This window comes from Dasypus novemcinctus, chromosome 28, assembly GCF_030445035.2.
Source record: "Dasypus novemcinctus isolate mDasNov1 chromosome 28, mDasNov1.1.hap2, whole genome shotgun sequence".
NCBI classification, from domain to species: Eukaryota; Metazoa; Chordata; class Mammalia; order Cingulata; family Dasypodidae; genus Dasypus; species Dasypus novemcinctus.
This window is the reverse complement of record NC_080700.1, coordinates 590,794-734,972: the sequence shown is the minus strand read 5'-3', so window position 1 is coordinate 734,972 and position 144,179 is coordinate 590,794.

Genomic DNA, 144,179 nt, shown 5'->3' with positions numbered 1-144,179 from the left:
AAAATCTCTGCACACAACGCTTAGTTTTCAGAAGGAAATCATATGTGCCATGTTGTTTCATTTAGGTTTAAAGAGTGAGGTGCTATACCCTCGGTTATGCTTTCCTATATAGGAAATGCTAGTTTTAGAGATACAAATGTTAGCACAAAAACTGAAGGAAAGGAGATAGCTGCAAAACCTCGGCACACAATGCGTAGTTCTCGGAAGTAAATCATATGTGCCATGTTGTTTCATTTAGGTTTAAAGACTTAGGTGCTATACCCTCGGTTATGCTTTCCTATATAGGAAATGCTAGTATGAGAGATACGAATATTAGCACAAAAACTGAAGGAAAGGAGATAGCTGCAAAATCTCTGCACACAATGGTTATTTCTAAGAAGTAAATCATATGTGCCATGTTGTTTCATTTAGGTTTAAAGAGTTAGGTGCTATACCCTCGGTTATGCTTTCCTGTATAGGAAATGCTAGTTCTGGAGATATGAATGTTAGCACTAAAACTGACGGAAAGGGGATAGCTGCAAAATCTCTGCACACATTGCTTAGTTCTCAGAAGTAAATCATATGTGCCATGTTGTTTCATTTAGATTTAAAGAGTTAGGTGCTATACCCCACGTAATGCTTTCCTATAGTGTAAAAGCTAGTTTTAGACATAGGAATGCTAGCACAAAAACTGAAGGAAAGGAGATAGCTGAAAAATCTCTGCACACAAAAGTTAGGTCTCAGAAGTAAATCATATGTGCCATGTTGTTTCATTTAGGTTTAAAGAGTTAGGTGCTATATCCCACATAATGCTTTCCTATAGTGTAAAAGCTAGTTTTAGACATAGGAATGTTAGCACAAAATCTGAAGGAAAGGAGATAGCTGAAAAATCTCTGCACGCAATGGTTAGTTCTCAGAGGTAAATCATATGTGCCATGTTGTTTCATTTAGGTTTAAAGAGTTAGGTGCTATACCCGCGGTAATCCTATCCAATAGTGTAAATGCTAGGTTCTGATATAGGAATGTTAGCAGAAAAACTGAAGGAAAGGTGATAGCTGCAAAATCTCTGCACACAATGCTTAGTTCTCAGAAGTAAATCATAGTTGCCATGTTGTTTCATTTAGGTTTAAAGAGTTAGGTGCTATACCCGCGGTAATGCTTTTCTATAGTGTAAATGCTAGTTTTAGACATAGGAATGTTAGCACAAAAACTGAAGGAAAGGAGATAGCTGCAAAATCTCTGCACACAATGCTTAGTTCTCAGAAGTAAATCATATGTCCCATGTTGTTTCATTTAGGTTTAAAGAGTTAGGTGCTATACCCTCGGTTATGCTTTCCTGTATAAGAAATGCTAGTTCTGGAGATACGAATGTTAGCACAAAAACTGAAGGAAAGGAGATAGCTCCAAAATCTCTGCACACAATGCTTAGTTCTCAGAAGTAAATCATAGGTGCCATGTTGTTTCATTTAGGTTTAAAGAGTTAGGTGCTATACCCGCGGAAATGCTTTCCTATACTGTAAATGTTACTTTTAGACATAGGAATGTTAGCACAAAAACTGAAGGAAAGGAGATAGCTGAAAAATCTCTGCACGCAATGGTTAGTTCTCAGAGGTAAATCATATGTGCCATGTTGTTTCATTTAGGTTTAAAGAGTTAGGTGCTATACCCGCGGTAATCCTATCCAATAGTGTAAATGCTAGGTTCTGATATAGGAATGTTAGCACAAAAACTGAAGGAAAGGAGGTAGCTGCAAAACCTCTGCACACAATCCTTAGTTCTCAGAAGTAAATCTTATGTCCCATGTTGTTTCATTTAGGTTTAAAGAGTTAGGTGTTATACCCTCGGTTATGCTTTCCTGTATAAGAAATGCTAGTTCTGGAGATACGAATGTTAGCACAAAAACTGAAGGAAAGGAGATAGCTGCAAAATCTCTGCACACAATGCTTAGTTCTCAGAAGTAAATCATATGTGCCATAGTTTTTCATTTAGGTTTAAAGAGTTAGGTGCTATACCCGTGGTAATGCTTTCCTATAGTGTAAATGCTAGTTTTAGACATAGGAATGTTAGCACAAAAACTGAAGGAAAGGAGAAAGCTGAAAAATCTCTGCACGCAATGGTTAGTTCTCAGAGGTAAATCATATGTGCCATGTTGTTTCATTTAGGTTTAAAGAGTTAGGTGCTATACCCGCGGTAATCCTATCCAATAGTGTAAGCTAGGTTCTGATATAGGAATGTTAGCACAAAAACTGAAGGAAGGGAGATAGCTGCAAAACCTCTGCACACAATGCTTAGTTCTCAGAAGTAAATCATATGTGCCATGTTGTTTCATTTAGGTTTAAAGAGTTAGGTGCTATAACCTCGGTTATGCTTTCCTGTATAAGAAATGCTAGTTTTAGAGAAAAGACAGTTAGCACAAAAACTGAAGGAAAGGAGATAGCTGCCAAACCTCTGCACACAATGCTTAGTTCTCGGAAGTAAATCATATGTGCCATGTTGTTTCATTTAGGTTTAAAGGCTTAGGTGCTATACCCTCGGTCATGCTTTCCTATAAAGGAAATGCTAGTATGAGAGATACGAATGTTAGCACAAAAACTGAAGGAAAGGAGATACCTGCAAAATCTTTGCACAAAATGGTTAGTTCTAAGAAGTAAATCATATGTGCCATGTTGTTTCATTTAGGTTTAAAGAGTTAGGTGCTATACCCTCGGTTATGCTTTCCTGTATAGGAAATGCTAGTTCTGGAGATATGAATGTTAGCACTAAAACTGAAGGAAAGGGGATAGCTGCAAAATCTCTGCACACATTGCTTAGTTCTCAGAAGTAAATCATATGTGCCATGTTGTTTCATTTAGGTTTAAAGAGTTAGGTGCTATATCCCACATAATGCTTTCCTATAGTGTAAAAGCTAGTTTTAGACATAGGAATGTTAGCACAAAATCTGAAGGAAAGGAGATAGCTGAAAAATCTCTGCACGCAATGGTTAGTTCTCAGAGGTAAATCATATGTGCCATGTTGTTTCATTTAGGTTTAAAGAGTTAGGTGCTATACCCGCGGTAATCCTATCCAATAGTGTAAATGCTAGGTTCTGATATAGGAATGTTAGCACAAAAACTGAAGGAAAGGAGATAGTTGCAAAATCTCTGCACACAATGATTAGTTCTAAGAAGTGAATCATATGTGCCATGTTGTTTCATTTAGGTTTAAAGAGTTAGGTGCTATACCCTCGGTTATGCTTTCCTGTATAGGAAATGCTAGTTCTGGAGATATGAATGTTAGCACTAAAACTGAAGGAAAGGAGATAGCTGCAAAACCTCTGCACACATTGCTTAGTTCTCAGAAGTAAATCATAGGTGCCATGTTGTTTCATTTATGTTTAAAGAGTTAGGTGCTATACCCGAGGTAATGCTTTCCTATAGTGTAAAAGCTAGTTTTAGACCTAGGAATGTTAGCACAAAAACTGAAGGAAAGGAGATAGCTGAAAAATCTCTGCACACAACGCTTAGTTTTCAGAAGGAAATCATATGTGCCATGTTGTTTCATTTAGGTTTAAAGAGTGAGGTGCTATACCCTCGGTTATGCTTTCCTATATAGGAAATGCTAGTTTTAGAGATACGAATGTTTGCACAAAAACTGAAGGAAAGGAGATAGCTGCAAAACCTCTGCACACAGTGCTTAGTTCTCGGAAGTAAATCATATGTGCCATGTTGTTTCATTTAGGTTTAAAGACTTAGGTGCTATACCCTCGGTTATGCTTTCCTATATAGGAAATGCTAGTATGAGAGATACGAATATTAGCACAAAAACTGAAGGAAAGGAGATAGCTTCAAAATCTCTGCACACAATGGTTATTTCTAAGAAGTAAATCATATGTGCCATGTTGTTTCATTTAGGTTTAAAGAGTTAGGTGCTATACCCTCGGTTATGCTTTCCTGTATAGGAAATGCTAGTTCTGAAGATATGAATGTTAGCACTAAAACTGAAGGAAAGGGATAGCTGCAAAATCTCTGCACACATTGCTTAGTTCTCAGAAGTAAATCATATGTGCCATGTTGTTTCATTTAGGTTTAAAGAGTTAGGTGCTATACCCTCGGTTATGCTTTCCTGTATAAGAAATGCTAGTTCTCTAGATACGAATGTTAGCACAATAACTGAAGGAAAGGAGATAGCTGCAAAATCTCTGCACACAATGCTTAGTTCTCAGAAGTAAATCATAGGTGCCATGTTGTTTCATTTAGGTTTAAAGAGTTAGGTGCTATACCCGCGGTAATGCTTTCCTATAGTGTAAATGCTAGATTTAGACATAGGAATGTTAGCACTAAAACTGAAGGAAAGGAGATAGCTGAAAAATCTCTGCACACAACGCTTAGTTTTCAGAAGGAAATCATATGTGCCATGTTGTTTCATTTAGGTTTAAAGAGTGAGGTGCTATACCCTCGGTTATGCTTTCCTATATAGGAAATGCTAGTTTTAGAGATACAAATGTTAGCACAAAAACTGAAGGAAAGGAGATAGCTGCAAAACCTCGGCACACAATGCGTAGTTCTCGGAAGTAAATCATATGTGCCATGTTGTTTCATTTAGGTTTAAAGACTTAGGTGCTATACCCTCGGTTATGCTTTCCTATATAGGAAATGCTAGTATGAGAGATACGAATATTAGCACAAAAACTGAAGGAAAGGAGATAGCTGCAAAATCTCTGCACACAATGGTTATTTCTAAGAAGTAAATCATATGTGCCATGTTGTTTCATTTAGGTTTAAAGAGTTAGGTGCTATACCCTCGGTTATGCTTTCCTGTATAGGAAATGCTAGTTCTGGAGATATGAATGTTAGCACTAAAACTGACGGAAAGGGGATAGCTGCAAAATCTCTGCACACATTGCTTAGTTCTCAGAAGTAAATCATATGTGCCATGTTGTTTCATTTAGATTTAAAGAGTTAGGTGCTATACCCCACGTAATGCTTTCCTATAGTGTAAAAGCTAGTTTTAGACATAGGAATGCTAGCACAAAAACTGAAGGAAAGGAGATAGCTGAAAAATCTCTGCACACAAAAGTTAGGTCTCAGAAGTAAATCATATGTGCCATGTTGTTTCATTTAGGTTTAAAGAGTGAGGTGCTATACCCTCGGTTATGCTTTCCTATATAGGAAATGCTAGTATGAGAGATACGAATGTTAGCACAAAAACTGAAGGAAAGGAGATAGTTGCAAAATCTCTGCACACAATGATTAGTTCTAAGAAGTGAATCATATGTGCCATGTTGTTTCATTTAGGTTTAAAGAGTTAGGTGCTATACCCTCGGTTATGCTTTCCTGTATAGGAAATGCTAGTTCTGGAGATATGAATGTTAGCACTAAAACTGAAGGAAAGGAGATAGCTGCAAAATCTCTGCACACATTGCTTAGTTCTCAGAAGTAAATCATAGGTGCCATGTTGTTTCATTTATGTTTAAAGAGTTAGGTGCTATACCCGAGGTAATGCTTTCCTATAGTGTAAAAGCTAGTTTTAGACCTAGGAATGTTAGCACAAAAACTGAAGGAAAGGAGATAGCTGAAAAATCTCTGCACACAACGCTTAGTTTTCAGAAGGAAATCATATGTGCCATGTTGTTTCATTTAGGTTTAAAGAGTGAGGTGCTATACCCTCGGTTATGCTTTCCTATATAGGAAATGCTAGTTTTAGAGATACGAATGTTTGCACAAAAACTGAAGGAAAGGAGATAGCTGCAAAACCTCTGCACACAGTGCTTAGTTCTCGGAAGTAAATCATATGTGCCATGTTGTTTCATTTAGGTTTAAAGACTTAGGTGCTATACCCTCGGTTATGCTTTCCTATATAGGAAATGCTAGTATGAGAGATACGAATATTAGCACAAAAACTGAAGGAAAGGAGATAGCTGCAAAATCTCTGCACACAATGGTTATTTCTAAGAAGTAAATCATATGTGCCATGTTGTTTCATTTAGGTTTAAAGAGTTAGGTGCTATACCCTCGGTTATGCTTTCCTGTATAGGAAATGCTAGTTCTGAAGATATGAATGTTAGCACTAAAACTGAAGGAAAGGGATAGCTGCAAAATCTCTGCACACATTGCTTAGTTCTCAGAAGTAAATCATATGTGCCATGTTGTTTCATTTAGGTTTAAAGAGTTAGGTGCTATATCCCACATAATGCTTTCCTATAGTGTAAAAGCTAGTTTTAGACATAGGAATGTTAGCACAAAAACTGAAGGAAAGGAGATAGCTGAAAAATCTCTGCACACAATGGTTAGTTCTCAGAGGTAAATCATATGTGCCATGTTGTTTCATTTAGGTTTAAAGAGTTAGGTGCTATACCCGCGGTAATCCTATCCAATAGTGTAAATTCTAGGTTCTGATATAGGAATGTTAGCACAAAAACTGAAGGAAGGGAGATAGCTGCAAAACCTCTGCACACAATGCTTAGTTCTCAGAAGTAAATCATATGTGCCATGTTGTTTCATTTAGGTTTAAAGAGTTAGGTGCTATACCCTCGGTTATGCTTTCTTGTATAAGAAATGCTAGTTGTGGAGATACAAATGTTAGCACAAAAACTGAAGGAAAGCAGATAGCTGCAAAATCTCTGCAGACAATGGTTAGTTCTAAGAAGTAAATCATATGTGCCTTGTTGTTTCATTTAGGTTTAAAGAGTTAGGTGCTATACCCGAGGTAATGCTTTCCTATAGTGTAAAAGCTAGTTTTAGACATAGGAATGTTAGCACAAAAACTAAAGGAAAGGTGATAGCTGAAAAATCTCTGCACAGAATGGTTAGTTCTCAGAAGTAAATCATATGTGCCATGTTGTTTCATTTAGGTTTAAAGAGTTAGGTGCTATACCCGCGGTATTCCTATCCTATAGTGTAAATGCTAGGTTCTGATATAGGAATGTTAGCACAAAAACTGAAGGAAAGGAGATAGCTGCAAAACCTCTGCACACAATGCTTAGTTCTCAGAAGTAAATCATAAGTGCCATATTATTTCATGTAGGTTTAAAGAGTTAGGTGCTATACCCTCGGTTATGCTTTCCTGTATAAGAAATGCTAGTTCTGGAGATACGAATGTTAGCACAAAGACTGAAGAAAAGGAGATAGCTGCAAAATCTCTGCACACAATGCTTATTTCTCAGAAGTAATTCATAGGTGCCATGTTGTTTCATTTAGGTTTAAAGAGTTAGGTGCTATACCCGCGGTAATGCTTTCCTATAGTGTAAATGCTAATTTTAGACATAGGAATGTTAGCACAAAAACTGAAGGAAAGGAGATAGCTGAATAATCTCTGCACACAATGCTTAGTTTTCAGAAGGAAATCATATGTGCCATGTTGTTTCATTTTAGTTTAAAGAGTGAGGTGCTATACCCTCGGTTATGCTTTCCTATATAGGAAATGCTAGTTTTATAGAAACGAATGTTAGCAGAAAAACTGAAGGAAAGGAGATAGCTGCAAAACCTCTGCACAAAATGCTTCTTTCTCAGAAGTAAATCATATGTGCCATGTTGTTCCATTTAGGTGTAAAGACTTAGGTGCTATACCCTCGGTCATGCTTTCCTATATAGGAAATGCTAGCATGAGAGATACGAATGTTAGCACAAAAACTGAAGGAAAGGAGATAGCTGAAAAATCTCTGCACACAATGGTTAGTTCTAAGAAGTAAATCATATGTGCCATGTTGTTTCATTTAGGTTTAAAGAGTTAGGTGCTATACCCTCGGTTATGCTTTCCTGTATAGGAAATGCTAGTTCTGGAGATCTGAATGTTAGCACTAAAACTGAAGGAAAGGGGATAGCTGCAAAATCTCTGCACACGTTGCTTAGTTCTCAGAAGTAAATCATATGTGCCATGTTGTTTCATTTAGGTTTAAAGAGTTAGGTGCTATACCCCACGTAATGCTTTCCTATAGTGTAAAAGCTAGTTTTAGACAAAAGAATGTTAGCACAAAAACTGAAGGAAAGGAGATAGCTGAAAAATCTCTGCACACAATGGTTAGTTCTCAGAAGCAAATCATATGTGCCATGTTGTTTCATTTAGGTTTAAAGAGTTAGGTGGTATACCCGCGGTAATCCTACCCTATAGTGTAAATGCTAGGTTCTGATATAGGAATGTTAGCACAAAAACTGAAGGAAAGGAGATAGCTGCCAAACCTCTGCACACAATGCTTAGTTCTCAGAAGTAAATCATAGGTGCCATGTTGTTTCATTTAGGTTTAAAGAGGTAGGTGCTATACCCGCGGTAATGCTTTCCTATAGTGTAAATGCTAGTTTTAGACATAGGAATGTTAGCACAAAAACTGAAGGAAAGGAGATAGCTGAAAAATCTCTGCACACAACGCTTAGTTTTCAGAAGGAAATCATATGTGCCATGTTGTTTCATTTAGGTTTAAAGAGTGAGGTGCTATACCCTCAGTTATGCTTTCCTATATAGGAAATGCTAGTTTTAGAGATACGAATGTTAGCACAAAAACTGAAGGAAAGGAGATAACCTCTGCACAAAATGCTTAGTTCTCGGAAGTAAATCATATGTGCCATGTTGTTTCATTTAGGTTTAAAGACTTAGGTGCTATACCCTCGGTTATGCTTTCCTATATAGGAAATGCTAGTATGAGAGATACGAATATTAGCACAAAAACTGAAGGAAAGGAGATAGCTGCAAAATCTCTGCACACAATGGTTATTTCTAAGAAGTAAATCATATGTGCCATGTTGTTTCATTTAGGTTTAAAGACTTAGGTGCTATACCCTCGGTTATGCTTTCCTGTATAGGAAATGCTAGTTCTGGAGATATGAATGTTAGCACTAAAACTGAAGGAAAGGGGATAGCTGCAAAATCTCTGCACACATTGCTTAGTTCTCAGAAGTAAATCATATGTGACATGTTGTTTCATTTAGGTTTAAAAAGTTAGGTGCTATCCCCACGTAATGCTTTCCTATAGTGTAAAAGCTAGTTTTAGACATAGGAATGTTAGCACAAAAACTGAAGGAAAGGAGATAGCTGAAAAATCTCTGCACACAATAGTTAGTTCTCAGAAGTAAATCATATGTGCCATGTTGTTTCATTTAGGTTTAAAGAATTAGGTGCTATAACCGCGGTAATCCTATCCTATACTGTAAATGCTAGGTTCTGATATAGGAATGTTAGCACAAAAACTGAAGGAAAGGAGATAGATGCAAAACCTCTGCACAGAATGCTTAGTTCTCAGAAGTAAATCATATGTGCAATGTGGTTTCATTTAGGTTTAAACACTTAGGTGCTATATCGTCGGTTATGCTTTCTTATATAGGGATTGCTAGTTTAAGAGATACGAATGTTAGCACAAAAACTGAAGGAAAGGAGATAGCTGCAAAATCTCTGCACACATTGCTTAGTTCTCAGAAGTAAATCATATGTGCCATGTTGTTTCATTTAGGTTTAAAGAGTTAGGTGCTATACCCTCGGTTATGCTTTAATGTATAAGAAATGCTGGTTCTGCAGACACGAATGTTAGCACAAAAACTGAAGGAAAGGAGATAGCTGCAAAATCTCTGCACACAATGCTTAGTTCTCAGAAGTAAATCATAGGTGCCATGTTGTTTCATTTAGGTTTAAAGAGTTAGGTGCTATACCCGCGGTAATGCTTTCCTATAGTGTAAAAGCTAGTTTTAGACATAGGAATGATAGCACAAAAACTGAAGGAAAGGAGATAGCTGAAAAATCTCTGGAGACAATGGTTAGTTCTCAGACGTAAATCATATGTGCCATGTTGTTTCATTTAGGTTTAAAGAGTTAGGTGCTATACCAGCGGCGGTAATCCTATCCTTTAGTGTAAATGCTAGGTTCTGATAGAGGAATGTTAGCACAAAAACTGAAGGAAAGGAGGTAGCTGAAAAATCTCTGCACAGAATGGTTAGTTCTCAGAAGTAAATCATATGTGCCATGTTGTTTCATTTAGTTTTAAAGAGTTAGGTGCTATACCCGTGGTAATCCTATTCTATAGTGTAAATGCTAGGTTCTGATACAGGAATGTTAGCAAAAAAACTGAAGGAAAGGAGATAGCTGCAAAACCTCTGCACACAATGCTTAGTTCTCAGAAGTAAATCTTATGTCCCATGTTGTTTCATTTAGGTTTAAAGAGTTAGGTGCTATACCCTCGGTTATGCTTTCCTGTATAAGAAATGCTAGTTCTGGAGATACGAATGTTAGCACAAAAACTGAAGGAAAGGAGATAGCTGCAAAATCTCTGCACACAATGCTTAGTTCTCATAAGTAAATCATATGTGCCATGCTATTTCATTTAGGTTTAAAGAGTTAGGTGCTATACCCGCGTTAATGCTTTCCTATAGTGTAAAAGCTAGTTTTAGACTAGGAATGTTAGCACAAAAACTGAAGGAAAGGAGATAGCTGCAAAACCTCTGCACACAATGCTTAGTTCTCGGAAGTAAATCATATGTGCCATGTTGTTTCATTTAGGTTTAAAGACTTAGGTGCTATACCCTCGGTTATGCTTTCCTATATAGGAAATGCTAGTATGAGAGATGCGAATATTAGCACAAAAACTGAAGGAAAGGAGATAGCTGCAAAATCTCTGCACACAATGGTTATTTCTAAGAAGTAAATCATATGTGCCATGTTGTTTCATTTAGGTTTAAAGAGTTAAGTGCTATACCCTCGGTTATGCTTTCCTGTATAGGAAATGCCAGTTCTGGAGATATGAATGTTAGCTCTAAAACTGAAGGAAAGGGGATAGGTGCAAAATCTCTGCACACATTGCTTATTTCTCAGAAGTAAATCATATGTGACATGTTGTTTCATTTAGGTTTAAAATGTTAGGTGCTATACCCCACGTAATGCTTTCCTATAGTGTAAAAGCTAGTTTTAGACATAGGAATGTTAGCACAAAAACTGAAGGAAAGGAGATAGCTGAAAAATCTCTGCACACAATGGTTAGTTCTCAGAAGTAAATCATATGTGCCATGTTGTTTCATTTAGGTTTAAAGAATTAGGTGCTATAACCGCGGTAACCCTATCCTATAGTGTAAATGCTAGGTTCTGATATAGGAATGTTACCACAAAAACTGAAGGAAAGGAGATAGATGCAAAACCTCTGCACAGAATGCTTAGTTCTCAGAAGTAAATCATATGTGCAATGTGGTTTCATTTAGGTTTAAACACTTAGGTGCTATATCGTCGGTTATGCTTTCCTATATAGGGATTGCTAGTTTAAGAGATACGAATGTTAGCACAAAAACTGAAGGAAAGGAGATAGCTGCAAAATCTCTGCACACATTGCTTAGTTCTCAGAAGTAAATCATATGTGCCATGTTGTTTCATTTAGGTTTAAAGAGTTAGGTGCTATACCCTCGGTGATGCTTTCCTGTATAAGAAATGCTAGTTCTGCAGACACGAATGTTAGCACAAAAACTGAAGGAAAGGAGATAGCTGCAAAATCTCTGCACACAATGCTTAGTTCTCAGAAGTAAATCATAGGTGCCATGTTGTTTCATTTAGGTTTAAAGAGTTAGGTGCTATACCCGCGGTAATGCTTTCCTATAGGGTAAAAGCTAGTTTTAGACCTAGGAATGTTAGCACAAAAACTGAAGGAAAGGAGATATCTGCAAAAACTGTGCACACAATGCTTAGTTCTCAGAAGTAAATCATATGTGCCATGCTTTCTCATTTAGGTTTAAAGAGTTAGGTGCTATACCCGCGGTAATGCTTTCCTATAGGGTAAAAGCTAGTTTTAGAGATACGAATGTTAGCACCAAAACTGAAGGAAAGGAGATAGCTGCAAAATCTCTGCACACAATGCTTAGTTCTCAGAAGTAAATCATATGTGCCATGCTTTCTCATTTAGGTTTAAAGAGTTAGGTGCTATACCCGCGGTAATGGTTTCCTATAGTGTAAATGCTAGTTTTAGACATAGGAATGTTAGCACAAAAACTGAAGGAAAGGAGATAGCTGAAAAATCTCTGGACACAATGGTTAGTTCTCAGAAGTAAATAATATGCGCCATGTTGTTTCATTTAGGTTTAAAGAGTTAGGTGATATACCCGCGGTAATCCTATCCTATAGTGTAAAGGCTAGGTTCTGATATAGGAATGTTAGCACAAAAACTGAAGGAAAGGAGATAGCTGCAAAACCTCTGCACACAATGCTTAGTTCTCAGAAGTAAATCATATGTGCCATATTATTTCATGTAGGTTTAAAGAGTTAGGTGCTATACACTCGGTTATGCTTTCCTGTATAGGAAATGCTAGTTCTGGAGATATGAATGTTAGCACTAAAAGTGAAGGAAAGAAGATAGCTGCAAAATCTCTGCACACATTGCTTAGTTCTCAGAAGTAAATCATAGGTGCCATGTTTTTCATTTAGGTTTAAAGAGTTAGGTGCTATACCCGCGGTAATGCTTTCCTATAGTGTAAAAGCTAGTTTTAGACATAGGAATGTTAGCACAAAAAATGAAGGAAAGGAGATAGCTGAAAAATCTCTGCACACAACGCTTAGTTTTCAGAAGGAAATCATATGTGCCATGTTGTTTCATTTAGGTTTAAAGAGTGAGGTGCTATACCCTCGGTTATGCTTTCCTATATAGGAAATGCTAGTTTTAGAGATACGAATGTTAGCAGAAAAACTGAAGGAAAGGAGATAGCTGCAAAACCTCTGCACACAATGCTTAGTTCTCGGAAGAAAATCATATGTGCCATGTTGTTTCATTTAGGTTTAAAGACTTAGGTGCTATACCCTCGGTTATGCTTTCCTATATAGGAAATGCTAGTATGAGAGATACGAATATTAGCACAAAAACTGAAGGAAAGGAGATAGCTGCAAAATCTCTGCACACAATGGTTATTTCTAAGAAGTAAATCATATGTGCGATGTTGTTTCATTTAGGTTTAAAGAGTTAGGTGCTATACCCTCGGTTATGCTTTCCTGTATAGGAAATGCTAGTTCTGGAGATATGAATGTTAGCACTAAAACTGAAGGAAAGGGGATAGCTGCAAAATCTCTGCACACATTGCTTAGTTCTCAGAAGTAAATCATATGTGATATGTTGTTTCATTTAGGTTTAAAAAGTTAGGTGCTATACCCCACGTAATGCTTTCCTATAGTGTAAAAGCTAGTTTTAGACATAGGAATGTTAGCACAAAAACTGACGGAAAGGAGATAGCTGAAAAATCTCTGCACACAATAGTTAGTTCTCAGAAGTAAATCATATGTGCCATGTTGTTTCATTTAGGTTTAAAGAATTAGGTGCTATAACCACGGTAATCCTATCCTATACTGTAAATGCTAGGTTCTGATATAGGAATGTTAGCACAAAAACTGAAGGAAAGGAGATAGATGCAAAACCTCTGCACAGAATGCTTAGTTCTCAGAAGTAAATCATATGTGCAATGTGGTTTCATTTAGGTTTAAACACTTAGGTGCTATATCGTCGGTTATGCTTTCCTATATAGGGATTGCTAGTTTAAGAGATACGAATGTTAGCACAAAAACTGAAGGAAAGGAGATAGCTGCAAAATCTCTGCACACATTGCTTAGTTCTCAGAAGTAAATCATATGTGCCATGATGTTTCATTTAGGTTTAAAGAGTTAGGTGCTATACCCTCGGTTATGCTTTACTGTATAAGAAATGCTGGTTCTGCAGACACGAATGTTAGCACAAAAACTGAAGGAAAGGAGATAGCTGCAAAATCTCTGCACACAATGCTTAGTTCTCATAAGTAAATCATATGTGCCATGCTATTTCATTTAGGTTTAAAGAGGTAGGTCCTATACCCGTGGTAATGTTTTCCTATAGTGTAAATGCTAGTTTTAGACATAGGAATGTTAGCACAAAAACTGAAGGAAAGGAGATAGCTGCAAAATCTCTGCACACAAAGCTTAGTTCTCAGAAGTAAATCATATGTGCCATAGTTTTTCATTTGGTTTAAAGAGTTAGGTGCTATACCAGTGGTAATGCTTTCCTATAGTGTAAATGCTAGTTTTAGACATAGGAATGTTAGCACAAAAACTGAAGGAAAGGATATAGCTGCAAAATCTCTGCACACAATGCTTAGTTCTCAGAAGTAAATCTCATGTGCCATGTTGTTTCATTTAGTTTTAAAGAGTTAGGTGCTATACCCGCGGAAATGCTATCCTATAGTGTAAATGCTAGGTTCAGATATAGGAATGTTAGCACAAAAACTGAAGGAAAGGAGATAGCTGCAAAAACTGTGCACACAATGCTTAGTTCTCAGAAGTAAATCATATGTGCCATGTTGTTTCATTTAGGTTTAAAGAGTTAGGTGCTATACCCTCGGTTATGCTTTCCTGTATTAGAAATGCTAGTTCTGCCGACACGAATGTTAGCACAAAAACTGAAGGAAAGGAGATAGCTGCAATACCTCTGCACACAATGCTTAGTTCTCGGAAGTAAATCATATGTGCCATGTTGTTTCATTTAGGTTTAAAGACTTAGGTGCTATACCCTCGGTTATGCTTTCCTATATAGGAAATGCTAGTATGAGAGATACGAATATTAGCACAAAAACTGAAGGAAAGGAGATAGCTGCAAAATCTCTGCACACAATGGTTATTTCTAAGAAGTAAATCATATGTGCCATGTTGTTTCATTTAGGTTTAAAGAGTTAGGTGCTATACCCTCGGTTATGCTTTCCTGTATAGGAAATGCTAGTTCTGGAGATATGAATGTTAGCACTAAAAGTGAAGGAAAGGGGATAGCTGCAAAATCTCTGCACACATTGCTTAGTTCTCAGAAGTAAATCATATGTGACATGTTGTTTCATTTATGTTTAAAAAGTTAGGTGCTATACCCCACGTAATGCTTTCCTATAGTGTAAAAGCTAGTTTTAGACATAGGAATGTTAGCACAAAAACTGAAGGAAAGGAGATACTGCAAAATCTCTGCACACAATGCTTAGTTCTCAGAAGTAAATCATGTGTGCCATGTTGTTTCATTTAGGTTTAAAGAGTTAGGTGCTATACCAGCGGTAATCCTATCCTATAGTGTAAATGCTAGGTTCTGATAGAGGAATGTTAGCACAAAAACTGAAGGAAAGGAGATAGCTGCAAAACCTCTGCACACAATGCTTAGTTCTCAGAAGTAAATCATATGTCCCATGTTGTTTCATTTAGGTTTAAAGAGTTAGGTGCTATAACCTCGGTTATGCTTTCCTGTATAAGAAATGCTAGTTCTGGAGTTACGAATGTTAGCACAAAAACTGAAGGAAAGGAGATAGCTGCAAAATCTCTGCACACAATGCTTAGTTTTCAAAAGGAAATCATATGTGCCATGTTGTTTCATTTAGGTTTAAAGAGTGAGGTGCTATACCCTCGGTTATGCTTTCCTATATAGGAAATGCTAGTTTTAGAGAAACGAATGTTAGCAGAAAAACTGAAGGAAAGGAGATAGCTGCAAAACCTCTGCACACTATGCTTCGTTCTCGGAAGTAAATCATATGTGTCATGTTGTTTCATTTAGGTTTAAAGACTTAGGTGCTATACCCGAGGTAATGCTTTCCTCTAGTGTAAAAGCTAGTTTTAGACATAGGAATATTAGGACAAAAACTGAAGGAAAGGAGATAGTTGAAAAATCTCTGCCCAGAACGGTTAGTTCTCAGAAGTAAATCATATGTGCCATGTTGTTTCATTTAGGTTTAAAGAGTTAGGTGCTATACCCGTGGTAATCCTATCCTATAGTGTAAATGCTAGGTTCTGATATAGGAATGTAAGCACAAAAACTGAAGGAAAGGAGATAGCTTCAAAACCTCTGCACACAATGCCTAGTTCTCAGAAGTAAATCTTATGTCCCATGTTGTTTCATTTAGGTTTAAAGAGTTAGGTGCTATACCCTCGGTTATGCTTTCCTGTATAAGAAATGCTAGTTCTGGAGATACGAATGTTAGCACAAAAACTGAAGGATAGGAGATAGCTGCAAAATCTCTGCACACAATGCTTAGTTCTCATAAGTAAAGCATATGTGCCATGCTATTTCATTTAGGTTTAAAGAGGTAGGTCCTATACCCGTGGTAATGCTTTCCTATAGTGTAAACGCTAGTTTTAGACATAGGAATGTTAGCACAAAAACTGAAGGAAAGGAGATAGCTGCAAAATCTCTGCACACAAAGCTTAGTTCTCAGAAGTAAATCATATGTGCCATAGTTTTTCATTTAGGTTTAAAGAGTTAGGTGCTATACCCGCGGAAATGCTATCCTATAGTGTAAATGCTAGGTTCAGATATAGGAATGCTGGCACAAAAACTGAAGGAAAGAAGATAGCTGCAAAAACTGTGCACACAATGCTTAGTTCTCAGAAGTAAATCATATGTGCCATGTTGTTTCATTTAGGTTTAAAGAGTTAGGTGCTATACCCTCGGTTATGCTTTCCTGTATTAGAAATGCTAGTTCTGCAGACACGAATGTTAGCACAAAAACTGAAGGAAAGGAGATAGCTGCAAAATCTCTGCACACAATGGTTAGTTCTCAGAAGTAAATCATATGTACCATGTTGTTTCATTTAGGTTTAAAGAGTTAGGTGCTATACCCGCTGTAATGCTTTCCTATAGTGTAAATGCTAGTTTTAGACATACGAATGTTAGCACAAAAACTGAAGGAAAGGAGATAGCTGAAAAATCTCTGCACACAATGCTTAGTTTTCAGAAGGAAATCATATGTGCCATGTTGTTTCATTTAGGTTTAAAGAGTGAGGTGCTATACCCTCGGTAATGCTTTCCTATATAGGAAATGCTAGTTTTAGATATACGAATGTTAGCACAAAAACTGAAGGAAAGGAGATAGCTGCAAAACCTCTGCACACAATGCTTAGTTCTCAGAAGTAAATCATATGTGCCATGTTGTTTCATTTAGGTTTAAAGACTTAGGTGCTATACCCTCGGTTATGCTTTCCTATATAGGAAATGCTATTATGAGAGAAACGAATGTTAGCACAAAAACTGAAGGAAAGGAGATAGTTGCAAAATCTCTGCACACAATGCTTAAATCTAAGAAGTGAATCATATGTGCCATGTTGTTTCATTTAGTTTTAAAGAGTTAGGTGCTATACCCTCGGTTATGCTTTCCTGTATAGGAAATGCTAGTTCTGGAGATATGAATGTTAGCACTAAAATGAAGGAAAGGAGATAGCTGCAAAATCTCTGCACACATTGCTTAGTTCTCAGAAGTAAATCATATGTGCCATGTTGTTTCATTTAGGTTTAAAGAGTTAGGTGCTATACCCGAGGTAATGCTTTCCTATAGTGTAAAAGCTAGTTTTAGACATAGGAATGTTACCACAAAAACTGAAGGAAAGGAGATAGCTGAAAAATCTCTGCACACAATGGTTAGTTCTCAGAAGTAAATCATATGTGCCATGTTGTTTCATTTAGGTTTAAAGAGTTAGGTGCTATACCAGCGGTAATCCTATCCTATAGTGTAAATGCTAGGTTCTTATAGAGGAATGTTAGCACAAAAACTGAAGGAAAGGAGATAGCTGCAAAACCTCTGCACACAATGCTTAGTTCTCAGAAGTAAATCATATGTCCCATGTTGTTTCATTTAGGTTTAAAGAGTTAGGTGCTATAACCTCGGTTATGCTTTCCTGTATAAGAAATGCTAGTTCTGGAGTTACGAATGTTAGCACAAAAACTGAAGGAAAGTAGATAGCTGCAAAACCTCTGCACACAATGCTTCGTTCTCGGAAGTAAATCATATGTGCCATGTTGTTTCATTTAGGTTTAAAGACTTAGGTGCTATACCCGAGGTAATGCTTTCCTCTAGTGTAAAAGCTAGTTTTAGACATAGGAATATTAGGACAAAAACTGAAGGAAAGGAGATAGCTGAAAAATCTCTGCACAGAATGGTTAGTTCTCAGAAGTAAATCATATGTGCCATGTTGTTTCATTTAGGTTTAAAGAGTTAGGTGCTATACCCGTGGTAATCCTATCCTATAGTGTAAATGCTAGGTTCTGATATAGGAATGTTAGCACAAAAACTGAAGGAAAGGAGATAGCTGCAAAACCTCTGCACACAATGCTTAGTTCTCAGAAGTAAATCTTATGTCCCATGTTGTTTCATTTAGGTTTAAAGAGTTAGGTGCTATACCCTCGATTATGCTTTCCTGTATAAGAAATGCTAGTTCTGGAGATACGAATGTTAGCACAAAAACTGAAGGAAAGGAGATAGCTGCAAAATCTCTGCACACAATGCATAGTTCTCATAAGTAAATCATATATGCCATGCTATTTCATTTAAGTTTAAAGAGGTAGGTCCTATACCCGTGGTAATGCTTTCCTATAGTGTAAATGCTAGTTTTAGACATAGGAATGTTAGCACAAAAACTGAAGGAAAGGAGATAGCTGCAAAATCTCTGCACACAAAGCCTAGTTCTCAGAAGTAAATCATATGTGCCATAGTTTTTCATTTAGGTTTAAAGAGTTAGGTGCTATACCAGTGGAAATGCTTTCCTATACTGTAAATGCTAGTTTTAGACATAGGAATGTTAGCACAAAAACTGAAGGAAAGGAGATAGCTGCAAAATCTCTGCACACAATGCTTAGTTCTCAGAAGTAAATCACATGTGCCATGTTGTTTCATTTAGGTTTAAAGAGTTAGGTGCTATACCCGCGGAAATGCTATCCTATAGTGTAAATGCTAGGTTCAGATATAGGAATGTTAGCACAAAAACTGAAGGAAAGGAGATAGCTGCAAAAACTGTGCACACAATGCTTAGTTCTCAGAAGTAAATCATATGTGCCATGTTGTTTCATTTAGGTTTAAAGAGTTAGGTGCTATACCCTCGGTTATGCTTTCCTGTATTAGAAATGCTAGTTCTGCAGACACGAATGTTAGCACAAAAACTGAAGGAAAGGAGATAGCTGCAAAATCTCTGCACACAATGCTTAGTTCTCAGAAGTAAATCATAGGTGCCATGTTGTTTCATTTAGGTTTAAAGAGTTAGGTGCTATACCAGTGGTAATCCTATCCTATAGTGTAAATGCTAGGTTCTGATATGGAAATGTTAGCACAAAAACTGAAGGAAAGGAGATAGCTGCAATACCTCTGCACACAATGCTTAGTTCTCAGAAGTAAATCATATGTGCCATGTTGTTTCATTTAGGTTTAAAGAGTTAGGTGCTATAACCTCGGTTATGCTTTCCTGTATAAGAAATGCTAGTTCTGGAGATACGAATGTTAGCACAAAAACTGAAGGAAAGGAGATAGGTGCAAAATCTCTGCACACAGTGCTTAGTTCTCAGAAGTAAATCATAGGTGCCATGTTGTTTCATTTAGGTTTAAAGAGTTAGGTGCTATACCCCCGGTAATGCTTTCCTATAGTGTAATAGCTAGTCTTAGACATAGGAATGTTAGCACAAAAACTGAAGGAAAGGAGATAGCTGAAAAATCTCTGCACACAATGCTTAGTTTTCAGAAGGAAATCATATGTGCCATGTTGTTTCATTTAGGTTTAAAGAGTGAGGTGCTTTCCCCTCGGTTATGCCTTCCTATATAGGATATGCTAGTTTTAGAGATACGAATATTAGCAGAATAAATGAAGGAAAGGAGATAGCTGCAAAACCTCTGCACACAATGCTTAGTTCTCGGAAGTAAATCATATCTGCCATGTTGTTTCATTTAGGTTTAAAGACTTAGGTGCTATACCCTCGGTCATGCTTTCCTATATAGGAAATGCTAGGATGAGAGATACGAATGTTAGCACAAAAACTGAAGGAAAGGAGATAGCTGAAAAATCTCTGCACACAATGGTTAGTTCTCAGAAGTAAATCATATGTACCATGTTGTTTCATTTAGGTTTAAAGAGTTAGGTGCTATACCCGCGGTAATCCTATCCTATAGTGTAAATGCTAGGTTCTGATATAGGAATGTTAGCACAAAAACTGAAGGAAAGGAGATAGATGCAAAACCTCTGCACACAATGCTTAGTTCTCAGAAGTAAATCATATGTGCCATGTTGTTTCATTTAGGTTTAAATAGTTAGGTGCTATACCCTCGGTTATGCTTCTTGTACAGGAAAGGTTAGTTCTGCAGATATGAATGTAAGCACAAAAACTGAAAGAAAGGAGATAGCTGCAAAATCGCTGCACACAATGCTTACTTATCAGAAGTAAATCATATGTGCCATGTTCTTTCATTCAGGTTTAAAGAGTTAGGTGCTATACCCTCGGTTATGCTTTCCTATATAGGGAATGCTAGTTTAAGAGATACGAATGTTAGCACAAACTGAAGGAAAGGAGATAGCTGAAAAATCTCTGCACACAATGCTTAGTTCTCAGAAGTAAATCATAGTTGCCATGTTGTTTCATTTAGGTTTAAAGAGTTAGGTGCTATACCCGCGGTAATGCTTTCCTATAGTGTAAATGCTAGTTTTAGACATAGGAATGTTAGCACAGAAACTGAAGGAAAGGAGATAGCTGAAAAATCTCTGCACACAATGCTTAGTTTTCAGAAGGAAATCATATGTGCCATGTTGTTTCATTTAGGTTTAAAGAGTGAGGTGCTATACCCTCGGTTATGCTTTCCTATATAGGAAATGCTAGTCTTAGAGATACGAATGTTAGCACAAAAACTGAAGGAAAGGAGATAGCTGCAAAACCTCTGCACACAATGCTTAGTTCTCAGAAGTAAATCATATGTGCCATGTTGTTTCATTTAGGTTTAAAGACTTAGGTGCTATACCCTCGGTTATGCTTTCCTATATAGGAAATGCTAGTATGAGAGATACGAATGTTAGCACAAAAACTGAAGGAAAGGAGATAGTTGCAAAATCTCTGCACACAATGCTTAGATCTAAGAAGTGAATCATATGTGCCATGTTGTTTCATTTAGGTTTAAAGAGTTAGGTGCTATACCCTCGGTTATGCTTTCCTGTATAGGAAATGCTAGTTCTGGAGATATGAATGTTAGCACTAAAATGAAGGAAAGGAGATAGCTGCAAAATCTCTGCACACATTGCTTAGTTCTCAGAAGTAAATCATATGTGCCATGTTGTTTCATTTAGGTTTAAAGAGTTAGGTGCTATACCCGAGGTAATGCTTTCCTATAGTGTAAAAGCTAGTTTTAGACATAGGAATGTTAGCACAAAAACTGAAGGAAAGGAGATAGCTGAAAAATCTCTGCACACAATGGTTAGTTCTCAGAAGTAAATCATATGTACCATGTTGTTTCATTTAGGTTTAAAGAGTTAGGTGCTATACCCGCGGTAATCTTATCCTATAGTGTAAATGCTAGGTTCTGATATAGGAATGTTAGCACAAAAACTGAAGGAAAGGAGATAGATGCAAAACCTCTGCACACAATGCTTAGTTCTCAGAAGTAAATCATATGTGCCATGTTGTTTCCTTTAGGTTTAAATAGTTAGGTGCTATACCCTCGGTTATGCTTCCTGTATAGGAAAGGTTAGTTCTGGAGATATGAATGTAAGCACAAAAACTGAAGAAAAGGAGATAGCTGCAAAATCTCTGCACACAATGCTTACTTCTCAGAAGTAAATCATATGTGCCATGTTGCTTCATTCAGGTTTAAAGAGTTATGTGCTATACCCTCGGTTATGCTTTCCTATATAGGGAATGCTAGTTTAAGAGATACGAATGTTAGCACAAAAACTGAAGGAAAGGAGAGAGCTGCAAAATCTCTGCACACAATGCTTAGTTTTCAGAAGTAAATCATAGTTGCCATGTTGTTTCATTTAGGTTTAAAGAGTTAGGTGCTATACCCGCGGTAATGCTTTCCTATAGTGTAAATGCTAGTTATAGAGATACGAATGTTAGCACAAAAACTGAAGGAAAGGGGTAATTGCAAAACTTCTGCACACAATGCTTAGTTCTCAAAAGTAAATCATATGTGCCATGTTGTTTCATTTAGGTTTAAAGACTTAGGTGATATACCCTCGGTTATGCTTTCCTATATAGGAAATACTAGTATGAGAGATACGAATGTTAGCACAAAAACTGAAGGAAAGGAGATAGTTGCAAAATCTCTGCACACAATGCTTAGTTCTAAGAAGTAAATCTTATGTCCCATGTTGTTTCATTTAGGTTTAAAGAGTTAGGTGCTATACCCTCGGTTATGCTTTCCTGTATAAGAAATGCTAGTTCTGGAGATACGAATGTTAGCACAAAAACTGAAGGAAAGGAGATAGCTGCAAAATCTCTGCACACAATGCTTAGTTCTCATAAGTAAATCATATGTGCCATGCTATTTCATTTAGGTTTAAAGAGGTAGGTCCTATACCCGTGGTAATGTTTTCCTATAGTGTAAATGCTAGTTTTAGACATAGGAATGTTAGCACAAAAACTGAAGGAAAGGAGATAGCTGCAAAATCTCTGCACACAAAGCTTAGTTCTCAGAAGTAAATCATATGTGCCATAGTTTTTCATTTGGTTTAAAGAGTTAGGTGCTATACCAGTGGTAATGCTTTCCTATAGTGTAAATGCTAGTTTTAGACATAGGAATGTTAGCACAAAAACTGAAGGAAAGGAGATAGCTGCAAAATCTCTGCACACAATGCTTAGTTCTCAGAAGTAAATCTCATGTGCCATGTTGTTTCATTTAGGTTTAAAGAGTTAGGTGCTATACCCGCGGAAATGCTATCCTATAGTGTAAATGCTAGGTTCAGATATAGGAATGTTAGCACAAAAACTGAAGGAAAGGAGATAGCTGCAAAAACTGTGCACACAATGCTTAGTTCTCAGAAGTAAATCATATGTGCCATGTTGTTTCATTTAGGTTTAAAGAGTTAGGTGCTATACCCTCGGTTATGCTTTCCTGTATTAGAAATGCTAGTTCTGCAGACACGAATGTTAGCACAAAAACTGAAGGAAAGGAGATAGCTGCAATACCTCTGCACACAATGCTTAGTTCTCGGAAGTAAATCATATGTGCCATGTTGTTTCATTTAGGTTTAAAGACTTAGGTGCTATACCCTCGGTTATGCTTTCCTATATAGGAAATGCTAGTATGAGAGATACGAATATTAGCACAAAAACTGAAGGAAAGGAGATAGCTGCAAAATCTCTGCACACAATGGTTATTTCTAAGAAGTAAATCATATGTGCCATGTTGTTTCATTTAGGTTTAAAGAGTTAGGTGCTATACCCTCGGTTATGCTTTCCTGTATAGGAAATGCTAGTTCTGGAGATATGAATGTTAGCACTAAAACTGAAGGAAAGGGGATAGCTGCAAAATCTCTGCACACATTGCTTAGTTCTCAGAAGTAAATCATATGTGACATGTTGTTTCATTTAGGTTTAAAAAGTTAGGTGCTATACCCCACGTAATGCTTTCCTATAGTGTAAAAGCTAGTTTTAGACATAGGAATGTTAGCACAAAAACTGAAGGAAAGGAGATAGCTGAAAAATCTCTGCACACAATGGTTAGTTCTCAGAAGTAAATCATATGTGCCATGTTGTTTCATTTAGGTTTAAAGAATTAGGTGCTATAACCGCGGTAATCCTATCCTATAGTGTAAATGCTAGGTTCTGATATAGGATTGTTAGCACAAAAACTGAAGGAAAGGAGTTAGATGCAAAACCTCTGCACAGAATGCTTAGTTCTCAGAAGTAAATCATATGTGCAATGTGGTTTCATTTAGGTTTAAACACTTAGGTGCTCTACCCTCGGTTATGCTTTCCTATATAAGGATTGCTAGTTTAAGAGATACGAATGTTAGCACAAAAACTGAAGGAAAGGAGATAGCTGCAAAATCTCTGCACAAATTGCTTAGTTCTCAGAAGTAAATCATATGTGCCATGTTGTTTCATTTAGGTTTAAAGAGTTAGGTGCTATACCCTTGGTTATGCTTTACTGTATAAGAAATGCTAGTTCTGCAGACACGAATGTTAGCACAAAAACTGAAGGAAAGGAGATAGCTGCAAAATCTCTGCACACAATGCTTAGTTCTCAGAAGTAAATCATAGGTGCCATGTTGTTTCATTTAGGTGTAAAGAGTTAGGTGCTATACCTGCGGTAATGCTTTCCTATAGTGTAAAAGCTAGTTTTAGACATAGGAATGTTAGCACAAAAACTGAAGGAAAGGAGATAGCTGAAAAATCTCTGGAGACAATGGTTAGTTCTCAGAAGTAAATCATATGTGCCATGTTGTTTCATTTAGGTTTAAAGAGTTAGGTGCTATACCAGCGGTAATCCTATCCTATAGTGTAAATGCTAGGTTCTGATAGAGGAATGTTAGCACAAAAACTGAAGGAAAGGAGATAGCTGCAAAACCTCTGCACACAATGCTTAGTTCTCAGAAGTAAATCATATGTCCCATGTTGTTTCATTTAGGTTTAAAGAGTTAGGTGCTATAACCTCGGTTATGCTTACCTGTATAAGAAATGCTAGTTCTGGAGTTACGAATGTTAGCACAAAAACTGAAGGAAAGGAGATAGCTGCAAAATCTCTGCACACAATGCTTAGTTTTCAAAAGGAAATCATATGTGCCATGTTGTTTCATTTAGGTTTAAAGAGTGAGGTGCTATACCCTCGGTTATGCTTTCCTATATAGGAAATGCTAGTTTTAGAGAAACGAATGTTAGCAGAAAAACTGAAGGAAAGGAGATAGCTGCAAAACTTCTGCACACTATGCTTCGTTCTCGGAAGTAAATCATATGTGCCATGTTGTTTCATTTAGGTTTAAAGACTTAGGTGCTATACCCGAGGTAATGCTTTCCTCTAGTGTAAAAGCTAGTTTTAGACATAGGAATATTAGGACAAAAACTGAAGGAAAGGAGATAGTTGAAAAATCTCTGCACAGAACGGTTAGTTCTCAGAAGTAAATCATATGTGCCATGTTGTTTCATTTAGGTTTAAAGAGTTAGGTGCTATACCCGTGGTAATCCTATCCTATAGTGTAAATGCTAGGTTCTGATATAGGAATGTTAGCCCAAAAACTGAAGGAAAGGAGATAGCTGCAAAACCTCTGCACACAATGCTTAGTTCTCAGAAGTAAATCTTATGTCCCATGTTGTTTCATTTAGGTTTAAAGAGTTAGGTGCTATACCCTCGGTTATGCTTTCCTGTATAAGAAATGCTAGTTCTGGAGATACGAATGTTAGCACAAAAACTGAAGGAAAGGAGATAGCTGCAAAATCTCTGCACACAATGCTTAGTTCTCATAAGTAAATCATATGTGCCATGCTATTTCATTTAGGTTTAAAGAGGTAGGTCCTATACCCGTGGTAATGCTTTCCTATAGTGTAAATGCTAGTTTTAGACATAGGAATGTTAGCACAAAAACTGAAGGAAAGGAGATAGCTGCAAAATCTCTGCACACAAAGCTTAGTTCTCAGAAGTAAATCATATGTACCATAGTTTTTCATTTAGATTTAAAGAGTTAGGTGCTATACCCGCGGAAATGCTATCCTATAGTGTAAATGCTAGGTTCAGATATAGGAATACTGGCACAAAAACTGAAGGAAAGGAGATAGCTGCAAAAACTGTGCACACAATGCTTAGTTCTCAGAAGTAAATCATATGTGCCATGTTGTTTCATTTAGGTTTAAACACTTAGGTGCTATACCCTCGGTTATGCTTTCCTATATAAGGATTGCTAGTTTAAGAGATACGAATGTTAGCACAAAAACTGAAGGAAAGGAGATAGCTGCAAAATCTCTGCACAAATTGCTTAGTTCTCAGAAGTAAATCATATGTGCCATGTTGTTTCATTTAGGTTTAAAGAGTTAGGTGCTATACCCTCGGTTATGCTTTACTGTATAAGAAATGCTAGTTCTGCAGACATGAATGTTAGCACAAAAACTGAAGGAAAGGAGATAGCTGCAAAATCTCTGCACACAATGCTTAGTTCTCAGAAGTAAATCATAGGTGCCATGTTGTTTCATTTAGGTTTAAAGAGTTAGGTGCTATACCTGCGGTAATGCTTTCCTATAGTGTAAAAGCTAGTTTTAGACATAGGAATGTTAGCACAAAAACTGAAGGAAAGGAGATAGCTGAAAAATCTCTGGAGACAATGGTTAGTTCTCAGAAGTAAAGCATATGTGCCATGTTGTTTCATTTAGGTTTAAAGAGTTAGGTGCTATACCAGCGGTAATCCTATCCTATAGTGTAAATGCTAGGTTCTGATAGAGGAATGTTAGCACAAAAACTGAAGGAAAGGAGATAGCTGCAAAACCTCTGCACACAATGCTTAGTTCTCAGAAGTAAATCATATGTCCCATGTTGTTTCATTTAGGTTTAAAGAGTTAGGTGCTATAACCTCGGTTATGCTTTCCTGTATAAGAAATGCTAGTTCTGGAGTTACGAATGTTAGCACAAAAACTGAAGGAAAGGAGATAGCTGCAAAATCTCTGCACACAATGCTTAGTTTTCAAAAGGAAATCATATGTGCCATGTTGTTTCATTTAGGTTTAAAGAGTGAGGTGCTATACCCTCGGTTATGCTTTCCTATATAGGAAATGCTAGTTTTAGAGAAACGAATGTTAGCAGAAAAACTGAAGGAAAGGAGATAGCTGCAAAACTTCTGCACACTATGCTTCGTTCTCGGAAGTAAATCATATGTGCCATGTTGTTTCATTTAGGTTTAAAGACTTAGGTGCTATACCCGAGGTAATGCTTTCCTCTAGTGTAAAAGCTAGTTTTAGACATAGGAATATTAGGACAAAAACTGAAGGAAAGGAGATAGTTGAAAAATCTCTGCACAGAACGGTTAGTTCTCAGAAGTAAATCATATGTGCCATGTTGTTTCATTTAGGTTTAAAGAGTTAGGTGCTATACCCGTGGTAATCCTATCCTATAGTGTAAATGCTAGGTTCTGATATAGGAATGTTAGCACAAAAACTGAAGGAAAGGAGATAGCTGCAAAACCTCTGCACACAATGCTTAGTTCTCAGAAGTAAATTTTATGTCCCATGTTGTTTCATTTAGGTTTAAAGAGTTAGGTGCTATACCCTCGGTTATGCTTTCCTGTATAAGAAATGCTAGTTCTGGAGATACGAATGTTAGCACAAAAACTGAAGGAAAGGAGATAGCTGCAAAATCTCTGCACACAATGCTTAGTTCTCATAAGTAAATCATATGTGCCATGCTATTTCATTTAGGTTTAAAGAGTTAGGTCCTATACCCGTGGTAATGCTTTCCTATAGTGTAAATGCTAGTTTTAGACATAGGAATGTTAGCACAAAAACTGAAGGAAAGGAGATAGCTGCAAAATCTCTGCACACAAAGCTTAGTTCTCAGAAGTAAATCATATGTGCCATAGTTTTTCATTTAGATTTAAAGAGTTAGGTGCTATACCCGCGGAAATGCTATCCTATAGTGTAAATGCTAGGTTCAGATATAGGAATGCTGGCACAAAAACTGAAGGAAAGGAGATAGCTGCAAAAACTGTGCACACAATGCTTAGTTCTCAGAAGTAAATCATATGTGCCATGTTGTTTCATTTAGGTTTAAACACTTAGGTGCTATACCCTCGGTTATGCTTTCCTATATAAGGATTGCTAGTTTAAGAGATACGAATGTTAGCACAAAAACTGAAGGAAAGGACATAGCTGCAAAATCTCTGCACAAATTGCTTAGTTCTCAGAAGTAAATCATATGTGCCATGTTGTTTCATTTAGGTTTAAAGAGTTAGGTGCTATACCCTCGGTTATGCTTTACTGTATAAGAAATGCTAGTTCTGCAGACACGAATGTTAGCACAAAAACTGAAGGAAAGGAGATAGCTGCAAAATCTCTGCACACAATGCTTAGTTCTCAGAAGTAAATCATAGGTGCCATGTTGTTTCATTTAGGTTTAAAGAGTTAGGTGCTATACCTGCGGTAATGCTTTCCTATAGTGTAAAAGCTAGTTTTAGACATAGGAATGTTAGCACAAAAACTGAGGGAAAGGAGATAGCTGAAAAATCTCTGGAGACAATGGTTAGTTCTCAGAAGTAAATCATATGTGCCATGTTGTTTCATTTAGGTTTAAAGAGTTAGGTGCTATACCAGCGGTAATCCTATCCTATAGTGTAAATGCTAGGTTCTGATAGAGGAATGTTAGCACAAAAACTGAAGGAAAGGAGATAGCTGCAAAACCTCTGCACACAATGCTTAGTTCTCAGAAGTAAATCATATGTCCCATGTTGTTTCATTTAGGTTTAAAGAGTTAGGTGCTATAACCTCGGTTATGCTTTCCTGTATAAGAAATGCTAGTTCTGGAGTTACGAATGTTAGCACAAAAACTGAAGGAAAGGAGATAGCTGCAAAATCTCTGCACACAATGCTTAGTTTTCAAAAGGAAATCATATGTGCCATGTTGTTTCATTTAGGTTTAAAGAGTGAGGTGCTATACCCTCGGTTATGCTTTCCTATATAGGAAATGCTAGTTTTAGAGAAACGAATGTTAGCAGAAAAACTGAAGGAAAGGAGATAGCTGCAAAACCTCTGCACACTATGCTTCGTTCTCGGAAGTAAATCATATGTGCCATGTTGTTTCATTTAGGTTTAAAGACTTAGGTGCTATACCCGAGGTAATGCTTTCCTCTAGTGTAAAAGCTAGTTTTAGACATAGGAATATTAGGACAAAAACTGAAGGAAAGGAGATAGTTGAAAAATCTCTGCACAGAACGGTTAGTTCTCAGAAGTAAATCATATGTGCCATGTTGTTTCATTTAGGTTTAAAGAGTTAGGTGCTATACCCGTGGTAATCCTATCCTATAGTGTAAATGCTAGGTTCTGATATAGGAATGTTAGCACAAAAACTGAAGGAAAGGAGATAGCTGCAAAACCTCTGCACACAATGCTTAGTTCTCAGAAGTAAATCTTATGTCCCATGTTGTTTCATTTAGGTTTAAAGAGTTAGGTGCTATACCCTCGGTTATGCTTTCCTGTATAAGAAATGCTAGTTCTGGAGATACGAATGTTAGCACAAAAACTGAAGGAAAGGAGATAGCTGCAAAATCTCTGCACACAATGCTTAGTTCTCATAAGTAAATCATATGTGCCATGCTATTTCATTTAGGTTTAAAGAGGTAGGTCCTATACCCGTGGTAATGCTTTCCTATAGTGTAAATGCTAGTTTTAGACATAGGAATGTTAGCACAAAAACTGAAGGAAAGGAGATAGCTGCAAAATCTCTGCACACAAAGCTTAGTTCTCAGAAGTAAATCATATGTGCCATAGTTTTTCATTTAGGTTTAAAGAGTTAGGTGCTATACCAGCGGAAATGCTATCCTATAGTGTAAATGCTAGGTTCAGATATAGGAATGCTGGCACAAAAACTGAAGGAAAGGAGATAGCTGCAAAAACTGTGCACACAATGCTTAGTTCTCAGAAGTAAATCATATGTGCCATGTTGTTTCATTTAGGTTTAAACACTTAGGTGCTATACCCTCGGTTATGCTTTCCTATATAAGGATTGCTAGTTTAAGAGATACGAATGTTAGCACAAAAACTGAAGGAAAGGAGATAGCTGCAAAATCTCTGCACAAATTGCTTAGTTCTCAGAAGTAAATCATATGTGCCATGTTGTTTCATTTAGGTTTAAAGAGTTAGGTGCTATACCCTCGGTTATGCTTTACTGTATAAGAAATGCTAGTTCTGCAGAAACGAATGTTAGCACAAAAACTGAAGGAAAGGAGATAGCTGCAAAATCTCTGCACACAATGCTTAGTTCTCAGAAGTAAATCATAGGTGCCATGTTGTTTCATTTAGGTTTAAAGAGTTAGGTGCTATACCTGCGGTAATGCTTTCCTATAGTGTAAAAGCTAGTTTTAGACATAGGAATGTTAGCACAAAAACTGAAGGAAAGGAGATAGCTGAAAAATCTCTGGAGAGAATGGTTAGTTCTCAGAAGTAAATCATATGTGCCATGTTGTTTCATTTAGGTTTAAAGAGTTAGGTGCTATACCAGCGGTAATCCTATCCTATAGTGTAAATGCTAGGTTCTGATAGAGGAATGTTAGCAAAAAACTGAAGGAAAGGAGATAGCTGCAAAACCTCTGCACACAATGCTTAGTTCTCAGAAGTAAATCTTATGTCCCATGTTGTTTCATTTAGGTTTAAAGAGTTAGGTGCTATACCCTCGGTTATGCTTTCCTGTATAAGAAATGCTAGTTCTGTAGTTACGAATGTTAGCACAAAAACTGAAGGAAAGGAGATAGCTGCAAAATCTCTGCACACAATGCTTAGTTTTCAAAATGAAATCATATGTGCCATGTTGTTTCATTTAGGTTTAAAGAGTGAGGTGCTATACCCTCGGTTATGCTTTCCTATATAGGAAATGCTAGTTTTAGAGAAACGAATGTTAGCAGAAAAACTGAAGGAAAGGAGATAGCTGCAAAACCTCTGCACACTATGCTTCGTTCTCGGAAGTAAATCATATGTGCCATGTTGTTTCATTTAGGTTTAAAGACTTAGGTGCTATACCCGAGGTAATGCTTTCCTCTAGTGTAAAAGCTAGTTTTAGACATAGGAATATTAGGACAAAAACTGAAGGAAAGGAGATAGTTGAAAAATCTCTGCACAGAACGGTTAGTTCTCAGAAGTAAATCATATGTGCCATGTTGTTTCATTTAGGTTTAAAGAGTTAGGTGCTATACCCGTGGTAATCCTATCCTATAGTGTAAATGCTAGGTTCTGATATAGGAATGTTAGCACAAAAACTGAAGGAAAGGAGATAGCTGCAAAACCTCTGCACACAATGCTTAGTTCTCAGAAGTAAATCTTATGTCCCATGTTGTTTCATTTAGGTTTAAAGAGTTAGGTGCTATACCCTCGGTTATGCTTTCCTGTATAAGAAATGCTAGTTCTGGAGATACGAATGTTAGCACAAAAACTGAAGGAAAGGAGATAGCTGGAAAATCTCTGCACACAATGCTTAGTTCTCATAAGTAAATCATATGTGCCATGCTATTTCATTTAGGTTTAAAGAGGTAGGTCCTATACCCGTGGTAATGCTTTCCTATAGTGTAAATGCTAGTTTTAGACATAGGAATGTTAGCACAAAAACTGAAGGAAAGGAGATAGCTGCAAAATCTCTGCACACAAAGCTTAGTTCTCAGAAGTAAATCATATGTGCCATAGTTTTTCATTTAGGTTTAAAGAGTTAGGTGCTATACCCGCGGAAATGCTATCCTATAGTGTAAATGCTAGGTTCAGATATAGGAATGCTGGCACAAAAACTGAAGGAAAGGAGATAGCTGCAAAAACTGTGCACACAATGCTTAGTTCTCAGAAGTAAATCATATGTGCCATGTTGTTTCATTTAGGTTTAAAGAGTTAGGTGCTATACCCTCGGTTATGCTTTCCTGTATTAGAAATGCTAGTTCTGCAGACACGAATGTTAGCAGAAAAACTGAAGGAAAGGAGATAGCTGCAAAATCTCTGCACACAATGCTTAGTTCTCAGAAGTAAATCATAGGTGCCATGTTGTTTCATTTAGGTTTAAAGAGTTAGGTGCTATACCCCCGGTAATGCTTTCCTATAGTGTAAATGCTAGTCTTAGACATAGGAATGTTAGCACAAAAACTGAAGGAAAGGAGATAGCTGAAAAATCTCTGCACACAATGCTTAGTTTTCAGAAGGAAATCATATGTGCCATGTTGTTTAATTTAGGTTTAAAGAGTGAGGTGCTTTCCCCTCGGTTATGCTTTCCTATATAGGAAATGCTAGTTTTAGAGATACGAATGTTAGCAGAATAACTGAAGGAAAGGAGATAGCTGCAAAACCTCTGCACACAATGCTTAGTTCTCGGAAGAAATCATATCTGCCATGTTGTTTCATTTAGGTTTAAAGACTTAGGTGCTATACCCTCGGTCATGCTTTCCTATATAGGAAATGCTAGGATGAGAGATACGAATGTTAGCACAAAAACTGAAGGAAAGGAGATAGCTGAAAAATCTCTGCACACAATGGTTAGTTCTCAGAAGTAAATCATATGTACCATGTTGTTTCATTTAGGTTTAAAGAGTTAGGTGCTATACCCGAGGTAATCCTATCCTATAGTGTAAATGCTAGGTTCTGATATAGGAATGTTAGCACAAAAACTGAAGGAAAGGAGATAGATGCAAAACCTCTGCACACAATGCTTAGTTCTCAGAAGTAAATCATATGTGCCATGTTGTTTCATTTAGGTTTAAATAGTTAGGTGCTATACCCTCGGTTATGCTTCCTGTATAGGAAAGGTTAGTTCTGGAGATATGAATGTAAGCACAAAAACTGAAAGAAAGGAGATAGCTGCAAAATCTCTGCACACAATGCTTACTTCTCAGAAGTAAATCATATGTGCCATGTTGTTTCATTCAGGTTTAAAGAGTTAGGTGCTATACCCTCGGTTATGCTTTCCTATATAGGGAATGCTAGTTTAAGAGATACGAATGTTAGCACAAAAACTGAAGGAAAGGAGATAGCTGAAATATCTCTGCACACAATGCTTAGTTCACAGAAGTAAATCATAGTTGCCATGTTGTTTCATTTAGGTTTAAAGAGTTAGGTGCTATACCCGCGGTAATGCTTTCCTATAGTGTAAATGCTAGTTTTAGACATAGGAATGTTAGCACAAAAACTGAAGGAAAGGAGATAGCTGAAAAATCTCTGCACACAATGCTTAGTTTTCAGAAGGAAATCATAAGTGCCATGTTGTTTCATTTAGGTTTAAAGAGTGAGGTGCTATACCCTCGGTTATGCTTTCCTATATAGGAAATGCTCGTTTTAGAGATTCGAATGTTAGCACAAAAACTGAAGGAAAGGAGATAGCTGCAAAACCTCTGCACACAATGCTTAGTTCTCAGAAGTAAATCATATGTGCCATGTTGTTTCATTTAGGTTTAAAGACTTAGGTGCTATACCCTCGGTTATGCTTTCCTATATAGGAAATGCTATTATGAGAGATACGAATGTTAGCACAAAAACTGAAGGAAAGGAGATAGTTGCAAAATCTCTGCACACAATGCTTAAATCTAAGAAGTGAATCATATGTGCCATGTTGTTTCATTTAGTTTTAAAGAGTTAGGTGCTATACCCTCGGTTATGCTTTCCTGTATAGGAAATGCTAGTTCTGGAGATATGAATGTTAGCACTAAAATGAAGGAAAGGAGATAGCTGCAAAATCTCTGCACACATTGCTTAGTTCTCAGAAGTAAATCATATGTGCCATGTTGTTTCATTTAGGTTTAAAGAGTTAGGTGCTATACCCGAGGTAATGCTTTCCTATAGTGTAAAAGCTAGTTTTAGACATAGGAATGTTACCACAAAAACTGAAGGAAAGGAGATAGCCGAAAAATCTCTGCACACAATGGTTAGTTCTCAGAAGTAAATCATATGTGCCATGTTGTTTCATTTAGGTTTAAAGAGTTAGGTGCTATACCAGCGGTAATCCTATCCTATAGTGTAAATGCTAGGTTCTTATAGAGGAATGTTAGCACAAAAACTGAAGGAAAGGAGATAGCTGCAAAACCTCTGCACACAATGCTTAGTTCTCAGAAGTAAATCATATGTCCCATGTTGTTTCATTTAGGTTTAAAGAGTTAGGTGCTATAACCTCGGTTATGCTTTCCTGTATAAGAAATGCTAGTTCTGGAGTTACGAATGTTAGCACAAAAACTGAAGGAAAGGAGATAGCTGCAAAATCTCTGCACACAATGTTTAGTTCTAAGAAGTAAATCATAGGTGCCATGTTGTTTCATTTAGGTTTAAAGAGTGAGGAGCTATACCATCGGTTATGCTTTCCTATATAGGAAATGCTAGTTTTAGAGAAACGAATGTTAGCAGAAAAACTGAAGGAAAGGAGATAGCTGCAAAACCTCTGCTCACAATGCTTCGTTCTCGGAAGTAAATCATATGTGCCATGTTGTTTCATTTAGGTTTAAAGACTTAGGTGCTATACCCGAGGTAATGCTTTCCTCTAGTGTAAAAGCTAGTTTTAGACATAGGAATATTAGGACAAAAACTGAAGGAAAGGAGATAGCTGAAAAATCTCTGCACAGAATGGTTAGTTCTCAGAAGTAAATCATATGTGCCATGTTGTTTCATTTAGGTTTAAAGAGTTAGGTGCTATACCCATGGTAATCCTATCCTATAGTGTAAATGCTAGGTTCTGATATAGGAATGTTAGCACAAAAACTGAAGGAAAGGAGATAGCTGCAAAACCTCTGCACACAATGCTTAGTTCTCAGAAGTAAATCTTATGTCCCATGTTGTTTCATTTAGGTTTAAAGAGTTAGGTGCTATACCCTCGATTATGCTTTCCTGTATAAGAAATGCTAGTTCTGGAGATACGAATGTTAGCACAAAAACTGAAGGAAAGGAGATAGCTGCAAAATCTCTGCACACAATGCATAGTTCTCATAAGTAAATCATATATGCCATGCTATTTCATTTAAGTTTAAAGAGGTAGGTCCTATACCCGTGGTAATGCTTTCCTATAGTGTAAATGCTAGTTTTAGACATAGGAATGTTAGCACAAAAACTGAAGGAAAGGAGATAGCTGCAAAATCTCTGCACACAAAGCCTAGTTCTCAGAAGTAAATCATATGTGCCATAGTTTTTCATTTAGGTTTAAAGAGTTAGGTGCTATACCAGTGGAAATGCTTTCCTATACTGTAAATGCTAGTTTTAGACATAGGAATGTTAGCACAAAAACTGAAGGAAAGGAGATAGCTGCAAAATCTCTGCACACAATGCTTAGTTCTCAGAAGTAAATCACATGTGCCATGTTGTTTCATTTAGGTTTAAAGAGTTAGGTGCTATACCCGCGGAAATGCTATCCTATAGTGTAAATGCTAGGTTCAGATATAGGAATGTTAGCACAAAAACTGAAGGAAAGGAGATAGCTGCAAAAACTGTGCACACAATGCTTAGTTCTCAGAAGTAAATCATATGTGCCATGTTGTTTCATTTAGGTTTAAAGAGTTAGGTGCTATACCCTCGGTTATGCTTTCCTGTATTAGAAATGCTAGTTCTGCAGACACGAATGTTAGCACAAAAACTGAAGGAAAGGAGATAGCTGCAAAATCTCTGCACACAATGCTTAGTTCTCAGAAGTAAATCATAGGTGCCATGTTGTTTCATTTAGGTTTAAAGAGTTAGGTGCTATACCCCCGGTAATGCTTTCCTATAGTGTAATAGCTAGTCTTAGACATAGGAATGTTAGCACAAAAACTGAAGGAAAGGAGATAGCTGAAAAATCTCTGCACACAATGCTTAGTTTTCAGAAGGAAATCATATGTGCCATGTTGTTTCATTTAGGTTTAAAGAGTGAGGTGCTTTCCCCTCGGTTATGCCTTCCTATATAGGATATGCTAGTTTTAGAGATACGAATATTAGCAGAATAACTGAAGGAAAGGAGATAGCTGCAAAACCTCTGCACACAATGCTTAGTTCTCGGAAGTAAATCATATCTGCCATGTTGTTTCATTTAGGTTTAAAGACTTAGGTGCTATACCCTCGGTCATGCTTTCCTATATAGGAAATGCTAGGATGAGAGATACGAATGTTAGCACAAAAACTGAAGGAAAGGAGATAGCTGAAAAATCTCTGCACACAATGGTTAGTTCTCAGAAGTAAATCATATGTACCATGTTGTTTCATTTAGGTTTAAAGAGTTAGGTGCTATATCCGCGGTAATCCTATCCTATAGTGTAAATGCTAGGTTCTGATATAGGAATGTTAGCACAAAAACTGAAGGAAAGGAGATAGATGCAAAACCTCTGCACACAATGCTTAGTTCTCAGAAGTAAATCATATGTGCCATGTTGTTTCATTTAGGTTTAAATAGTTAGGTGCTATACCCTCGGTTATGCTTCTTGTATAGGAAAGGTTAGTTCTGGAGATATGAATGTAAGCACAAAAACTGAAAGAAAGGAGATAGCTGCAAAATCGCTGCACACAATGCTTACTTCTCAGAAGTAAATCATATGTGCCATGTTCTTTCATTCAGGTTTAAAGAGTTAGGTGCTATACCCTCGGTTATGCTTTCCTATATAGGGAATGCTAGTTTAAGAGATACGAATGTTAGCACAAAAACTGAAGGAAAGGAGATAGCTGAAAAATCTCTGCACACAATGCTTAGTTCTCAGAAGTAAATCATAGTTGCCATGTTGTTTCATTTAGGTTTAAAGAGTTAGGTGCTATACCCGCGGTAATGCTTTCCTATAGTGTAAATGCTAGTTTAAGACATAGGAATGTTAGCACAGAAACTGAAGGAAAGGAGATAGCTGAAAAATCTCTGCACACAATGCTTAGTTTTCAGAAGGAAATCATATGTGCCATGTTGTTTCATTTAGGTTTAAAGAGTGAGGTGCTATACCCTCGGTTATGCTTTCCTATATAGGAAATGCTAGTCTTAGAGATATGAATGTTAGCACAAAAACTGAAGGAAAGGAGATAGCTGCAAAACCTCTGCACACAATGCTTAGTTCTCAGAAGTAAATCATATGTGCCATGTTGTTTCATTTAGGTTTAAAGACTTAGGTGCTATACCCTCGGTTATGCTTTCCTATATAGGAAATGCTAGTATGAGAGATACGAATGTTAGCACAAAAACTGAAGGAAAGGAGATAGTTGCAAAATCTCTGCACACAATGCTTAGTTCTAAGAAGTAAATCTTATGTCCCATGTTGTTTCATTTAGGTTTAAAGAGTTAGGTGCTATACCCTCGGTTATGCTTTCCTGTATAAGAAATGCTAGTTCTGGAGATACGAATGTTAGCACAAAAACTGAAGGAAAGGAGATAGCTGCAAAATCTCTGCACACAATGCTTAGTTCTCATAAGTAAATCATATGTGCCATGCTATTTCATTTAGGTTTAAAGAGGTAGGTCCTATACCCGTGGTAATGTTTTCCTATAGTGTAAATGCTAGTTTTAGACATAGGAATGTTAGCACAAAAACTGAAGGAAAGGAGATAGCTGCAAAATCTCTGCACACAAAGCTTAGTTCTCAGAAGTAAATCATATGTGCCATAGTTTTTCATTTGGTTTAAAGAGTTAGGTGCTATACCAGTGGTAATGCTTTCCTATAGTGTAAATGCTAGTTTTAGACATAGGAATGTTAGCACAAAAACTGAAGGAAAGGAGATAGCTGCAAAATCTCTGCACACAATGCTTAGTTCTCAGAAGTAAATCTCATGTGCCATGTTGTTTCATTTAGGTTTAAAGAGTTAGGTGCTATACCCGCGGAAATGCTATCCTATAGTGTAAATGCTAGGTTCAGATATAGGAATGTTAGCACAAAAATTGAAGGAAAGGAGATAGCTGCAAAAACTGTGCACACAATGCTTAGTTCTCAGAAGTAAATCATATGTGCCATGTTGTTTCATTTAGGTTTAAAGAGTTAGGTGCTATACCCTCGGTTATGCTTTCCTGTATTAGAAATGCTAGTTCTGCAGACACGAATGTTAGCACAAAAACTGAAGGAAAGGAGATAGCTGCAATACCTCTGCACACAATGCTTAGTTCTTGGAAGTAAATCATATGTGCCATGTTGTTTCATTTAGGTTTAAAGACTTAGGTGCTATACCCTCGGTTATGCTTTCCTATATAGGAAATGCTAGTATGAGAGATACGAATATTAGCACAAAAACTGAAGGAAAGGAGATAGCTGCAAAATCTCTGCACACAATGGTTATTTCTAAGAAGTAAATCATATGTGCCATGTTGTTTCATTTAGGTTTAAAGAGTTAGGTGCTATACCCTCGGTTATGCTTTCCTGTATAGGAAATGCTAGTTCTGGAGATATGAATGTTAGCACTAAAACTGAAGGAAAGGGGATAGCTGCAAAATCTCTGCACACATTGCTTAGTTCTCAGAAGTAAATCATATGTGACATGTTGTTTCATTTAGGTTTAAAAAGTTAGGTGCTATACCCCACGTAATGCTTTCCTATAGTGAAAAGCTAGTTTTAGACATAGGAATGTTAGCACAAAAACTGAAGGAAAGGAGATAGCTGAAAAATCTCTGCACACAATGGTTAGTTCTCAGAAGTAAATCATATGTGCCATGTTGTTTCATTTAGGTTTAAAGAATTAGGTGCTATAACCGCGGTAATCCTATCCTATAGTGTAAATGCTAGGTTCTGATATAGGATTCTTAGCACAAAAACTGAAGGAAAGGAGTTAGATGCAAAACCTCTGCACAGAATGCTTAGTTCTCAGAAGTAAATCATATGTGCAATGTGGTTTCATTTAGGTTTAAACACTTAGGTGCTCTACCCTCGGTTATGCTTTCCTATATAAGGATTGCTAGTTTAAGAGATACGAATGTTAGCACAAAAACTGAAGGAAAGGAGATAGCTGCAAAATCTCTGCACAAATTGCTTAGTTCTCAGAAGTAAATCATATGTGCCATGTTGTTTCATTTAGGTTTAAAGAGTTAGGTGCTATACCCTCGGTTATGCTTTACTGTATAAGAAATGCTAGTTATGCAGACACGAATGTTAGCACAAAAACTGAAGGAAAGGAGATAGCTGCAAAATCTCTGCACACAATGCTTAGTTCTCAGAAGTAAATCATAGGTGCCATGTTGTTTCATTTAGGTTTAAAGAGTTAGGTGCTATACCTGCGGTAATGCTTTCCTATAGTGTAAAAGCTAGTTTTAGACATAGGAATGTTAGCACAAAAACTGAAGGAAAGGAGATAGCTGAAAAATCTCTGGAGACAATGGTTAGTTCTCAGAAGTAAATCATATGTGCCATGTTGTTTCATTTAGGTTTAAAGAGTTAGGTGCTATACCAGCGGTAATCCTATCCTATAGTGTAAATGCTAGGTTCTGATAGAGGAATGTTAGCACAAAAACTGAAGGAAAGGAGATAGCTGCAAAACCTCTGCACACAATGCTTAGTTCTCAGAAGTAAATCATATGTCCCATGTTGTTTCATTTAGGTTTAAAGAGTTAGGTGCTATAACCTCGGTTATGCTTTCCTGTATAAGAAATGCTAGTTCTGGAGTTACGAATGTTAGCACAAAAAATGAAGGAAAGGAGATAGCTGAAAAATCTCTGCACACAACGCTTAGTTTTCAGAAGGAAATCATATGTGCCATGTTGTTTCATTTAGGTTTAAAGAGTGAGGTGCTATACCCTCGGTTATGCTTTCCTATATAGGAAATGCTAGTTTTAGAGATACGAATGTTAGCAGAAAAACTGAAGGAAAGGAGATAGCTGCAAAACTTCTGCACACTATGCTTCGTTCTCGGAAGTAAATCATATGTGCCATGTTGTTTCATTTAGGTTTAAAGACTTAGGTGCTATACCCGAGGTAATGCTTTCCTCTAGTGTAAAAGCTAGTTTTAGACATAGGAATATTAGGACAAAAACTGAAGGAAAGGAGATAGTTGAAAAATCTCTGCACAGAACGGTTAGTTCTCAGAAGTAAATCATATGTGCCATGTTGTTTCATTTAGGTTTAAAGAGTTAGGTGCTATACCCGTGGTAATCCTATCCTATAGTGTAAATGCTAGGTTCTGATATAGGAATGTTAGCACAAAAACTGAAGGAAAGGAGATAGCTGCAAAACCTCTGCACACAATGCTTAGTTCTCAGAAGTAAATCTTATGTCCCATGTTGTTTCATTTAGGTTTAAAGAGTTAGGTGCTATACCCTCGGTTATGCTTTCCTGTATAAGAAATGCTAGTTCTGGAGATACGAATGTTAGCACAAAAACTGAAGGAAAGGAGATAGCTGCAAAATCTCTGCACACAATGCTTAGTTCTCATAAGTAAATCATATGTGCCATGCTATTTCATTTAGGTTTAAAGAGGTAGGTCCTATACCCGTGGTAATGCTTTCCTATAGTGTAAATGCTAGTTTTAGACATAGGAATGTTAGCACAAAAACTGAAGGAAAGGAGATAGCTGCAAAATCTCTGCACACAAAGCTTAGTTCTCAGAAGTAAATCATATGTGCCATAGTTTTTCATTTAGATTTAAAGAGTTAGGTGCTATACCCGCGGAAATGCTATCTTATAGTGTAAATGCTAGGTTCAGATATAGGAATGCTGGCACAAAAACTGAAGGAAAGGAGATAGCTGCAAAAACTGTGCACACAATGCTTAGTTCTCAGAAGTAAATCATATGTGCCATGTTGTTTCATTTAGGTTTAAACACTTAGGTGCTATACCCTCGGTTATGCTTTCCTATATAAGGATTGCTAGTTTAAGAGATACGAATGTTAGCACAAAAACTGAAGGAAAGGAGATAGCTGCAAAATCTCTGCACAAATTGCTTAGTTCTCAGAAGTAAATCATATGTGCCATGTTGTTTCATTTAGGTTTAAAGAGTTAGGTGCTATACCCTCGGTTATGCTTTACTGTATAAGAAATGCTGGTTCTGCAGACACGAATGTTAGCACAAAAACTGAAGGAAAGGAGATAGCTGCAAAATCTCTGCACACAATGCTTAGTTCTCAGAAGTAAATCATAGGTGCCATGTTGTTTCATTTAGGTTTAAAGAGTTAGGTGCTATACCTGCGGTAATGCTTTCCTATAGTGTAAAAGCTAGTTTTAGACATAGGAATGTTAGCACAAAAACTGAAGGAAAGGAGATAGCTGAAAAATCTCTGGAGACAATGGTTAGTTCTCAGAAGTAAATCATATGTGCCATGTTGTTTCATTTAGGTTTAAAGAGTTAGGTGCTATACCAGCGGTAATCCTATCCTATAGTGTAAATGCTAGGTTCTGATAGAGGAATGTTAGCACAAAAACTGAAGGAAAGGAGATAGCTGCAAAACCTCTGCACACAATGCTTAGTTCTCAGAAGTAAATCATATGTCCCATGTTGTTTCATTTAGGTTTAAAGAGTTAGGTGCTATAACCTCGGTTATGCTTTCCTGTATAAGAAATGCTAGTTCTGGAGTTACGAATGTTAGCACAAAAACTGAAGGAAAGGAGATAGCTGCAAAATCTCTGCACACAATGCTTAGTTTTCAAAAGGAAATCATATGTGCCATGTTGTTTCATTTAGGTTTAAAGAGTGAGGTGCTATACCCTCGGTTATGCTTTCCTATATAGGAAATGCTAGTTTTAGAGAAACGAATGTTAGCAGAAAAACTGAAGGAAAGGAGATAGCTGCAAAACTTCTGCACACTATGCTTCGTTCTCGGAAGTAAATCATATGTGCCATGTTGTTTCATTTAGGTTTAAAGACTTAGGTGCTATACCCGAGGTAATGCTTTCCTCTAGTGTAAAAGCTAGTTTTAGACATAGGAATATTAGGACAAAAACTGAAGGAAAGGAGATAGTTGAAAAATCTCTGCACAGAACGGTTAGTTCTCAGAAGTAAATCATATGTGCCATGTTGTTTCATTTAGGTTTAAAGAGTTAGGTGCTATACCCGTGGTAATCCTATCCTATAGTGTAAATGCTAGGTTCTGATATAGGAATGTTAGCACAAAAACTGAAGGAAAGGAGATAGCTGCAAAACCTCTGCACACAATGCTTAGTTCTCAGAAGTAAATCTTATGTCCCATGTTGTTTCATTTAGGTTTAAAGAGTTAGGTGCTATACCCTCGGTTATGCTTTCCTGTATAAGAAATGCTAGTTCTGGAGATACGAATGTTAGCACAAAAACTGAAGGAAAGGAGATAGCTGCAAAATCTCTGCACACAATGCTTAGTTCTCATAAGTAAATCATATGTGCCATGCTATTTCATTTAGGTTTAAAGAGGTAGGTCCTATACCCGTGGTAATGCTTTCCTATAGTGTAAATGCTAGTTTTAGACATAGCAATGTTAGCACAAAAACTGAAGGAAAGGAGATAGCTGCAAAATCTCTGCACACAAAGCTTAGTTCTCAGAAGTAAATCATATGTGCCATAGTTTTTCATTTAGATTTAAAGAGTTAGGTGCTATACCCGCGGAAATGCTATCCTATAGTGTAAATGCTAGGTTCAGATATAGGAATGCTGGCACAAAAACTGAAGGAAAGGAGATAGCTGCAAAAACTGTGCACACTATGCTTAGTTCTCAGAAGTAAATCATATGTGCCATGTTGTTTCATTTAGGTTTAAACACTTAGGTGCTATACCCTCGGTTATGCTTTCCTATATAAGGATTGCTAGTTTAAGAGATACGAATGTTAGCACAAAAACTGAAGGAAAGGAGATAGCTGCAAAATCTCTGCACAAATTGCTTAGTTCTCAGAAGTAAATCATATGTGCCATGTTGTTTCATTTAGGTTTAAAGAGTTAGGTGCTATACCCTCGGTTATGCTTTCCTGTATAGGAAATGCTAGTTCTGGAGATATGAATGTTAGCACTAAAATGAAGGAAAGGAGATAGCTGCAAAATCTCTGCACACATTGCTTAGTTCTCAGAAGTAAATCATATGTGCCATGTTGTTTCATTTAGGTTTAAAGAGTTAGGTGCTATACCCGAGGTAATGCTTTCCTATAGTGTAAAAGCTAGTTTTAGACATAGGAATGTTAGCACAAAAACTGAAGGAAAGGAGATAGCTGAAAAATCTCTGCACACAATGGTTAGTTCTCAGAAGTAAATCATATGTGCCATGTTGTTTCATTTAGGTTTAAAGAGTTAGGTGCTATACCAGCGGTAATCCTATCCTATAGTGTAAATGCTAGGTTCTTATAGAGGAATGTTAGCACAAAAACTGAAGGAAAGGAGATAGCTGCAAAACCTCTGCACACAATGCTTAGTTCTCAGAAGTAAATCATATGTCCCATGTTGTTTCATTTAGGTTTAAAGAGTTAGGTGCTATAACCTCGGTTATGCTTTCCTGTATAAGAAATGCTAGTTCTGGAGTTACGAATGTTAGCACAAAAACTGAAGGAAAGGAGATAGCTGCAAAATCTCTGCACACAATGTTTAGTTCTAAGAAGTAAATCATAGGTGCCATGTTGTTTCATTTAGGTTTAAAGAGTGAGGTGCTATACCCTCGGTTATGCTTTCCTATATAGGAAATGCTAGTTTTAGAGAAACGAATGTTAGCAGAAAAACTGAAGGAAAGGAGATAGCTGCAAAACCTCTGCACACAATGCTTCGTTCTCGGAAGTAAATCATATGTGCCATGTTGTTTCATTTAGGTTTAAAGACTTAGGTGCTATACCCGAGGTAATTCTTTCCTCTAGTGTAAAAGCTAGTTTTAGACATAGGAATATTAGGACAAAAACTGAAGGAAAGGAGATAGCTGAAAAATCTCTGCACAGAATGGTTAGTTCTCAGAAGTAAATCATATGTGCCATGTTGTTTCATTTAGGTTTAAAGAGTTAGGTGCTATACCCGTGGTAATCCTATCCTATAGTGTAAATGCTAGGTTCTGATATAGGAATGTTAGCACAAAAACTGAAGGAAAGGAGATAGCTGCAAAACCTCTGCACACAATGCTTAGTTCTCAGAAGTAAATCTTATGTCCCATGTTGTTTCATTTAGGTTTAAAGAGTTAGGTGCTATACCCTCGATTATGCTTTCCTGTATAAGAAATGCTAGTTCTGGAGATACGAATGTTAGCACAAAAACTGAAGGAAAGGAGATAGCTGCAAAATCTCTGCACACAATGCTTAGTTCTCATAAGTAAATCATATATGCCATGCTATTTCATTTAAGTTTAAAGAGGTAGGTCCTATACCCGTGGTAATGCTTTCCTATAGTGTAAATGCTAGTTTTAGACATAGGAATGTTAGCACAAAAACTGAAGGAAAGGAGATAGCTGCAAAATCTCTGCACACAAAGCCTAGTTCTCAGAAGTAAATCATATGTGCCATAGTTTTTCATTTAGGTTTAAAGAGTTAGGTGCTATACCAGTGGAAATGCTTTCCTATACTGTAAATGCTAGTTTTAGACATAGGAATGTTAGCACAAAAACTGAAGGAAAGGAGATAGCTGCAAAATCTCTGCACACAATGCTTAGTTCTCAGAAGTAAATCACATGTGCCATGTTGTTTCATTTAGGTTTAAAGAGTTAGGTGCTATACCCGCGGAAATGCTATCCTATAGTGTAAATGCTAGGTTCAGATATAGGAATGTTAGCACAAAAACTGAAGGAAAGGAGATAGCTGCAAAAACTGGGCACACAATGCTTAGTTCTCAGAAGTAAATCATATGTGCCATGTTGTTTCATTTAGGTTTAAAGAGTTAGGTGCTATACCCTCGGTTATGCTTTCCTGTATTAGAAATGCTTGTTCTGCAGACACGAATGTTAGCACAAAAACTGAAGGAAAGGAGATAGCTGCAAAATCTCTGCACACAATGCTTAGTTCTCAGAAGTAAATCATAGGTGCCATGTTGTTTCATTTAGGTTTAAAGAGTTAGGTGCTATACCAGCGGTAATCCTATCCTATAGTGTAAATGCTAGGTTCTGATATAGAAATGTTAGCACAAAAACTGAAGGAAAGGAGATAGCTGCAATACCTCTGCACACAATGCTTAGTTCTCAGAAGTAAATCATATGTGCCATGTTGTTTCATTTAGGTTTAAAGAGTTAGGTGCTATAACCTCGGTTATGCTTTCCTGTATAAGAAATGCTAGTTCTGGAGATACGAATGTTAGCACAAAAACTGAAGGAAAGGAGATAGCTGCAAAATCTCTGCACACAGTGCTTAGTTCTCAGAAGTAAATCATAGGTGCCATGTTGTTTCATTTAGGTTTAAAGAGTTAGGTGCTATACCCCCGTTAATACTTTCCTATAGTGTAATAGCTAGTCTTAGACATAGGAATGTTAGCACAAAAACTGAAGGAAAGGAGATAGCTGAAAAATCTCTGCACACAATGCTTAGTTTTCAGAAGGAAATCATATGTGCCATGTTGTTTCATTTAGGTTTAAAGAGTGAGGTGCTTTCCCCTCGGTTATGCCTTCCTATATAGGATATGCTAGTTTTAGAGATACGAATGTTAGCAGAATAACTGAAGGAAAGGAGATAGCTGCAAAACCTCTGCACACAATGCTTAGTTCTCGGAAGTAAATCATATCTGCCATGTTTTTTCATTTAGGTTTAAAGACTTAGGTGCTATACCCTCGGTCATGCTTTCCTATATAGGAAATGCTAGGATGAGAGATACGACTGTTAGCACAAAAACTGAAGGAAAGGAGATAGCTGAAAAATCTCTGCACACAATGGTTAGTTCTCAGAAGTAAATCATATGTACCATGTTGTTTCATTTAGGTTTAAAGAGTTAGGTGGTATACCCGCGGTAATCCTATCCTATAGTGTAAATGCTAGGTTCTGATATAGGAATGTTAGCACAAAAACTGAAGGAAAGGAGATAGATGCAAAACCTCTGCACACAATGCTTAGTTCTCAGAAGTAAATCATATGTGCCATGTTGTTTCATTTAGGTTTAAATAGTTAGGTGCTATACCCTCGGTTATGCTTCCTGTATAGGAAAGGTTAGTTCTGGAGATATGAATGTAAGCACAAAAACTGAAAGAAAGGAGATAGCTGCAAAATCTCTGCACACAATGCTTACTTCTCAGAAGTAAATCATATGTGCCATGTTCTTTCATTCAGGTTTAAAGAGTTAGGTGCTATACCCTCGGTTATGCTTTCCTATATAGGGAATGCTAGTTTAAGAGATACGAATGTTAGCACAAAAACTGAAGGAAAGGAGATAGCTGAAAAATCTCTGCACACAATGCTTAGTTCTCAGAAGTAAATCATAGTTGCCATGTTGTTTCATTTAGGTTTAAAGAGTTAGGTGCTATACCCGCGGTAATGCTTTCCTATAGTGTAAATGCTAGTTTTAGACATAGGAATGTTAGCACAAAAATGAAGGAAAGGAGATAGCTGAAAAATCTCTGCACACAATGCTTAGTTTTCAGAAGGAAATCATATGTGCCATGTTGTTTCATTTAGGTTTAAAGAGTGAGGTGCTATACCCTCGGTTATGCTTTCCTATATAGGAAATGCTAGTTTTAGAGATACGAATGTTAGCACAAAAACTGAAGGAAAGGAGATAGCTGCAAAACCTCTGCACACAATGCTTAGTTCTCAGAAGTAAATCATATGTGCCATGTTGTTTCATTTAGGTTTAAAGACTTAGGTGCTATACCCTCGGTTATGCTTTCCTATATAGGAAATGCTAGTATGAGAGATACGAATGTTAGCACAAAAACTGAAGGAAAGGAGATAGTTGCAAAATCTCTGCACACAATGCTTAGATCTAAGAAGTGAATCATATGTGCCATGTTGTTTCATTTAGGTTTAAAGAGTTAGGTGCTATACCCTCGGTTATGCTTTCCTGTATAGGAAATGCTAGTTCTGGAGATATGAATGTTAGCACTAAAATGAAGGAAAGGAGATAGCTGCAAAATCTCTGCACACATTGCTTAGTTCTCAGAAGTAAATCATATGTGCCATGTTGTTTCATTTAGGTTTAAAGAGTTAGGTGCTATACCCGAGGTAATGCTTTCCTATAGTGTAAAAGCTAGTTTTAGACATAGGAATGTTAGCACAAAAACTGAAGGAAAGGAGATAGCTGAAAAATCTCTGCACACAATGGTTAGTTCTCAGAAGTAAATCATATGTACCATGTTGTTTCATTTAGGTTTAAAGAGTTAGGTGCTATACCCGCGGTAATCCAATCCTATAGTGTAAATGCTAGGTTCTGATATAGGAATGTTAGCACAAAAACTGAAGGAAAGGAGATAGATGCAAAACCTCTGCACACAATGCTTAGTTCTCAGAAGTAAATCATATGTGCCATGTTGTTTCATTTAGGTTTAAATAGTTAGGTGCTATACCCTCGGTTATGCTTCCTGTATAGGAAAGGTTAGTTCTGGAGATATGAATGTAAGCACAAAAACTGAAGAAAAGGAGATAGCTGCAAAATCTCTGCACACAATGCTTACTTCTCAGAAGTAAATCATATGTGCCATGTTGCTTCATTCAGGTTTAAAGAGTTATGTGCTATACCCTCGGTTATGCTTTCCTATATAGGGAATGCTAGTTTAAGAGATACGAATGTTAGCACAAAAACTGAAGGAAAGGAGAGAGCTGCAAAATCTCTGCACACAATGCTTAGTTTTCAGAAGTAAATCATAGTTGCCATGTTGTTTCATTTAGGTTTAAAGAGTTAGGTGCTATACCCGCGGTAATGCTTTCCTATAGTGTAAATGCTAGTTATAGAGATACGAATGTTAGCACAAAAACTGAAGGAAAGGGGATAATTGCAAAACTTCTGCACACAATGCTTAGTTCTCAAAAGTAAATCATTTGTGCCATGTTGTTTCATTTAGGTTTAAAGACTTAGGTGATATACCCTCGGTTATGCTTTCCTATATAGGAAATACTAGTATGAGATACGAATGTTAGCACAAAAACTGAAGGAAAGGAGATAGTTGCAAAATCTCTGCACACAATGCTTAGTTCTAAGAAGTAAATCTTATGTCCCATGTTGTTTCATTTAGGTTTAAAGAGTTAGGTGCTATACCCTCGGTTATGCTTTCCTGTATAAGAAATGCTAGTTCTGGAGATACGAATGTTAGCACAAAGACTGAAGGAAAGGAGATAGCTGCAAAATCTCTGCACACAATGCTTAGTTCTCATAAGTAAATCATATGTGCCATGCTATTTCATTTAGGTTTAAAGAGGTAGGTCCTATACCCGTGGTAATGTTTTCCTATAGTGTAAATGCTAGTTTTAGACATAGGAATGTTAGCACAAAAACTGAAGGAAAGGAGATAGCTGCAAAATCTCTGCACACAAAGCTTAGTTCTCAGAAGTAAATCATATGTGCCATAGTTTTTCATTTGGTTTAAAGAGTTAGGTGCTATACCAGTGGTAATGCTTTCCTATAGTGTAAATGCTAGTTTTAGACATAGGAATGTTAGCACAAAAACTGAAGGAAAGGAGATAGCTGCAAAATCTCTGCACACAATGCTTAGTTCTCAGAAGTAAATCTCATGTGCCATGTTGTTTCATTTAGGTTTAAAGAGTTAGGTGCTATACCCGCGGAAATGCTATCCTATAGTGTAAATGCTAGGTTCAGATATAGGAATGTTAGCACAAAAACTGAAGGAAAGGAGATAGCTGCAAAAACTGTGCACACAATGCTTAGTTCTCAGAAGTAAATCATATGTGCCATGTTGTTTCATTTAGGTTTAAAGAGTTAGGTGCTATACCCTCGGTTATGCTTTCCTGTATTAGAAATGCTAGTTCTGCAGACACGAATGTTAGCACAAAAACTGAAGGAAAGAAGATAGCTGCAATACCTCTGCACACAATGCTTAGTTCTTGGAAGTAAATCATATGTGCCATGTTGTTTCATTTAGGTTTAAAGACTTAGGTGCTATACCCTCGGTTATGCTTTCCTATATAGGAAATGCTAGTATGAGAGATACGAATATTAGCACAAAAACTGAAGGAAAGGAGATAGCTGCAAAATCTCTGCACACAATGGTTATTTCTAAGAAGTAAATCATATGTGCCATGTTGTTTCATTTAGGTTTAAAGAGTTAGGTGCTATACCCTCGGTTATGCTTTCCTGTATAGGAAATGCTAGTTCTGGAGATATGAATGTTAGCACTAAAACTGAAGGAAAGGGGATAGCTGCAAAATCTCTGCAAACATTGCTTAGTTCTCAGAAGTAAATCATATGTGACATGTTGTTTCATTTAGGTTTAAAAAGTTAGGTGCTATACCCCACGTAATGCTTTCCTATAGTGTAAAAGCTAGTTTTAGACATAGGAATGTTAGCACAAAAACTGAAGGAAAGGAGATAGCTGAAAAATCTCTGCACACAATGGTTAGTTCTCAGAAGTAAATCATATGTGCCATGTTGTTTCATTTAGGTTTAAAGAATTAGGTGCAATAACCGCGGTAATCCTATCCTATAGTGTAAATGCTAGGTTCTGATATTGGATTGTTAGCACAAAAACTGAAGGAAAGGAGTTAGATGCAAAACCTCTGCACAGAATGCTTAGTTCTCAGAAGTAAATCATATGTGCAATGTGGTTTCATTTAGGTTTAAACACTTAGGTGCTATACCCTCGGTTATGCTTTCCTATATAAGGATTGCTAGTTTAAGAGATACGAATGTTAGCACAAAAACTGAAGGAAAGGAGATAGCTGCAAGATCTCTGCACAAATTGCTTAGTTCTCAGAAGTAAATCATATGTGCCATGTTGTTTCATTTAGGTTTAAAGAGTTAGGTGCTATACCCTCGGTTATGCTTTACTGTATAAGAAATGCTAGTTCTGCAGACACGAATGTTAGCACAAAAACTGAAGGAAAGGAGATAGCTGCAAAATCTCTGCACACAATGCTTAGTTCTCAGAAGTAAATCATAGGTGCCATGTTGTTTCATTTAGGTTTAAAGAGTTAGGTGCTATACCTGCGGTAATGCTTTCCTATAGTGTAAAAGCTAGTTTTAGACATAGGAATGTTAGCACAAAAACTGAAGGAAAGGAGATAGCTGAAAAATCTCTGGAGACAATGGTTAGTTCTCAGAAGTAAATCATATGTGCCATGTTGTTTCATTTAGGTTTAAAGAGTTAGGTGCTATACCCGTGGTAATCCTATCCTATAGTGTAAATGCTAGGTTCTGATATAGGAATGTTAGCACAAAAACTGAAGGAAAGGAGATAGCTGCAAAACCTCTGCACACAATGCTTAGTTCTCAGAAGTAAATCACATGTGCCATGTTGTTTCATTTAGGTTTAAAGAGTTAGGTGCTATACCCGCGGTAATCCTATCCTATAGTGTAAATGCTAGGTTCTGATATAGGAATGTTAGCACAAAAACTGAAGGAAAGGAGATAGCTGCAAAACCTCTGCACACAATGCTTAGTTCTCAGAAGTAAATCTTATGTCCCATGTTGTTTCATTTAGGTTTAAAGAGTTAGGTGCTATACCCTCGGTTATGCTTTCCTGTATAAGAAATTCTAGTTCTGGAGAAACGAATGTTAGCACAAAAACTGAAGGAAAGGAGATAGCTGCAAAATCTCTGCACACAATGCTTAGTTCTCATAAGTAAATCATATGTGCCATGCTATTTCATTTAGGTTTAAAGAGTTAGGTGCTATACCCGTGGTAATGATTTCCTATAGTGTAAATGCTAGTTTTAGACATAGGAATGTTATCACAAAAACTGAAGGAAAGGAGATAGCTGCAAAATCTCTGCACACAATGCTTAGTTCTCAGAAGTATATCATATGTGCCATAGTTTTTCATTTAGGTTTAAAGAGTTAGGTGCTATACCCGTGGTAATGCTTTCCTATAGTGTAAATGCTAGTTTTAGACATAGGAATGTTAGCACAAAAACTGAAGGAAAGGAGATAGCTGCAAAATCTCTGCACACAATGCTTAGTTCTCAGAAGTAAATCACATGTGCCATGTTGTTTCATTTAGGTTTAAAGAGTTAGGTGCTATACCCGCGGTAATCCTATCCTATAGTGTAAATGCTAGGTTCTGATATAGGAATGTTAGCACAAAAACTGAAGGAAAGGAGATAGCTGCAAAACCTCTGCACACAATGCTTAGTTCTCAGAAGTAAATCATATGTGCCATATTATTTCATGTAGGTTTGAAGAGTTAGGTGCTATACACTTGGTTATGCTTTCCTGTATAGGAAATGCTAGTTCTGGAGATATGAATGTTAGCACTAAAAGTGAAGGAAAGAAGATAGCTGCAAAATCTCTGCACACATTGCTTAGTTCTCAGAAGTAAATCATAGGTGCCATGTTGTTTCATTTAGGTTTAAAGAGTTAGGTGCTATACCCGCGGTAATGCTTTCCTATAGTGTAAAAGCTAGTTTTAGACATACGAATGTTAGCACAAAAAATGAAGGAAAGGAGATAGCTGAAAAATCTCTGCACACAACGCTTAGTTTTCAGAAGGAAATCATATGTGCCATGTTGTTTCATTTAGGTTTAAAGAGTGAGGTGCTATACCCTCGGTTATGCTTTCCTATATAGGAAATGCTTATTTTAGAGATACGAATGTTAGCACAAAAACTGAAGGAAAGGAGATAGCTGCAAAACCTCTGCACACAATGCTTAGTTCTCGGAAGTAAATCATATGTGCCATGTTGTTTCATTTAGGTTTAAAGACTTAGGTGCTATACCCTCGGTTATGCTTTCCTATATAGGAAATGCTAGTATGAGAGATACGAATATTAGAACAAAAACTGAAGGAAAGGAGATAGCTGCAAAATCTCTGCACACAATGGTTATTTCTAAGAAATAAATCATATGTGCCATGTTGTTTCATTTAGGTTTAAAGAGTTAGGTGCTATACCCTCGGTTATGCTTTCCTGTATAGGAAATGCTAGTTCTGGAGATATGAATGTTAGCACTAAAACTGAAGGAAAGGGGATAGCTGCAAAATCTCTGCACACATTGCTTAGTTCTCAGAAGTAAATCATATGTGCCATGTTGTTTCATTTAGGTTTAAAGAGTTAGGTGCTATACCAGCGGTAATCCTATCCTATAGTGTAAATGCTAGGTTCTGATAGAGGAATGTTAGCACAAAAACTGAAGGAAAGGAGATAGCTGAAAAATCTCTGCACAGAATGGTTAGTTCTCAGAAGTAAATCATATGTGCCATGTTGTTTCATTTAGGTTTAAAGAGTTAGGTGCTATACCCGTGGTAATCCTATCCTATAGTGTAAATGCTAGGTTCTCATATAGGAATGTTAGCACAAAAACTGAAGGAAAGGAGATAGCTGCAAAACCTCTGCACAAAATGCTTAGTTCTCAGAAGTAAATCTTATGTCCCATGTTGTTTCATTTAGGTTTAAAGAGTTAGGTGCTATACCCTCGGTTATGCTTTCCTGTATAAGAAATGCTAGTTCTGGAGATACGAATGTTAGCACAAAAACTGAAGGAAAGGAGATAGCTGCAAAATCTCTGCACACAATGCTTAGTTCTCATAAGTAAATCATATGTGCCATGCTATTTCATTTAGGTTTAAAGAAGTAGGTCCTATACCCGTGGTAATGTTTTCCTATAGTGTAAATGCTAGTTTTAGACATGGAATGTTAGCACAAAAACTGAAGGAAAGGAGATAGCTGCAAAATCTCTGCACACAAAGCTTAGTTCTCAGAAGTAAATCATATATGCCATAGTTTTTCATTTGGTTTAAAGAGTTAGGTGCTATACCAGTGGTAATGCTTTCCTATAGTGTAAATGCTAGTTTTAGACATAGGAATGTTAGCACAAAAACTGAAGGAAAGGAGATAGCTGCAAAATCTCTGCACACAATGCTTAGTTCTCAGAAGTAAATCTCATGTGCCATGTTGTTTCATTTAGGTTTAAAGAGTTAGGTGCTATACCCGCGGAAATGCTATCCTATAGTGTAAATGCTAGGTTCAGATATAGGAATGTTAGCACAAAAACTGAAGGAAAGGAGATAGCTGCAAAAACTGTGCACACAATGCTTAGTTCTCAGAAGTAAATCATATGTGCCATGTTGTTTCATTTAGGTTTAAAGAGTTAGGTGCTATACCCTCGGTTATGCTTTCCTGTATTAGAAATGCCAGTTCTGGAGATACGAATGTCAGCACAAAAACTGAAGGAAAGGAGATAGCTGCAATACCTCTGCACACAATGCTTAGTTCTCGGAAGTAAATCATATGTGCCATGTTGTTTCATTTAGGTTTAAAGAGTTAGGTGCTATACCAGCGGTAATCCTATCCTATAGTGTAAATGCTAGGTTCTGATAGAGGAATGTTAGCACAAAAACTGAAGGAAAGGAGATAGCTGAAAAATCTCTGCACAGAATGGTTAGTTCTCAGAAGTAAATCATATGTGCCATGTTGTTTCATTTAGGTTTAAAGACTTAGGTGCTATACCCTCGGTTATGCTTTCCTATATAGGAAATGCTAGTTTTAGAGATACGAATGTTAGCAGAAAAACTGAAGGAAAGGAGATAGCTGCAAAACCTCTGCACACAATGCTTAGTTCTCGGAAGTAAATCATATGTGCCATGTTGTTTCATTTAGGTTTAAAGACTTAGTGCTATACCCTCGGTTATGCTTTCCTATATAGGAAATGCTAGTATGAGAGATACGAATATTAGCACAAAAACTGAAGGAAAGGAGATAGCTGCAAAATCTCTGCACACAATGGTTATTTCTAAGAAGTAAATCATATGTGCCATGTTGTTTCATTTAGGTTTAAAGAGTTAGGTGCTATACCCTCGGTTATGCTTTCCTGTATAGGAAATGCTAGTTCTGGAGATATGAATGTTAGCACTAAAACTGAAGGAAAGGGGATAGCTGCAAAATCTCTGCACACATTGCTTAGTTCTCAGAAGTAAATCATATGTGACATGTTGTTTCATTTAGGTTTAAAATGTTAGGTGCTATACCCCACGTAATGCTTTCCTATAGTGTAAAAGCTAGTTTTAGACATAGGAATGTTAGCACAAAAACTGAAGGAAAGGAGATAGCTGAAAAATCTCTGCACACAATAGTTAGTTCTCAGAAGTAAATCATATGTGCCATGTTGTTTCATTTAGGTTTAAAGAATTAGGTGCTATAACCGCGGTAATCCTATCCTATAGTGTAAATGCTAGGTTCTGATATAGGAATGTTAGCACAAAAACTGAAGGAAAGGAGATAGATGCAAAACCTCTGCACAGAATGCTTAGTTCTCAGAAGTAAATCATATGTGCAATGTGGTTTCATTTAGGTTTAAACACTTAGGTGCTATATCGTCGGTTATGCTTTCCTATATAGGGATTGCTAGTTTAAGAGATACGAATGTTAGCACAAAAACTGAAGGAAAGGAGATAGCTGCAAAATCTCTGCACACATTGCTTAGTTCTCAGAAGTAAATCATATGTGCCATGTTGTTTCATTTAGGTTTAAAGAGTTAGGTGCTATACCCTCGGTTATGCTTTAATGTATAAGAAATGCTGGTTCTGCAGACACGAATGTTAGCACAAAAACTGAAGGAAAGGAGATAGCTGCAAAATCTCTGCACACAATGCTTAGTTCTCAGAAGTAAATCATAGGTGCCATGTTGTTTCATTTAGGTTTAAAGAGTTAGGTGCTATACCCGCGGTAATGCTTTCCTATAGTGTAAAAGCTAGTTTTAGACATAGGAATGATAGCACAAAAACTGAAGGAAAGGAGATAGCTGAAAAATCTCTGGAGACAATGGTTAGTTCTCAGACGTAAATCATATGTGCCATGTTGTTTCATTTAGGTTTAAAGAGTTAGGTGCTATACCAGCGGTAATCCTATCCTTTAGTGTAAATGCTAGGTTCTGATAGAGGAATGTTAGCACAAAAACTGAAGGAAAGGAGGTAGCTGAAAAATCTCTGCACAGAATGGTTAGTTCTCAGAAGTAAATCATATGTGCCATGTTGTTTCATTTAGGTTTAAAGAGTTAGGTGCTATACCCGTGGTAATCCTATTCTATAGTGTAAATGCTAGGTTCTGATATAGGAATGTTAGCACAAAAACTGAAGGAAAGGAGATAGCTGCAAAACCTCTGCACACAATGCTTAGTTCTCAGAAGTAAATCTTATGTCCCATGTTGTTTCATTTAGGTTTAAAGAGTTAGGTGCTATACCCTCGGTTATGCTTTCCTGTATAAGAAATGCTAGTTCTGGAGATACGAATGTTAGCACAAAAACTGAAGGAAAGGAGATAGCTGCAAAATCTCTGCACACAATGCTTAGTTCTCATAAGTAAATCATATGTGCCATGCTATTTCATTTAGGTTTAAAGAGTTAGGTGCTATACCCGCGTTAATGCTTTCCTACAGTGTAAAAGCTATTTTTAGACTAGGAATGTTAGCACAAAAACTGACGGAAAGGAGATAGCTGCAAAACCTCTGCACACAATGCTTAGATCTCGGAAGTAAATCATATGTGCCATGTTGTTTCATTTAGGTTTAAAGACTTAGGTGCTATACCCTCGGTTATGCTTTCCTATATAGGAAATGCTAGTATGAGAGATGCGAATATTAGCACAAAAACTGAAGGAAAGGAGATAGCTGCAAAATCTCTGCACACAATGGTTATTTCTAAGAACTAAATCATATGTGCCATGTTGTTTCATTTAGGTTTAAAGAGTTAAGTGCTATACCCTCGGTTATGCTTTCCTGTATAGGAAATGCTAGTTCTGGAGATATGAATGTTAGCTCTAAAACTGAAGGAAAGGGCATAGGTGCAAAATCTCTGCACACATTGCTTAGTTCTCAGAAGTAAATCATATGTGACATGTTGTTTCATTTAGGTTTAAAAAGTTAGGTGCTATACCCCACGTAATGCTTTCCTATAGTGTAAAAGCTAGTTTTAGACATAGGAATCTTAGCACAAAAACTGAAGGAAAGGAGATAGCTGAAAAATCTCTGCACACAATGGTTAGTTCTCAGAAGTAAATCATATGTGCCATGTTGTTTCATTTAGGTTTAAAGAATTAGGTGCTATAACCGCGGTAATCCTATCCTATAGTGTAAATGCTAGGTTCTGATATAGGAATGTTAGCACAAAAACTGAAGGAAAGGAGATAGATGCAAAACCTCTGCACAGAATGCTTAGTTCTCAGAAGTAAATCATATGTGCAATGTGGTTTCATTTAGGTTTAAACACTTAGGTGCTATACCCTCGGTTATGCTTTCCTATATAGGGATTGCTAGTTTAAGAGATACGAATGTTAGCACAAAAACTGAAGGAAAGGAGATAGCTGCAAAATCTCTGCACACATTGCTTAGTTCTCAGAAGTAAATCATATGTGCCATGTTGTTTCATTTAGGTTTAAAGAGTTAGGTGCTATACCCTCGGTGATGCTTTCCTGTATAAGAAATGCTAGTTCTGCAGACACGAATGTTAGCACAAAAACTGAAGGAAAGGAGATAGCTGCAAAATCTCTGCACACAATGCTTAGTTCTCAGAAGTAAATCATAGGTGCCATGTTGTTTCATTTAGGTTTAAAGAGTTAGGTGCTATACCCGCGGTAATGCTTTCCTATAGGGTAAAAGCTAGTTTTAGACCTAGGAATGTTAGCACAAAAACTGAAGGAAAGGAGATAGCTGCAAAAACTGTGCACACAATGCTTAGTTCTCAGAAGTAAATCATATGTGCCATGCTTTCTCATTCAGGTTTAAAGAGTTAGGTGCTATACCCGCGGTAATGCTTTCCTATAGGGTAAAAGCTAGTTTTAGAGATACGAATGTTAGCACCAAAACTGAAGGAAAGGAGATAGCTGCAAAATCTCTGCACACAATGCTTAGTTCTCAGAAGTAAATCATATGTGCCATGCTTTCTCATTTAGGTTTAAAGAGTTAGGTGCTATACCCGCGGTAATGGTTTCCTATAGTGTAAATGCTAGTTTTAGACATAGGAATGTTAGCACAAAAACTGAAGGAAAGGAGATAGCTGAAAAATCTCTGGACACAATGGTTAGTTCTCAGAAGTAAATAATATGCGCCATGTTGTTTCATTTAGGTTTAAAGAGTTAGGTGATATACCCGCGGTAATCCTATCCTATAGTGTAAATGCTAGGTTCTGATATAGGAATGTTAGCACAAAAACTGAAGGAAAGGAGATAGCTGCAAAACCTCTGCACACAATGCTTAGTTCTCAGAAGTAAATCATATGTGCCATATTATTTCATGTAGGTTTAAAGAGTTAGGTGCTATACACTCGGTTATGCTTTCCTGTATAGGAAATGCTAGTTCTGGAGATATGAATGTTAGCACTAAAAGTGAAGGAAAGAAGATAGCTGCAAAATCTTTGCACACATTGCTTAGTTCTCAGAAGTATATCATATGTGACATGTTGTTTCATTTAGGTTTAAAAAGTTAGGTGCTATACCCCACGTAATGCTTTCCTATAGTGTAAAAGCTAGTTTTAGACATAGGAATGTTAGCACAAAAACTGAAGGAAAGGAGATAGCTGAACAATCTCTGCACACAATAGTTAGTTCTCAGAAGTAAATCATATGTGCCATGTTGTTTCATTTAGGTTTAAAGAATTAGGTGCTATAACCGCGGTAATCCTATCCTATACTGTAAATGCTAGGTTCTGATATAGGAATGTTAGCACAAAAACTGAAGGAAAGGAGATAGATGCAAAACCTCTGCACAGAATGCTTAGTTCTCAGAAGTAAATCATATGTGCAATGTGGTTTCATTTAGGTTTAAACACTTAGGTGCTATATCGTCGGTTATGCTTTCCTATATAGGGATTGCTAGTTTAAGAGATACGAATGTTAGCACAAAAACTGAATGAAAGGAGATAGCTGCAAAATCTCTGCACACATTGCTTAGTTCTCAGAAGTAAATCATATGTGCCATGTTGTTTCATTTAGGTTTAAAGAGTTAGGTGCTATACCCTCGGTTATGCTTTACTGTATAAGAAATGCTGGTTCTGCAGACACGAATGTTAGCACAAAAACTGAAGGAAAGGAGATAGCTGCAAAATCTCTGCACACAATGCTTAGTTCTCAGAAGTAAATCATAGGTGCCATGTTGTTTCATTTAGGTTTAAAGAGTGAGGTGCTATACCCTCGGTTATGCTTTCCTATATAGGAAATGCTAGTTTTAGAGAAACGAATGTTAGCAGAAAAACTGAAGGAAAGGAGATAGCTGCAAAACCTCTGCACACAATGCTTCGTTCTCGGAAGTAAATCATATGTGCCATGTTGTTTCATTTAGGTTTAAAGACTTAGGTGCTATACCCGAGGTAATGCTTTCCTCTAGTGTAAAAGCTAGTTTTAGACATAGGAATATTAGGACAAAAACTGAAGGAAAGGAGATAGCTGAAAAATCTCTGCACAGAATGGTTAGTTCTCAGAAGTAAATCATATGTGCCATGTTGTTTCATTTAGGTTTAAAGAGTTAGGTGCTATACCCGTGGTAATCCTATCCTATAGTGTAAATGCTAGGTTCTGATATAGGAATGTTAGCACAAAAACTGAAGGAAAGGAGATAGCTGCGAAACCTCTGCACACAATGCTTAGTTCTCAGAAGTAAATCTTATGTCCCATGTTGTTTCATTTAGGTTTAAAGAGTTAGGTGCTATACCCTCGGTTATGCTTTCCTGTATAAGAAATGCTAGTTCTGGAGATACGAATGTTAGCACAAAAACTGAAGGAAAGGAGATAGCTGCAAAATCTCTGCACACAATGCTTAGTTCTCATAAGTAAATCATATGTGCCATGCTATTTCATTTAGGTTTAAAGAGGTAGGTCCTATACCCGTGGTAATGTTTTCCTATAGTGTAAATGCTAGTTTTAGACATAGGAATGTTAGCACAAAAACTGAAGGAAAGGAGATAGCTGCAAAATCTCTGCACACAAAGCTTAGTTCTCAGAAGTAAATCATATGTGCCATAGTTTTTCATTTGGTTTAAAGAGTTAGGTGCTATACCAGTGGTAATGCTTTCCTATAGTGTAAATGCTAGTTTTAGACATAGGAATGTTAGCACAAAAACTGAAGGAAAGGAGATAGCTGCAAAATCTCTGCACACAATGCTTAGTTCTCAGAAGTAAATCTCATGTGCCATGTTGTTTCATTTAGGTTTAAAGAGTTAGGTGCTATACCCGCGGAAATGCTATCCTATAGTGTAAATGCTAGGTTCAGATATAGGAATGTTAGCACAAAAACTGAAGGAAAGGAGATAGCTGCAAAAACTGTGCACACAATGCTTAGTTCTCAGAAGTAAATCATATGTGCCATGTTGTTTCATTTAGGTTTAAAGAGTTAGGTGCTATACCCTCGGTTATGCTTTCCTGTATTAGAAATGCTAGTTCTGCAGACACGAATGTTAGCACAAAAACTGAAGAGAAAGGAGATAGCTGCAATACCTCTGCACACAATGCTTAGTTCTCGGAAGTAAATCATATGTGCCATGTTGTTTCATTTAGGTTTAAAGACTTAGGTGCTATACCCTCGGTTATGCTTTCCTATATAGGAAATGCTAGTATGAGAGATACGAATATTAGCACAAAAACTGAAGGAAAGGAGATAGCTGCAAAATCTCTGCACACAATGGTTATTTCTAAGAAGTAAATCATATGTGCCATGTTGTTTCATTTAGGTTTAAAGAGTTAGGTGCTATACCCTCGGTTATGCTTTCCTGTATAGGAAATGCTAGTTCTGGAGATATGAATGTTAGCACTAAAACTGAAGGAAAGGGGATAGCTGCAAAATCTCTGCTTAGTTCTCAGAAGTAAATCATATGTGACATGTTGTTTCATTTAGGTTTAAAAAAGTTAGGTGCTATACCCCACGTAATGCTTTCCTATAGTGTAAAAGCTAGTTTTAGACATAGGAATGTTAGCACAAAAACTGAAGGAAAGGAGATAGCTGCAAAACCTCTGCACACAATGCTTAGTTCTCAGAAGTAAATCATATGTCCCATGTTGTTTCATTTAGGTTTAAAGAGTTAGGTGCTATACCCTCGGTTATGCTTTCCTGTATAAGAAATGCTAGTTCTGGAGATACGAATGTTAGCACAAAAACTGAAGGAAAGGAGATAGCTGCAAAATCTCTGCACAAATTGCTTAGTTCTCAGAAGTAAATCATATGTGCCATGTTGTTTCATTTAGGTTTAAAGAGTTAGGTGCTATACCCTCGGTTATGCTTTACTGTATAAGAAATGCTAGTTCTGCAGACACGAATGTTAGCACAAAAACTGAAGGAAAGGAGATAGCTGCAAAATCTCTGCACACAATGCTTAGTTCTCAGAAGTAAATCATAGGTGCCATGTTGTTTCATTAGGTTTAAAGAGTTAGGTGCTATACCCGCGGTAATGCTTTCCTATAGTGTAAAAGCTAGTTTTTAGACATAGGAATGTTAGCACAAAAACTGAAGGAAAGGAGATAGCTGAAAATTCTCTGGAGACAATGGTTAGTTCTCAGAAGTAAATCATTTGTGCCATGTTGTTTCATTTAGGTTTAAAGAGTTAGGTGCTATAACCAGCGGTAATCCTATCCTATAGTGTAAATGCTAGGTTCTGATAGAGGAATGTTAGCACAAAAACTGAAGGAAAGGAGATAGCTGCAAAACCTCTGCACACAATGCTTAGTTCTCAGAAGTAAATCATATGTCCCATGTTGTTTCATTTAGGTTTAAAGAGTTAGGTGCTATAACCTCGGTTATGCTTTCCTGTATAAGAAATGCTAGTTCTGGAGTTACGAATGTTAGCACAAAAACTGAAGGAAAGGAGATAGCTGAAAAATCTCTGCACACAATGCTTAGTTTTCAAAAGGAAATCATATGTGCCATGTTGTTTCATTTAGGTTTAAAGAGTGAGGTGCTATACCCTCGGTTATGCTTTCCTATATAGGAAATGCTAGTTTTAGAGAAAACGAATGTTAGCAGAAAAAACTGAAGGAAAGGAGATAGCTGCAAAACCTCTGCACACTATGCTTCGTTCTCGGAAGTAAATCATATGTGCCATGTTGTTTCATTTAGGTTTAAAGACTTAGGTGCTATAACCGAGGTAATGCTTTCCTCTAGTGTAAAAGCTAGTTTTAGACATAGGACTATTAGGACAAAAACTGAAGGAAAGGAGATAGTTGAAAAATCTCTGCACAGAAACGGTTAGTTCTCAGAAGTAAATCATATGTGCCATGTTGTTTCATTTAGGTTTAAAGAGTTAGGTGCTATACCCGTGGTAATCCTATCCTATAGTGTAAATGCTAGGTTCTGATATAGGAATGTTAGCACAAAAACTGAAGGAAAGGAGATAGCTGCAAAACCTCTGCACACAATGCTTAGTTCTCAGAAGTAAATCTTATGTCCCATGTTGTTTCATTTAGGTTTAAAGAGTTAGGTGCTATACCCTCGGTTATGCTTTCCTGTATAAGAAATGCTAGTTCTGGAGATACGAATGTTAGCACAAAAACTGAAGGATAGGAGATAGCTGCAAAATCTCTGCACACAATGCTTAGTTCTCATAAGTAAATCATATGTGCCATGCTATTTCATTTAGGTTTAAAGAGGTAGGTCCTATACCCGTGGTAATGCTTTCCTATAGTGTAAATGCTAGTTTTAGACATAGGAATGTTAGCACAAAAACTGAAGGAAAGGAGATAGCTGCAAAATCTCTGCACACAAAGCTTAGTTCTCAGAAGTAAATCATATGTGCCATAGTTTTTCATTTAGGTTTAAAGAGTTAGGTGCTATACCCGCGGAAATGCTATCCTATAGTGTAAAAGCTAGGTTCAGATATAGGAATGCTGGCACAAAAACTGAAGGAAAGGAGATAGCTGCAAAAAACTGTGCACACAATGCTTAGTTCTCAGAAGTAAATCATATGTGCCATGTTGTTTCATTTAGGTTTAAAGAGTTAAGGTGCTATACCCTCGGTTATGCTTTCCTGTATTAGAAATGCTAGTTCTGCAGACACGAATGTTAGCACAAAAACTGAAGGAAAGGAGATAGCTGCAAAATCTCTGCACACAATGCTTAGTTCTCAGAAGTAAATCATAGGTGCCATGTTGTTTCATTTAGGTTTAAAGAGTTAGGTGCTATACCCCCGGTAATGCTTTCCTATAGTGTAAATGCTAGTCTTAGACATAGGAATGTTAGCACAAAAACTGAAGGAAAGGAGATAGCTGAAAAATCTCTGCACACAATGCTTAGTTTTCAGAAGGAAATCATATGTGCCATGTTGTTTAATTTAGGTTTAAAGAGTGAGGTGCTTTCCCCTCGGTTATGCTTTCCTATATAGGAAATGCTAGTTTTAGAGATACGAATGTTAGCAGAATAACTGAAGGAAAGGAGATAGCTGCAAAACCTCTGCACACAATGCTTAGTTCTCGGAAGTAAATCATATCTGCCATGTTGTTTCATTTAGGTTTAAAGACTTAGGTGCTATACCCTCGGTCATGCTTTCCTATATAGGAAATGCTAGGATGAGAGATACGAATGTTAGCACAAAAACTGAAGGAAAGGAGATAGCTGAAAAATCTCTGCACAGAATGGTTAGTTCTCAGAAGTAAATCATATGTACCATGTTGTTTCATTTAGGTTTAAAGAGTTAGGTGCTATACCCGCGGTAATCCTATCCTATAGTGTAAATGCTAGGTTCTGATATAGGAATGTTAGCACAAAAACTGAAGGAAAGGAGATAGATGCAAAACCTCTGCACACAATGCTTAGTTCTCAGAAGTAAATCATATGTGCCATGTTGTTTCATTTAGGTTTAAATAGTTAGGTGCTATACCCTCGGTTATGCTTCCTGTATAGGAAAGGTTAGTTCTGGAGATATGAATGTAAGCACAAAAACTGAAAGAAAGGAGATAGCTGCAAAATCTCTGCACACAATGCTTACTTCTCAGAAGTAAATCATATGTGCCATGTTGTTTCATTCAGGTTTAAAGAGTTAGGTGCTATACCCTCGGTTATGCTTTCCTATATAGGGAATGCTAGTTTAAGAGATACGAATGTTAGCACAAAAACTGAAGGAAAGGAGATAGCTGAAAAATCTCTGCACACAATGCTTAGTTCACAGAAGTAAATCATAGTTGCCATGTTGTTTCATTTAGGTTTAAAGAGTTAGGTGCTATACCCACGGTAATGCTTTCCTATAGTGTAAATGCTAGTTTTAGACATAGGAATGTTAGCACAAAAACTGAAGGAAAGGAGATAGCTGAAAAATCTCTGCACACAATGCTTAGTTTTCAGAAGGAAATCATATGTGCCATGTTGTTTCATTTAGGTTTAAAGAGTGAGGTGCTATACCCTCGGTTATGCTTTCCTATATAGGAAATGCTAGTTTTAGAGATACGAATGTTAGCACAAAAACTGAAGGAAAGGAGATAGCTGCAAAACCTCTGCACACAATGCTTAGTTCTCAGAAGTAAATCATAGGTGCCATGTTGTTTCATTTAGGTTTAAAGAGTTAGGTGCTATACCCGCGGTAATGCTTTCCTATAGTGTAAAAGCTAGTTTTAGACATAGGAATGTTAGCACAAAATATGAAGGAAAGGAGATAGCTGAAAAATCTCTGCACACAACGCTTAGTTTTCAGAAGGAAATCATATGTGCCATGTTGTTTCATTTAGGTTTAAAGAGTGAGGTGCTATACCCTCGGTTATGCTTTCCTATATAGGAAATGCTAGTTTTAGAGATACGAATGTTAGCAGAAAAACTGAAGGAAAGGAGATAGCTGCAAAACCTCTGCACACAATGCTTAGTTCTCGGAAGTAAATCATATGTGCCATGTTGTTTCATTTAGGTTTAAAGACTTAGGTGCTATACCCTCGGTTATGCTTTCCTATATAGGAAATGCTAGTATGAGAGATACGAATATTAGCACAAAAACTGAAGGAAAGGAGATAGCTGCAAAATCTCTGCACACAATGGTTATTTCTAAGAAGTAAATCATATGTGCCATGTTGTTTCATTTAGGTTTAAAGAGTTAGGTGCTATACCCTCGGTTATGCTTTCCTGTATAGGAAATGCTAGTTCTGGAGATATGAATGTTAGCACTAAAACTGAAGGAAAGGGGATAGCTGCAAAATCTCTGCACACATTGCTTAGTTCTCAGAAGTAAATCATATGTGACATGTTGTTTCATTTAGGTTTAAAAAGTTAGGTGCTATACCCCACGTAATGCTTTCCTATAGTGTAAAAGCTAGTTTTAGACATAGGAATGTTAGCACAAAAACTGAAGAAAAGGAGATAGCTGCAAAATCTCTGCACACATTGCTTAGTTCTCAGAAGTAAATCATATGTGCCATGTTGTTCCATTTAGGTTTAAAGAGTTAGGTGCTATACCCTCGGTTATGCTTTCCTGTATAAGAAATGCTTGTTCTGCAGACACGAATGTTAGCACAAAAACTGAAGGAAAGGAGATAGCTGCAAAATCTCTGCACACAATGCTTAGTGATCAGAAGTAAATCATAGGTGCCATGTTGTTTCATTTAGGTTTAAAGAGTTAGGTGCTATACCCGCGGTAATGCTTTCCTATAGTGTAAAAGCTAGTTTTAGACATAGGAATGTTAGCACAAAAACTGAAGGAAAGGAGATAGCTGAAAAATCTCTGGACACAATGGTTAGTTCTCAGAAGTAAATAATATGCGCCATGTTGTTTCATTTAGGTTTAAAGAGTTAGGTGATATACCCGCGGTAATCCTATCCTATAGTGTAAATGCTAGGTTCTGATATAGGAATGTTAGCACAAAAACTGAAGGAAAGGAGATAGCTGCAAAACCTCTGCACACAATGCTTAGTTCTCAGAAGTAAATCATATGTGCCATATTATTTCATGTAGGTTTAAAGAGTTAGGTGCTATACACTCGGTTATGCTTTCCTGTATAGGAAATGCTAGTTCTGGAGATATGAATGTTAGCACTAAAAGTGAAGGAAAGAAGATAGCTGCAAAATCTCTGCACACATTGCTTAGTTCTCAGAAGTAAATCATAGGTGCCATGTTGTTTCATTTAGGTTTAAAGAGTTAGGTGCTATACCCGCGGGAATGCTTTCCTATAGTGTAAAAGCTAGTTTTAGACATAGGAATGTTAGCACAAAAAATGAAGGAAAGGAGATAGCTGAAAAATCTCTGCACACAACGCTTAGTTTTCAGAAGGAAATCATTTGTGCCATGTTGTTTCATTTAGGTTTAAAGAGTGAGGTGCTATACCCTCGGTTATGCTTTCCTATATAGGAAATGCTAGTTTTAGAGATACGAATGTTAGCAGAAAAACTGAAGGAAAGGAGATAGCTGCAAAACCTCTGCACACAATGCTTAGTTCTCCGAAGTAAATCATATGTGCCATGTTGTTTCATTTAGGTTTAAAGACTTAGGTGCTATACCCTCGGTTATGCTTTCCTATATAGGAAATGCTAGTATGAGAGATACGAATATTAGCACAAAAACTGAAGGAAAGTAGATAGCTGCAAAATCTCTGCACACAATGGTTATTTCTAAGAAGTCAATCATATGTGCCATGTTGTTTCATTTAGGTTTAAAGAGTTAGGTGCTATACCCTCGGTTATGCTTTCCTGTATAGGAAATGCTAGTTCTGGAGATATGAATGTTAGCACTAAAACTGAAGGAAAGGGGATAGCTGCAAAATCTCTGCACACATTGCTTAGTTCTCAGAAGTAAATCATATGTGACATGTTGTTTCATTTAGGTTTAAAAAGTTAGGTGCTATACCCCACGTAATGCTTTCCTATAGTGCAAAAGCTAGTTTTAGACATAGGAATGTTAGCACAAAAACTGAAGGAAAGGAGATAGCTGAAAAATCTCTGCACACAATAGTTAGTTCTCAGAAGTAAATCATATGTGCCATGTTGTTTCATTTAGGTTTAAAGAATTAGGTGTTATAACCGCGGTAATCCTATCCTATACTGTAAATGCTAGGTTCTGATATAGGAATGTTAGCACAAAAACTGAAGGAAAGGAGATAGATGCAAAACCTCTGCACAGAATGCTTAGTTCTCAGAAGTAAATCATATGTGCAATGTGGTTTCATTTAGGTTTAAACACTTAGGTGCTATATCGTCGGTTATCCTTTCCTATATAGGGATTGCTAGTTTAAGAGATACGAATGTTAGCACAAAAACTGAAGGAAAGGAGATAGCTGCAATCTCTGCACACATTGCTTAGTTCTCAGAAGTAAATCATATGTGCCATGTTGTTTCATTTAGGTTTAAAGAGTTAGGTGCTATACCCTCGGTTATGCTTTAATGTATAAGAAATGCTGGTTCTGCAGACACGAATGTTAGCACAAAAACTGAAGGAAAGGAGATAGCTGCAAAATCTCTGCACACAATGCTTAGTTCTCAGAAGTAAATCATAGGTGCCATGTTGTTTCATTTAGGTTTAAAGAGTTAGGTGCTATACCCGCGGTAATGCTTTCCTATAGTGTAAAAGCTAGTTTTAGACATAGGAATGATAGCACAAAACTGAAGGAAAGGAGATAGCTGAAAAATCTCTGGAGACAATGGTTAGTTCTCAGACGTAAATCATATGTGCCATGTTGTTTCATTTAGGTTTAAAGAGTTAGGTGCTATACCAGCGGTAATCCTATCCTTTAGTGTAAATGCTAGGTTCTGATAGAGGAATGTTAGCACAAAAACTGAAGGAAAGGAGGTAGCTGAAAAATCTCTGCACAGAATGGTTAGTTCTCAGAAGTAAATCATATGTGCCATGTTGTTTCATTTAGGTTTAAAGAGTTAGGTGCTATACCCGTGGTAATCCTATTCTATAGTGTAAATGCTAGGTTCTGATATAGGAATGTTAGCACAAAAACTGAAGGAAAGGAGATAGCTGCAAAACCTCTGCACACAATGCTTAGTTCTCAGAAGTAAATCTTATGTCCCATGTTGTTTCATTTAGGTTTAAAGAGTTAGGTGCTATACCCTCGGTTATGCTTTCCTGTATAAGAAATGCTAGTTCTGGAGATACGAATGTTAGCACAAAAACTGAAGGAAAGGAGATAGCTGCAAAATCTCTGCACACAATGCTTAGTTCTCATAAGTAAATCATATGTGCCATGCTATTTCATTTAGGTTTAAAGAGTTAGGTGCTATACCCGCGTTAATGCTTTCCTATCGTGTAAAAGCTATTTTTAGACTAGGAATGTTAGCACAAAATCTGAAGGAAAGGAGATAGCTGCAAAACCTCTGCACACAATGCTTAGATCTCGGAAGTAAATCATATGTGCCATGTTGTTTCATTTAGGTTTAAAGACTTAGGTGCTATACCCTCGGTTATGCTTTCCTATATAGGAAATGCTAGTATGAGAGATGCGAATATTAGCACAAAAACTGAAGGAAAGGAGATAGCTGCAAAATCTCTGCACACAATGGTTATTTCTAAGAACTAAATCATATGTGCCATGTTGTTTCATTTAGGTTTAAAGAGTTAAGTGCTATACCCTCGGTTATGCTTTCCTGTATAGGAAATGCTAGTTCTGGAGATATGAATGTTAGCTCTAAAACTGAAGGAAAGGGCATAGGTGCAAAATCTCTGCACACATTGCTTAGTTCTCAGAAGTAAATCATATGTGACATGTTGTTTCATTTAGGTTTAAAAAGTTAGGTGCTATACCCCACGTAATGCTTTCCTATATTGTAAAAGCTAGTTTTAGACATAGGAATGTTAGCACAAAAACTGAAGGAAAGGAGATAGCTGAAAAATCTCTGCACACAATGGTTAGTTCTCAGAAGTAAATCATATGTGCCATGTTGTTTCATTTAGGTTTAAAGAATTAGGTGCTATAACCGCGGTAATCCTATCCTATAGTGTAAATGCTAGGTTCTGATATAGGAATGTTAGCACAAAAACTGAAGGAAAGGAGATAGATGCAAAACCTCTGCTCAGAATGCTTAGTTCTCAGAAGTAAATCATATGTGCAATGTGGTTTCATTTAGGTTTAAACACTTAGGTGCTATACCCTCGGTTATGCTTTCCTATATAGGGATTGCTAGTTTAAGAGATACGAATGTTAGCACAAAACCTGAAGGAAAGGAGATAGCTGCAAAATCTCTGCACACATTGCTTAGTTCTCAGAAGTAAATCATATGTGCCATGTTGTTTCATTTAGGTTTAAAGAGTTAGGTGCTATACCCTCGGTGATGCTTTCCTGTATAAGAAATGCTAGTTCTACAGACACGAATGTTAGCACAAAAACTGAAGGAAAGGAGATAGCTGCAAAATCTCTGCACACAATGCTTAGTTCTCAGAAGTAAATCATAGGTGCCATGTTGTTTCATTTAGGTTTAAAGAGTTAGGTGCTATACCCGCGGTAATCCTATCCTATAGTGTAAATGCTAGGTTCTGATATAGGAATGTTAGCACAAAAACTGAAGGAAAGGAGATAGATGCAAAACCTCTGCACACAATGCTTAGTTCTCAGAAGTAAATCATATGTGCCATGTTGTTTCATTTAGGTTTAAATAGTTAGGTGCTATACCCTCGGTTATGCTTCCTGTATAGGAAAGGTTAGTTCTGGAGATATGAATTGTAAGCACAAAAACTGAAAGAAAGGAGATAGCTGCAAAATCTCTGCACACAATGCTTACTTCTCAGAAGTAAATCATATGTGCCATGTTGTTTCATTCAGGTTTAAAGAGTTAGGTGCTATACCCTCGGTTATGCTTTCCTATATAGGGAATGCTAGTTTAAGAGATACGAATGTTAGCACAAAAACTGAAGGAAAGGAGATAGCTGAAAAATCTCTGCACACAATGCTTAGTTCACAGAAGTAAATCATAGTTGCCATGTTGTTTCATTTAGGTTTAAAGAGTTAGGTGCTATACCCGCGGTAATGCTTTCCTATAGTGTAAATGCTAGTTTTAGACATAGGAATGTTAGCACAAAAACTGAAGGAAAGGAGATAGCTGAAAAATCTCTGCACACAATGCTTAGTTTTCAGAAGGAAATCATATGTGCCATGTTGTTTCATTTAGGTTTAAAGAGTGAGGTGCTATACCCTCGGTTATGCTTTCCTATATAGGAAATGCTAGTTTTAGAGATACGAAGGTTAGCACAAAAACTGAAGGAAAGGAGATAGCTGCAAAACCTCTGCACACAATGCTTAGTTCTCAGAAGTAAATCATAGGTGCCATGTTGTTTCATTTAGGTTTAAAGGGTTAGGTGCTATACCCGCGGTAATGCTTTCCTATAGTGTAAAAGCTAGTTTTAGACATAGGAATGTTAGCACAAAAAATGAAGGAAAGGAGATAGCTGAAAAATCTCTGCACACAACGCTTAGTTTTCAGAAGGAAATCATATGTGCCATGTTGTTTCATTTAGGTTTAAAGAGTGAGGTGCTATACCCTCGGTTATGCTTTCCTATATAGGAAATGCTAGTTTTAGAGATACGAATGTTAGCAGAAAAACTGAAGGAAAGGAGATAGCTGCAAAACCTCTGCACACAATGCTTAGTTCTCGGAAGTAAATCATATGTGCCATGTTGTTTCATTTCGGTTTAAAGACTTAGGTGCTATACCCTCGGTTATGCTTTCCTATATAGGAAATGCTAGTATGAGAGATACGAAATATTAGCACAAAAACTGAAGGAAAGGAGATAGCTTGCAAAATCTCTGCACACAATGGTTATTTCTAAGAAGTAAATCATATGTGCCATGTTGTTTCATTTAGGTTTAAAGAGTTAGGTGCTATACCCTCGGTTATGCTTTCCTGTATAGGAAATGCTAGTTCTGGAGATATGAATGTTAGCACTAAAACTGAAGGAAAGGGGATAGCTGCAAAATCTCTGCACACATTGCTTAGTTCTCAGAAGTAAATCATATGTGACATGTTGTTTCATTTAGGTTTAAAAAGTTAGGTGCTATACCCCACGTAATGCTTTCCTATAGTGTAAAAGCTAGTTTTAGACATAGGAATGTTAGCACAAAAACTGAAGGAAAGGAGATAGCTGAACAATCTCTGCACACAATAGTTAGTTCTCAGAAGTAAATCATATGTGCCATGTTGTTTCATTTAGGTTTAAAGAATTAGGTGCTATAACCGCGGTAATCCTATCCTATACTGTAAATGCTAGGTTCTGATATAGGAATGTTAGCACAAAAACTGAAGGAAAGGAGATAGATGCAAAACCTCTGCACAGAATGCTTAGTTCTCAGAAGTAAATCATATGTGTAATGTGGTTTCATTTAGGTTTAAACACTTAGGTGCTATATCGTCGGTTATGCTTTCCTATATAGGGATTGCTAGTTTAAGAGATACGAATGTTAGCACAAAAACTGAATGAAAGGAGATAGCTGCAAAATCTCTGCACACATTGCTTAGTTCTCAGAAGTAAATCATATGTGCCATGTTGTTTCATTTAGGTTTAAAGAGTTAGGTGCTATACCCTCGGTTATGCTTTACTGTATAAGAAATGCTGGTTCTGCAGACACGAATGTTAGCACAAAAACTGAAGGAAAGGAGATAGCTGCAAAATCTCTGCACACAATGCTTAGTTCTCAGAAGTAAATCATAGGTGCCATGTTGTTTCATTTAGGTTTAAAGAGTTAGGTGCTATACCCGCGGTAATGCTTTCCTATAGTGTAAAAGCTAGTTTTAGACATAGGAATGATAGCACAAAAACTGAAGGAAAGGAGATAGCTGAAAATCTCTGGAGACAATGGTTAGTTCTCAGAAGTAAATCATATGTGCCATGTTGTTTCATTTAGGTTTAAAGAGTGAGGTGCTATACCCTCGGTTATGCTTTCCTATATAGGAAATGCTAGTTTTAGAGAAACGAATGTTAGCAGAAAAACTGAAGGAAAGGAGATAGCTGCAAAACCTCTGCACACAATGCTTCGTTCTCGGAAGTAAATCATATGTGCCATGTTGTTTCATTTAGGTTTAAAGACTTAGGTGCTATACCCGAGGTAATGCTTTCCTCTAGTGTAAAAGCTAGTTTTAGACATAGGAATATTAGGACAAAAACTGAAGGAAAGGAGATAGCTGAAAAATCTCTGCACAGAATGGTTAGTTCTCAGAAGTAAATCATATGTGCCATGTTGTTTCATTTAGGTTTAAAGAGTTAGGTGCTATACCCGTGGTAATCCTATCCTATAGTGTAAATGCTAGGTTCTGATATAGGAATGTTAGCACAAAAACTGAAGGAAAGGAGATAGCTGCAAAACCTCTGCACACAATGCTTAGTTCTCATAAGTAAATCATATGTGCCATGCTATTTCATTTAGGTTTAAAGAGGTAGGTCCTATACCCGTGGTAATGTTTTCCTATAGTGTAAATGCTAGTTTTAGACATAGGAATGTTAGCACAAAAACTGAAGGAAAGGAGATAGCTGCAAAATCTCTGCACACAAAGCTTAGTTCTCAGAAGTAAATCATATGTGCCATAGTTTTTTCATTTGGTTTAAAGAGTTAGGTGCTATACCAGTGGTAATGCTTTCCTATAGTGTAAATGCTAGTTTTAAACATAGGAATGTTAGCACAAAAACTGAAGGAAAGGAGATAGCTGCAAAATCTCTGCACACAATGCTTAGTTCTCAGAAGTAAATCTCATGTGCCATGTTGTTTCATTTAGGTTTAAAGAGTTAGGTGCTATACCCGCGGAAATGCTATCCTATAGTGTAAATGCTAGGTTCAGATATAGGAATGTTAGCACAAAAACTGAAGGAAAGGAGATAGCTGCAAAAACTGTGCACACAATGCTTAGTTCTCAGAAGTAAATCATATGTGCCATGTTGTTTCATTTAGGTTTAAAGAGTTAGGTGCTATACCCTCGGTTATGCTTTCCTGTATTAGAAATGCTAGTTCTGCAGACACGAATGTTAGCACAAAAACTGAAGGAAAGGAGATAGCTGCAATACCTCTGCACACAATGCTTAGTTCTCGGAAGTAAATCATATGTGCCATGTTGTTTCATTTAGGTTTAAAGACTTAGGTGCTATACCCTCGGTTATGCTTTCCTATATAGGAAATGCTAGTATGAGAGATACGAATATTAGCACAAAAACTGAAGGAAAGGAGATAGCTGCAAAATCTCTGCACACAATGGTTATTTCTAAGAAGTAAATCATATGTGCCATGTTGTTTCATTTAGGTTTAAAGAGTTAGGTGCTATACCCTCGGTTATGCTTTCCTGTATAGGAAATGCTAGTTCTGGAGATATGAATGTTAGCACTAAAACTGAAGGAAAGGTGATAGCTGCAAAATCTCTGCACACATTGCTTAGTTCTCAGAAGTAAATCATATGTGACATGTTGTTTCATTTAGGTTTAAAAAGTTAGGTGCTATACCCCACGTAATGCTTTCCTATAGTGTAAAAGCTAGTTTTAGACATAGGAATGTTAGCACAAAAACTGAAGGAAAGGAGATAGCTGAAAAATCTCTGCACACAATGGTTAGTTCTCAGAAGTAAATCATATGTGCCATGTTGTTTCATTTAGGTTTAAAGAATTAGGTGCTATAACCGCGGTAATCCTATCCTATAGTGTAAATGCTAGGTTCTGATATAGGATTGTTAGCACAAAAACTGAAGGAAAGGAGTTAGATGCAAAACCTCTGCACAGAATGCTTAGTTCTCAGAAGTAAATCATATGTGTAATGTGGTTTCATTTAGGTTTAAACACTTAGGTGCTATACCCTCGGTTATGCTTTCCTATATAAGGATTGCTAGTTTAAGAGATACGAATGTTAGCACAAAAACTGAAGGAAAGGAGATAGCTGCAAAATCTCTGCACAAATTGCTTAGTTCTCAGAAGTAAATCATATGTGCCATGTTGTTTCATTTAGGTTTAAAGAGTTAGGTGCTATACCCTCGGTTATGCTTTACTGTATAAGAAATGCTAGTTCTGCAGACACGAATGTTAGCACAAAAACTGAAGGAAAGGAGATAGCTGCAAAATCTCTGCACACAATGCTTAGTTCTCAGAAGTAAATCATAGGTGCCATGTTGTTTCATTTAGGTTTAAAGAGTTAGGTGCTATACCCGCGGTAATGCTTTCCTATAGTGTAAAAGCTAGGTTTAGACATAGGAATGTTAGCACAAAAACTGAAGGAAAGGAGATAGCTGAAAAATCTCTGGAGACAATGGTTAGTTCTCAGAAGTAAATCATATGTGCCATGTTGTTTCATTTAGGTTTAAAGAGTTAGGTGCTATACCAGCGGTAATCCTATCCTATAGTGTAAATGCTAGGTTCTGATAGAGGAATGTTAGCACAAAAACTGAAGGAAAGGAGATAGCTGCAAAACCTCTGCACACAATGCTTAGTTCTCAGAAGTAAATCATATGTCCCATGTTGTTTCATTTAGGTTTAAAGAGTTAGGTGCTATAACCTCGGTTATGCTTTCCTGTATAAGAAATGCTAGTTCTGGAGTTACGAATGTTAGCACAAAAACTGAAGGAAAGGAGATAGCTGCAAAATCTCTGCACACAATGCTTAGTTTTCAAAAGGAAATCATATGTGCCATGTTGTTTCATTTAGGTTTAAAGAGTGAGGTGCTATACCCTCGGTTATGCTTTCCTATATAGGAAATGCTAGTTTTAGAGAAACGAATGTTAGCAGAAAAACTGAAGGAAAGGAGATAGCTGCAAAACCTCTGCACACTATGCTTCGTTCTCGGAAGTAAATCATATGTGCCATGTTGTTTCATTTAGGTTTAAAGACTTAGGTGCTATAACCGAGGTAATGCTTTCCTCTAGTGTAAAAGCTAGTTTTAGACATAGGACTATTAGGACAAAAACTGAAGGAAAGGAGATAGTTGAAAAATCTCTGCACAGAACGGTTAGTTCTCAGAAGTAAATCATATGTGCCATGTTGTTTCATTTAGGTTTAAAGAGTTAGGTGCTATACCCGTGGTAATCCTATCCTATAGTGTAAATGCTAGGTTCTGATATAGGAATGTTAGCACAAAAACTGAAGGAAAGGAGATAGCTGCAAAACCTCTGCACACAATGCTTAGTTCTCAGAAGTAAATCTTATGTCCCATGTTGTTTCATTTAGGTTTAAAGAGTTAGGTGCTATACCCTCGGTTATGCTTTCCTGTATAAGAAATGCTAGTTCTGGAGATACGAATGTTAGCACAAAAACTGAAGGATAGGAGATAGCTGCAAAATCTCTGCACACAATGCTTAGTTCTCATAAGTAAATCATATGTGCCATGCTATTTCATTTAGGTTTAAAGAGGTAGGTCCTATACCCGTGGTAATGCTTTCCTATAGTGTAAATGCTAGTTTTAGACATAGGAATGTTAGCACAAAAACTGAAGGAAAGGAGATAGCTGCAAAATCTCTGCACACAAAGCTTAGTTCTCAGAAGTAAATCATATGTGCCATAGTTTTTCATTTAGGTTTAAAGAGTTAGGTGCTATACCCGCGGAAATGCTATCCTATAGTGTAAATGCTAGGTTCAGATATAGGAATGCTGGCACAAAAACTGAAGGAAAGGAGATAGCTGCAAAAACTGTGCACACAATGCTTAGTTCTAAGAAGTAAATCATATGTGCCATGTTGTTTCATTTAGGTTTAAAGAGTTAGGTGCTATACCCTCGGTTATGCTTTCCTGTATTAGAAATGCTAGTTCTGCAGACACGAATGTTAGCACAAAAACTGAAGGAAAGGAGATAGCTGCAAAATCTCTGCACACAATGCTTAGTTCTCAGAAGTAAATCATAGGTGCCATGTTGTTTCATTTAGGTTTAAAGAGTTAGGTGCTATACCCCCGGTAATGCTTTCCTATAGTGTAAATGCTAGTCTTAGACATAGGAATGTTAGCACAAAAACTGAAGGAAAGGAGATAGCTGAAAAATCTCTGCACACAATGCTTAGTTTTCAGAAGGAAATCATATGTGCCATGTTGTTTAATTTAGGTTTAAAGAGTGAGGTGCTTTCCCCTCGGTTATGCTTTCCTATATAGGAAATGCTAGTTTTAGAGATACGAATGTTAGCAGAATAACTGAAGGAAAGGAGATAGCTGCAAAACCTCTGCACACAATGCTTAGTTCTCGGAAGTAAATCATATCTGCCATGTTGTTTCATTTAGGTTTAAAGACTTAGGTGCTATACCCTCGGTCATGCTTTCCTATATAGGAAATGCTAGGATGAGAGATACGAATGTTAGCACAAAAACTGAAGGAAAGGAGATAGCTGAAAAATCTCTGCACACAATGGTTAGTTCTCAGAAGTAAATCATATGTACCATGTTGTTTCATTTAGGTTTAAAGAGTTAGGTGCTATACCCGCGGTAATCCTATCCTATAGTGTAAATGCTAGGTTCTGATATAGGAATGTTAGCACAAAAACTGAAGGAAAGGAGATAGATGCAAAACCTCTGCACACAATGCTTAGTTCTCAGAAGTAAATCATATGTGCCATGTTGTTTCATTTAGGTTTAAATAGTTAGGTGCTATACCCTCGGTTATGCTTCCTGAATAGGAAAGGTTAGTTCTGGAGATATGAATGTAAGCACAAAAACTGAAAGAAAGGAGATAGCTGCAAAATCTCTGCACACAATGCTTACTTCTCAGAAGTAAATCATATGTGCCATGTTGTTTCATTCAGGTTTAAAGAGTTAGGTGCTATACCCTCGGTTATGCTTTCCTATATAGGGAATGCTAGTTTAAGAGATACGAATGTTAGCGCAAAAACTGAAGGAAAGGAGATAGCTGAAAAATCTCTGCACAGAATGGTTAGTTCTCAGAAGTAAATCATATGTGCCATGTTGTTTCATTTAGGTTTAAAGAGTTAGGTGCTATACCCGTGGTAATCCTATCCTATAGTGTAAATGCTAGGTTCTGATATAGGAATGTTAGCACAAAAACTGAAGGAAAGGAGATAGCTGCAAAACCTCTGCACACAATGCTTAGTTCTCAGAAGTAAATCTTATGTCCCATGTTGTTTCATTTAGGTTTAAAGAGTTAGGTGCTATACCCTCGGTTATGCTTTCCTGTATAAGAAATGCTAGTTCTGGAGATACGAATGTTAGCACAAAAACTGAAGGAAAGGAGATAGCTGCAAAATCTCTGCACACAATGCTTAGTTCTCATAAGTAAATCATATGTGCCATGCTATTTCATTTAGGTTTAAAGAGGTAGGTCCTATACCCGTGGTAATGTTTTCCTATAGTGTAAATGCTAGTTTTAGACATAGGAATGTTAGCACAAAAACTGAAGGAAAGGAGATAGCTGCAAAATCTCTGCACACAAAGCTTAGTTCTCAGAAGTAAATCATATGTGCCATAGTTTTTCATTTGGTTTAAAGAGTTAGGTGCTATACCAGTGGTAATGCTTTCCTATAGTGTAAATGCTAGTTTTAGACATAGGAATGTTAGCACAAAAACTGAAGGAAAGGAGATAGCTGCAAAATCTCTGCACACAATGCTTAGTTCTCAGAAGTAAATCTCATGTGCCATGTTGTTTCATTTAGGTTTAAAGAGTTAGGTGCTATACCCGCGGAAATGCTATCCTATAGTGTAAATGCTAGGTTCAGATATAGGAATGTTAGCACAAAAACTGAAGGAAAGGAGATAGCTGCAAAAACTGTGCACACAATGCTTAGTTCTCAGAAGTAAATCATATGTGCCATGTTGTTTCATTTAGGTTTAAAGAGTTAGGTGCTATACCCTCGGTTATGCTTTCCTGTATTAGAAATGCTAGTTCTGCAGACACGAATGTTAGCACAAAAACTGAAGGAAAGGAGATAGCTGCAATACCTCTGCACACAATGCTTAGTTCTCGGAAGTAAATCATATGTGCCATGTTGTTTCATTTAGGTTTAAAGACTTAGGTGCTATACCCTCGGTTATGCTTTCCTATATAGGAAATGCTAGTATGAGAGATACGAATATTAGCACAAAAACTGAAGGAAAGGAGATAGCTGCAAAATCTCTGCACACAATGGTTATTTCAAAGAAGTAAATCATATGTGCCATGTTGTTTCATTTAGGTTTAAAGAGTTAGGTGCTATACCCTCGGTTATGCTTTCCTGTATAGGAAATGCTAGTTCTGGAGATATGAATGTTAGCACTAAAACTGAAGGAAAGGGGATAGCTGCAAAATCTCTGCACACATTGCTTAGTTCTCAGAAGTAAATCATATGTGACATGTTGTTTCATTTAGGTTTAAAAAGTTAGGTGCTATACCCCACGTAATGCTTTCCAATAGTGTAAAAGCTAGTTTTAGACATAGGAATGTTAGCACAAAAACTGAAGGAAAGGAGACAGCTGAAAAATCTCTGCACACAATGGTTAGTTCTCAGAAGTAAATCATATGTGCCATGTTGTTTCATTTAGGTTTAAAGAATTAGGTGCTATAACCGCGGTAATCCTATCCTATAGTGTAAATGCTAGGTTCTGATATAGGATTGTTAGCACAAAAACTGAAGGAAAGGAGTTAGATGCAAAACCTCTGCAGAGAATGCTTAGTTCTCAGAAGTAAATCATATGTGCAATGTGGTTTCATTTAGGTTTAAACACTTAGGTGCTATACCCTCGGTTATGCTTTCCTATATTAGGATTGCTAGTTTAAGAGATACGAATGTTAGCACAAAAACTGAAGGAAAGGAGATAGCTGCAAAATCTCTGCACAAATTGCTTAGTTCTCAGAAGTAAATCATATGTGCCATGTTGTTTCATTTAGGTTTAAAGAGTTAGGTGCTATACCCTCGGTTATGCTTTACTGTATAAGAAATGCTAGTTCTGCAGACACGAATGTTAGCACAAAAACTGAAGGAAAGGAGATAGCTGCAAAATCTCTGCACACAATGCTTAGTTCTCAGAAGTAAATCATAGGTGCCATGTTGTTTCATTTAGGTTTAAAGAGTTAGGTGCTATACCCGCGGTAATGCTTTCCTATAGTGTAAAAGCTAGTTTTAGACATAGGAATGTTAGCACAAAAACTGAAGGAAAGGAGATAGCTGAAAAATCTCTGGAGAAAATGGTTAGTTCTCAGAAGTAAATCATATGTGCCATGTTGTTTCATTTAGGTTTAAAGAGTTAGGTGCTATACCAGCGGAAATCCTATCCTATAGTGTAAATGCTAGGTTCTGATAGAGGAATGTTAGCACAAAAACTGAAGGAAAGGAGATAGCTGCAAAACCTCTGCACACAATGCTTAGTTCTCAGAAGTAAATCATATGTCCCATGTTGTTTCATTTAGGTTTAAAGAGTTAGGTGCTATAACCTCGGTTATGCTTTCATGTATAAGAAATGCTAGTTCTGGAGTTACGAATGTTAGCACAAAAACTGAAGGAAAGGAGATAGCTGCAAAATCTCTGCACACAATGCTTAGTTTTCAAAAGGAAATCATATGTGCCATGTTGTTTCATTTAGGTTTAAAGAGTGAGGTGCTATACCCTCGGTTATGCTTTCCTATATAGGAAATGCTAGTTTTAGAGAAACGAATGTTAGCAGAAAAACTGAAGGAAAGGAGATAGCTGCAAAACCTCTGCACACTATGCTTCGTTCTCGGAAGTAAATCATATGTGCCATGTTGTTTCATTTAGGTTTAAAGACTTAGGTGCTATACCCGAGGTAATGCTTTCCTCTAGTGTAAAAGCTAGTTTTAGACATAGGAATATTAGGACAAAAACTGAAGGAAAGGAGATAGTTGAAAAATCTCTGCACAGAATGGTTAGTTCTCAGAAGTAAATCATATGTGCCATGTTGTTTCATTTAGGTTTAAAGAGTTAGGTGCTATTCCCGTGGTAAACCTATCCTATAGTGTAAATGCTAGGTTCTGATATAGGAATGTTAGCACAAAAACTGAAGGAAAGGAGATAGCTGCAAAACCTCTGCACACAATGCTTAGTTCTCAGAAGTAAATCTTATGTCCCATGTTGTTTCATTTAGGTTTAAAGAGTTAGGTGCTATACCCTCGGTTATGCTTTCCTGTATAAGAAATGCTAGTTCTGGAGATACGAATGTTAGCACAAAAACTGAAGGAAAGGAGATAGCTGCAAAATCTCTGCACACAATGCTTAGTTCTCATAAGTAAATCATATGTGCCATGCTATTTCATTTAGGTTTAAAGAGGTAGGTCCTATACCCGTGGTAATGCTTTCCTATAGTGTAAATGCTAGTTTTAGACATAGGAATGTTAGCACAAAAACTGAAGGAAAGGAGATAGCTGCAAAATCTCTGCACACAAAGCTTAGTTCTCAGAAGTAAATCATATGTGCCATAGTTTTTCATTTAGGTTTAAAGAGTTAGGTGCTATACCCGCGGAAATGCTATCCTACAGTGTAAATGCTAGGTTCAGATATAGGAATGCTGGCACAAAAACTGAAGGAAAGGAGATAGCTGCAAAAACTGTGCACACAATGCTTAGTTCTCAGAAGTAAATCATATGTGCCATGTTGTTTCATTTAGGTTTAAAGAGTTAGGTGCTATACCCTCGGTTATGCTTTCCTATATTAGAAATGCTAGTTCTGCAGACACGAATGTTAGCACAAAAACTGAAGGAAAGGAGATAGCTGCAAAATCTCTGCACACAATGCTTAGTTCTCAGAAGTAAATCATAGGTGCCATGTTGTTTCATTTAGGTTTAAAGAGTTAGGTGCTATACCCCCGGTAATGCTTTCCTATAGTGTAAATGCTAGTCTTAGACATAGGAATGTTAGCACAAAAACTGAAGGAAAGGAGATAGCTGAAAAATCTCTGCACACAATGCTTAGTTTTCAGAAGGAAATCATATGTGCCATGTTGTTTAATTTACGTTTAAAGAGTGAGGTGCTTTCCCCTCGGTTATGCTTTCCTATATAGGAAATGCTAGTTTTAGAGATACGAATGTTAGCAGAATAACTGAAGGAAAGGAGATAGCTGCAAAACCTCTGCACACAATGCTTAGTTCTCGGAAGTAAATCATATCTGCCATGTTGTTTCATTTAGGTTTAAAGACTTAGGTGCTATACCCTCGGTCATGCTTTCCTATATAGGAAATGCTAGGATGAGAGATACGAATGTTAGCACAAAAACTGAAGGAAAGGAGATAGCTGAAAAATCTCTGCACACAATGGTTAGTTCTCAGAAGTAAATCATATGTACCATGTTGTTTCATTTAGGTTTAAAGAGTTAGGTGCTATACCCGCGGTAATCCTATCCTATAGTGTAAATGCTAGGTTCTGATATAGGAATGTTAGCACAAAAACTGAAGGAAAGGAGATAGATGCAAAACCTCTGCAAACAATGCTTAGTTCTCAGAAGTAAATCATATGTGCCATGTTGTTTCATTTAGGTTTAAATAGTTAGGTGCTATACCCTCGGTTATGCTTCCTGTATAGGAAAGGTTAGTTCTGGAGATATGAATGTAAGCACAAAAACTGAAAGAAAGGAGATAGCTGCAAAATCTCTGCACACAATGCTTACTTCTCAGAAGTAAATCATATGTGCCATGTTGTTTCATTCAGGTTTAAAGAGATAGGTGCTATACCATCGGTTATGCTTTCCTATATAGGGAATGCTAGTTTAAGAGATACGAATGTTAGCACAAAAACTGAAGGAAAGGAGATAGCTGAAAAATCTCTGCACACAATGCTTAGTTCTCAGAAGTAAATCATAGTTGCCATGTTGTTTCATTTAGGTTTAAAGAGTTAGGTGCTATACCCGCGGTAATGCTTTCCTATAGTGTAAATGCTAGTTTTAGACATAGGAATGTAAGCACAAAAACTGAAGGAAAGGAGATAGCTGAAAAATCTCTGCACACAATGCTTAGTTTTCAGAAGGAATTCATATGTGCCATGTTGTTCCATTTAGGTTTAAAGAGTGAGGTGCTATACCCTCGGTTATGCTTTCCTATATAGGAAATGCTAGTTTTAGAGATACGAATGTTAGCACAAAAACTGAAGGAAAGGAGATAGCTGCAAAACCTCTGCACACAATGCTTAGTTCTCAGAAGTAAATCATATGTGCCATGTTGTTTCATTTAGGTTTAAAGACTTAGGTGCTATACCCTCGGTTATGCTTTCCTATATAGGAAATGCTAGTATGAGAGATACGAATGTTAGCACAAAAACTGAAGGAAAGGAGATAGTTGCAAAATCTCTGCACACAATGCTTAGATCTAAGAGGTGAATCATATGTGCCATGTTGTTTCATTTAGGTTTAAAGAGTTAGGTGCTGTACCCTCGGTTATGCTTTCCTGTATAGGAAATGCTAGTTCTGGAGATATGAATGTTAGCACTAAAATGAAGGAAAGGAGATAGCTGCAAAATCTCTGCACACATTGCTTAGTTCTCAGAAGTAAATCATATGTGCCATGTTGTTTCATTTAGGTTTAAAGAGTTAGGTGCTATACTCGAGGTAATGCTTTCCTATAGTGCAAAAGCTAGTTTTAGACATAGGAATGTTAGCACAAAAACTGAAGGAAAGGAAATAGCTGAAAAATCTCTGCACACAATGGTTAGTTCTCAGAAGTAAATCATATGTGCCATGTTGTTTCATTTAGGTTTAAAGAGTTAGGTGCTATACCCGCGGTAATCCTATTCTATAGTGTAAATGCTAGGTTCTGATATAGGAATGTTAGCACAAAAACTGAAGGAAGGGAGATACCTGCAAAACCTCTGCACACAATGCTTAGTTCTCAGAAGTAAATCATATGTGCCATATTGTTTCATTTAGGTTTAAAGAGTTAGGTGCTATAACCTCGGTTATGCTTTCCTGTATAAGAAATGCTAGTTCTGGAGATACGAATGTTAGCACAAAAACTGAAGGAAAGGAGATAGCTGCAAAATCTCTGCACACAATGCTTAGTTCTTAGAAGTAAATCATAGGTGCCATGTTGTTTCATTTAGGTTTAAAGAGATAGGTGCTATACACGCGTTAATGCTTTCCTATAGTGTAAAAGCTAGTTTTAGACCTAGGAATGTTAGCACAAAAACTGAAGGAAAGGAGATAGCTGCAAAACCTCTGCACACAATGCTCAGTACTCAGTAGTAAATCATATGTGCCATGTTGTTTCATTTAGGTTTAAAGAGTTAGGTGCTATACCCGCGTTAGTGCTTTCCTATAGTGTAAAAGCTAGTTTTAGACCTAGGAATGTTAGCACAAAAACTGAAGGAAAGGAGATAGCTGAAAAATCTCTGCACACAATGGTTAGTTCTCAGAAGTAAATCATATGTGCCATGTTGTTTCATTTAGGTTTAAAGAGTTAGGTGCTATACCCGCGGTAATCCTATCCTATTGTGTAAAAGCTAGGTTCTGATATACGAATGTTAGCACAAAAACTGAAGGAAAGGAGATAGCTGCAAAACCTCTGCACAAAATGCTTAGTTCTCAGAAGTAAATCATATGTGCCATGTTGTTTCATTTAGGTTTAAAGAATTAGGTGCTATACCCTCGGTTATGCTTTCTTGTATAAGAAATGCTAGTTCTGGAGATACAAATGTTAGCACAAAAACTGAAGGAAAGGAGATAGCTGCAAAATCTCTGCAGACAATGGTTAGTTCTAAGAAGTAAATCATATGTGCCATGTTGTTTCATTTAGGTTTAAAGAGTTAGGTGCTATACCCTCGGTTATGCTTTCCTGTATATGAAATGCTTGTTCTGGAGATATGAATGTTAGTACTAAAACTGAACGAAAGGAGATAGCTGCAAAACCTCTGCACACATTGTTTAGTTCTCAGAAGTAAATCATATGTGCCATGTTGTTTCATTTAGGTTTAAAGAGTTAGGTGCTATACCCGAGGTAATGCTTTCCTATAGTGTAAAAGCTAGTTTTAGACATAGGAATGTTAGGACAAAAACTGAAGGAAAGGAGATAGCTGAAAAATCTCTGCACAGAATGGTTAGTTCTCAGAAGTAAATCATATGTGCCATGTTGTTTCATTTAGGTTTAAAGAGTTAGGTGCTATACCCGTGGTAATCCTATCCTATAGTGTAAATTCTAGGTTCTGATATAGGAATGTTAGCACAAAAACTGAAGGAAAGGAGATAGCTGCAATACCTCTGCACACAATGCTTAGTTCTCAGAAGTAAATCATATGTGCCATGTTGTTTCATTTAGGTTTAAAGAGTTAGGTGCTATACCCTCGGTTATGCTTTCCTGTATAAGAAATGCTAGTTCTGGAGATACGAATGTTAGCACAAAAACTGAAGGAGAGGAGATAGCTGCAAAATCTCTGCACACAATGCTTAGTTCTCATAAGTAAATCATATGTGCCATGCTATTTCATTTAGGTTTAAAGAGGTAGGTCCTATACCCGTGGTAATGCTTTCCTATAGTGTAAATGCTAGTTTTAGACATAGGAATGTTAGCACAAAAACTGAAGGAAAGGAGATAGCTGCAAAATCTCTGCACACAAAGCTTAGTTCTCAGAAGTAATTCATATGTGCCATAGTTTTTCATTTAGGTATAAAGAGTTAGGTGCTATACCCGCGGAAATGCTATCCTATAGTGTAAATGCTAGGTTCAGATATAGGAATGCTGGCACAAAAACTGAAGGAAAGGAGATAGCTGCAAAAACTGTGCACACAATGCTTAGTTCTCAGAAGTAAATCATATGTGCCATGTTGTTTCATTTAGGTTTAAAGAGTTAGGTGCTATACCCTTGGTTATGCTTTCCTGTATTAGAAATGCTAGTTCTGCAGACACGAATGTTAGCACAAAAACTGAAGGAAAGGAGATAGCTGCAAAATCTCTGCACACAAAGCTTAGTTCTCAGAAGTAAATCATATGTGCCATAGTTTTTCATTTAGGTTTAAAGAGTTAGGTGCTATACCCGCGGAAATGCTATCCTATAGTGTAAATGCTAGGTTCAGATATAGGAATGCTGGCACAAAAACTGAAGGAAAGGAGATAGCTGCAAAAACTGTGCACACAATGCTTAGTTCTAAGAAGTAAATCATATGTGCCATGTTGTTTCATTTAGGTTTAAAGAGTTAGGTGCTATACCCTCGGTTATGCTTTCCTGTATTAGAAATGCTAGTTCTGCAGACACGAATGTTAGCACAAAAACTGAAGGAAAGGAGATAGCTGCAAAATCTCTGCACACAATGCTTAGTTCTCAGAAGTAAATCATAGGTGCCATGTTGTTTCATTTAGGTTTAAAGAGTTAGGTGCTATACCCCCGGTAATGCTTTCCTATAGTGTAAATGCTAGTCTTAGACATAGGAATGTTAGCACAAAAACTGAAGGAAAGGAGATAGCTGAAAAATCTCTGCACACAATGCTTAGTTTTCAGAAGGAAATCATATGTGCCATGTTGTTTAATTTAGGTTTAAAGAGTGAGGTGCTTTCCCCTCGGTTATGCTTTCCTATATAGGAAATGCTAGTTTTAGAGATACGAATGTTAGCAGAATAACTGAAGGAAAGGAGATAGCTGCAAAACCTCTGCACACAATGCTTAGTTCTCGGAAGTAAATCATATCTGCCATGTTGTTTCATTTAGGTTTAAAGACTTAGGTGCTATACCCTCGGTCATGCTTTCCTATATAGGAAATGCTAGGATGAGAGATACGAATGTTAGCACAAAAACTGAAGGAAAGGAGATAGCTGAAAAATCTCTGCACACAATGGTTAGTTCTCAGAAGTAAATCATATGTACCATGTTGTTTCATTTAGGTTTAAAGAGTTAGGTGCTATACCCGCGGTAATCCTATCCTATAGTGTAAATGCTAGGTTCTGATATAGGAATGTTAGCACAAAAACTGAAGGAAAGGAGATAGATGCAAAACCTCTGCACACAATGCTTAGTTCTCAGAAGTAAATCATATGTGCCATGTTGTTTCATTTAGGTTTAAATAGTTAGGTGCTATACCCTCGGTTATGCTTCCTGTATAGGAAAGGTTAGTTCTGGAGATATGAATGTAAGCACAAAAACTGAAAGAAAGGAGATAGCTGCAAAATCTCTGCACACAATGCTTACTTCTCAGAAGTAAATCATATGTGCCATGTTGTTTCATTCAGGTTTAAAGAGTTAGGTGCTATACCCTCGGTTATGCTTTCCTATATAGGGAATGCTAGTTTAAGAGATACGAATGTTAGCACAAAAACTGAAGGAAAGGAGATAGCTGAAAAATCTCTGCACAGAATGGTTAGTTCTCAGAAGTAAATCATATGTGCCATGTTGTTTCATTTAGGTTTAAAGAGTTAGGTGCTATACCCGTGGTAATCCTATCCTATAGTGTAAATGCTAGGTTCTGATATAGGAATGTTAGCACAAAAACTGAAGGAAAGGAGATAGCTGCAAAACCTCTGCACACAATGCTTAGTTCTCAGAAGTAAATCTTATGTCCCATGTTGTTTCATTTAGGTTTAAAGAGTTAGGTGCTATACCCTCGGTTATGCTTTCCTGTATAAGAAATGCTAGTTCTGGAGATACGAATGTTAGCACAAAAACTGAAGGAAAGGAGATAGCTGCAAAATCTCTGCACACAATGCTTAGTTCTCATAAGTAAATCATATGTGCCATGCTATTTCATTTAGGTTTAAAGAGGTAGGTCCTATACCCGTGGTAATGTTTTCCTATAGTGTAAATGCTAGTTTTAGACATAGGAATGTTAGCACAAAAACTGAAGGAAAGGAGATAGCTGCAAAATCTCTGCACACAAAGCTTAGTTCTCAGAAGTAAATCATATGTGCCATAGTTTTTCATTTGGTTTAAAGAGTTAGGTGCTATACCAGTGGTAATGCTTTCCTATAGTGTAAATGCTAGTTTTAGACATAGGAATGTTAGCACAAAAACTGAAGGAAAGGAGATAGCTGCAAAATCTCTGCACACAATGCTTAGTTCTCAGAAGTAAATCTCATGTGCCATGTTGTTTCATTTAGGTTTAAAGAGTTAGGTGCTATACCCGCGGAAATGCTATCCTATAGTGTAAATGCTAGGTTCAGATATAGGAATGTTAGCACAAAAACTGAAGGAAAGGAGATAGCTGCAAAAACTGTGCACACAATGCTTAGTTCTCAGAAGTAAATCATATGTGCCATGTTGTTTCATTTAGGTTTAAAGAGTTAGGTGCTATACCCTCGGTTATGCTTTCCTGTATTAGAAATGCTAGTTCTGCAGACACGAATGTTAGCACAAAAACTGAAGGAAAGGAGATAGCTGCAATACCTCTGCACACAATGCTTAGTTCTCGGAAGTAAATCATATGTGCCATGTTGTTTCATTTAGGTTTAAAGACTTAGGTGCTATACCCTCGGTTATGCTTTCCTATATAGGAAATGCTAGTATGAGAGATACGAATATTAGCACAAAAACTGAAGGAAAGGAGATAGCTGCAAAATCTCTGCACACAATGGTTATTTCAAAGAAGTAAATCATATGTGCCATGTTGTTTCATTTAGGTTTAAAGAGTTAGGTGCTATACCCTCGGTTATGCTTTCCTGTATAGGAAATGCTAGTTCTGGAGATATGAATGTTAGCACTAAAACTGAAGGAAAGGGGATAGCTGCAAAATCTCTGCACACATTGCTTAGTTCTCAGAAGTAAATCATATGTGACATGTTGTTTCATTTAGGTTTAAAAAGTTAGGTGCTATACCCCACGTAATGCTTTCCTATAGTGTAAAAGCTAGTTTTAGACATAGGAATGTTAGCACAAAAACTGAAGGAAAGGAGACAGCTGAAAAATCTCTGCACACAATGGTTAGTTCTCAGAAGTAAATCATATGTGCCATGTTGTTTCATTTAGGTTTAAAGAATTAGGTGCTATAACCGCGGTAATCCTATCCTATAGTGTAAATGCTAGGTTCTGATATAGGATTGTTAGCACAAAAACTGAAGGAAAGGAGTTAGATGCAAAACCTCTGCAGAGAATGCTTAGTTCTCAGAAGTAAATCATATGTGCAATGTGGTTTCATTTAGGTTTAAACACTTAGGTGCTATACCCTCGGTTATGCTTTCCTATATTAGGATTGCTAGTTTAAGAGATACGAATGTTAGCACAAAAACTGAAGGAAAGGAGATAGCTGCAAAATCTCTGCACAAATTGCTTAGTTCTCAGAAGTAAATCATATGTGCCATGTTGTTTCATTTAGGTTTAAAGAGTTAGGTGCTATACCCTCGGTTATGCTTTACTGTATAAGAAATGCTAGTTCTGCAGACACGAATGTTAGCACAAAAACTGAAGGAAAGGAGATAGCTGCAAAATCTCTGCACACAATGCTTAGTTCTCAGAAGTAAATCATAGGTGCCATGTTGTTTCATTTAGGTTTAAAGAGTTAGGTGCTATACCCGCGGTAATGCTTTCCTATAGTGTAAAAGCTAGTTTTAGACATAGGAATGTTAGCACAAAAACTGAAGGAAAGGAGATAGCTGAAAAATCTCTGGAGAAAATGGTTAGTTCTCAGAAGTAAATCATATGTGCCATGTTGTTTCATTTAGGTTTAAAGAGTTAGGTGCTATACCCGCGGTAATCCTATCCTATAGTGTAAATGCTAGGTTCTGATATAGGAATGTTAGCACAAAAACTGAAGGAAGGGAGATACCTGCAAAACCTCTGCACACAATGCTTAGTTCTCAGAAGTAAATCATATGTGCCATATTGTTTCATTTAGGTTTAAAGAGTTAGGTGCTATAACCTCGGTTATGCTTTCCTGTATAAGAAATGCTAGTTCTGGAGATACGAATGTTAGCACAAAAACTGAAGGAAAGGAGATAGCTGCAAAATCTCTGCACACAATGCTTAGTTCTTAGAAGTAAATCATAGGTGCCATGTTGTTTCATTTAGGTTTAAAGAGATAGGTGCTATACACGCGTTAATGCTTTCCTATAGTGTAAAAGCTAGTTTTAGACCTAGGAATGTTAGCACAAAAACTGAAGGAAAGGAGATAGCTGCAAAACCTCTGCACACAATGCTCAGTACTCAGTAGTAAATCATATGTGCCATGTTGTTTCATTTAGGTTTAAAGAGTTAGGTGCTATACCCGCGTTAGTGCTTTCCTATAGTGTAAAAGCTAGTTTTAGACCTAGGAATGTTAGCACAAAAACTGAAGGAAAGGAGATAGCTGAAAAATCTCTGCACACAATGTTTAGTTCTAAGAAGTAAATCATAGGTGCCATGTTGTTTCATTTAGGTTTAAAGAGTGAGGTGCTATACCCTCGGTTATGCTTTCCTATATAGGAAATGCTAGTTTTAGAGAAACGAATGTTAGCAGAAAAACTGAAGGAAAGGAGATAGCTGCAAAACCTCTGCACACAATGCTTCGTTCTCGGAAGTAAATCATATGTGCCATGTTGTTTCATTTAGGTTTAAAGACTTAGGTGCTATACCCGAGGTAATGCTTTCCTCTAGTGTAAAAGCTAGTTTTAGACATAGGAATATTAGGACAAAAACTGAAGGAAAGGAGATAGCTGAAAAATCTCTGCACAGAATTGTTAGTTCTCAGAAGTAAATCATATGTGCCATGTTGTTTCATTTAGGTTTAAAGAGTTAGGTGCTATACCCGTGGTAATCCTATCCTATAGTGTAAATGCTAGGTTCTGATATAGGAATGTTAGCACAAAAACTGAAGGAAAGGAGATAGCTGCAAAACCTCTGCACACAAAGCTTAGTTCTCAGAAGTAAATCTTATGTCCCATGTTGTTTCATTTAGGTTTAAAGAGTTAGGTGCTATACCCTCGGTTATGCTTTCCTGTATAAGAAATGCTAGTTCTGGAGATACGAATGTTAGCACAAAAACTGAAGGAAAGGAGATAGCTGCAAAATCTCTGCACACAATGCTTAGTTCTCATAAGTAAATCATATGTGCCATGCTATTTCATTTAGGTTTAAAGAGGTAGGTCCTATACCCGTGGTAATGTTTTCCTATAGTGTAAATGCTAGTTTTAGACATAGGAATGTTAGCACAAAAACTGAAGGAAAGGAGATAGCTGCAAAATCTCTGCACACAAAGCTTAGTTCTCAGAAGTAAATCATATGTGCCATAGTTTTTCATTTGGTTTAAAGAGTTAGGTGCTATACCAGTGGTAATGCTTTCCTATAGTGTAAATGCTAGTTTTAGACATAGGAATGTTAGCACAAAAACTGAAGGAAAGGAGATAGCTGCAAAATCTCTGCACACAATGCTTAGTTCTCAGAAGTAAATCTCATGTGCCATGTTGTTTCATTTAGGTTTAAAGAGTTAGGTGCTATACCCGCGGAAATGCTATCCTATAGTGTAAATGCTAGGTTCAGATATAGGAATGTTAGCACAAAAACTGAAGGAAAGGAGATAGCTGCAAAAACTGTGCACACAATGCTTAGTTCTCAGAAGTAAATCATATGTGCCATGTTGTTTCATTTAGGTTTAAAGAGTTAGGTGCTATACCCTCGGTTATGCTTTCCTGTATTAGAAATGCTAGTTCTGCAGACACGAATGTTAGCACAAAAACTGAAGGAAAGGAGATAGCTGCAATACCTCTGCACACAATGCTTAGTTCTCGGAAGTAAATCATATGTGCCATGTTGTTTCATTTAGGTTTAAAGACTTAGGTGCTATACCCTCGGTTATGCTTTCCTATATAGGAAATACTAGTATGAGAGATACGAATATTAGCACAAAAACTGAAGGAAAGGAGATAGTTGCAAAATCTCTGCACACAATGCTTAGATCTAAGAAGTGAATCATATGTGCCATGTTGTTTCATTTAGGTGTAAAGAGTTAGGTGCTATACCCTCGGTTATGCTTTCCTGTATAGGAAATGCTAGTTCTGGAGATATGAATGTTAGCACTAAAATGAAGGAAAGGAGATAGCTGCAAAATCTCTGCACACATTGCTTAGTTCTCAGAAGTAAATCATATGTGCCATGTTGTTTCATTTAGGTTTAAAGAGTTAGGTGCTATACCCGAGGTAATGCTTTCCTATAGTGTAAAAGCTAGTTTTAGACATAGGAATGTTAGCACAAAAACTGAATGAAAGGAGATAGCTGAAAAATCTCTGCACACAATGGTTAGTTCTCAGAAGTAAATCATATGTGCCATGTTGTTTCATTTAGGTTTAAAGAGTTAGGTGCTATACCAGCGGTAATCCTATCCTATAGTGTAAATGCTAGGTTCTTATAGAGGAATGTTAGCACAAAAACTGAAGGAAAGGAGATAGCTGCAAAACCTCTGCACACAATGCTTAGTTCTCAGAAGTAAATCATATGTCCCTTGTTGTTTCATTTAGGTTTAAAGAGTTAGGTGCTATACCTCGGTTATGCTTTCCTGTATAAGAAATGCTAGTTCTGGAGTTACGAATGTTAGCACAAAAACTGAAGGAAAGGAGATAGCTGCAAAATCTCTGCACACAATGTTTAGTTCTAAGAAGTAAATCATAGGTGCCATGTTGTTTCATTTAGGTTTAAAGAGTGAGGTGCTATACCCTCGGTTATGCTTTCCTATATAGGAAATGCTAGTTTTAGAGAAACGAATGTTAGCAGAAAAACTGAAGGAAAGGAGATAGCTGCAAAACCTCTGCACACAATGCTTCGTTCTCGGAAGTAAATCATATGTGCCATGTTGTTTCATTTAGGTTTAAAGACTTAGGTGCTATACCCGAGGTAATGCTTTCCTCTAGTGTAAAAGCTAGTTTTAGACATAGGAATATTAGGACAAAAACTGAAGGAAAGGAGATAGCTGAAAAATCTCTGCACAGAATGCTTCGTTCTCGGAAGTAAATCATATGTGCCATGTTGTTTCATTTAGGTTTAAAGACTTAGGTGCTATACCCGCGGAAATGCTATCCTATAGTGTAAATGCTAGGTTCAGATATAGGAATGTTAGCACAAAAACTGAAGGAAAGGAGATAGCTGCAAAAACTGTGCACACAATGCTTAGTTCTCAGAAGTAAATCATATGTGCCATGTTGTTTCATTTAGGTTTAAAGAGTTAGGTGCTATACCCTCGGTTATGCTTTCCTGTATTAGAAATGCTAGTTCTGCAGACACGAATGTTAGCACAAAAACTGAAGGAAAGGAGATAGCTGCAATACCTCTGCACACAATGCTTAGTTCTCGGAAGTAAATCATATGTGCCATGTTGTTTCATTTAGGTTTAAAGACTTAGGTGCTATACCCTCGGTTATGCTTTCCTATATAGGAAATGCTAGTATGAGAGATACGAATATTAGCACAAAAACTGAAGGAAAGGAGATAGCTGCAAAATCTCTGCACACAATGGTTATTTCTAAGAAGTAAATCATATGTGCCATGTTGTTTCATTTAGGTTTAAAGAGTTAGGTGCTATACCCTCGGTTATGCTTTCCTGTATAGGAAATGCTAGTTCTGGAGATATGAATGTTAGCACTAAAACTGAAGGAAAGGGGATAGCTGCAAAATCTCTGCACACATTGCTTAGTTCTCAGAAGTAAATCATATGTGACATGTTGTTTCATTTAGGTTTAAAAAGTTAGGTGCTATACCCCACGTAATGCTTTCCTATAGTGTAAAAGCTAGTTTTAGACATAGGAATGTTAGCACAAAAACTGAAGGAAAGGAGATAGCTGAAAAATCTCTGCACACAATGGTTAGTTCTCAGAAGTAAATCATATGTGCCATGTTGTTTCATTTAGGTTTAAAGAATTAGGTGCTATAACCGCGGTAATCCTATCCTATAGTGTAAATGCTAGGTTCTGATATAGGATTGTTAGCACAAAAACTGAAGGAAAGGAGTTAGATGCAAAACCTCTGCACAGAATGCTTAGTTCTCAGAAGTAAATCATATGTGCAATGTGGTTTCATTTAGGTTTAAACACTTAGGTGCTATACCCTCGGTTATGCTTTCCTATATAAGGATTGCTAGTTTAAGAGATACGAATGTTAGCACAAAAACTGAAGGAAAGGAGATAGCTGCAAAATCTATGCACAAATTGCTTAGTTCTCAGAAGTAAATCATATGTGCCATGTTGTTTCATTTAGGTTTAAAGAGTTAGGTGCTATACCCTCGGTTATGCTTTACTTTATAAGAAATGCTAGTTCTGCAGACACGAATGTTAGCACAAAAACTGAAGGAAAGGAGATAGCTGCAAAATCTCTGCACACAATGCTTAGTTCTCAGAAGTAAATCATAGGTGCCATGTTGTTTCATTTAGGTTTAAAGAGTTAGGTGCTATACCCGCGGTAATGCTTTCCTATAGTGTAAAAGCTAGTTTTAGACATAGGAATGTTAGCACAAAAACTGAAGGAAAGGAGATAGCTGAAAAATCTCTGGAGACAATGGTTAGTTCTCAGAAGTAAATCATATGTGCCATGTTGTTTCATTTAGGTTTAAAGAGTTAGGTGCTATACCAGCGGTAATCCTATCCTATAGTGTAAATGCTAGGTTCTGATAGAGGAATGTTAGCACAAAAACTGAAGGAAAGGAGATAGCTGCAAAACCTCTGCACACAATGCTTAGTTCTCAGAAGTAAATCATATGTCCCATGTTGTTTCATTTAGGTTTAAAGAGTTAGGTGCTATAACCTCGGTTATGCTTTCCTGTATAAGAAATGCTAGTTCTGGAGTTACGAATGTTAGCACAAAAACTGAAGGAAAGGAGATAGCTGCAAAATCTCTGCACACAATGCTTAGTTTTCAAAAGGAAATCATATGTGCCATGTTGTTTCATTTAGGTTTAAAGAGTGAGGTGCTATACCCTCGGTTATGCTTTCCTATATAGGAAATGCTAGTTTTAGAGAAACGAATGTTAGCAGAAAAACTGAAGGAAAGGAGATAGCTGCAAAACTTCTGCACACTATGCTTCGTTCTCGGAAGTAAATCATATGTGCCATGTTGTTTCATTTAGGTTTAAAGACTTAGGTGCTATACCCGAGGTAATGCTTTCCTCTAGTGTAAAAGCTAGTTTTAGACATAGGACTATTAGGACAAAAACTGAAGGAAAGGAGATAGTTGAAAAATCTCTGCACAGAACGGTTAGTTCTCAGAAGTAAATCATATGTGCCATGTTGTTTCATTTAGGTTTAAAGAGTTAGGTGCTATACCCGTGGTAATCCTATCCTATAGTGTAAATGCTAGGTTCTGATAGAGGAATGTTAGCACAAAAACTGAAGGAAAGGAGATAGCTGCAAAACCTCTGCACACAATGCTTAGTTCTCAGAAGTAAATCATATGTCCCATGTTGTTTCATTTAGGTTTAAAGAGTTAGGTGCTATAACCTCGGTTATGCTTTCCTGTATAAGAAATGCTAGTTCTGGAGTTACGAATGTTAGCACAAAAACTGAAGGAAAGGAGATAGCTGCAAAATCTCTGCACACAATGCTTAGTTTTCAAAAGGAAATCATATGTGCCATGTTGTTTCATTTAGGTTTAAATAGTGAGGTGCTATACCCTCGGTTATGCTTTCCTATATAGGAAATGCTAGTTTTAGAGAAACGAATGTTAGCAGAAAAACTGAAGGAAAGGAGATAGCTGCAAAACCTCTGCACACTATGCTTCGTTCTCGGAAGTAAATCATATGTGCCATGTTGTTTCATTTAGGTTTAAAGACTTAGGTGCTATAACCGAGGTAATGCTTTCCTCTAGTGTAAAAGCTAGTTTTAGACATAGGACTATTAGGACAAAAACTGAAGGAAAGGAGAGAGTTGAAAAATCTCTGCACAGAACGGTTAGTTCTCAGAAGTAAATCATATGTGCCATGTTGTTTCATTTAGGTTTAAAGAGTTAGGTGCTATACCCGTGGTAATCCTATCCTATAGTGTAAATGCTAGGTTCTGATATAGGAATGTTAGCACAAAAACTGAAGGAAAGGAGATAGCTGCAAAACCTCTGCACACAATGCTTAGCTCTCAGAAGTAAATCTTATGTCCCATGTTGTTTCATTTAGGTTTAAAGAGTTAGGTGCTATACCCTCGGTTATGCTTTCCTGTATAAGAAATGCTAGTTCTGGAGATACGAATGTTAGCACAAAAACTGAAGGATAGGAGATAGCTGCAAAATCTCTGCACACAATGCTTAGTTCTCATAAGTAAATCATATGTGCCATGCTATTTCATTTAGGTTTAAAGAGGTAGGTCCTATACCCGTGGTAATGCTTTCCTATAGTGTAAATGCTAGTTTTAGACATAGGAATGTTAGCACAAAAACTGAAGGAAAGGAGATAGCTGCAAAATCTCTGCACACAAAGCTTAGTTCTCAGAAGTAAATCATATGTGCCATGGTTTTTCATTTAGGTTTAAAGAGTTAGGTGCTATACCCTCGGTTATGCTTTCCTGTATTAGAAAGGCTAGTTCTGCAGACACGAATGTTAGCACAAAAACTGAAGGAAAGGAGATAGCTGCAAAATCTCTGCACACAATGCTTAGTTCTCAGAAGTAAATCATAGGTGCCATGTTGTTTCATTTAGGTTTAAAGAGTTAGGTGCTATACCCGCGGTAATGCTTTCCTATAGTGTAAAAGCTAGTTTTAGACATAGGAATGATAGCACAAAAACTGAAGGAAAGGAGATAGCTGAAAAATCTCTGGAGACAATGGTTAGTTCTCAGACGTAAATCATATGTGCCATGTTGTTTCATTTAGGTTTAAAGAGTTAGGTGCTATAGCAGTGGTAATCCTATCCTTTAGTGTAAATGCTAGGTTCTGATAGAGGAATGTTAGCACAAAAACTGAAGGAAAGGAGGTAGCTGAAAAATCTCTGCACAGAATGGTTAGTTCTCAGAAGTAAATCATATGTGCCATGTTGTTTCATTTAGGTTTAAAGAGTTAGGTGCTATACCCGTGGTAATCCTATTCTATAGTGTAAATGCTAGGTTCTGATATAGGAATGTTAGCACAAAAACTGAAGGAAAGGAGATAGCTGCAAAACCTCTGCACACAATGCTTAGTTCTCAGAAGTAAATCTTATGTCCCATGTTGTTTCATTTAGGTTTAAAGAGTTAGGTGCTATACCCTCGGTTATGCTTTCCTGTATAAGAAATGCTAGTTCTGGAGATACGAATGTTAGCACAAAAACTGAAGGAAAGGAGATAGCTGCAAAATCTCTGCACACAATGCTTAGTTCTCATAAGTAAATCATATGTGCCATGCTATTTCATTTAGGTTTAAAGAGTTAGGTGCTATACCCGCGTTAATGCTTTCCTATAGTGTAAAAGCTATTTTTAGACTAGGAATGTTAGCACAAAAACTGAAGGAAAGGAGATAGCTGCAAAACCTCTGCACACAATGCTTAGATCTCGGAAGTAAATCATATGTGCCATGTTGTTTCATTTAGGTTTAAAGACTTAGGTGCTATACCCTCGGTTATGCTTTCCTATATAGGAAATGCTAGTATGAGAGATGCGAATATTAGCACAAAAACTGAAGGAAAGGAGATAGCTGCAAAATCTCTGCACAGAATGGTTATTTCTAAGAACTAAATCATATGTGCCATGTTGTTTCATTTAGGTTTAAAGAGTTAAGTGCTATACCCTCGGTTATGCTTTCCTGTATAGGAAATGCTAGTTCTGGAGATATGAATGTTAGCTCTAAAACTGAAGGAAAGGGCATAGGTGCAAAATCTCTGCACACATTGCTTAGTTCTCAAAAGTAAATCATATGTGACATGTTGTTTCATTTAGGTTTAAAAAGTTAGGTGCTATACCCCACGTAATGCTTTCCTATAGTGTAAAAGCTAGTTTTAGACATAGGAATGTTAGCACAAAAACTGAAGGAAAGGAGATAGCTGAAAAATCTCTGCACACAATGGTTAGTTCTCAGAAGTAAATCATATGTGCCATGTTGTTTCATTTAGGTTTAAAGAATTAGGTGCTATAACCGCGGTAATCCTATCCTATAGTGTAAATGCTAGGTTCTGATATAGGAATGTTAGCACAAAAACTGAAGGAAAGGAGATAGATGCAAAACCTCTGCACAGAATGCTTAGTTCTCAGAAGTAAATCATATGTGCAATGTGGTTTCATTTAGGTTTAAACACTTAGGTGCTATACCCTCGGTTATGCTTTCCTATATAGGGATTGCTAGTTTAAGAGATACGAATGTTAGCACAAAAACTGAAGGAAAGGAGATAGCTGCAAAATCTCTGCACACATTGCTTCGTTCTCAGAAGTAAATCATATGTGCCATGTTGTTTCATTTAGGTTTAAAGAGTTAGGTGCTATACCCTCGGTGATGCTTTCCTGTATAAGAAATGCTAGTTCTGCAGACACGAATGTTAGCACAAAAACTGAAGGAAAGGAGATAGCTGCAAAATCTCTGCACACAATGCTTAGTTCTCAGAAGTAAATCATAGGTGCCATGTTGTTTCATTTAGGTTTAAAGAGTTAGGTGCTATACCCGCGGTAATGCTTTCCTATAGGGTAAAAGCTAGTTTTAGACCTAGGAATGTTAGCACAAAAACTGAAGGAAAGGAGATAGCTGCAAAAACTGTGCACACAATGCTTAGTTCTCAGAAGTAAATCATATGTGCCATGCTTTCTCATTTAGGTTTAAAGAGTTAGGTGCTATACCCGCGGTAATGCTTTAATATAGGGTAAAAGCTAGTTTTAGAGATACGAATGTTAGCACCAAAACTGAAGGAAAGGAGATAGCTGCAAAATCTCTGCACACAATGCTTAGTTCTCAGAAGTAAATCATATGTGCCATGCTTTCTCATTTAGGTTTAAAGAGTTAGGTGCTATACCCGCGGTAATGGTTTCCTATAGTGTAAATGCTAGTTTTAGACATAGGAATGTTAGCACAAAAACTGAAGGAAAGGAGATAGCTGAAAAATCTCTGGACACAATGGTTAGTTCTCAGAAGTAAATAATATGCGCCATGTTGTTTCATTTAGGTTTAAAGAGTTAGGTGATATACCCGCGGTAATCCTATCCTATAGTGTAAATGCTAGGTTCTGATATAGGAATGTTAGCACAAAAACTGAAGGAAAGGAGATAGCTGCAAAACCTCTGCACACAATGCTTAGTTCTCAGAAGTAAATCATATGTGCCATATTATTTCATGTAGGTTTAAAGAGTTAGGTGCTATACACTCGGTTATGCTTTCCTGTATAGGAAATGCTAGTTCTGGAGATATGAATGTTAGCACTAAAAGTGAAGGAAAGAAGATAGCTGCAAAATCTCTGCACACATTGCTTAGTTCTCAGAAGTAAATCATAGGTGCCATGTTGTTTCATTTAGGTTTAAAGAGTTAAGTGCTATACCCGCGGTAATGCTTTCCTATAGTGTAAAAGCTAGTTTTAGACATAGGAATGTTAGCACAAAAAATGAAGGAAAGGAGATAGCTGAAAAATCTCTGCACACAACGCTTAGTTTTCAGAAGGAAATCATATGTGCCATGTTGTTTCATTTAGGTTTAAAGAGTGAGGTGCTATACCCTCGGTTATGCTTTCCTATATAGGAAATGCTAGTTTTAGAGATACGAATGTTAGCAGAAAAACTGAAGGAAAGGAGATAGCTGCAAAACCTCTGCACACAATGCTTAGTTCTCGGAAGTAAATCATATGTGCCATGTTGTTTCATTTAGGTTTAAAGACTTAGGTGCTATACCCTCGGTTATGCTTTCCTATATAGGAAATGCTAGTATGAGAGATACGAATATTAGCACAAAAACTGAAGGAAAGGAGATAGCTGCAAAATCTCTGCACACAATGGTTATTTCTAAGAAGTAAATCATATGTGCCATGTTGTTTCATTTAGGTTTAAAGAGTTAGGTGCTATACCCTCGGTTATGCTTTCCTGTATAGGAAATGCTAGTTCTGGAGATATGAATGTTAGCACTAAAACTGAAGGAAAGGGGATAGCTGCAAAATCTCTGCACACATTGCTTAGTTCTCAGAAGTAAATCATATGTGACATGTTGTTTCATTTAGGTTTAAAAAGTTAGGTGCTATACCCCACGTAATGCTTTCCTATAGTGTAAAAGCTAGTTTTAGACATAGGAATGTTAGCACAAAAACTGAAGGAAAGGAGATAGCTGCAAAATCTCTGCACACCTTGCTTAGTTCTCAGAAGTAAATCATATGTGCCATGTTGTTTCATTTAGGTTTAAAGAGTTAGGTGCTATACCCTCGGTTATGCTTTCCTGTATAAGAAATGCTTGTTCTGCAGACACGAATGTTAGCACAAAAACTGAAGGAAAGGAGATAGATGCAAAACCTCTGCACAGAATGCTTAGTTCTCAGAAGTAAATCATATGTGCAATGTGGTTTCATTTAGGTTTAAACACTTAGGTGCTATATCGTCGGTTATGCTTTCCTATATAGGGATTGCTAGTTTAAGAGATACGAATGTTAGCACAAAAACTGAAGGAAAGGAGATAGCTGCAAAATCTCTGCACACATTGCTTAGTTCTCAGAAGTAAATCATATGTGCCATGTTGTTTCATTTAGGTTTAAAGAGTTAGGTGCTATACCCTCGGTTATGCTTTAATGTATAAGAAATGCTGGTTCTGAAGACACGAATGTTAGCACAAAAACTGAAGGAAAGGAGATAGCTGCAAAATCTCTGCACACAATGCTTAGTTCTCAGAAGTAAATCATAGGTGCCATGTTGTTTCATTTAGGTTTAAAGAGTTAGGTGCTATACCCGCGGTAATGCTTTCCTATAGTGTAAAAGCTAGTTTTAGACATAGGAATGATAGCACAAAAACTGAAGGAAAGGAGATAGCTGAAAAATCTCTGGAGACAATGGTTAGTTCTCAGACGTAAATCATATGTGCCATGTTGTTTCATTTAGGTTTAAAGAGTTAGGTGCTATACCAGCGGTAATCCTATCCTTTAGTGTAAATGCTAGGTTCTGATAGAGGAATGTTAGCACAAAAACTGAAGGAAAGGAGGTAGCTGAAAAATCTCTGCACAGAATGGTTAGTTCTCAGAAGTAAATCATATGTGCCATGTTGTTTCATTTAGGTTTAAAGAGTTAGGTGCTATACCCGTGGTAATCCTATTCTATAGTGTAAATGCTAGGTTCTGATATAGGAATGTTAGCACAAAAACTGAAGGAAAGGAGATAGCTGCAAAACCTCTGCACACAATGCTTAGTTCTCAGAAGTAAATCTTATGTCCCATGTTGTTTCATTTAGGTTTAAAGAGTTAGGTGCTATACCCTCGGTTATGCTTTCCTGTATAAGAAATGCTAGTTCTGGAGATACGAATGTTAGCACAAAAACTGAAGGAAAGGAGATAGCTGCAAAATCTCTGCACACAATGCTTAGTTCTCATAAGTAAATCATATGTGCCATGCTATTTCATTTAGGTTTAAAGAGTTAGGTGCTATACCCGCGTTAATGCTTTCCTATAGTGTAAAAGCTATTTTTAGACTAGGAATGTTAGCACAAAAACTGAAGGAAAGGAGATAGCTGCAAAACCTCTGCACACAATGCTTAGATCTCGGAAGTAAATCATATGTGCCATGTTGTTTCATTTAGGTTTAAAGACTTAGGTGCTATACCCTCGGTTATGCTTTCCTATATAGGAAATGCTAGTATGAGAGATGCGAATATTAGCACAAAAACTGAAGGAAAGGAGATAGCTGCAAAATCTCTGCACACAATGGTTATTTCTAAGAACTAAATCATATGTGCCATGTTGTTTCATTTAGGTTTAAAGAGTTAAGTGCTATACCCTCGGTTATGCTTTCCTGTATAGGAAATGCTAGTTCTGGAGATATGAATGTTAGCTCTAAAACTGAAGGAAAGGGCATAGGTGCAAAATCTCTGCACACATTGCTTAGTTCTCAAAAGTAAATCATATGTGACATGTTGTTTCATTTAGGTTTAAAAAGTTAGGTGCTATACCCCACGTAATGCTTTCCTACAGTGTAAAAGCTAGTTTTAGACATAGGAATGTTAGCACAAAAACTGAAGGAAAGGAGATAGCTGAAAAATCTCTGCACACAATGGTTAGTTCTCAGAAGTAAATCATATGTGCCATGTTGTTTCATTTAGGTTTAAAGAATTAGGTGCTATAACCGCGGTAATCCTATCGTATAGTGTAAATGCTAGGTTCTGATATAGGATTTTTAGCACAAAAACTGAAGGAAAGGAGTTAGATGCAAAACCTCTGCACAGAATGCTTAGTTCTCAGAAGTAAATCATATGGGCAATGTGGTTTCATTTAGGTTTAAACACTTAGGTGCTATACCCTCGGTTATGCTTTCCTATATAAGGATTGCTAGTTTAAGAGATACGAATGTTAGCACAAAAACTGAAGGAAAGGAGATAGCTGCAAAATCTCTGCACAAATTGCTTAGTTCTCAGAAGTAAATCATATGTGCCATGTTGTTTCATTTAGGTTTAAAGAGTTAGGTGCTATACCCTCGGTTATGCTTTACTGTATAAGAAATGCTAGTTCTGCAGACACGAATGTTAGCACAAAAACTGAAGGAAAGGAGATAGCTGCAAAATCTCTGCACACAATGCTTAGTTCTCAGAAGTAAATCATAGGTGCCATGTTGTTTCATTTAGGTTTAAAGAGTTAGGTGCTATACCCGCGGTAATGCTTTCCTATAGTGTAAAAGCTAGGTTTAGACATAGGAATGTTAGCACAAAAACTGAAGGAAAGGAGATAGCTGAAAAATCTCTGGAGACAATGGTTAGTTCTCAGAAGTAAATCATATGTGCCATGTTGTTTCATTTAGGTTTAAAGAGTTAGGTGCTATACCAGCGGTAATCCTATCCTATAGTGTAAATGCTAGGTTCTGATAGAGGAATGTTAGCACAAAAACTGAAGGAAAGGAGATAGCTGCAAAACCTCTGCACACAATGCTTAGTTCTCAGAAGTAAATCATATGTCCCATGTTGTTTCATTTAGGTTTAAAGAGTTTGGTGCTATAACCTCGGTTATGCTTTCCTGTATAAGAAATGCTAGTTCTGGAGTTACGAATGTTAGCACAAAAACTGAAGGAAAGGAGATAGCTGCAAAATCTCTGCACACAATGCTTAGTTTTCAAAAGGAAATCATATGTGCCATGTTGTTTCATTTAGGTTTAAAGAGTGAGGTGCTATACCCTCGGTTATGCTTTCCTATATAGGAAATGCTAGTTTTAGAGAAACGAATGTTAGCAGAAAAACTGAAGGAAAGGAGATAGCTGCAAAACCTCTGCACACTATGCTTCGTTCTCGGAAGTAAATCATATGTGCCATGTTGTTTCATTTAGGTTTAAAGACTTAGGTGCTATAACCGAGGTAATGCTTTCCTCTAGTGTAAAAGCTAGTTTTAGACATAGGACTATTAGGACAAAAACTGAAGGAAAGGAGATAGTTGAAAAATCTCTGCACAGAACGGTTAGTTCTCAGAAGTAAATCATATGTGCCATGTTGTTTCATTTAGGTTTAAAGAGTTAGGTGCTATACCCGTGGTAATCCTATCCTATAGTGTAAATGCTAGGTTCTGATATAGGAATGTTAGCACAAAAACTGAAGGAAAGGAGATAGCTGCAAAACCTCTGCACACAATGCTTAGTTCTCAGAAGTAAATCTTATGTCCCATGTTGTTTCATTTAGGTTTAAAGAGTTAGGTGCTATACCCTCGGTTATGCTTTCCTGTATAAGAAATGCAAGTTCTGGAGATACGAATGTTAGCACAAAAACTGAAGGATAGGAGATAGCTGCAAAATCTCTGCACACAATGCTTAGTTCTCATAAGTAAATCATATGTGCCATGCTATTTCATTTAGGTTTAAAGAGGTAGGTCCTATACCCGTGGTAATGCTTTCCTATAGTGTAAATGCTAGTTTTAGACATAGGAATGTTAGCACAAAAACTGAAGGAAAGGAGATAGCTGCAAAATCTCTGCACACAAAGCTTAGTTCTCAGAAGTAAATCATATGTGCCATAGTTTTTCATTTAGGTTTAAAGAGTTAGGTGCTATACCCGCGGAAATGCTATCCTATAGTGTAAATGCTAGGTTCAGATATAGGAATGCTGGCACAAAAACTGAAGGAAAGGAGATAGCTGCAAAAACTTTGCACACAATGCTTAGTTCTCAGAAGTAAATCATATGTGCCATGTTGTTTCATTTAGGTTTAAAGAGTTAGGTGCTATACCCTCGGTTATGCTTTCCTGTATTAGAAATGCTAGTTCTGCAGACACGAATGTTAGCACAAAAACTGAAGGAAAGGAGATAGCTGCAAAATCTCTGCACACAATGCTTAGTTCTCAGAAGTAAATCATAGGTGCCATGTTGTTTCATTTAGGTTTAAAGAGTTAGGTGCTATACCCCCGGTAATGCTTTCCTATAGTGTAAATGCTAGTCTTAGACATAGGAATGTTAGCACAAAAACTGAAGGAAAGGAGATAGCTGAAAAATCTCTGCACACAATGCTTAGTTTTCAGAAGGAAATCATATGTGCCATGTTGTTTAATTTAGGTTTAAAGAGTGAGGTGCTTTCCCCTCGGTTATGCTTTCCTCTATAGGAAATGCTAGTTTTAGAGATACGAATGTTAGCAGAATAACTGAAGGAAAGGAGATAGCTGCAAAACCTCTGCACACAATGCTTAGTTCTCGGAAGTAAATCATATCTGCCATGTTGTTTCATTTAGGTTTAAAGACTTAGGTGCTATACCCTCGGTCATGCTTTCCTATATAGGAAATGCTAGGATGAGAGATACGAATGTTAGCACAAAAACTGAAGGAAAGGAGATAGCTGAAAAATCTCTGCACACAATGGTTAGTTCTCAGAAGTAAATCATATGTACCATGTTGTTTCATTTAGGTTTAAAGAGTTAGGTGCTATACCCGCGGTAATCCTATCCTATAGTGTAAATGCTAGGTTCTGATATAGGAATGTTAGCACAAAAACTGAAGGAAAGGAGATAGATGCAAAACCTCTGCACACAATGCTTAGTTCTCAGAAGTAAATCATATGTGCCATGTTGTTTCATTCAGGTTTAAATAGTTAGGTGCTATACCCTCGGTTATGCTTCCTGTATAGGAAAGGTTAGTTCTGGAGATATGAATGTAAGCACAAAAACTGAAAGAAAGGAGATAGCTGCAAAATCTCTGCACACAATGCTTACTTCTCAGAAGTAAATCATATGTGCCATGTTGTTTCATTCCGGTTTAAAGAGTTAGGTGCTATACCCTCGGTTATGCTTTCCTATATAGGGAATGCTAGTTTAAGAGATACGAATGTTAGCACAAAAACTGAAGGAAAGGAGATAGCTGAAAAATCTCTGCACACAATGCTTAGTTCACAGAAGTAAATCATAGTTGCCATGTTGTTTCATTTAGGTTTAAAGAGTTAGGTCCTATACCCGCGGTAATGCTTTCCTATAGTGTAAATGCTAGTTTTAGACATAGGAATGTTAGCACAAAAACTGAAGGAAAGGAGATAGCTGAAAAATCTCTGCACACAATGCTTAGTTTTCAGAAGGAAATCATATGTGCCATGTTGTTTCATTTAGGTTTAAAGACTGAGGTGCTATACCCTCGGTTATGCTTTCCTATATAGGAAATGGTAGTTTTAGAGATACGAAGGTTAGCACAAAAACTGAAGGAAAGGAGATAGCTGCAAAATCTCTGCACACAAAGCTTAGTTCTCAGAAGTAAATCATATGTGCCATAGTTTTTCATTTGGTTTAAAGAGTTAGGTGCTATACCAGTGGTAATGCTTTCCTATAGTGTAAATGCTAGTTTTAGACATAGGAATGTTAGCACAAAAACTGAAGGAAAGGAGATAGCTGCAAAATCTCTGCACACAATGCTTAGTTCTCAGAAGTAAATCTCATGTGCCATGTTGTTTCATTTAGGTTTAAAGAGTTAGGTGCTATACCCGCGGAAATGCTATCCTATAGTGTAAATGCTAGGTTCAGATATAGGAATGTTAGCACAAAAACTGAAGGAAAGGAGATAGCTGCAAAAACTGTGCACACAATGCTTAGTTCTCAGAAGTAAATCATATGTGCCATGTTGTTTCATTTAGGTTTAAAGAGTTAGGTGCTATACCCTCGGTTATGCTTTCCTGTATTAGAAATGCTAGTTCTGCAGACACGAATGTTAGCACAAAAACTGAAGGAAAGGAGATAGCTGCAATACCTCTGCACACAATGCTTAGTTCTCGGAAGTAAATCATATGTGCCATGTTGTTTCATTTAGGTTTAAAGACTTAGGTGCTATACCCTCGGTTATGCTTTCCTATATAGGAAATGCTAGTATGAGAGATACGAATATTAGCACAAAAACTGAAGGAAAGGAGATAGCTGCAAAATCTCTGCACACAATGGTTATTTCTAAGAAGTAAATCATATGTGCCATGTTGTTTCATTTAGGTTTAAAGAGTTAGGTGCTATACCCTCGGTTATGCTTTCCTGTATAGGAAATGCTAGTTCTGGAGATATGAATGTTAGCACTAAAACTGAAGGAAAGGGGATAGCTGCAAAATCTCTGCACACATTGCTTAGTTCTCAGAAGTAAATCATATGTGACATGTTGTTTCATTTAGGTTTAAAAAGTTAGGTGCTATACCCCACGTAATGCTTTCCTATAGTGTAAAAGCTAGTTTTAGACATAGGAATGTTAGCACAAAAACTGAAGGAAAGGAGATAGCTGAACAATCTCTGCACACAATAGTTAGTTCTCAGAAGTAAATCATATGTGCCATGTTGTTTCATTTAGGTTTAAAGAATTAGGTGCTATAACCGCGGTAATCCTATCCTATAGTGTAAATGCTAGGTTCTGATATAGGATTGTTAGCACAAAAACTGAAGGAAAGGAGTTAGATGCAAAACCTCTGCACAGAATGCTTAGTTCTCAGAAGTAAATCATATGTGCAATGTGGTTTCATTTAGGTTTAAACACTTAGGTGCTATACCCTCGGTTATGCTTTCCTATATAAGGATTGCTAGTTTAAGAGATACGAATGTTAGCACAAAAACTGAAGGAAAGGAGATAGCTGCAAAATCTCTGCACAAATTGCTTAGTTCTCAGAAGTAAATCATATGTGCCATGTTGTTTCATTTAGGTTTAAAGAGTTAGGTGCTATACCCTCGGTTATGCTTTACTGTATAAGAAATGCTAGTTCTGCAGACACGAATGTTAGCACAAAAACTGAAGGAAAGGAGATAGCTGCAAAATCTCTGCACACAATGCTTAGTTCTCAGAAGTAAATCATAGGTGCCATGTTGTTTCATTTAGGTTTAAAGAGTTAGGTGCTATACCCGCGGTAATGCTTTCCTATAGTGTAAAAGCTAGTTTTAGACATAGGAATGTTAGCACAAAAACTGAAGGAAAGGAGATAGCTGAAAAATCTCTGGAGACAATGGTTAGTTCTCAGAAGTAAATCATATGTGCCATGTTGTTTCATTTAGGTTTAAAGAGTTAGGTGCTATACCAGCGGTAATCCTATCCTATAGTGTAAATGCTAGGTTCTGATAGAGGAATGTTAGCACAAAAACTGAAGGAAAGGAGATAGCTGCAAAACCTCTGCACACTATGCTTCGTTCTCGGAAGTAAATCATATGTGCCATGTTGTTTCATTTAGGTTTAAAGACTTAGGTGCTATAACCGAGGTAATGCTTTCCTCTAGTGTAAAAGCTAGTTTTAGACATAGGACTATTAGGACAAAAACTGAAGGAAAGGAGATAGTTGACAAATCTCTGCACAGAACGGTTAGTTCTCAGAAGTAAATCATATGTGCCATGTTGTTTCATTTAGGTTTAAAGAGTTAGGTGCTATACCCGTGGTAATCCTATCCTATAGTGTAAATGCTAGGTTCTGATATAGGAATGTTAGCACAAAAACTGAAGTAAAGGAGATAGCTGCAAAACCTCTGCACACAATGCTTAGTTCTCAGAAGTAAATCTTATGTCCCATGTTGTTTCATTTAGGTTTAAAGAGTTAGGTGCTATACCCTCGGTTATGCTTTCCTGTATAAGAAATGCTAGTTCTGGAGATGCGAATGTTAGCACAAAAACTGAAGGATAGGAGATAGCTGCAAAATCTCTGCACACAATGCTTAGTTCTCATAAGTAAATCATATGTGCCATGCTATTTCATTTAGGTTTAAAGAGGTAGGTCCTATACCCGTGGTAATGCTTTCCTATAGTGTAAATGCTAGTTTTAGACATAGGAATGTTAGCACAAAAACTGAAGGAAAGGAGATAGCTGCAAAATCTCTGCACACAAAGCTTAGTTCTCAGAAGTAAATCATATGTGCCATAGTTTTTCATTTAGGTTTAAAGAGTTAGGTGCTATACCCGCGGAAATGCTATCCTATAGTGTAAATGCTAGGTTCAGATATAGGAATGCTGGCACAAAAACTGAAGGAAAGGAGATAGCTGCAAAAACTGTGCACACAATGCTTAGTTCTCAGAAGTAAATCATATGTGCCATGTTGTTTCATTTAGGTTTAAAGAGTTAGGTGCTATACCCTCGGTTATGCTTTCCTGTATTAGAAATGCTAGTTCTGCAGACACGAATGTTAGCACAAAAACTGAAGGAAAGGAGATAGCTGCAAAATCTCTGCACACAATGCTTAGTTCTCAGAAGTAAATCATAGGTGCCATGTTGTTTCATTTAGGTTTAAAGAGTTAGGTGCTATACCCCCGGTAATGCTTTCCTATAGTGTAAATGCTAGTCTTAGACATAGGAATGTTAGCACAAAAACTGAAGGAAAGGAGATAGCTGAAAAATCTCTGCACACAATGCTTAGTTTTCAGAAGGAAATCATATGTGCCATGTTGTTTAATTTAGGTTTAAAGAGTGAGGTGCTTTCCCCTCGGTTATGCTTTCCTATATAGGAAATGCTAGTTTTAGAGATACGAATGTTAGCAGAATAACTGAAGGAAAGGAGATAGCTGCAAAACCTCTGCACACAATGCTTAGTTCTCGGAAGTAAATCATATCTGCCATGTTGTTTCATTTAGGTTTAAAGACTTAGGTGCTATACCCTCGGTCATGCTTTCCTATATAGGAAATGCTAGGATGAGAGATACGAATGTTAGCACAAAAACTGAAGGAAAGGAGATAGCTGAAAAATCTCTGCACACAATGGTTAGTTCTCAGAAGTAAATCATATGTACCATGTTGTTTCATTTAGGTTTAAAGAGTTAGGTGCTATACCCGCGGTAATCCTATCCTATAGTGTAAATGCTAGGTTCTGATATAGGAATGTTAGCACAAAAACTGAAGGAAAGGAGATAGATGCAAAACCTCTGCACACAATGCTTAGTTCTCAGAAGTAAATCATATGTGCCATGTTGTTTCATTTAGGTTTAAATAGTTAGGTGCTATACCCTCGGTTATGCTTCCTGTATAGGAAAGGTTAGTTCTGGAGTTATGAATGTAAGCACAAAAACTGAAAGAAAGGAGATAGCTGCAAAATCTCTGCACACAATGCTTACTTCTCAGAAGTAAATCATATGTGCCATGTTGTTTCATTCAGGTTTAAAGAGTTAGGTGCTATACCCTCGGTTATGCTTTCCTATATAGGGAATGCTAGTTTAAGAGATACGAATGTTAGCACAAAAACTGAAGGAATGGAGATAGCTGAAAAATCTCTGCACACAATGCTTAGTTCACAGAAGTAAATCATAGTTGCCATGTTGTTTCATTTAGGTTTAAAGAGTTAGGTGCTATACCCGCGGTAATGCTTTCCTATAGTGTAAAAGCTAGTTTTAGACATAGGAATGTTAGCACAAAAACTGAAGGAAAGGAGATAGCTGAAAAATCTCTGCACACAATGCTTAGTTTTCAGAAGGAAATCATATGTGCCATGTTGTTTCATTTAGGTTTAAAGAGTGAGGTGCTATACCCTCGGTTATGCTTTCCTATATAGGAAATGCTAGTTTTAGAGATACGAATGTTAGCACAAAAACTGAAGGAAAGGAGATAGCTGCAAAACCTCTGCACACAATGCTTAGTTCTCGGAAGTAAATCATATGTGCCATGTTGTTTCATTTAGGTTTAAAGACTTAGGTGCTATACCCTCGGTTATGCTTTCCTATATAGGAAATGCTAGTATGAGAGATACGAATGTTAGCACAAAAACTGAAGGAAAGGAGATAGTTGCAAAATCTCTGCACACAATGCTTAAATCTAAGAAGTGAATCATATGTGCCATGTTGTTTCATTTAGTTTTAAAGAGTTAGGTGCTATACCCTCGGTTATGCTTTCCTGTATAGGAAATGCTAGTTCTGGAGATATGAATGTTAGCACTAAAATGAAGGAAAGGAGATAGCTGCAAAATCTCTGCACACATTGCTTAGTTCTCAGAAGTAAATCATATGTGCCATGTTGTTTCATTTAGGTTTAAAGAGTTAGGTGCTATACCCGAGGTAATGCTTTCCTATAGTGTAAAAGCTAGTTTTAGACATAGGAATGTTAGCACAAAAACTGAAGGAAAGGAGATAGCTGAAAAATCTCTGCACACAATGGTTAGTTCTCAGAAGTAAATCATATGTGCCATGTTGTTTCATTTAGGTTTAAAGAGTTAGGTGCTATACCAGCGGTAATCCTATCCTATAGTGTAAATGCTAGGTTCTTATAGAGGAATGTTAGCACAAAAACTGAAGGAAAGGAGATAGCTGCAAAACCTCTGCACACAATGCTTAGTTCTCAGAAGTAAATCATATGTCCCATGTTGTTTCATTTAGGTTTAAAGAGTTAGGTGCTATAACCTCGGTTATGCTTTCCTGTATAAGAAATGCTAGTTCTGGAGTTACGAATGTTAGCACAAAAACTGAAGGAAAGGAGATAGCTGCAAAATCTCTGCACACAATGTTTAGTTCTAAGAAGTAAATCATAGTTGCCATGTTGTTTCATTTAGGTTTAAAGAGTGAGGTGCTATACCCTCGGTTATGCTTTCCTATATAGGAAATGCTAGTTTTAGAGAAACGAATGTTAGCAGAAAAACTGAAGGAAAGGAGATAGCTGCAAAACCTCTGCACACAATGCTTCGTTCTCGGAAGTAAATCATATGTGCCATGTTGTTTCATTTAGGTTTAAAGACTTAGGTGCTATACCCGAGGTAATGCTTTCCTCTAGTGTAAAAGCTAGTTTTAGACATAGGAATATTAGGACAAAAACTGAAGGAAAGGAGATAGCTGAAAAATCTCTGCACAGAATGGTTAGTTCTCAGAAGTAAATCATATGTGCCATGTTGTTTCATTTAGGTTTAAAGAGTTAGGTGCTATACCAGCGGTAATCCTATCCTATAGTGTAAATGCTAGGTTCTGATATAGGAATGTTAGCACAAAAACTGAAGGAAAGGAGATAGCTGCAAAACCTCTGCACACAATGCTTAGTTCTCAGAAGTAAATCATATGTCCCATGTTGTTTCATTTAGGTTTAAAGAGTTAGGTGCTATAACCTCGGTTATGCTTTCCTGTATAAGAAATGCTAGTTCTGGAGATACGAATGTTAGCACAAAAACTGAAGGAAAGGAGATAGCTGCAAAATCTCTGCACACAATGCTTAGTTCTCATAAGTAAATCATATATGCCATGCTATTTCATTTAAGTTTAAAGAGGTAGGTCCTATACCCGTGGTAATGCTTTCCTATAGTGTAAATGCTAGTTTTAGACATAGGAATGTTAGCACAAAAACTGAAGGAAAGGAGATAGCTGCAAAATCTCTGCACACAAAGCCTAGTTCTCAGAAGTAAATCATATGTGCCATAGTTTTTCATTTAGGTTTAAAGAGTTAGGTGCTATACCAGTGGAAATGCTTTCCTATACTGTAAATGCTAGTTTTAGACATAGGAATGTTAGCACAAAAACTGAAGGAAAGGAGATAGCTGCAAAATCTCTGCACACAATGCTTAGTTCTCAGAAGTAAATCACATGTGCCATGTTGTTTCATTTAGGTTTAAAGAGTTAGGTGCTATACCCGCGGAAATGCTATCCTATAGTGTAAATGCTAGGTTCAGATATAGGAATGTTAGCACAAAAACTGAAGGAAAGGAGATAGCTGCAAAAACTGTGCACACAATGCTTAGTTCTCAGAAGTAAATCATATGTGCCATGTTGTTTCATTTAGGTTTAAAGAGTTAGGTGCTATACCTTCGGTTATGCTTTCCTGTATTAGAAATTCTAGTTCTGCAGACACGAATGTTAGCACAAAAACTGAAGGAAAGGAGATAGCTGCAAAATCTCTGCACACAATGCTTAGTTCTCAGAAGTAAATCATAGGTGCCATGTTGTTTCATTTAGGTTTAAAGAGTTAGGTGCTATACCAGCGGTAATCCTATCCTATAGTGTAAATGCTAGGTTCTGATATAGAAATGTTAGCACAAAAACTGAAGGAAAGGAGATAGCTGCAATACCTCTGCACACAATGCTTAGTTCTCAGAAGTAAATCATATGTGCCATGTTGTTTCATTTAGGTTTAAAGAGTTAGGTGCTATAACCTCGGTTATGCTTTCCTGTATAAGAAATGCTAGTTCTGGAGATACGAATGTTAGCACAAAAACTGAAGGAAAGGAGATAGCTGCAAAATCTCTGCACACAGTGCTTAGTTCTCAGAAGTAAATCATAGGTGCCATGTTGTTTCATTTAGGTTTAAAGAGTTAGGTGCTATACCCCCGGTAATGCTTTCCTATAGTGTAATAGCTAGTCTTAGACATAGGAATGTTAGCACAAAAACTGAAGGAAAGGAGATAGCTGAAAAATCTCTGCACACAATGCTTAGTTTTCAGAAGGAAATCATATGTGCCATGTTGTTTCATTTAGGTTTAAAGAGTGAGGTGCTTTCCCCTCGGTTATGCCTTCCTATATAGGATATGCTAGTTTTAGAGATACGAATGTTAGCAGAATAACTGAAGGAAAGGAGATAGCTGCAAAACCTCTGCACACAATGCTTAGTTCTCGGAAGTAAATCATATCTGCCATGTTGTTTCATTTAGGTTTAAAGACTTAGGTGCTATACCCTCGGTCATGCTTTCCTATATAGGAAATGCTAGGATGAGAGATACGAATGTTAGCACAAAAACTGAAGGAAAGGAGATAGCTGAAAAATCTCTGCACACAATGGTTAGTTCTCAGAAGTAAATCATATGTACCATGTTGTTTCATTTAGGTTTAAAGAGTTAGGTGCTATACCCGCGGTAATCCTATCCTATAGTGTAAATGCTAGGTTCTGATATAGGAATGTTAGCACAAAAACTGAAGGAAAGGAGATAGATGCAAAACCTCTGCACACAATGCTTTGTTCTCAGAAGTAAATCATATGCGCCATGTTGTTTCATTTAGGTTTAAATAGTTAGGTGCTATACCCTCGGTTATGCTTCTTGTATAGGAAAGGTTAGTTCTGGAGATATGAATGTAAGCACAAAAACTGAAAGAAAGGAGATAGCTGCAAAATCTCTGCACACAATGCTTACTTCTCAGAAGTATATCATATGTGCCATGTTCTTTCATTCAGGTTTAAAGAGTTAGGTGCTATACCCTCGGTTATGCTTTCCTATATAGGGAATGCTAGTTTAAGAGATACGAATGTTAGCACAAAAACTGAAGGAAAGGAGATAGCTGAAAAATCTCTGCACACAATGCTTAGTTCTCAGAAGTAAATCATAGTTGCCATGTTGTTTCATTTAGGTTTAAAGAGTTAGGTGCTATACCCGCGGTAATGCTTTCCTATAGTGTAAATGCTAGTTTTAGACATAGGAATGTTAGCACAAAAACTGAAGGAAAGGAGATAGCTGAAAAATCTCTGCACACAATGCTTAGTTTTCAGAAGGAAATCATATGTGCCATGTTGTTTCATTTAGGTTTAAAGAGTGAGGTGCTATACCCTCGGTTATGCTTTCCTATATAGGAAATGCTAGTCTTAGAGATACGAATGTCAGCACAAAAACTGAAGGAAAGGAGATAGCTGCAAAACCTCTGCACACAATGCTTAGTTCTCAGAAGAAAATCATATGTGCCATGTTGTTTCATTTAGGTTTAAAGACTTAGGTGCTATACCCTCGGTTATGCTTTCCTATATAGGAAATGCTAGTATGAGAGATACGAATGTTAGCACAAAAACTGAAGGAAAGGAGATAGTTGTAAAATCTCTGCACACAATGCTTAGATCTAAGAAGTGAATCATATGTGCCATGTTGTTTCATTTAGGTTTAAAGAGTTAGGTGCTATACCCTCGGTTATGCTTTCCTGTATAGGAAATGCTAGTTCTGGAGATATGAATGTTAGCACTAAAATGAAGGAAAGGAGATAGCTGCAAACTCTCTGCACACATTGCTTAGTTCTCAGAAGTAAATCATATGTGCCATGTTGTTTCATTTAGGTTTAAAGAGTTAGGTGCTATACCCGAGGTAATGCTTTCCTATAGTGTAAAAGCTAGTTTTAGACATAGGAATGTTAGCACAAAAACTGAAGGAAAGGAGATAGCTGAAAAATCTCTGCACACAATGGTTAGTTCTCAGAAGTAAATCATATGTACCATGTTGTTTCATTTAGGTTTAAAGAGTTAGGTGCTATACCCGCGGTAATCCTATCCTATAGTGTAAATGCTAGGTTCTGATATAGGAATGTTAGCACAAAAACTGAAGGAAAGGAGATAGATGCAAAACCTCTGCACACAATGCTTAGTTCTCAGAAGTAAATCATATGTGCCATGTTGTTTCATTTAGGTTTAAATAGTTAGGTGCTATACCCTCGGTTATGCTTCCTGTATAGGAAAGGTTAGTTCTGGAGATATGAATGTAAGCACAAAAACTGAAGAAAAGGAGATAGCTGCAAAATCTCTGCACACAATGCTTACTTCTCAGAAGTAAATCATATGTGCCATGTTGCTTCATTCAGGTTTAAAGAGTTATGTGCTATACCCTCGGTTATGCTTTCCTATATAGGGAATGCTAGTTTAAGAGATACGAATGTTAGCACAAAAACTGAAGGAAAGGAGAGAGCTGCAAAATCTCTGCACACAATGCTTAGTTTTCAGAAGTAAATCATAGTTGCCATGTTGTTTCATTTAGGTTTAAAGAGTTAGGTGCTATACCCGCGGTAATGCTTTCCTATAGTGTAAATGCTAGTTATAGAGATACGAATGTTAGCACAAAAACTGAAGGAAAGGAGATAGCTGCAAAATCTCTGCACACAATGCTTAGTTCTCAAAAGTAAATCATATGTGCCATGTTGTTTCATTTAGGTTTAAAGACTTAGGTGATATACCCTCGGTTATGCTTTCCTATATAGGAAATACTAGTATGAGAGATACGAATGTTAGCACAAAAACTGAAGGAAAGGAGATAGTTGCAAAATCTCTGCACACAATGCTTAGTTCTCAGAAGTAAATCTTATGTCCCATGTTGTTTCATTTAGGTTTAAAGAGTTAGGTGCTATACACTCGGTTATGCTTTCCTGTATAAGAAATGCTAGTTCTGGAGATACGAATGTTAGCACAAAAACTGAAGGAAAGGAGATAGCTGCAAAATCTCTGCACACAATGCTTAGTTCTCATAAGTAAATCATATGTGCCATGCTATTTCATTTAGGTTTAAAGAGGTAGGTCCTATACCCGTGGTAATGTTTTCCTATAGTGTAAATGCTAGTTTTAGACATAGGAATGTTAGCACAAAAACTGAAGGAAAGGAGATAGCTGCAAAATCTCTGCACACAAAGCTTAGTTCTCAGAAGTAAATCATATGTGCCATAGTTTTTCATTTGGTTTAAAGAGTTAGGTGCTATACCAGTGGTAATGCTTTCCTATAGTGTAAATGCTAGTTTTAGACATAGGAATGTTAGCACAAAAACTGAAGGAAAGGAGATAGCTGCAAAATCTCTGCACACAATGCTTAGTTCTCAGAAGTAAATCTCATGTGCCATGTTGTTTCATTTAGGTTTAAAGAGTTAGGTGCTATACCCGCGGAAATGCTATCCTATAGTGTAAATGCTAGGTTCAGATATAGGAATGTTAGCACAAAAACTGAAGGAAAGGAGATAGCTGCAAAAACTGTGCACACAATGCTTAGTTCTCAGAAGTAAATCATATGTGCCATGTTGTTTCATTTAGGTTTAAAGAGTTAGGTGCTATACCCTCGGTTATGCTTTCCTGTATTAGAAATGCTAGTTCTGCAGACACGAATGTTAGCACAAAAACTGAAGGAAAGGAGATAGCTGCAATACCTCTGCACACAATGCTTAGTTCTCGGAAGTAAATCATATGTGCCATGTTGTTTCATTTAGGTTTAAAGACTTAGGTGCTATACCCTCGGTTATGCTTTCCTATATAGGAAATGCTAGTATGAGAGATACGAATATTAGCACAAAAACTGAAGGAAAGGAGATAGCTGCAAAATCTCTGCACACAATGGTTATTTCAAAGAAGTAAATCATATGTGCCATGTTGTTTCATTTAGGTTTAAAGAGTTAGGTGCTATACCCTCGGTTATGCTTTCCTGTATAGGAAATGCTAGTTCTGGAGATATGAATGTTAGCACTAAAACTGAAGGAAAGGGGATAGCTGCAAAATCTCTGCACACATTGCTTAGTTCTCAGAAGTAAATCATATGTGACATGTTGTTTCATTTAGGTTTAAAAAGTTAGGTGCTATACCCCACGTAATGCTTTCCTATAGTGTAAAAGCTAGTTTTAGACATAGGAATGTTAGCACAAAAACTGAAGGAAAGGAGATAGCTGAAAAATCTCTGCACACAATGGTTAGTTCTCAGAAGTAAATCATATGTGCCATGTTGTTTCATTTAGGTTTAAAGAATTAGGTGCTATAACCGCGGTAATCCTATCCTATAGTGTAAATGCTAGGTTCTGATATAGGATTGTTAGCACAAAAACTGAAGGAAAGGAGTTAGATGCAAAACCTCTGCAGAGAATGCTTAGTTCTCAGAAGTAAATCATATGTGCCATGTGGTTTCATTTAGGTTTAAACACTTAGGTGCTATACCCTCGGTTATGCTTTCCTATATTAGGATTGCTAGTTTAAGAGATACGAATGTTAGCACAAAAACTGAAGGAAAGGAGATAGCTGCAAAATCTCTGCACAAATTGCTTAGTTCTCAGAAGTAAATCATATGTGCCATGTTGTTTCATTTAGGTTTAAAGAGTTAGGTGCTATACCCTCGGTTATGCTTTACTGTATAAGAAATGCTAGTTCTGCAGACACGAATGTTAGCACAAAAACTGAAGGAAAGGAGATAGCTGAAAAATCTCTGCACACAATGCTTAGTTCTCAGAAGTAAATCATAGGTGCTATGTTGTTTCATTTAGGTTTAAAGAGTTAGGTGCTATACCCGCGGTAATGCTTTCCTATAGTGTAAAAGCTAGTTTTAGACATAGGAATGTTAGCACAAAAACTGAAGGAAAGGAGATAGCTGAAAAATCTCTGGAGAAAATGGTTAGTTCTCAGAAGTAAATCATATGTGCCATGTTGTTTCATTTAGGTTTAAAGAGTTAGGTGCTATACCAGCGGTAATCCTATCCTATAGTGTAAATGCTAGGTTCTGATAGAGGAATGTTAGCACAAAAACTGAAGGAAAGGAGATAGCTGCAAAACCTCTGCACACAATGCTTAGTTCTCAGAAGTAAATCATATGTCCCATGTTGTTTCATTTAGGTTTAAAGAGTTAGGTGCTATAACCTCGGTTATGCTTTCATGTATAAGAAATGCTAGTTCTGGAGTTACGAATGTTAGCACAAAAACTGAAGGAAAGGAGATAGCTGCAAAATCTCTGCACACAATGCTTAGTTTTCAAAAGGAAATCATATGTGCCATGTTGTTTCATTTAGGTTTAAAGAGTGAGGTGCTATACCCTCGGTTATGCTTTCCTATATAGGAAATGCTAGTTTTAGAGAAACGAATGTTAGCAGAAAAACTGAAGGAAAGGAGATAGCTGCAAAACCTCTGCACACTTGCTTCGTTCTCGGAAGTAAATCATATGTGCCATGTTGTTTCATTTAGGTTTAAAGACTTAGGTGCTATACCCGAGGTAATGCTTTCCTCTAGTGTAAAAGCTAGTTTTAGACATAGGAATATTAGGACAAAAACTGAAGGAAAGGAGATAGTTGAAAAATCTCTGCACAAAATGCTTAGTTCTCAGAAGTAAATCATATGTGCCATGTTGTTTCATTTAGGTTTAAAGAATTAGGTGCTATACCCTCGGTTATGCTTTCTTGTATAAGAAATGCTAGTTCTGGAGATACAAATGTTAGCACAAAAACTGAAGGAAAGGAGATAGCTGCAAAATCTCTGCAGACAATGGTTAGTTCTAAGAAGTAAATCATATGTGCCATGTTGTTTCATTTAGGTTTAAAGAGTTAGGTGCTATACCCTCGGTTATGCTTTCCTGTATATGAAATGCTTGTTCTGGAGATATGAATGTTAGTACTAAAACTGAACGAAAGGAGATAGCTGCAAAACCTCTGCACACATTGTTTAGTTCTCAGAAGTAAATCATATGTGCCATGTTGTTTCATTTAGGTTTAAAGAGTTAGGTGCTATACCCGAGGTAATGCTTTCCTATAGTGTAAAAGCTAGTTTTAGACATAGGAATGTTAGGACAAAAACTGAAGGAAAGGAGATAGCTGAAAAATCTCTGCACAGAATGGTTAGTTCTCAGAAGTAAATCATATGTGCCATGTTGTTTCATTTAGGTTTAAAGAGTTAGGTGCTATACCCGTGGTAATCCTATCCTATAGTGTAAATGCTAGGTTCTGATATAGGAATGTTAGCACAAAAACTGAAGGAAAGGAGATAGCTGCAATACCTCTGCACACAATGCTTAGTTCTCAGAAGTAAATCATATGTGCCATGTTGTTTCATTTAGATTTAAAGAGTTAGGTGCTATACCCTCGGTTATGCTTTCCTGTATAAGAAATGCTAGTTCTGGAGATACGAATGTTAGCACAAAAACTGAAGGAAAGGAGATAGCTGCAAAATCTCTGCACACAATGCTTAGTTCTCATAAGTAAATCATATGTGCCATGCTATTTCATTTAGGTTTAAAGAGGTAGGTCCTATACCCGTGGTAATGCTTTCCTATAGTGTAAATGCTAGTTTTAGACATAGGAATGTTAGCACAAAAACTGAAGGAAAGGAGATAGCTGCAAAATCTCTGCACACAAAGCTTAGTTCTCAGAAGTAATTCATATGTGCCATAGTTTTTCATTTAGGTATAAAGAGTTAGGTGCTATACCCGCGGAAATGCTATCCTATAGTGTAAATGCTAGGTTCAGATATAGGAATGCTGGCACAAAAACTGAAGGAAAGGAGATAGCTGCAAAAACTGTGCACACAATGCTTAGTTCTCAGAAGTAAATCATATGTGCCATGTTGTTTCATTTAGGTTTAAAGAGTTAGGTGCTATACCCTTGGTTATGCTTTCCTGTATTAGAAATGCTAGTTCTGCAGACACGAATGTTAGCACAAAAACTGAAGGAAAGGAGATAGCTGCAAAATCTCTGCACACAATGCTTAGTTCTCAGAAGTAAATCATAGGTGCCATGTTGTTTCATTTAGGTTTAAAGAGTTAGGTGCTATACCCCCGGTAATGCTTTCCTATAGTGTAAATGCTAGTCTTAGACATAGGAATGTTAGCACAAAAACTGAAGGAAAGGAGATAGCTGAAAAATCTCTGCACACAATGCTTAGTTTTCAGAAGGAAATCATATGTGCCATGTTGTTTAATTTAGGTTTAAAGAGTGAGGTGCTTTCCCCTCGGTTATGCTTTCCTATATAGGCAATGCTAGTTTTAGAGATACGAATGTTAGCAGAATAACTGAAGGAAAGGAGATAGCTGCAAAACCTCTGCACACAATGCTTAGTTCTCAGATGTAAATCATATCTGCCATGTTGTTTCATTTAGGTTTAAAGACTTAGGTGCTATACCCTCGGTCATGCTTTCCTATATAGGAAATGCTAGGATGAGAGATACGAATGTTAGCACAAAAACTGAAGGAAAGGAGATAGCTGAAAAATCTCTGCACACAATGGTTAGTTCTCAGAAGTAAATCATATGTACCATGTTGTTTCATTTAGGTTTAAAGAGTTAGGTGCTATACCCGCGGTAATCCTATCGTATAGTGTAAATGCTAGGTTCTGATATAGGAATGTTAGCACAAAAACTGAAGGAAAGGAGATAGATGCAAAACCTCTGCACACAATGCTTAGTTCTCAGAAGTAAATCATATGTGCCATGTGGTTTCATTTAGGTTTAAATAGTTAGGTGCTATACCCTCGGTTATGCTTCCTGTATAGGAAAGGTTAGTTCTGGAGATATGAATGTAAGCACAAAAACTGAAAGAAAGGAGATAGCTGCAAAATCTCTGCACACAATGCTTACTTCTCAGAAGTAAATCATATGTGCCATGTTGTTTCATTCAGGTTTAAAGAGTTAGGTGCTATACCCTCGGTTATGCTTTCCTATATAGGGAATGCTAGTTTAAGAGATACGAATGTTAGCACAAAAACTGAAGGAAAGGAGATAGCTGAAAAATCTCTGCACACAATGCTTAGTTCTCAGAAGTAAATCATAGTTGCCATGTTGTTTCATTTAGGTTTAAAGAGTTAGGTGCTATACCCGCGGTAATGCTTCCCTATAGTGTAAATGCTAGTTTTAGACATAGGAATGTTAGCACAAAAACTGAAGGAAAGGAGATAGCTGAAAAATCTCTGCACACAATGCTTAGTTTTCAGAAGGAAATCATATGTGCCATGTTGTTTCATTTAGGTTTAAAGAGTGAGGTGCTATACCCTCGGTTATGCTTTCCTATATAGGAAATGCTAGTTTTAGAGATACGAATGTTAGCACAAAAACTGAAGGAAAGGAGATAGCTGCAAAACCTCTGCACACAATGCTTAGTTCTCAGAAGTAAATCATATGTGCCATGTTGTTTCATTTAGGTTTAAAGACTTAGGTGCTATACCCTCGGTTATGCTTTCCTATATAGGAAATGCTATTATGAGAGATACGAATGTTAGCACAAAAACTGAAGGAAAGGAGATAGTTGCAAAATCTCTGCACACAATGCTTAGATCTAAGAAGTGAATCATATGTGCCATGTTGTTTCATTTAGGTTTAAAGAGTTAGGTGCTATACCCTCGGTTATGCTTTCCTGTATAGGAAATGCTAGTTCTGGAGATATGAATGTTAGCACTAAAATGAAGGAAAGGAGATAGCTGCAAAATCTCTGCACACATTGCTTAGTTCTCAGAAGTAAATCATATGTGCCATGTTGTTTCATTTAGGTTTAAAGAGTTAGGTGCTATACCCGAGGTAATGCTTTCCTATAGTGTAAAAGCTAGTTTTAGACATAGGAATGTTAGCACAAAAACTGAAGGAAAGGAGATAGCTGAAAAATATCTGCACACAATGGTTAGTTCTCAGAAGTAAATCATATGTGCCATGTTGTTTCATTTAGGTTTAAAGAGTTAGGTGCTATACCAGCGGTAATCCTATCCTATAGTGTAAATGCTAGGTTCTTATAGAGGAATGTTAGCACAAAAACTGAAGGAAAGGAGATAGCTGCAAAACCTCTGCACACAATGCTTAGTTCTCAGAAGTAAATCATATGTCCCATGTTGTTTCATTTAGGTTTAAAGAGTTAGGTGCTATAACCTCGGTTATGCTTTCCTGTATAAGAAATGCTAGTTCTGGAGTTACGAATGTTAGCACAAAAACTGAAGGAAAGGAGATAGCTGCAAAATCTCTGCACACAATGTTTAGTTCTAAGAAGTAAATCATAGGTGCCATGTTGTTTCATTTAGGTTTAAAGAGTGAGGTGCTATACCCTCGGTTATGCTTTCCTATATAGGAAATGCTAGTTTTAGAGAAACGAATGTTAGCAGAAAAACTGAAGGAAAGGAGATAGCTGCAAAACCTCTGCACACAATGCTTCGTTCTCGGAAGTAAATCATATGTGCCATGTTGTTTCATTTAGGTTTAAAGACTTAGGTGCTATACCCGAGGTAATGCTTTCCTCTAGTGTAAAAGCTAGTTTTAGACATAGGAATATTAGGACAAAAACTGAAGGAAAGGAGATAGCTGAAAAATCTCTGCACAGAATGGTTAGTTCTCAGAAGTAAATCATATGTGCCATGTTGTTTCATTTAGGTTTAAAGAGTTAGGTGCTATACCCGTGGTAATCCTATCCTATAGTGTAAATGCTAGGTTCTGATATAGGAATGTTAGCACAAAAACTGAAGGAAAGGAGATAGCTGCAAAACCTCTGCACACAATGCTTAGTTCTCAGAAGTAAATCTTATGTCCCATGTTGTTTCATTTAGGTTTAAAGAGTTAGGTGCTATACCCTCGATTATGCTTTCCTGTATAAGAAATGCTAGTTCTGGAGATACGAATGTTAGCACAAAAACTGAAGGAAAGGAGATAGCTGCAAAATCTCTGCACACAATGCTTAGTTCTCATAAGTAAATCATATGTGCCATGCTATTTCATTTAGGTTTAAAGAGGTAGGTCCTATACCCGTGGTAATGCTTTCCTATAGTGTAAATGCTAGTTTTAGACATAGGAATGTTAGCACAAAAACTGAAGGAAAGGAGATAGCTGCAAAATCTCTGCACACAAAGCCTAGTTCTCAGAAGTAAATCATATGTGCCATAGTTTTTCATTTAGGTTTAAAGAGTTAGGTGCTATACCAGTGGAAATGCTTTCCTATACTGTAAATGCTAGTTTTAGACATAGGAATGTTAGCACAAAAACTGAAGGAAAGGAGATAGCTGCAAAATCTCTGCACACAATGCTTAGTTCTCTGAAGTAAATCATATGTGCCATGTTGTTTCATTTAGGTTTAAAGAGTTAGGTGCTATACCCTCGGTTATGCTTTCCTGTATTAGAAATGCTAGTTCTGCAGACACGAATGTTAGCACAAAAACTGAAGGAAAGGAGATAGCTGCAAAATCTCTGCACACAATGCTTAGTTCTCAGAAGTAAATCATAGGTGCCATGTTGTTTCATTTAGGTTTAAAGAGTTAGGTGCTATACCAGCGGTAATCCTATCCTATAGTGTAAATGCTAGGTTCTGATATAGAAATGTTAGCACAAAAACTGAAGGAAAGGAGATAGCTGCAATACCTCTGCACACAATGCTTAGTTCTCAGAAGTAAATCATATGTGCCATGTTGTTTCATTTAGGTTTAAAGAGTTAGGTGCTATAACCTCGGTTATGCTTTCCTGTATAAGAAATGCTAGTTCTGGAGATACGAATGTTAGCACAAAAACTGAAGGAAAGGAGATAGCTGCAAAATCTCTGCACACAATGCTTAGTTCTCAGAAGTAAATCATAGGTGCCATGTTGTTTCATTTAGGTTTAAAGAGTTAGGTGCTATACCCCCGGTAATGCTTTCCTATAGTGTAATAGCTAGTCTTAGACATAGGAATGTTAGCACAAAAACTGAAGGAAAGGAGATAGCTGAAAAATCTCTGCACACAATGCTTAGTTTTCAGAAGGAAATCATATGTGCCATGTTGTTTCATTTAGGTTTAAAGACTTAGGTGCTATACCCTCGGTCATGCTTTCCTATATAGGAAATGCTAGGATGAGAGATACGAATGTTAGCACAAAAACTGAAGGAAAGGAGATAGCTGAAAAATCTATGCACACAATGGTTAGTTCTCAGAAGTAAATCATATGTACCATGTTGTTTCATTTAGGTTTAAAGAGTTAGGTGCTATACCCGCGGTAATCCTATCCTATAGTGTAAATGCTAGGTTCTGATATAGGAATGTTAGCACAAAAACTGAAGGAAAGGAGATAGATGCAAAACCTCTGCACACAATGCTTAGTTCTCAGAAGTAAATCATATGTGCCATGTTGTTTCATTTAGGTTTAAATAGTTAGGTGCTATACCCTCGGTTATGCTTCCTGTATAGGAAAGGTTAGTTCTGGAGATATGAATGTAAGCACAAAAACTGAAAGAAAGGAGATAGCTGCAAAATCTCTGCACACAATGCTTACTTCTCAGAAGTAAATCATATGTGCCATGTTGTTTCATTCAGGTTTAAAGAGTTAGGTGCTATACCCTCGGTTATGCTTTCCTATATAGGGAATGCTAGTTTAAGAGATACGAATATTAGTACAAAAACTGAAGGAAAGGAGATAGCTGAAAAATCTCTGCACACAATGCTTAGTTCTCAGAAGTAAATCATAGTTGCCATGTTGTTTCATTTAGGTTTAAAGAGTTAGGTGCTATACCCGCGGTAATGCTTTCCTATAGTGTAAATGCTAGTTTTAGACATAGGAATGTTAGCACAAAAACTGAAGGAAAGGAGATAGCTGAAAAATCTCTGCACACAATGCTTAGTTTTCAGAAGGAAATCATATGTGCCATGTTGTTTCATTTAGGTTTAAAGAGTGAGGTGCTATACCCTCGGTTATGCTTTCCTATATAGGAAATGCTAGTTTTAGAGATACGAATGTTAGCACAAAAACTGAAGGAAAGGAGATAGCTGCAAAACCTCTGCACACAATGCTTAGTTCTCAGAAGTAAATCATATGTGCCATGTTGTTTCATTTAGGTTTAAAGACTTAGGTGCTATACCCTCGGTTATGCTTTCCTGTATAGGAAATGCTAGTTCTGGAGATATGAATGTTAGCACTAAAATGAAGGAAAGGAGATAGCTGCAAAATCTCTGCACACATTGCTTAGTTCTCAGAAGTAAATCATATGTGCCATGTTGTTTCATTTAGGTTTAAAGAGTTAGGTGCTATACCCGAGGTAATGCTTTCCTATAGTGTAAAAGCTAGTTTTAGACATAGGAATGTTAGCACAAAAACTGAATGAAAGGAGATAGCTGAAAAATCTCTGCACACAATGGTTAGTTCTCAGAAGTAAATCATATGTGCCATGTTGTTTCATTTAGGTTTAAAGAGTTAGGTGCTATACCAGCGGTAATCCTATCCTATAGTGTAAATGCTAGGTTCTTATAGAGGAATGTTAGCACAAAAACTGAAGGAAAGGAGATAGCTGCAAAACCTCTGCACACAATGCTTAGTTCTCAGAAGTAAATCATATGTCCCTTGTTGTTTCATTTAGGTTTAAAGAGTTAGGTGCTATAACCTCGGTTATGCTTTCCTGTATAAGAAATGCTAGTTCTGGAGTTACGAATGTTAGCACAAAAACTGAAGGAAAGGAGATAGCTGCAAAATCTCTGCACACAATGTTTAGTTCTAAGAAGTAAATCATAGGTGCCATGTTGTTTCATTTAGGTTTAAAGAGTGAGGTGCTATACCCTCGGTTATGCTTTCCTATATAGGAAATGCTAGTTTTAGAGAAACGAATGTTAGCAGAAAAACTGAAGGAAAGGAGATAGCTGCAAAACCTCTGCACACAATGCTTCGTTCTCGGAAGTAAATCATATGTGCCATGTTGTTTCATTTAGGTTTAAAGACTTAGGTGCTATACCCGAGGTAATGCTTTCCTCTAGTGTAAAAGCTAGTTTTAGACATAGGAATATTAGGACAAAAACTGAAGGAAAGGAGATAGCTGAAAAATCTCTGCACAGAATGGTTAGTTCTCAGAAGTAAATCATATGTGCCATGTTGTTTCATTTAGGTTTAAAGAGTTAGGTGCTATACCCGTGGTAATCCTATCCTATAGTGTAAATGCTAGGTTCTGATATAGGAATGTTAGCACAAAAACTGAAGGAAAGGAGATAGCTGCAAAACCTCTGCACACAAAGCTTAGTTCTCAGAAGTAAATCTTATGTCCCATGTTGTTTCATTTAGGTTTAAAGAGTTAGGTGCTATACCCTCGGTTATGCTTTCCTGTATAAGAAATGCTAGTTCTGGAGATACGAATGTTAGCACAAAAACTGAAGGAAAGGAGATAGCTGCAAAATCTCTGCACACAAAGCTTAGTTCTCAGAAGTAAATCATATGTGCCATAGTTTTTCATTTGGTTTAAAGAGTTAGGTGCTATACCAGTGGTAATGCTTTCCTATAGTGTAAATGCTAGTTTTAGACATAGGAATGTTAGCACAAAAACTGAAGGAAAGGAGATAGCTGCAAAATCTCTGCACACAATGCTTAGTTCTCAGAAGTAAATCTCATGTGCCATGTTGTTTCATTTAGGTTTAAAGAGTTAGGTGCTATACCCGCGGAAATGCTATCCTATAGTGTAAATGCTAGGTTCAGATATAGGAATGTTAGCACAAAAACTGAAGGAAAGGAGATAGCTGCAAAAACTGTGCACACAATGCTTAGTTCTCAGAAGTAAATCATATGTGCCATGTTGTTTCATTTAGGTTTAAAGAGTTAGGTGCTATACCCTCGGTTATGCTTTCCTGTATATGAAATGCTTGTTCTGGAGATATGAATGTTAGTACTAAAACTGAACGAAAGGAGATAGCTTCAAAACCTCTGCACACATTGTTTAGTTCTCAGAAGTAAATCATATGTGCCATGTTGTTTCATTTAGGTTTAAAGAGTTAGGTGCTATACCCGAGGTAATGCTTTCCTATAGTGTAAAAGCTAGTTTTAGACATAGGAATGTTAGGACAAAAACTGAAGGAAAGGAGATAGCTGAAAAATCTCTGCACAGAATGGTTAGTTCTCAGAAGTAAATCATATGTGCCATGTTGTTTCATTTAGGTTTAAAGAGTTAGGTGCTATACCCGTGGTAATCCTATCCTATAGTGTAAATGCTAGGTTCTGATATAGGAATGTTAGCACAAAAACTGAAGGAAAGGAGATAGCTGCAATACCTCTGCACACAATGCTTAGTTCTCAGAAGTAAATCATATGTGTCATGTTGTTTCATTTAAGTTTAAAGAGTTAGGTGCTATACCCTCGGTTATGCTTTCCTGTATAAGAAATGCTAGTTCTGGAGATACGAATGTTAGCACAAAAACTGAAGGAAAGGAGATAGCTGCAAAATCTCTGCACACAATGCTTAGTTCTCATAAGTAAATCATATGTGCCATGCTATTTCATTTAGGTTTAAAGAGGTAGGTCCTATACCCGTGGTAATGCTTTCCTATAGTGTAAATGCTAGTTTTAGACATAGGAATGTTAGCACAAAAACTGAAGGAAAGGAGATAGCTGCAAAATCTCTGCACACAAAGCTTAGTTCTCAGAAGTAAATCATATGTTCCATAGTTTTTCATTTAGGTATAAAGAGTTAGGTGCTATACCCGCAGAAATGCTATCCTATAGTGTAAATGCTAGGTTCAGATATAGGAATGCTGGCACAAAAACTGAAGGAAAGGAGATAGCTGCAAAAACTGTGCACACAATGCTTAGTTCTCAGAAGTAAATCATATGTGCCATGTTGTTTCATTTAGGTTTAAAGAGTTAGGTGCTATACCCTTGGTTATGCTTTCCTGTATTAGAAATGCTAGTTCTGCAGACACGAATGTTAGCACAAAAACTGAAGGAAAGGAGATAGCTGCAAAATCTCTGCACACAATGCTTAGTTCTCAGAAGTAAATCATAGGTGCCATGTTGTTTCATTTAGGTTTAAAGAGTTAGGTGCTATACCCCCGGTAATGCTTTCCTATAGTGTAAATGCTAGTCTTAGACATAGGAATGTTAGCACAAAAACTGAAGGAAAGGAGATAGCTGAAACATCTCTGCACACAATGCTTAGTTTTCAGAAGGAAATCATATGTGCCATGTTGTTTAATTTAGGTTTAAAGAGTGAGGTGCTTTCCCCTCGGTTATGCTTTCCTATATAGGCAATGCTAGTTTTAGAGATACGAATGTTAGCAGAATAACTGAAGGAAAGGAGATAGCTGCAAAACCTCTGCACACAATGCTTAGTTCTCGGAAGTAAATCATATCTGCCATGTTTTTTCATTTAGGTTTAAAGACTTAGGTGCTATACCCTCGGTCATGCTTTCCTATATAGGAAATGCTAGGATGAGAGATACGAATGTTAGCACAAAAACTGAAGGAAAGGAGATAGCTGAAAAATCTCTGCACACAATGGTTAGTTCTCAGAAGTAAATCATATGTACCATGTTGTTTCATTTAGGTTTAAAGAGTTAGGTGCTATACCCGCGGTAATCCTATCCTATAGTGTAAATGCTAGGTTCTGATATAGGAATGTTAGCACAAAAACTGAAGGAAAGGAGATAGATGCAAAACCTCTGCACACAATGCTTAGTTCTCAGAAGTAAATCATATGTGCCATGTGGTTTCATTTAGGTTTAAAGAGTTAGGTGCTATACCCGCGGTAATGCTTTCCTATAGTGTAAAAGCTAGTTTTAGACATAGGAATGATAGCACAAAAACTGAAGGAAAGGAGATAGCTGAAAAATCTCTGGAGACAATGGTTAGTTCTCAGACGTAAATCATATGTGCCATGTTGTTTCATTTAGGTTTAAAGAGTTAGGTGCTATACCAGCGGTAATCCTATCCTTTAGTGTAAATGCTAGGTTCTGATAGAGGAATGTTAGCACAAAAACTGAAGGAAAGGAGGTAGCTGAAAAATCTCTGCACAGAATGGTTAGTTCTCAGAAGTAAATCATATGTGCCATGTTGTTTCATTTAGGTTTAAAGAGTTAGGTGCTATACCCGTGGTAATCCTATTCTATAGTGTAAATGCTAGGTTCTGATATAGGAATGTTAGCACAAAAACTGAAGGAAAGGAGATAGCTGCAAAACCTCTGCACACAATGCTTAGTTCTCAGAAGTAAATCTTATGTCCCATGTTGTTTCATTTAGGTTTAAAGAGTTAGGTGCTATACCCTCGGTTATGCTTTCCTGTATAAGAAATGCTAGTTCTGGAGATACGAATGTTAGCACAAAAACTGAAGGAAAGGAGATAGCTGCAAAATCTCTGCACACAATGCTTAGTTCTCATAAGTAAATCATATGTGCCATGCTATTTCATTTAGGTTTAAAGAGTTAGGTGCTATACCCGCGTTAATGCTTTCCTATAGTGAAAAAGCTATTTTTAGACTAGGAATGTTAGCACAAAAACTGAAGGAAAGGAGATAGGTGCAAAACCTCTGCACACAATGCTTAGATCTCGGAAGTAAATCATATGTGCCATGTTGTTTAATTTAGGTTTAAAGACTTAGGTGCTATACCCTCGGTTATGCTTTCCTATATAGGAAATGCTAGTATGAGAGATGCGAATATTAGCACAAAAACTGAAGGAAAGGAGATAGCTGCAAAATCTCTGCACACAATGGTTATTTCTAAGAACTAAATCATATGTGCCATGTTGTTTCATTTAGGTTTAAAGAGTTAAGTGCTATACCCTCGGTTATGCTTTCCTGTATAGGAAATGCTAGTTCTGGAGATATGAATGTTAGCTCTAAAACTGAAGGAAAGGGCATAGGTGCAAAATCTCTGCACACATTGCTTAGTTCTCAGAAGTAAATCATATGTGACATGTTGTTTCATTTAGGTTTAAAAAGTTAGGTGCTATACCCCACGTAATGCTTTCCTATAGTGTAAAAGCTAGTTTTAGACATAGGAATGTTAGCACAAAAACTGAAGGAAAGGAGATAGCTGCAAAATCTCTGCACACATTGCTTAGTTCTCAGAAGTAAATCATATGTGCCATGTTGTTTCATTTAGGTTTAAAGAGTTAGGTGCTATACCCTCGGTGATGCTTTCCTGTATAAGAAATGCTAGTTCTGCAGACACGAATGTTAGCACAAAAACTGAAGGAAAGGAGATAGCTGCAAAATCTCTGCACACAATGCTTAGTTCTCAGAAGTAAATCATAGGTGCCATGTTGTTTCATTTAGGTTTAAAGAGTTAGGTGCTATACCCGCGGTAATGCTTTCCTATAGGGTAAAAGCTAGTTTTAGACCTAGGAATGTTAGCACAAAAACTGAAGGAAAGGAGATAGCTGCAAAAACTGTGCACACAATGCTTAGTTCTCAGAAGTAAATCATATGTGCCATGCTTTCTCATTTAGGTTTAAAGAGTTAGGTGCTATACCCGCGGTAATGCTTTAATATAGGGTAAAAGCTAGTTTTAGAGATACGAGTGTTAGCACCAAAACTGAAGGAAAGGAGATAGCTGCAAAATCTCTGCACACAATGCTTAGTTCTCAGAAGTAAATCATATGTGCCATGCTTTCTCATTTAGGTTTAAAGAGTTAGGTGCTATACCCGCGGTAATGGTTTCCTATACTTTAAAGGCTAGTTTTAGACATAGGAATGTTAGCACAAAAACTGAAGGAAAGGAGATAGCTGAAAAATCTCTGGACACAATGGTTAGTTCTCAGAATTAAATAATATGCGCCATGTTGTTTCATTTAGGTTTAAAGAGTTAGGTGATATACCCGCGGTAATCCTATCCTATAGTGTAAATGCTAGGTTCTGATATAGGAATGTTAGCACAAAAACTGAAGGAAAGGAGATAGCTGCAAAACCTCTGCACACAATGCTTAGTTCTCAGAAGTAAATCATATGTGCCATATTATTTCATGTAGGTTTAAAGAGTTAGGTGCTATACACTCGGTTATGCTTTCCTGTATAGGAAATGCTAGTTCTGGAGATATGAATGTTAGCACTAAAAGTGAAGGAAAGAAGATAGCTGCAAAATCTCTGCACACATTGCTTAGTTCTCAGAAGTAAATCATAGGTGCCATGTTGTTTCATTTAGGTTTAAAGAGTTAGGTGCTATACCCGCGGTAATGCTTTCCTATAGTGTAAAAGCTAGTTTTAGACATAAGAATGTTAGCACAAAAAATGAAGGAAAGGAGATAGCTGAAAAATCTCTGCACACAACGCTTAGTTTTCAGAAGGAAATCATATGTGCCATGTTGTTTCATTTAGGTTTAAAGAGTGAGGTGCTATACCCTCGGTTATGCTTTCCTATATAGGAAATGCTAGTTTTAGAGATACGAATGTTAGCAGAAAAACTGAAGGAAAGGAGATAGCTGCAAAACCTCTGCACACAATGCTTAGTTCTCGGAAGTAAATCATATGTGCCATGTTGTTTCATTTAGGTTTAAAGACTTAGGTGCTATACCCTCGGTTATGCTTTCCTATATAGGAAATGCTAGTATGAGAGATACGAATATTAGCACAAAAACTGAAGGAAAGGAGATAGCTGCAAAATCTCTGCACACAATGGTTATTTCTAAGAAGTAAATCATATGTGCCATGTTGTTTCATTTAGGTTTAAAGAGTTAGGTGCTATACCCTCGGTTATGCTTTCCTGTATAGGAAATGCTAGTTCTGGAGATATGAATGTTAGCACTAAAACTGAAGGAAAGGGGATAGCTGCAAAATCTCTGCACACATTGCTTAGTTCTCAGAAGTAAATCATATGTGACATGTTGTTTCATTTAGGTTTAAAAAGTTAGGTGCTATACCCCACGTAATGCTTTCCTATAGTGTAAAAGCTAGTTTTAGACATAGGAATGTTAGCACAAAAACTGAAGGAAAGGAGATAGCTGCAAAATCTCTGCACACATTGCTTAGTTCTCAGAAGTAAATCATATGTGCCATGTTGTTTCATTTAGGTTTAAAGAGTTAGGTGCTATACCCTCGGTTATGCTTTCCTGTATAAGAAATGCTTGTTCTGCAGACACGAATGTTAGCACAAAAACTGAAGAAAAGGAGATAGCTGCAAAATCTCTGCACACAATGCTTAGTTCTCAGAAGTAAATCATAGGTGCCATGTTGTTTCATTTAGGTTTAAAGAGTTAGGTGCTATACCCGCGGTAATGCTTTCCTATAGTGTAAAAGCTAGTTTTAGACATAGGAATGTTAGCACAAAAACTGAAGGAAAGGAGATAGCTGAAAAATCTCTGGACACAATGGTTAGTTCTCAGAAGTAAATAATATGCGCCATGTTGTTTCATTTAGGTTTAAAGAGTTAGGTGATATACCCGCGGTAATCCTATCCTATAGTGTAAATGCTAGGTTCTGATATAGGAATGTTAGCACAAAAACTGAAGGAAAGGAGATAGCTGCAAAACCTCTGCACACAATGCTTAGTTCTCAGAAGTAAATCATATGTGCCATATTATTTCATGTAGGTTTAAAGAGTTAGGTGCTATACACTCGGTTATGCTTTCCTGTATAGGAAATGCTAGTTCTGGAGATATGAATGTTAGCACTAAAAGTGAAGGAAAGAAGATAGCTGCAAAATCTCTGCACACATTGCTTAGTTCTCAGAAGTAAATCATAGGTGCCATGTTGTTTCATTTAGGTTTAAAGAGTTAGGTGCTATACCCGCGGGAATGCTTTCCTATAGTGTAAAAGCTAGTTTTAGACATAGGAATGTTAGCACAAAAAATGAAGGAAAGGAGATAGCTGAAAAATCTCTGCACACAACGCTTAGTTTTCAGAAGGAAATCATATGTGCCATGTTGTTTCATTTAGGTTTAAAGAGTGAGGTGCTATACCCTCGGTTATGCTTTCCTATATAGGAAATGCTAGTTTTAGAGATACGAATGTTAGCAGAAAAACTGAAGGAAAGGAGATAGCTGCAAAACCTCTGCACACAATGCTTAGTTCTCCGAAGTAAATCATATGTGCCATGTTGTTTCATTTAGGTTTAAAGACTTAGGTGCTATACCCTCGGTTATGCTTTCCTATATAGGAAATGCTAGTATGAGAGATACGAATATTAGCACAAAAACTGAAGGAAAGGAGATAGCTGCAAAATCTCTGCACACAATGGTTATTTCTAAGAAGTAAATCATATGTGCCATGTTGTTTCATTTAGGTTTAAAGAGTTAGGTGCTATACCCTCGGTTATGCTTTCCTGTATAGGAAATGCTAGTTCTGGAGATATGAATGTTAGCACTAAAACTGAAGGAAAGGGGATAGCTGCAAAATCTCTGCACACATTGCTTAGTTCTCAGAAGTAAATCATATGTGACATGTTGTTTCATTTAGGTTTAAAAAGTTAGGTGCTATACCCCACGTAATGCTTTCCTATAGTGTAAAAGCTAGTTTTAGACATAGGAATGTTAGCACAAAAACTGAAGGAAAGGAGATAGCTGAAAAATCTCTGCACACAATAGTTAGTTCTCAGAAGTAAATCATATGTGCCATGTTGTTTCATTTAGGTTTAAAGAATTAGGTGCTATAACCGCGGTAATCCTATCCTATACTGTAAAAGCTAGGTTCTGATATAGGAATGTTAGCACAAAAACTGAAGGAAAGGAGATAGATGCAAAACCTCTGCACAGAATGCTTAGTTCTCAGAAGTAAATCATATGTGCAATGTGGTTTCATTTAGGTTTAAACACTTAGGTGCTATATCGTCGGTTATGCTTTCCTATATAGGGATTGCTAGTTTAAGAGTTACGAATGTTAGCACAAAAACTGAAGGAAAGGAGATAGCTGCAAAATCTCTGCACACATTGCTTAGTTCTCAGAAGTAAATCATATGTGCCATGTTGTTTCATTTAGGTTTAAAGAGTTAGGTGCTATACCCTCGGTTATGCTTTAATGTATAAGAAATGCTGGTTCTGCAGACACGAATGTTAGCACAAAAACTGAAGGAAAGGAGATAGCTGCAAAATCTCTGCACACAATGCTTAGTTCTCAGAAGTAAATCATAGGTGCCATGTTGTTTCATTTAGGTTTAAAGAGTTAGGTGCTATACCCGCGGTAATGCTTTCCTATAGTGTAAAAGCTAGTTTTAGACATAGGAATGATAGCACAAAAACTGAAGGAAAGGAGATAGCTGAAAAATCTCTGGAGACAATGGTTAGTTCTCAGACGTAAATCATATGTGCCATGTTGTTTCATTTAGGTTTAAAGAGTTAGGTGCTATACCAGCGGTAATCCTATCCTTTAGTGTAAATGCTAGGTTCTGATAGAGGAATGTTAGCACAAAAACTGAAGGAAAGGAGGTAGCTGAAAAATCTCTGCACAGAATGGTTAGTTCTCAGAAGTAAATCATATGTGCCATGTTGTTTCATTTAGGTTTAAAGAGTTAGGTGCTATACCCGTGGTAATCCTATTCTATAGTGTAAATGCTAGGTTCTGATATAGGAATGTTAGCACAAAAACTGAAGGAAAGGAGATAGCTGCAAAACCTCTGCACACAATGCTTAGTTCTCAGAAGTAAATCTTATGTCCCATGTTGTTTCATTTAGGTTTAAAGAGTTAGGTGCTATACCCTCGGTTATGCTTTCCTGTATAAGAAATGCTAGTTCTGGAGATACGAATGTTAGCACAAAAACTGAAGGAAAGGAGATAGCTGCAAAATCTCTGCACACGATGCTTAGTTCTCATAAGTAAATCATATGTGCCATGCTATTTCATTTAGGTTTAAAGAGTTAGGTGCTATACCCGCGTTAATGCTTTCCTATAGTGTAAAAGCTATTTTTAGACTAGGAATGTTAGCACAAATACTGAAGGAAAGGAGATAGCTGCAAAACCTCTGCACAGAATGCTTAGATCTCGGAAGTAAATCATATGTGCCATGTTGTTTCATTTAGGTTTAAAGACTTAGGTGCTATACCCTCGGTTATGCTTTCCTATATAGGAAATGCTAGTATGAGAGATGCGAATATTAGCACAAAAACTGAAGGAAAGGAGATAGCTGCAAAATCTCTGCACACAATGGTTATTTCTAAGAAGTAAATCATATGTGCCATGTTGTTTCATTTAGGTTTAAAGAGTTAAGTGCTATACCCTCGGTTATGCTTTCCTGTATAGGAAATGCTAGTTCTGGAGATATGAATGTTAGCTCTAAAACTGAAGGAAAGGGCATAGGTGCAAAATCTCTGCACACATTGCTTAGTTCTCAGAAGTAAATCATATGTGACATGTTGTTTCATTTAGGTTTAAAAAGTTAGGTGCTATACCCCACGTAATGCTTTCCTATAGTGTAAAAGCTTGTTTTAGACATAGGAATGTTAGCACAAAAACTGAAGGAAAGGAGATAGCTGAAAAATCTCTGCACACAATGGTTAGTTCTCAGAAGTAAATCATATGTGCCATGTTGTTTCATTTAGGTTTAAAGAATTAGGTGCTATAACCGCGGTAATCCTATCCTATAGTGTAAATGCTAGGTTCTGATATAGGAATGTTAGCACAAAAACTGAAGGAAAGGAGATAGATGCAAAACCTCTGCTCAGAATGCTTAGTTCTCAGAAGTAAATCATATGTGCCATGTTGTTTCATTTAGGTTTAAAGAGTTAGGTGCTATACCCTCGGTGATGCTTTCCTGTATAAGAAATGCTAGTTCTGCAGACACGAATGTTAGCACAAAAACTGAAGGAAAGGAGATAGCTGCAAAATCTCTGCACACAATGCTTAGTTCTCAGAAGTAAATCATAGGTGCCATGTTGTTTCATTTAGGTTTAAAGAGTTAGGTGCTATACCCGCGGTAATGCTTTCCTATAGGGTAAAAGCTAGTTTTAGACCTAGGAATGTTAGCACAAAAACTGAAGGAAAGGAGATAGCTGCAAAAACTGTGCACACAATGCTTAGTTCTCAGAAGTAAATCATATGTGCCATGCTTTCTCATTTAGGTTTAAAGAGTTAGGTGCTATACCCGCGGTAATGATTTCCTATAGTGTAAATGCTAGTTTTAGACATAGGAATGTTAGCACAAAAACTGAAGGAAAGGAGATAGCTGAAAAATCTCTGGACACAATGGTTAGTTCTCAGAAGTAAATAATATGCGCCATGTTGTTTCATTTAGGTTTAAAGAGTTAGGTGATATACCCGCGGTAATCCTATCCTATAGTGTAAATGCTAGGTTCTGATATAGGAATGTTAGCACAAAAACTGAAGGAAAGGAGATAGCTGCAAAACCTCTGCACACAATGCTTAGTTCTCAGAAGTAAATCATATGTGCCATATTATTTCATGTAGGTTTAAAGAGTTAGGTGCTATACACTCGGTTATGCTTTCCTGTATAGGAAATGCTAGTTCTGGAGATATGAATGTTAGCACTAAAAGTGAAGGAAAGAAGATAGCTGCAAAATCTCTGCACACATTGCTTAGTTCTCAGAAGTAAATCATAGGTGCCATGTTGTTTCATTTAGGTTTAAAGAGTTAGGTGCTATACCCGCGGTAATGCTTTCCTATAGTGTAAAAGCTAGTTTTAGACATAGGAATGTTAGCACAAAAAATGAAGGAAAGGAGATAGCTGAAAAATCTCTGCACACAACGCTTAGTTTTCAGAAGGAAATCATATGTGCCATGTTGTTTCATTTAGGTTTAAAGAGTGAGGTGCTATACCCTCGGTTATGCTTTCCTATATAGGAAATGCTAGTTTTAGAGATACGAATGTTAGCAGAAAAACTGAAGGAAAGGAGATAGCTGCAAAACCTCTGCACACAATGCTTAGTTCTCCGAAGTAAATCATATGTGCCATGTTGTTTCATTTAGGTTTAAAGACTTAGGTGCTATACCCTCGGTTATGCTTTCCTATATAGGAAATGCTAGTATGAGAGATACGAATATTAGCACAAAAACTGAAGGAAAGGAGATAGCTGCAAAATCTCTGCACACAATGGTTATTTCTAAGAAGTAAATCATATGTACCATGTTGTTTCATTTAGGTTTAAAGAGTTAGGTGCTATACCCTCGGTTATGCTTTCCTGTATAGGAAATGCTAGTTCTGGAGATATGAATGTTAGCACTAAAACTGAAGGAAAGGGGATAGCTGCAAAATCTCTGCACACATTGCTTAGTTCTCAGAAGTAAATCATATGTGACATGTTGTTTCATTTAGGTTTAAAAAGTTAGGTGCTATACCCCACGTAATGCTTTCCTACAGTGTAAAAGCTAGTTTTAGACATAGGAATGTTAGCACAAAAACTGAAGGAAAGGAGATAGCTGAACAATCTCTGCACACAATAGTTAGTTCTCAGAAGTAAATCATATGTGCCATGTTGTTTCATTTAGGTTTAAAGAATTAGGTGCTATAACCACGGTAATCCTATCCTATACTGTAAATGCTAGGTTCTGATATAGGAATGTTAGCACAAAAACTGAAGGAAAGGAGATAGATGCAAAACCTCTGCACAGAATGCTTAGTTCTCAGAAGTAAATCATATGTGCAATGTGGTTTCATTTAGGTTTAAACACTTAGGTGCTATATCGTCGGTTATGCTTTCCTATATAGGGATTGCTAGTTTAAGAGATACGAATGTTAGCACAAAAACTGAATGAAAGGAGATAGCTGCAAAATCTCTGCACACATTGCTTAGTTCTCAGAAGTAAATCATATGTGCCATGTTGTTTCATTTAGGTTTAAAGAGTTAGGTGCTATACCCTCGGTTATGCTTTACTGTATAAGAAATGCTGGTTCTGCAGACACGAATGTTAGCACAAAAAATGAAGGAAAGGAGATAGCTGCAAAATCTCTGCACACAATGCTTAGTTCTCAGAAGTAAATCATAGGTGCCATGTTGTTTCATTTAGGTTTAAAGAGTTAGGTGCTATACCCGCGGTAATGCTTTCCTATAGTGTAAAAGCTAGTTTTAGACATAGGAATGATAGCACAAAAACTGAAGGAAAGGAGATAGCTGAAAAATCTCTGGAGACAATGGTTAGTTCTCATAAGTAAATCATATGTGCCATGTTGTTTCATTTAGGTTTAAAGAGTGAGGTGCTATACCCTCGGTTATGCTTTCCTATATAGGAAATGCTAGTTTTAGAGAAACGAATGTTAGCAGAAAAACTGAAGGAAAGGAGATAGCTGCAAAACCTCTGCACACAATGCTTCGTTCTCGGAAGTAAATCATATGTGCCATGTTGTTTCATTTAGGTTTAAAGACTTAGGTGCTATACCCGAGGTAATGCTTTCCTCTAGTGTAAAAGCTAGTTTTAGACATAGGAATATTAGGACAAAAACTGAAGGAAAGGAGATAGCTGAAAAATCTCTGCACAGAATGGTTAGTTCTCAGAAGTAAATCATATGTGCCATGTTGTTTCATTTAGGTTTAAAGAGTTAGGTGCTATACCCGTGGTAATCCTATCCTATAGTGTAAATGCTAGGTTCTGATATAGGAATGTTAGCACAAAAACTGAAGGAAAGGAGATAGCTGCAAAACCTCTGCACACAATGCTTAGTTCTCAGAAGTAAATCTTATGTCCCATGTTGTTTCATTTAGGTTTAAAGAGTTAGGTGCTATACCCTCGGTTATGCTTTCCTGTATAAGAAATGCTAGTTCTGGAGATACGAATGTTAGCACAAAAACTGAAGGAAAGGAGATAGCTGCAAAATCTCTGCACACAATGCTTAGTTCTCATAAGTAAATCATATGTGCCATGCTATTTCATTTAGGTTTAAAGAGGTAGGTCCTATACCCGTGGTAATGTTTTCCTATAGTGTAAATGCTAGTTTTAGACATAGGAATGTTAGCACAAAAACTGAAGGAAAGGAGATAGCTGCAAAATCTCTGCACACAAAGCTTAGTTCTCAGAAGTAAATCATATGTGCCATAGTTTTTCATTTGGTTTAAGGAGTTAGGTGCTATACCAGTGGTAATGCTTTCCTATAGTGTAAATGCTAGTTTTAGACATAGGAATGTTAGCACAAAAACTGAAGGAAAGGAGATAGCTGCAAAATCTCTGCACACAATGCTTAGTTCTCAGAAGTAAATCTCATGTGCCATGTTGTTTCATTTAGGTTTAAAGAGTTAGGTGCTATACCCGCGGAAATGCTATCCTATAGTGTAAATGCTAGGTTCAGATATAGGAATGTTAGCACAAAAACTGAAGGAAAGGAGATAGCTGCAAAAACTGTGCACACAATGCTTAGTTCTCAGAAGTAAATCATATGTGCCATGTTGTTTCATTTAGGTTTAAAGAGTTAGGTGCTATACCCTCGGTTATGCTTTCCTGTATTAGAAATGCTAGTTCTGCAGACACGAATGTTAGCACAAAAACTGAAGGAAAGGAGATAGCTGCAATACCTCTGCACACAATTCTTAGTTCTCGGAAGTAAATCATATGTGCCATGTTGTTTCATTTAGGTTTAAAGACTTAGGTGCTATACCCTCGGTTATGCTTTCCTATATAGGAAATGCTAGTATGAGCGATACGAATATTAGCACAAAAACTGAAGGAAAGGAGATAGCTGCAAAATCTCTGCACACAATGGTTATTTCTAAGAAGTAAATCATATGTGCCATGTTGTTTCATTTAGGTTTAAAGAGTTAGGTGCTATACCCTCGGTTATGCTTTCCTGTATAGGAAATGCTAGTTCTGGAGATATGAATGTTAGCACTAAAACTGAAGGAAAGGGGATAGCTGCAAAATCTCTGCACACATTGCTTAGTTCTCAGAAGTAAATCATATGTGCCATGTTGTTTCATTTAGGTTTAAAGAATTAGGTGCTATAACCGCGGTAATCCTATCCTATAGTGTAAATGCTAGGTTCTGATATAGGAATGTTAGCACAAAAACTGAAGGAAAGGAGATAGATGCAAAACCTCTGCTCAGAATGCTTAGTTCTCAGAAGTAAATCATATGTGCAATGTGGTTTCATTTAGGTTTAAACACTTAGGTGCTATACCCTCGGTTATGCTTTCCTATATAGGGATTGCTAGTTTAAGAGATACGAATGTTAGCACAAAAACTGAAGGAAAGGAGATAGCTGCAAAATCTCTGCACACATTGCTTAGTTCTCAGAAGTAAATCATATGTGCCATGTTGTTTCATTTAGGTTTAAAGAGTTAGGTGCTATACCCTCGGTGATGCTTTCCTGTATAAGAAATTCTAGTTCTGCAGACACGAATGTTAGCACAAAAACTGAAGGAAAGGAGATAGCTGCAAAATCTCTGCACACAATGCTTAGTTCTCAGAAGTAAATCATAGGTGCCATGTTGTTTCATTTAGTTTTAAAGAGTTAGGTGCTATACCCGCGGTAATGCTTTCCTATAGGGTAAAAGCTAGTTTTAGACCTAGGAATGTTAGCACAAAAACTGAAGGAAAGGAGATAGCTGCAAAAACTGTGCACACAATGCTTAGTTCTCAGAAGTAAATCATATGTGCCATGCTTTCTCATTTAGGTTTAAAGAGTTAGGTGCTATACCCGCGGTAATGCTTTCCTATAGGGTAAAAGCTAGTTTTAGAGATACGAATGTTAGCACCAAAACTGAAGGAAAGGAGATAGCTGCAAAATCTCTGCACACAATGCTTAGTTCTCAGAAGTAAATCATATGTCCCATGTTGTTTCATTTAGGTTTAAAGACTTAGGTGCTATACCCTCGGTTATGCTTTCCTATATAGGAAATGCTAGTATGAGAGATACGAATATTAGCACAAAAACTGAAGGAAAGGAGATAGCTGCAAAATCTCTGCACACAATGGTTATTTCTAAGAAGTAAATCATATGTGCCATGTTGTTTCATTTAGGTTTAAAGAGTTAGGTGCTATACCCTCGGTTATGCTTTCCTGTATAGGAAATGCTAGTTCTGGAGATATGAATGTTAGCACTAAAACTGAAGGAAAGGGGATAGCTGCAAAATCTCTGCACACATTGCTTAGTTCTCAGAAGTAAATCATATGTGACATGTTGTTTCATTTAGGTTTAAAAAGTTAGGTGCTATACCCCACGTAATGCTTTCCTATAGTGTAAAAGCTAGTTTTAGACATAGGAATGTTAGCACAAAAACTGAAGGAAAGGAGATAGCTGAAAAATCTCTGCACACAATGGTTAGTTCTCAGAAGTAAATCATATGTGCCATGTTGTTTCATTTAGGTTTAAAGAATTAGGTGCTATAACCGCGGTAATCCTATCCTATAGTGTAAATGCTAGGTTCTGATATAGGATTGTTAGCACAAAAACTGAAGGAAAGGAGTTAGATGCAAAACCTCTGCACAGAATGCTTAGTTCTCAGAAGTAAATCATATGTGCAATGTGGTTTCATTTAGGTTTAAACACTTAGGTGCTATACCCTCGGTTATGCTTTCCTATATAAGGATTGCTAGTTTAAGAGATACGAATGTTAGCACAAAAACTGAAGGAAAGGAGATAGCTGCAAAATCTCTGCACAAATTGCTTAGTTCTCAGAAGTAAATCATATGTGCCATGTTGTTTCATTTAGGTTTAAAGAGTTAGGTGCTATACCCTCGGTTATGCTTTACTGTATAAGAAATTATAGTTCTGCAGACACGAATGTTAGCACAAAAACTGAAGGAAAGGAGATAGCTGCAAAATCTCTGCACACAATGCTTAGTTCTCAGAAGTAAATCATAGGTGCCATGTTGTTTCATTTAGGTTTAAAGAGTTAGGTGCTATACCCGCGGTAATGCTTTCCTATAGTGTAAAAGCTAGTTTTAGACATAGGAATGTTAGCACAAAAACTGAAGGAAAGGAGATAGCTGAAAAATCTCTGGAGACAATGGTTAGTTCTCAGAAGTAAATCATATGTGCCATGTTGTTTCATTTAGGTTTAAAGAGTTAGGTGCTATACCAGCGGTAATCCTATCCTATAGTGTAAATGCTAGGTTCTGAGAGAGGAATGTTAGCACAAAAACTGAAGGAAAGGAGATAGCTGCAAAACCTCTGCACACAATGCTTAGTTCTCAGAAGTAAATCATATGTCCCATGTTGTTTCATTTAGGTTTAAAGAGTTAGGTGCTATCACCTCGGTTATGCTTTCCTGTATAAGAAATGCTAGTTCTGGAGTTACGAATGTTAGCACAAAAACTGAAGGAAAGGAGATAGCTGCAAAATCTCTGCACACAATGCTTAGTTTTCAAAAGGAAATCATATGTGCCATGTTGTTTCATTTAGGTTTAAAGAGTGAGGTGCTATACCCTCGGTTATGCTTTCCTATATAGGAAATGCTAGTTTTAGAGAAACGAATGTTAGCAGAAAAACTGAAGGAAAGGAGATAGCTGCAAAACCTCTGCACACTATGCTTCGTTCTCGGAAGTAAATCATATGTGCCATGTTGTTTCATTTAGGTTTAAAGACTTAGGTGCTATAACCGAGGTAATGCTTTCCTCTAGTGTAAAAGCTAGTTTTAGACATAGGACTATTAGGACAAAAACTGAAGGAAAGGAGATAGTTGAAAAATCTCTGCACAGAACTGTTAGTTCTCAGAAGTAAATCATATGTGCCATGTTGTTTCATTTAGGTTTAAAGAGTTAGGTGCTATACCCGTGGTAATCCTATCCTATAGTGTAAATGCTAGGTTCTGATATAGGAATGTTAGCACAAAAACTGAAGGAAAGGAGATAGCTGCAAAACCTCTGCACACAATGCTTAGTTCTCAGAAGTAAATCTTATGTCCCATGTTATTTCATTTAGGTTTAAAGAGTTAGGTGCTATACCCTCGGTTATCCTTTCCTGTATAAGAAATGCTAGTTCTGGAGATACGAATGTTAGCACAAAAACTGAAGGATAGGAGATAGCTGCAAAATCTCTGCACACAATGCTTAGTTCTCATAAGTAAATCATATGTGCCATGCTATTTCATTTAGGTTTAAAGAGGTAGGTCCTATACCCGTGGTAATGCTTTCCTATAGTGTAAATGCTAGTTTTAGACATAGGAATGTTAGCACAAAAACTGAAGGAAAGGAGATAGCTGCAAAATCTCTGCACACAAAGCCTAGTTCTCACAAGTAAATCATATGTGCCATAGTTTTTCATTTAGGTTTAAAGAGTTAGGTGCTATACCCGCGGAAATGCTATCCTATAGTGTAAATGCTAGGTTCAGATATAGGAATGCTGGCACAAAAACTGAAGGAAAGGAGATAGCTGCAAAAACTGTGCACACAATGCTTAGTTCTCAGAAGTAAATCATATGTGCCATGTTGTTTCATTTAGGTTTAAAGAGTTAGGTGCTATACCCTCGGTTATGCTTTCCTGTATTAGAAATGCTAGTTCTGCAGACAGGAATGTTAGCACAAAAACTGAAGGAAAGGAGATAGCTGCAAAATCTCTGCACACAATGCTTAGTTCTCAGAAGTAAATCATAGGTGCCATGTTGTTTCATTTAGGTTTAAAGAGTTAGGTGCTATACCCCCGGTAATGCTTTCCTATAGTGTAAATGCTAGTCTTAGACATAGGAATGTTAGCACAAAAACTGAAGGAAAGGAGATAGCTGAAAAATCTCTGCACACAATGCTTAGTTTTCAGAAGGAAATCATATGTGCCATGTTGTTTAATTTAGGTTTAAAGAGTGAGGTGCTTTCCCCTCGGTTATGCTTTCCTATATAGGAAATGCTAGTTTTAGAGATACGAATGTTAGCAGAATAACTGAAGGAAAGGAGATAGCTGCAAAACCTCTGCACACAATGCTTAGTTCTCGGAAATAAATCATATCTGCCATGTTGTTTCATTTAGGTTTAAAGACTTAGGTGCTATACCCTCGGTCATGCTTTCCTATATAGGAAATGCTAGGATGAGAGATACGAATGTTAGCACAAAAACTGAAGGAAAGGAGATAGCTGAAAAATCTCTGCACACAATGGTTAGTTCTCAGAAGTAAATCATATGTACCATGTTGTTTCATTTAGGTTTAAAGAGTTAGGTGCTATACCCGCGGTAATCCTATCCTATAGTGTAAATGCTAGGTTCTGATATAGGAATGTTAGCACAAAAACTGAAGGAAAGGAGATAGATGCAAAACCTCTGCACACAATGCTTAGTTCTCAGAAGTAAATCATATGTGCCATGTTGTTTCATTTAGGTTTAAATAGTTAGGTGCTATACCCTCGGTTATGCTTCCTGTATAGGAAAGGTTAGTTCTGGAGATATGAATGTAAGCACAAAAACTGAAAGAAAGGAGATAGCTGCAAAATCTCTGCACACAATGCTTACTTCTCAGAAGTAAATCATATGTGCCATGTTGTTTCATTCAGGTTTAAAGAGTTAGGTGCTATACCCTCGGTTATGCTTTCCTATATAGGGAATGCTAGTTTAAGAGATACGAATGTTAGCACAAAAACTGAAGGAAAGGAGATAGCTGAAAAATCTCTGCACACAATGCTTAGTTCACAGAAGTAAATCATAGTTGCCATGTTGTTTCATTTAGGTTTAAAGAGTTAGGTGCTATACCCGCGGTAATGCTTTCCTATAGTGTAAATGCTAGTTTTAGACATAGGAATGTTAGCACAAAAACTGAAGGAAAGGAGATAGCTGAAAAATCTCTGCACACAATGCTTAGTTTTCAGAAGGAAATCATATGTGCCATGTTGTTTCATTTAGGTTTAAAGAGTGAGGTGCTATACCCTCGGTTATGCTTTCCTATATAGGAAATGCTAGTTTTAGAGATACGAATGTTAGCACAAAAACTGAAGGAAAGGAGATAGCTGCAAAACCTCTGCACACAATGCTTAGTTCTCAGAAGTAAATCATATGTGCCATGTTGTTTCATTTAGGTTTAAAGACTTAGGTGCTATACCCTCGGTTATGCTTTCCTATATAGGAAATGCTATTATGAGAGATACGAATGTTAGCACAAAAACTGAAGGAAAGGAGATAGTTGCAAAATCTCTGCACACAATGCTTAAATCTAAGAAGTGAATCATATGTGCCATGTTGTTTCATTTAGTTTTAAAGAGTTAGGTGCTATACCCTCGGTTATGCTTTCCTGTATAGGAAATGCTAGTTCTGGAGATATGAATGTTAGCACTAAAATGAAGGAAAGGAGATAGCTGCAAAATCTCTGCACACATTGCTTAGTTCTCAGAAGTAAATCATATGTGCCATGTTGTTTCATTTAGGTTTAAAGAGTTAGGTGCTATACCCGAGGTAATGCTTTCCTATAGTGTAAAAGCTAGTTTTAGACATAGGAATGTTAGCACAAAAACTGAAGGAAAGGACATAGCTGAAAAATCTCTGCACACAATGGTTAGTTCTCAGAAGTAAATCATATGTGCCATGTTGTTTCATTTAGGTTTAAAGAGTTAGGTGCTATACCAGCGGTAATCCTATCCTGTAGTGTAAATGCTAGGTTCTTATAGAGGAATGTTAGCACAAAAACTGAAGGAAAGGAGATAGCTGCAAAACCTCTGCACACAATGCTTAGTTCTCAGAAGTAAATCATATGTCCCATGTTGTTTCATTTAGGTTTAAATAGTTAGGTGCTATACCCTCGGTTATGCTTCCTGTATAGGAAAGGTTAGTTCTGGAGATATGAATGTAAGCACAAAAACTGAAAGAAAGGAGATAGCTGCAAAATCTCTGCACACAATGTTTAGTTCTAAGAAGTAAATCATAGGTGCCATGTTGTTTCATTTAGGTTTAAAGAGTGAGGTGCTATACCCTCGGTTATGCTTTCCTATATAGGAAATGCTAGTTTTAGAGAAACGAATGTTAGCAGAAAAACTGAAGGAAAGGAGATAGCTGCAAAACCTCTGCACACAATGCTTCGTTCTCGGAAGTAAATCATATGTGCCATGTTGTTTCATTTAGGTTTAAAGACTTAGGTGCTATACCCGAGGTAATGCTTTCCTCTAGTGTAAAAGCTAGTTTTAGACATAGGAATATTAGGACAAAAACTGAAGGAAAGGAGATAGCTGAAAAATCTCTGCACAGAATGGTTAGTTCTCAGAAGTAAATCATATGTGCCATGTTGTTTCATTTAGGTTTAAAGAGTTAGGTGCTATACCAGCGGTAATCCTATCCTATAGTGTAAATGCTAGGTTCTGATATAGGAATGTTAGCACAAAAACTGAAGGAAAGGAGATAGCTGCAAAACCTCTGCACACAATGCTTAGTTCTCAGAAGTAAATCATATGTCCCATGTTGTTTCATTTAGGTTTAAAGAGTTAGGTGCTATAACCTCGGTTATGCTTTCCTGTATAAGAAATGCTAGTTCTGGAGATACGAATGTTAGCACAAAAACTGAAGGAAAGGAGATAGCTGCAAAATCTCTGCACACAATGCTTACTTCTCAGAAGTAAATCATATGTGCCATGTTCTTTCATTCAGGTTTAAAGAGTTAGGTGCTATACCCTCGGTTATGCTTTCCTATATAGGGAATGCTAGTTTAAGATATACGAATGTTAGCACAAAAACTGAAGGAAAGGAGATAGCTGAAAAATCTCTGCACACAATGCTTAGTTCTCAGAAGTAAATCATAGTTGCCATGTTGTTTCATTTAGGTTTAAAGAGTTAGGTGCTATACCCGCGGTAATGCTTTCCTATAGTGTAAATGCTAGTTTAAGACATAGGAATGTTAGCACAGAAACTGAAGGAAAGGAGATAGCTGAAAAATCTCTGCACACAATGCTTAGTTTTCAGAAGGAAATCATATGTGCCATGTTGTTTCATTTAGGTTTAAAGAGTGAGGTGCTATACCCTCGGTTATGCTTTCCTATATAGGAAATGCTAGTCTTAGAGATACGAATGTTAGCACAAAAACTGAAGGAAAGGAGATAGCTGCAAAACCTCTGCACACAATGCTTAGTTCTCAGAAGTAAATCATATGTGCCATGTTGTTTCATTTAGGTTTAAAGACTTAGGTGCTATACCCTCGGTTATGCTTTCCTATATAGGAAATGCTAGTATGAGAGATACGAATGTTAGCACAAAAACTGAAGGAAAGGAGATAGTTGCAAAATCTCTGCACACAATGCTTAGTTCTAAGAAGTAAATCTTATGTCCCATGTTGTTTCATTTAGGTTTAAAGAGTTAGGTGCTATACCCTCGGTTATGCTTTCCTGTATAAGAAATGCTAGTTCTGGAGATACGAATGTTAGCACAAAAACTGAAGGAAAGGAGATAGCTGCAAAATCTCTGCACACAATGCTTAGTTCTCATAAGTAAATCATATGTGCCATGCTATTTCATTTAGGTTTAAAGAGGTAGGTCCTATACCCGTGGTAATGTTTTCCTATAGTGTAAATGCTAGTTTTAGACATAGGAATGTTAGCACAAAAACTGAAGGAAAGGAGATAGCTGCAAAATCTCTGCACACAAAGCTTAGTTCTCAGAAGTAAATCATATGTGCCATAGTTTTTCATTTGGTTTAAAGAGTTAGGTGCTATACCAGTGGTAATGCTTTCCTATAGTGTAAATGCTAGTTTTAGACATAGGAATGTTAGCATAAAAACTGAAGGAAAGGAGATAGCTGCAAAATCTCTGCACACAATGCTTAGTTCTCAGAAGTAAATCTCATGTGCCATGTTGTTTCATTTAGGTTTAAAGAGTTAGGTGCTATACCCGCGGAAATGCTATCCTATAGTGTAAATGCTAGGTTCAGATATAGGAATGTTAGCACAAAAATTGAAGGAAAGGAGATAGCTGCAAAAACTGTGCACACAATGCTTAGTTCTCAGAAGTAAATCATATGTGCCATGTTGTTTCATTTAGGTTTAAAGAGTTAGGTGCTATACCCTCGGTTATGCTTTCCTGTATTAGAAATGCTAGTTCTGCAGACACGAATGTTAGCACAAA